This window comes from Plecotus auritus, assembly GCF_963455305.1.
Source record: "Plecotus auritus genome assembly, chromosome: 6".
Taxonomy (NCBI): domain Eukaryota; kingdom Metazoa; phylum Chordata; class Mammalia; order Chiroptera; family Vespertilionidae; genus Plecotus; species Plecotus auritus.
In genome coordinates this window covers 100,440,475-100,556,763 of record NC_137773.1, presented here as the reverse complement: position 1 = coordinate 100,556,763, position 116,289 = coordinate 100,440,475, and the positions used below count along the sequence as shown (strand labels likewise).

The 116,289-nt window shown below is 42.6% G+C and overlaps 2 protein-coding genes across 5 annotated transcripts; both read right to left on the bottom strand.

Moving 5' to 3' along the window:
* Nucleotides 1–1,273: 1,273 nt before the first annotated feature.
* Nucleotides 1,274–73,172, bottom strand: PIWIL2 (piwi like RNA-mediated gene silencing 2; the record flags this gene model as incomplete). Its single annotated transcript, XM_080674443.1, has 22 exons — nt 72,981–73,172; nt 71,769–71,860; nt 71,493–71,627; nt 70,801–71,004; nt 68,750–68,860; nt 65,651–65,768; nt 64,976–65,100; nt 63,831–63,911; nt 63,418–63,531; nt 42,107–42,295; nt 41,347–41,431; nt 40,584–40,673; nt 39,057–39,197; nt 37,679–37,792; nt 36,524–36,712; nt 33,741–33,842; nt 32,752–32,868; nt 31,884–31,972; nt 30,899–31,004; nt 3,355–3,608; nt 2,473–2,580; nt 1,274–1,430 (listed from the first exon to the last, which is right to left on the bottom strand). The coding sequence occupies exons 1-22, from the start codon at nt 73,167–73,169 to the stop codon at nt 1,274–1,276; spliced, it is 2,910 nt and encodes a 969-aa protein (XP_080530569.1). The 5' UTR covers nt 73,170–73,172.
* Nucleotides 73,173–102,119: 28,947 nt separating this feature from the next.
* Nucleotides 102,120–107,253, bottom strand: POLR3D (RNA polymerase III subunit D). Of its 4 annotated transcripts, none has more exons than XM_080676075.1 (9): nt 107,109–107,253; nt 106,724–106,893; nt 105,718–105,761; nt 104,996–105,147; nt 104,719–104,843; nt 104,333–104,501; nt 103,702–103,967; nt 103,076–103,228; nt 102,120–102,909 (listed from the first exon to the last, which is right to left on the bottom strand). In XM_080676075.1, exons 2-9 carry the CDS (start codon nt 106,886–106,888, stop codon nt 102,787–102,789), a joined length of 1,197 nt encoding a protein of 398 aa, XP_080532201.1. In that variant the 5' UTR covers nt 106,889–106,893; nt 107,109–107,253; the 3' UTR covers nt 102,120–102,786. The 4 variants fall into 4 exon arrangements, with proteins under 4 accessions (XP_080532201.1, XP_080532199.1, XP_080532200.1 ...); XM_080676073.1 differs by having other exon boundaries at nt 107,089–107,247; XM_080676074.1 differs by having other exon boundaries at nt 107,119–107,247.
* Nucleotides 107,254–116,289: the final 9,036 nt, after the last annotated feature.

Here is a 116,289-nt window from a genome sequence, read left to right as displayed (position 1 = left end):
TGAAGCCAGAGTGCATGAGGACCACCATCCCAGGGATCCTCAACCTCTGCTGGGCTCTGGGACAAACTGACAATTTGCTAAAATTTCTCTTCTTACACACTGTCATATAAAATGGGACTTTATGCTTCACCCCCTCCTGACATCACAGCAAAAAAATAAATAAATACAAATTTGAAAAGGTTAACTAAAACTGGCTTTTAAAGCCCAATTAAAGCAAGATAAGACTGAAGAGACTGGGAAATTTTAAAACGGGGAAAATAAACACAAAAAAAACAGAGCTTCCCCAAAACACTGGACCCCTCAGGCATGGTGACAACTTTCTAAACTGAAATGTCTGGACTTTGGCAGAAGTGTCATGTTTTCCAAAGCAACTCCTGGAAATCTTAACCTGGATTCAGAAAGATTCCTAACAAAATGAGCCAACAGCCAGAAAAAGGTTACTAAGCAAGGGAAATGAGTGATTCAATTTATAAACATATATCCACAGAAAAGAAGGCCACAACCTGGGAGAAAGGTTCAAGAAAAACTCACACCCCATCATAAATCTTCCTTGATGTTGAATTTCACCTGTTTGGATTCTTAATTTAAAAAATGAAATTTTCTAAAACTGAAATATACAGAAAAAATTTATCTGGCCTCGCTCAGGAGCACTAAACACCCCTTTCAACGCCAGCTTGTTATAGTGTCATAAACTCAAATCCCAGAGATTAGGTCAGCAAGCGCCTGACTATATCACCAGCTAGTTTACTACATGTCTTTCATACTTGCTAGCAGTAGCAATATCTTGAAATACTTGGCCTCACAGGCCTTTTTATTACCTTTCCCAGTTGCCCAAATAAAGTAACTCTCTACTTTAAGGACCTGCAGTGACTTCACTCATTATCACTTCTGGTGCTAGAAATGGGAACTGCTTAGTAAGCAGAGCTTCTAGGTGTAATTGCTACTTCTGCAGGTTTCTATAGTTCCTGATGGCTTTGCAGGCTTTTAAAGATTCCCCCATATTCACCCACTCCATCTACGCAGTAGCAGTATCACCCCAGTTTGCTTTACAAAGGCAACATGGCAATTTCCAGCTGATACTTAGAATGGAACTTCCTTCTTGGTAATACCAGGTTTAAAATAGAAAAAACAGGAGAGAAGGTATCTTATTCTACTGGGTTGGTGAAAGGGAAAACATCAACACAAAAATCCCTTCAGTCTATGGATCCTACATGAGTCATAGCTGAGTTCTGAAGTCTAATTCCTCTAATCAGCTTATATCCTGGTTGTCCAGTCACAGGAAGAACAGATTTTCACAGAGCTGGATGGCTGGTTCATGATGCAAGATTTGACCTGACAGGAAAGCTAGCTTGTGGGCATACTTGCAAGGAGCTGGAACTCTGATGGTACCAGGCCAATTCCAGTACATGTGGCACAGTTTGAAAGTCAACCTGCAGGCCAAGAAGAAAATATTATGCTTATTACTTTCCACCTTCATTCTGGGACGTGATTGTGTGATTGGGTATATACTTTTCAGCAAACTGAGGAACTAAGGAATACCTGATGTATCTTTTTTAAAAAAAATTTTTTTTACATGAGGCAACTTTTGGAAATCATTTTTTAACTGAATTTTTTAAATTGATTTTAGAGAAAGAGAAACATCTATTTGTTGTTCCATTTATTTATGTATTCACTGGTTGATTCTTGTTATGTTCCCTGATCAAACTTGCAACCTTGGTGTATTGGGACGATGTTCTAACCAAGTGAGTTACCCAGCCAGGGCTGGGAATCATTATTTTAAGTGGAATTGTTTCTATTTCCACCATTTGTAAGTCAAGAGGACATGGATGAATTCCCTCATGTTAAGTGCCCCTGTTTTTATATCAAAACAAGAAAAACAAGATTTTTTTTTTCCCCTCAACAGGCTGCAGAAGAGTAAGTACTCCAGGAAAATATTTATATAATCTGAGTTTAAGGGTTTGGGATATCAATTAGCTGCATCTCATTAATCATCAAAGAGCGGTTTTAAAAGTCATAAATGCCTCAGACTGCTTAGGGGTGAAGCCTGGGCATCAGTATTTTTTAAACTCTCCAAGTAAATTTAATGAACAATAGGATTACCAACCACTCCTCAAAAAGTTACCATTATCGCCGAAACCGGTTTGGCTCAGTGGATAGAGCGTCAGCCTGCGGACTGAAGGGTCCCGGGTTCGATTCCGGTCAAGGGCATGTACCTTGGTTGTGGGCACATCCCCAGTGGGAGGTGTGCAGGAGGCAGCTGATCGATGTTTCTCTCTCATCGATGTTTCTAACTCTCTATCCCTCCTCTCCCTTCCTTTCTGTAAAAAATCAATAAAATATATTAAAAAAAATGTTACCATTATCATGAAAGACATGAAGAAACTCAAGGGGTAAATATTATTGGGGTTGGGCAGTGACTTTACCTTAGCTAGCCAGTCATAGTGAGAAAGAGTAAGTTACTAGTCAGCTCACCTCTGCATATGATCGGGGCTCAGGTTTGCAGTGTTGAGAACACACACATAATGTGTAGGAATGCCACAACCCTGACGGACATGATGGGCAAGAAGGTAGAAGTCCACCCTAGTAAGGAAAAAAGACAGCAATGAGATGGTTGGATTTGACCAAAGAGACATGAAAAAGATCTTGGAGCATCATTTTAGCTCCCTCACCTAAGGCTGAGAGGTCAAATAACTGGCTCAAGGACACACAGGGACCAAACCATAGTTAGAACTTGGGTTTCCTGACTCAACAGGCTATTCAAGAATCGTGGTAGAAACTAACATTCTGTGTGCAGAACATTAAGCATGCATGATCTTTTTTAAAAAAATAAAAATCTTTTTGTTGAAAATATTACATACTGGTATGTCCCCCTTTTTCCCAAAGCATACATGATCTTAAGAAAAGAATGTATGTTCAATAGTTTTACACCTAAGAGGTAAAAACTTTTATTGTTGGTTTGGTTTTTTCTAATAGTTTTTTTGAAGCTTTATTTTTTTAAAAGATGGAAACGTATGTATTTAGCACTTTTTTTTCTAATTACAATTTACATTCAATATTATTTTGTATTAGTTTCAGATGTGTAGCATAGTAGTTAGACAGTCATATACTTTACAAAGTGTTCCCCCTGATATTTCCAGTATTCACCAGGCCCCATACATAGTTACTCTAATGTTATTGACTACATTTCCTATGCTGTACTTTACATCCCCATTAAATCTTTATTTTTTTAATAGTATAATCTCTGAGGATTCCATTTCACAACTCCCCAGGCAACCTACCCATTCAATACCCAGGAAATGGGTAACTTCTGCAATATATATATTCTTGCTGAAATGTCATGTTTTGTCCACTTACCACTCACAGCCTGTGATTGTATGATCTACCACAGTCCCGGGGGAGGGAGTTGCAAAGTGTTCGGTAGCAGCCAGGTACAGATTGGTGCTGATTTTCTTCTGAACTACAAATACCACCATCTTGGGCTGATAATTCTCAAAAGCCTCAAAACACTTCTGCAGCTGAGGAATCTCATAATTGGCAACTGTCTTTAGCTGGCCGTCAGACACTCCATCCCGGTACACCACAATCTTCTCTGGGAGACAGTGGTTCACCTGAAATGACACCTACTGAGATGAGAGTGGAGACCTGAGACTAATGACCAGGCAGAGAGAGGCTTGCTCAGTGCACAGCTGGAGACGCAGCAGTCATTTCTACACTTCCACTGGGTAGTAAACAGGTCTGGTACAGCAAAGGAATTACAAAATACAAACACAAAATAAGCACACATGCATATGGCTCATATTCAAAGAGTGTGAATAAAGTTAGAAGGAAGGAAGGAATATTTGGGGCCGAGTCAATCTCCTACTACACTAATTACTGTTTAGGCTAAGAACAAGGTGAGCTGTTAGAGAAATTCTAACATAGACCACACATCCCACAGATCACCATACTCACATTTTTATGTACCAGCAACATCCAAAGTTGCTAACAAGTGAAAGGGTCCTTTGCAAAATAACACCCTACAATCAGTTATAATGTGAAACATTTTTACTATAACTAAGTAATTAGCAAACAGTCATGGTAAATTGTCCATGGATCAAAATAAAATTAAATGCTGGCTTAAACCAGTTTGAAGAACTTTTTTTTCCATTTAGAGAATATAATTATGTTTAGTCATGTCTGACTTCAACAGTTCAAGAGAATAGGTTGTTCCATTTTAAACTAGGAGTTCTCTGAGAAGTACTTTAGTTTAATTCAGTTAGTAAGTGACAGTTTGATTCTGAGTGTGGTTCATTCTAGGATTTTGTTCACAATTCCCATCAAAAACCTAAATTATCACCCTGCAGGCGTGGCTCAGTGGTTGAGCATCGACCTATGAACCAGGAGGTCACGGTTCGATTCCCCATCAGGGCACAGGCCCAGGTTGTGGGCTCAGTCCCCAGTGTGGAGAGTGCAGGAGGCAGCCGATCAATGAGTCTCTCTCATCACTAATGTTTTTCTCTCTCCCTCTTCCTTTCTCTCTGAAGTCAATAAAAAATATACTTAAAAATAAACAAACAAAAAACCTAAACTACCACTGAATTAAATAGGTACATACTATACATTCTTTATAGATTATTCTATATGAAAATTTACGTTTAATTTCAATGACCTCCTTTAAACGTTAATAATCACCTAGAGTCTGGTTAGAGCCTAAATTCAGATTTTAAATATTTTATGAATGTTCTTTTTTCCTGACCCACCGCAAGTACTACATTTACAAATGTAATTCATCTTCACATTCCAAGATTGGAATTACTGCCCCAGTCTGTAGCACTTTGTGTGTGTGTGTGTGTGTGTGTGTGTGTGTGTGTGTGTGCGTGCGCGCGCTGCTTTTGGCCATTTATCATCACCTTTTGGGGGAAGAGTAGATTTAGTTTCCTCCTGCCTCCAATATGACAGTCTGGTGGGACTATTAATCAAGGTGCCTTCCCCTAATCAAATCCAGGCTTCTCAGCACTATTGACAAGTAGGCTTGGCTAATTCTTTGTTACTGGGGGCTGATAATATAAGATACTTAGCAGATTGATACTTAGCAGATGCCAGAAGCAATCTCCCCAGTTATAACCCAAAATGTCACTGCACTAATAACCAAAGGACACAGAGGATTCAAACCATGCCAACAGAACACTCCTCCCTTGCTCTGAGTCTTGAGTAGAGACTGAAAATCACTTGCTCCCTCCATGGCAATACCTCTTCAGGTCCCTGCTTCTGGAACTCAAGAAGCTACCCTGGCTCCTGTCTATTTCCCAACGTGATGCTCAACCTTTGCACCAGTCCTCTGAGACTCCCCATGATCTTACCAATTACGTGAAAGTTAGCACATTTCTGTGACTTCCCAAAAACCCCTGAGACACTGTGTTAATAGGTGGGTATCACAGGCACTTACTAGTAAATCTGGAAGAAGCCCTCATGTCACAGATGAGGAGACAGATAGGGAGTACACTGGATCTGGGGCCAGGTGACTTGGGACTGAGTCTGACTCTACTGCTGTTCAGCTATGAGTTTCCTTAGCTGAAAAATGGAGATAAATGACTACCTTCTTCTTGGGGTTGTTAAAAGAAATAAAGTAAAGTAATAAATATAATAATGAACAGCATAAACTGATGAACAAAAACAGATCCAGAGACAGAGAAGCATCAATCAGACCGTTAAACCTCAAAGGGAAGACAGGGGAGGGTGGGGAGGAGGGAGAGAGATCAACCAAAGGACTTGTATGCATGCATATAAGCATAACCAATGGACACAGACACTAGGGGGGTGAGGGCATGAGTGGGGGTAAGGGTTAGGGAAGCAATGGGGGGATAAGGACACATATGTAATATCTAAATCAATACAGAAAAAATTAAAATTAAAATTAAAAATTAAAAAAAAGAAATACAGATTCCAGGAAAAAAAATATATATATATACAGGATGGGGCAAAAGCAGGTTTACAGTCGTTCATTTGGAAAATAATACAATAATTAATAAATAATAACACAACAATAAACTGTTTCACATACTCACAACCTACTTTTGCCCCACCCTGCATATGTATGTATCTTAAAAGCTATACACAAAAGTTGAGAATTATCTACATCAAGGAAATACAGATATTATGAAGTACAGAAAAGGGACAAAACAAGATCAGTGGAGTGAAAAATAGAATCAAATTCATTTGACGTATTCACAGATATTACCTCTTTCTTTAAAATTTGCTAACCAACCACTGAATGTGATTCACTATACTTTGCCCTATGCAAGCTTACAGTAGAAGTGAAAGACATGATTCCTGCTATCAAGGAGCTTAAAAACCTAACAATAGTCAATAATGGTAAGTGTTCCAGGTCATCTGGTCTATTCTTCTCACTTCATAAATGATAATAAAACTATGTTCTAAGGAGGGGTCAGGATATACGACAAGTCACAATATTAACACATAGATGTTAAATGTACTGTATATTAAACCAGTATATAAAACAATAAATTAATGAGTTCCTGGAAAGCAGGACTATGCTTGTTTGGCTTGGTATCCCTAGCTCTGAATACAATGGCAAAAGTCAAGCAGAAAATAAGTATCTGCTGAAAATCTGAGATGCCCTTTTATGGGTGCCTCAATTTGTTCATAGAGCACACCTAATGCCCACTAGTTATGAGCCATTGTTCTAGTCTCATAAAATTAGAAAATTACTTTGAGACCATCAAATATTCATGGAACTCAAATTAGAACCGGGAGACAGACATATAAAGCAAATGCTCTCAATACATTATCATAAATGAGGATAAGCAAAATGTTGTGAGAACAGAGAAGTATAAGACAGTTGTTCTCTGGAGGGAGAAGTGAACATTATGCCTCAGAAAAAGGCATGATAAAAGAATTAGCAGATAATTCAGTCAGCAAAGAAGGGTAAAAGGATCCAGGTAGAGCATGAGCAAAGGCTGGGTCAGGGTTAAGTAAATGACTGAAGATTACTCTGGCAAGGATCTACAAAAACAGATTGAAGAGGATTAAGAATCAATATTAGATGATTTTCAGTTCAGGATATAAAAAAAACACAGAAAACCTCCATTCCTGTGATAACACCACAAAATAGTATAAAAATCACACATATATGTGGAAGTATCAAAGACCAGCAGATACAGAAAGCCTTGATAAACTGATGTCCAGAGAGGGGAGCCTTCACAGGTGAGTAGTGACGTTCTGAAGCTTTCAAGGAACAAATGCCAGGAGTGAGTGTGGGCAGCAGGAAGTGGAGGTCTAAGGTCTGAGAAGTTTACCAGCGCAACAATAGGCTAGACAGACAGGATTCTGGGGAGATAGCTAAGTAGGAAGCACTAGGAATCTGTCTTCCCACCTAGATAACAACTACACTGGCATAATCTAGAACTCTGGAGTCTGTTGAAGGCTTGCAATTTACAAGGGAAGACTTGGAGGTAAATTACAGTTAATATCAACAATTAGCATAGCAACAGCTCCCCATACCCTGCTCTCAGACCCTAACAAATATTGGGATTTGTGCTGATTGTCGATTGTTGCTTTTGAATGCAGACAGAGGCTGTTGGCCATTGTTACTGCACTTACCCGTCTAGGCGAAGTGATTATTAGGGGATTTAACAGGCAAATGCCATTCCTTCCTGCCCCCAGTCATTTTTGTCCTTTTCCTCTATTAGGAGTCAGACAATAAAGACTAAGATATTAAAAAACGACTGCATCGCCTGGCCGGTATGGTTCAGTGGTTGAGTGTCGACCTATGAACCAAGAGGTCACAGTTGGATTCTTGGTTAGGTCACATGCCTGGGTTGTGAGCTCCATCCCCTGTAAGGGGCATGCAGGAGGCAGCCAATGGATGTTTCTCTCTCATCGATATTTCTATCTCTCTCTCTTTCTTCCTTCCTCTCTTTGAAATCAACTTAAATATATATATATATCTTTAAAAACTACATCTATAGGGGAAAACTAGAAAGTTACCCCATGCCCAGGAAAGGCTCAGAAAAGACCTTAAATTTACACTGCTGGTTGAGCCACAGAACAGACACATCCTACAATCAAAAAACAATAACAGTCCTAATTAGTCTGGCTCAGTGGATAGAGCATCGGCCTGCAGACTGAAGGGTCCCAGGTTCGATTCCGGTCAAGGGCATGCATGTACCTTGGTTGCGGGCACGTCCCCGGTGGAGGGTGTGCAGGAGGCGGCTGATCGATGTTTCTCTCTCATTGATGTTTCTAACTCTCTATCCCTCTCCTTTCCTCTCTGTAAAAAAGTCAGTAATATATATATATATATATATATATACCAATAACAAAAAAACAAAAGAGCAAACCCCTGGGAAAAGGGGAGAATCTGATTTCCAGAGTAATTACATTAAATGTAATTTTCAATAAAAAATCAGAAGGCACACACAAAAATAACAGGAAAGTATGGCCCATGCAGAGGAAAAAATTAAATAAACAGAAACTGTTACTAAGAAAGATCTGATGGCAGATATATTAGCCAAAGACTTTAAAACAACCATCTTGAAAATGCTTAAGAACTAAAAGAAGGAGAACATAAAAAAAAACAATGTATGAAAAAATGGAACTATCAATAAGGAGAAACTAATCAAATAAGGAGAAAAGTAATCAAAAGGAAATTCTGGAGCTGAAAAGTACATTAACTGAAAAAAAACAAAATTTACTAGACAACCCTGGCCAGGTGGTTCAGTTGGTTGGAGTGTCCAGTCCAGGCATATACCTAGGTTGTGGGGTTGATTTCCGGTCAGACCACATATGGGAGGCCACCGATAGATGTTTCTCTCTCACTTTTATGTCTCTCTTCTTTCCTCTCTAAACATATCCTTGGGTGAGGATCAAAAAATATTTCACTACACAAATTCAAAGGCCAATTTGAGCAGGCAGAAGAAAGAATTAGTGAACTTGTAGATAGGACAATGGAAATTATTAAGCCTGAGGAACAGAAAGAAAAAAGATTGAAGAAAAGGGAGTCTAAGAGACCTGTGGAATATCAGCCAGCGAACATCTGCCTCATGGGAGACCCAGAAGGAGAAGAAAGAAAGAGGCAGAGAGAATATTTGAAGAAATAATGGCTGACAACTTCCCAAATTTGGTGAAAGACAGTATTCAAGAAGCTTAACAAACTCTTAGTAATGTGAATTTATTGAAACCCATCCCAAGATACACTATAATCTAATTTTCAAAAGCTACAAACAAAGGATCTTGAAAGCAGCAAGAGAGAAGCAAATCATCACATCAAGGGATCCTTGGTAAGATTATCAGCAGACTGCTCATCAGAAATTTTGGAGGCCAGAATGTAGTGTACTGATACATCCAAAGTGCTAAAGAAAAAAATTCAAAAATTTTATATGGCAAAACATTCTGTCAAAAGTGAGGAAGGAATTTAAGACATTTCCAGGTAAACAAAAGCTGAGGAAGTTTATCATCAATGGACATGCCCTAAAAGGATGAAATGAAAGAATGCTATATAGTAACAGGAAGCCACTCAGAGAAAAAGATCTCAATAAGGAGAAATGCATGAGCTATTATAAAATCAGTACTATTGCCCTGACTGGTATGGCTCAGTTGGTTGGAGCATCATCATTTACACAAAAAGGTGGCGGGTTTGATGCTTCTCTCTCACATGGATCCTCCCCCCCACACACACTTTTTCTAAAAGTCAATTAAAAATAAGCAAAATAAAATAAGTACATTGTAACAATGGTTTGCAATTGTACCTTTTGTTTTCTACATGATTTAAGAGACTGCACATTTAAAGAAAAAAACTATTAGTCTAAAAGCTAGCATGTTACTGTAATTTTGACTTATAATTATAAATCTTATTTTTTTATATAACTTAAGAGACAAATGCATTTAAAAGAATTTAGTTTATGTATTGGGACACATCTGTATATATAAAAGTCAAAGCGACCGGTCAACCAGACGACTGGACAACTGGCCAGTAGCTATGATGAGCACTGACCACCAGGGGGCAGATGCTCAATGCAGGAGCTGCCCCCTGGTGGTCAGTGCGCTCCCACAGCAGCAACGCCGATCAGCTGACTGCTGGGCTCACAGCTGGCAAGTGCAGCTGCAGGGGTGCGAGCCTCTCTCGCTGCTGCGGCAGCCACAGGTGCAGCAGGGCCGGGATGAGCGGGAGCAGCGCCATGGCCGGCTGCCTGCCATTTCACACACTACTATATCCCTCGGGGGAAACCGGCAATCTGACATCCCCTGAGGGGTCCCAGATTGCGAGAGGGTGCACACCAGGCTGAGGGACCCCACCAGTGCACAAATCCGTGCACCGGGCCCCTAGTAATATATAAAAATGTAATTTTGTGTCCTGGTCAGGTCGCTCAGTTGATTGGAGATTCAACCCGTACACCAAAAGGATGCAGAGTCGATTCTTATTTAGGCACATACCTAGGTTGCTAGTTCAATCCCTGGTCAGGGCACGTCCAACCATGTTGTTGCAAATGGCAAGATACCCTTCTTTTTTATGGCTAAATAATTCTATTCTGTGTGTGCATATCATATTTTCTTTATTTATCCATCAATGAGAACTTAGGTTGTTTCTATATCTTGGTTATTATAAATAATGCTGTAATGAATATGGAGGTACATATATCTTTTTGAGTTAGTGCTTTTTTTTCTTTGGATAAATATTGAGAAGTGGAATTGGATCATAGTAGTTCTATTTTTAATTTTTTGAGGAACCTCCATACTGTTTACCATAGTGGCTGCGTCATTTACATTCTTACCAACAGTGCACAAGGGTTCATTTGTTATTTCTCCTATTGTTATTTTAAAGGAAATTTAAAAACATTAAAAGTTTTGTTTTGCCCTGGGTAGCTCAGTTGGTTTGAATGTTGTCCCAATATGCCAAGTTGTGGGTTTGATCACCAGTCAGGGCACATACAAGAATCAGTTAATGAGTGCATAAAATAAATGGAACAAATCAGTTTATATCAAATCAATTAAAAATTTTTAATTTTAACTTCTCTATGGTAATTACTGGTAGATTTATACTATATAATCAAAAACTCAAATAACATTAAAGAATGCAAAGGGCTCCCTAGATTATAAAATTTAAGACCTGCTAGACTAGAGATATAAATCTAAATACAGATATTAAAGCCATAAATGAGCTTAAGCTGCCTATTGAGGCTTCAGGTGGTATAGCAGAAATTCTGAGAAACCCTGCAACTGAGGACAACTGGAAAAGCTGGACAAAACACATAAATATCTAGGTAAAGGTTTTAGATTGGACAGCCTGAGAGGAAGAATGGGAGTCTAGGGAAATAAACTAGGCTTTTAAATCTTTTCCCTCTGGCATCTGATTTTGCTAACTCCATAAAGTTACCTAAAAGGCTACGAGGTTCAGAAATGCTTTTTAAAAATTGATATAGTTTGCTAAACCATCAGTGTAAAATTCAAACATTTCTACATTAGAGAATTTTGCAAACATCACCACAATCTAATTTTAAAACATATTCACCCAAAAAGGCAATCTCTTACCCATTAGCAGTCATTTCCTATTGCCCCCAACCCCAACTTCTGAAACATATTAATGTATTTTCCGTTTCTTTGAATTAGATATTCTAGACAAAAAGAATCATGTCATTTTTGTGACGAAATAATTTCACTTAGAATAATGTTTCCAGCCGAAACCGGTTTGGCTCAGTGGATAGAGCGTCAGCCTGCGGACTGAAGGGTCCCGGGTTCAATTCCGGGCAAGGGCATGTACCTTGGTTGCGGGCACATCCCCAGTGGGAGGTGTGCAGGAGGCAGCTGATCAATGTTTCTCTCTCATCAATGTTTCTAGCTCTCTATCCCTCTCCCTTCCTCTCTGTAAAATATCAATAAAAAATATATTAAAAAAAAAAGAATGTTTCCATAGTTCATCCATGTTGTAGCATGTAGTCCTTCCTTGGTCTCATCAAATATTATTCTATTGCAGGATATATCACCTTTTGTTTATCCATTAATCGGTTCACCAACATTTGGATTGTTTCTATTTTGGCTATTCATAATACTGGTATAAACATTTGTATGAATTTTTTTGTGTGTGGACATATGTTTTCATTTCTTTTGGGTATATACCTGGGAGTAGAATGGCCGGGTCATGTGGTAATTCCATGTTTAACATGTGAGGAACTGCCATACTGTTTTCCCAAGTACTTTCAGCATTTTCCATTCCCATCAGCAATGTATGAGAGTTCCTATTTCTCATCATCCCTGATAACACTTTTACCTGTCTTTTTTTATGTTTTGAATTTATTATTATTTTAAATAATTCTTTATTGTTGAAAGTATTTACATATGTCCTCCTTTTCCCCCATTAACCTCCTTCAGCCCTCCCCCATACTCCACCCCAGGCCTTCACCACCCTATTGTCTGTGTCCATGGGTGATCATATACACATACAGCCTTTGGTTGATTACCTCTCACCCACCCACCCATCCTCCCGCACCTTCCCTCCGAGATTCTGCTCTCTGTCCCATGCTTCCATGTCTTTGGATCTACTCCATTCAACAGTTTATTACTTAGATTCCACATGAGTGAGATCATGTGACACTTGTCTTTCTCAGACTGATTTATTTCACTTAGCATGATACTTTCCAGGTTCCTCCATGCTGTCTCAAAGGTTAAGAGATATTTTTTTACTGGTGCATAGTATTCCAAGGTATAAATGTGCCACAGCTTTTGTCTTTTAATTATATTTTTACTAGAGGCCCGGTGCACGAAATTCATGCACGGGGGGGGGGGGGTGTCCCTCAGCCCAGCCTGCACCCTCTCCAACCTGGGACCCCTTGGGGGATGTTCGACTGCCTGTTTAGGCCCAATCCCACAGGGACTGCTGGCTCCCAACTGCTCACCTGCTTGCCTGCCTGATTGCCCCTAACTGCTTCTGCCTGCCAGCCTGATCACCCCCTAACCACTCCCCTGCCAGCCTGACTGACGCCTAACTGCTCCCCTGCTGGCCTGATTGCTCCCAATGGCCCTCCCCTGCCAGCCTGGTCGCCCCTAAGTGCCCTCCCCTGCAGGCCCGATCGCCCCCAACTGCCCTCCCCTGCAGGCCCGGTCCCCCCAAACTGCCCACCCTCCCCTGCAGGCCCAGTCACCCCCAACTGCCCTTCCCTGCCAGCCATCTTGTGGCAGCCATCTTTGACCATATGAGGGTGGCCATCTTGGGCAAGGGTGTGAGGGTCAATTTGCATATTACCTCTTTATTATATAGGAGGATTGATATCAGAGAGGAAGAGAGAGGGAGAGATAGAAATATTAATGATGAGAAACATTGACTGGCTGTATGCTGAACACCCTGCAATGGGAATTGAGCCCATAGCCCAGGCATATGTCCTGACCGGGAATTGAAATGTGACCTCTTGGTTCATAGGTCGATGCTCAACTACTGAGCAAGGCCAGTTGGGAGTGTACCATAGCTTTTTGAGCCAGTGACCTACTGATGGGCACTTGGGCTATTTCCAGATCTTAGCTATGTGCTATGAACATAGGGATGCATACATTCTTTCTGATTGGTGTTTAGGGTTTCTTAGGATATATTCCTGGAAGTGGGATCACTGAGTCAAATGGCAGTTCCATATTTAATTTTTTGAGGCAACTCCATACTGTTTTCCATAATGGCTGCACCAGTCTGAATTCCCACCAGCAGTGTACTAGGATTTACTTTTCTTCACATCCTCACCAAGACTTGTCATTTGTTGATGGTAGCCATTCTGACAGGTGTGAGGTGAAACCTCATTGTCATGTTAATTTGCATCTCTCTGATGATCAGTGACTTTGAGCATTTTCTCGTATGTCTCTTGGGCATCTAATTGTCCGCTTTGGAGAAGTGTCTATTTAGGTCCTTTGCCCATTATTTAATTGGCTTGTCTGTCTTCCTTCTGTTAAGTTGCATGAGTTCCTTGTATGTTTTGGATATTAACCCTTTATCAGATATATCATTGCCAAATACGTTCTCCCATGCAGTGGGCTCCCTTTTCATTTTGTTGGTTTCTTTTGCTGTGTAGAAGCTTTTTATTTTGATGTAGTCCCATTTGTTTATTTTCTCCTTAGTTTCCTTTGCCATAGGAGATATATCCATAAACATATTGCTATGAGAAATGCCTGAGATTTTGCTTTATATGGTTTCTTCTAGGATTTTTATGGTTTCCCGACTTACATTTAGGGTTTTTATCCATTTTGAGTTAATCCTTGTGTATGGTGTAAGTTGGTGGTCTAGTTTCTTTTCTTTTTTTTTTTTTTTTTTTTGCATGTATCTGTCCAGTTTTCCCAACACCATTTATTTAAGAGACTCTCTTGACTCCTTTGTCAAATATTAGTTGGGCGTAATGACTTGTGTTGATTTCTGGGTTCTCTGTTTTATTCCATTGATCTATATGCCTGTTCTTGTGCCAGTACCATGCTGTCTTGATTACAGTGGCTTTGTAGTATAATTTGAAATCCGGTATTGTGATTCCTCCAACTTTGTTTTTCTTTCTTAAGATTGCTGCAGCTATTCAGGGTCTTTATTGATTCCATATACATTTTTGGAGTATTTTTTCTAGATTTGTGAAATATGCTTTTGGTATTTTAATAGGGATTGCATTGAATCTGTAGACTGCTTTGGGTAGTATGACATTTTAATTATGTTGATTCTACCAATCCACTTGTTTATATCTTCTCAACATCCTATAGTTTTCCAAGTACAGATCTTTTGCTTCCTTAGTTAAGTTTATTCCTAAGTATCTTTATTTTTTGCTGCAACGGTAAATGGGTTTGGTTAGTTTCTCTTCTAAGAATTCATTATTGGAGTATTAAAAAAAACATCGATTTTGGGGTGTTGATTTTGTATCCTGCAACATTGCCAAATTTATTAATTAAATCTAGTTTTGTGGTGGAGACTTTACCGTTTTCTATGTACAATATCATGTCATCTACAAATAATGAGAGTTTTACCTCCTCCTTTCCAATTTGGATGCCTTTCATTTCTTTTTCTTGTCTGATTGCTGTGGCTAGGACTTCCAGTACTATGTTGAATAAGAGTGGTGAAAGCAGACATCCCTGTCTTGTTTCTGTACTCAGAGGAAATGGTTTTAGTTTTTGCCCAATGAGTATGATGTTGGCTGTAGGTTTCATATGGCCTGTATCATGTTGAGATATGCTCCCTCTATTCCCACTTTGCTGAGAGTTTTTATCAAAAATGGGTGTTGGATTTTGTTGAGTGCTTTTTCTGCATCTATTGATATGATCATGTGATTTTTGTTTTTCCATTTGTTTATGTGCTATATCACATTTATTGACTTGTACCAGCCTTGTATCCCTGGAATAAATTTCACTTGGTCATGGTATATGATCTTTTTAATATATTGCTGGATGCAATTTGCTAATATTTTGTTGAGGTTTTTAGCATCTATGTTCATCAGGGATATTGGCCTGTAATTCTCTTTCTTTGTAGTGTCTTTATCTGGTTTTGGAATTAGGATAATGCTGGCCTCATTAAAAGAGCCTGGAAGTATTTTGTCCTCTTGGATTTTTTGGAATAGTTTGAGGAGTATAGGTATTAGTTCTTCTTTGAATGTTTGATAAAACTCCCCTGTGAAGCCGTCTGAACCAGGACTTTTGTTTGTTGGGAGTTGTTTTTTTTAAATTACTGCTTCTATTTCATCAGTTGTTATTGGCCTATTCAGGTTTTCTGATTCTTTTTTTTAATTTTTTAAAATATACTTTATTGATTTTTTACAGAGAGGAAGGGAGAGGAATAGAGTTAGAAACATCAATGAGAGAGAAACATTGATCCAGCTGCCTCCTGCACACCCCCAACTGGGGATGTGCCCGCAACCAAGGTACATGCCCTTGACCAGAATCGAACCTGGGACCCTTCAGTCAGCAGGTCGATGCTCTATCCACTGAGCCGAACCGGTCTGGGCTGATTCTTCTTGATTTAGTTTTGGGAGATTGTATTTTTCTAGGAATTTGTCTATTTCATCCACATTGTCCAGCTTGTTGGCATACAGTTGTTCATAGTATTTTCTTAGAATCCTTTGTATTTCTGTGGTGTTGTTACTTCTCCACTTTTGTTTTTTATTTATTTGGGTCCTCTCTTTTTTTAATGTTTTTTAAAAATTGATTTTAGAGAGAAATGGAGAGGAATAGAGAGATAGAAACATTGACGAAAAACATTGATTGGCTGCCTCCTGCATGACCCCCTCTGGGGATCGGGTCCGCAAATCTGGGCATGTGCCCTGACCAGGAATTAAACCGGTGACCTCCTGTTCATGGGTTGATGCTCAACCACAGAGCCACAGCAGCCGGGCTCTTTGTTTCTTGATGAGTCTGGCCAACAGTTCATCAATCTTGTTTATTCTTTCAAAGAACCAGCTCTTGGTTTCATTGATTTTGTTTTTAAATCCATTTACATTTAGGGTTATTATTAATAGGCACTTATTTATTGCCATTTTAATTCTGTATGCCTAGGTTTCTCTATTTCTTCTCATTACAGTAGTCCCTTCAGCATCCTATATAATAAAGAGGTAGTATGCAAATTGACCCTCACGTCACAAGATGGCCACCACAAGATGGCCACCACAAGAGGGTCACCCCCACATCGTCACAAGATAGCTGGCAGGGGAGGGCAGTTGGGGGCAACCAGGCCTGTAGGGGAGGGCAGTTGGGGGTGATTGGGCCAGCAGGGGGGGGCAGTTGGGGGCGATTGGCCTGCAGGGGAGCAGTTAGGGGGTGATCAGGCTGGCAGGCAGAAGTGGTTAGGGGTGATAAGGCAGGCAGGCAGGTGAGTTGTTAGGAGCCAGGAGTCCTGGATTGTGAGAGGGATGTCCGACTGCCAGTTTAGGCCTGATCCCAACTGGCAGTCAGACATTCCCCCAAGGGGTCCCAGATTGGAGAGGGTGTAGGCTGGGCTGAGAGAAACCCACCCCCCCCCCGCAATGCATGAATTTCGTGCACCGGGCCTCTAGTTTCTTATAATGTTGGCTTGGTGGTGATGTACTCCTTTAGCCTTTTTTTTTTTTTTTGTCTGGGAAGCTCTTTATTTCACTGTCTATTTTGAATGATAGTCTTGCTGGATATAGTAATCTTGATTTCAGATCCTTGCTTTCCATTACCTTGAGTACTTCATGCTACTCCCTTCTGGCCTGTAGAGTTTCTGATGAGAAATCAGGTGTCAGCCTTATGGGAGCTCCTTTGTAAGTAACAGTTTGCTTTTCTCTTGCTGCCTTTAAGATTCCCTCTTTTGTTTTTAATTTTTGGAATTTTAATTATGATGTGTCTCAGCGTGGGCCTGTTTGGCTTCTTCTTGCTTGGGGTTCTCTGTGCCTCCTGAACTTGTATGACTTTTTCCTTTACCAGGTTAGGTAAGTTTTCTGCTATTATTTCTTCAAACACATTCTCTATCCCTTTCTCCCTTTCTGCATCTTCTGGCTCACTTGCTATTCAGGTATTATTACATTTCACATTGCCCCACAGCTCCCTTAAGCTGTCCTCCTATGGTTTTTTAAAAAAATTGATTTCAGAGAGGAACAGAGAGGGAGATAGAAACATCAATGAGAACCATTGGCTAGCTGCCTCCTGCATGCCCCCTACTGTGGATTGAGCCTGTGACCTAGGCATGTGCCCTGACTGGGAATGGAACCATGACCTCCTAGTTCATAGGTTGATGCTCAGCCACTGAAACACACCAGCCAGGCTGTCCTCCTGTTTGTTTGTTTTTGGTTCTCTGATTGAGTGATTTTTCAAACCCTGTCTTCTAATTCACTGATTTGATCCTTGGCTTCTCGTAATCTGCTGTGTATTCCTTCCATTGTGTTCTTTATTTATTCTATGTCATTCTTTGTTTTCATAGTTACTATATCTTTTCTCATGCTATTGAGCATCTTTACCATCATTCTGAACTCTATATCAGATATATTTCTTATCTCATTTAACTCTTATTCTGAAGAATTCTCTTATTCTTTGATTTGGGGGGTGGTTCTTTTGTCTCCTCATTTTGGCTGCCTGTTTGGGTTTACATCTATATATTAGGTAGACCTGCTATGCCTCTTAATCTCCATTACAGGGTAGTGTCAAAAGCTGTTTCTGACTAACTAGATCAGGCAAAGACTCAAAAAGCCTCTAGAGACTGCCTCTGCCTACAGACTGATAGTATTCCCTCTTGACTTGCCCTCAGGCAATCATCCACAGGTATGGCTAGAGTTTTTTTCAACATGGTGGGGCAACTGCTTCTGCTTGGAGGCGAGATGTTATTCTCAGTCTCTTAATGGGCCTCAGAAACTCCATACTGTGGGGCAAAGTGTTTTCCAATAGGGTGGGTCAATTGTCTTTCCCCCAGGGAAAACCACAAAGATAGCAGTTGTCTGCACGAAAAAGATGACCTCTGCGGCATGAAGGAATGACTCAGCACAGGAAACCAGGGTGTCTGGTTTCTGAGCTCTAATCCCAGAGGTCCCTATCCTGGCTTCTCCTCATGCAGCTCCATTCCACTCTGCCCTCCTTCTGCTGGAGCACAAGGTGAGTGGCTCCACAGGTAATTTTGTGTGTTGTCCCTTTAAGAGAGTGCCTAAATTTCCAGCCATCTCTCCCTGGGAGACAGCAACCCCACTGCTTTTCACAGCCAGATGTTATGTGGGTACCCTTCCCAGTTCTGGTACTCTCTGCTAGGGGACCCAGTTTGGGGATTAGAGTTCTCAGTGGCAACACCCCCAGCTGAGGTATCTCTAGGGAACTTCAGATGCTGTCTGTGGGAGCCTGGCCAGCCCTTTTGCACCTTTGCCCCTCCTACCAGTCTTTGCAGTCTCCACTTTCCATCCTCAGTTATCAGGGTTCTCTCTAGCAAGTTTTCTGTTTATTATTCAGGAAGTTTTTATATATTTTAGTTGTAATTCCAGTTTGGTCCTGGGATTGTGTCCGTGCAGCATCCACATATTCCACTGCCATTTTTAATCCTCCCTGTAGGTTTTGTTTTTTTGTTTTTGTTAATCCTCACCCAAGGATGTTTTTTCCATTGATATTTTAGAGAGAGTGGAAGGGGGATACAGAGAAAAATTGATGTGAGAGAGACACATCAATTGGCTGCCTCCTGCACGTGCCTCAACCCAGGTTGGGAATTAAGCCTGAAACTGAGGTACAAGCCCTTGAATCGAAGCAAACCCGCCACCCTTCAGTCCGCAGGCCGACACTCTAGTTACTAAGCCAAACCAGCAAGGGCTGTGTGTATGTTTTTAAATTAAGACACTTCATTTTTTAGATCAGTTTTAAATTTACAAAAAAATTAAGGCCACAGTACACAGTTTTCACCAACCTACAGACACAGTTTCCCCTATTGTTACATTACATTAGGGCTATCAGTTGTAAAGCCCATAGTTTGTATTAGGGTTCACTCTTTGTATTGTATATTCTATGGGCTTTGACAAATGCATAATGTCACATGCCCACCATTATAGTATCATCCACATATATAAAAAGCCAGGAACCGTAATAGCCATAACGACCGGTTGCTATGATGCCCATTGTGGCCAGCGAACTGCCCGATCAGAAGGTGGGACCAGCCGGCCAACCTCACAGCCCCTCCCCTCTGCCGGCCTGCCCCTGATCAGACTCTCCCACCCCAATTAAGCGCAGGGCGGCCAGCCAAATGCCCCCTCCCTTCCACCCCCAACCCCCATCAGCCCCAACCCTGATCAGCCAGCCCCACCACAGTAGGCCCGCAGCCCCTCCCCCTGACCATCCTGCCCCTGATCGCACCCCCCACCCCAATAGGAGGTGGGGCTGGGTGGCCAACCTCCTGTAGCCCCTCCCCCTGGATGCCCCACCCCTGATCACACACCCCACTCCAATAGGGGACGGTGCTGGCCAGCCAACCCCCTGCAGCCCCTCCCCCCTGGCCAGCCATGCCCCCGAGGGCCCCCACCACCCTGATCAGACCGCAGCCCCTTCCCCTGGCCAGCCCTGCCCCTGACTGCCACCCCACCAAAATAGATGGCGGAGTTGGCCAGCCAACTTCCCATAGCCCCTCCCCCTGGCTGGCCCCGCCCCTGATCGTCCCCTACCCCAATAGGAGGTGGGGCCAATTGGCCAATCTCCTGCAGCACCCCCCACGCAGCCCCTCCCCAAATTGGCCCCCCCACCCCGATCAGGAGCAGGGCCAACTGGCCAACCACCCATGCCCCTCCCCCAGGCTGCTGGCCCCTGATCAGCACTCCCCACCCTATTCAGGGGTGGGGCCGGCTGGCCCACTGCCCACAGCCCCTCCCCATGGCCGGCCCCGCCCCCAATCGGCCTCCAACCCCAAATGGGGGTGGGGCCTGCCACCCAATCGCCTGCAGCCCCTTCCCCAAGCCAGTCCAGCCCTGATCAGGCCCCGCCATCTCCTCCTCCCCACAGGCCCAGCCCCGATCCACCCCGATTGGGGCCAGGCTGGCCAGATCCCACCCGTGCACGAATTTGTGCACTGGGCCTCTAGTATACAATAGTTTTATAGCCTTAAAAATCCTCTGTGCTCCATCTATTTGTATTTACTTTCCTCATTTTCCTGAACCTCTGGCAAATACTTAACTTTTTTTTACTGTTTCCACAGTTTTGCCTTTTTCAGAATGTCATATAGTTGGAATCATATAGCATATCACTGTTTCAAATTGGCTTCTTTCACTAAGTGATATGCATTTACGTTTCCTACATGTCTTTTCTTAGTTTTGTTGTTGTTGTTGTTGTTGGTTTTATGCTGACTATTCCATTATCTGGATGTACTGCAGTTCACCATTTTAGTTGCTTCCAAGATTTGTCCATCTTTTAATCAGGATGTTTGTTTTCTTGAGTTTTAATAGTTCTTTGTATATTTGGATAACAGTTCTTTATCAGATATGTATTTTGCAAATATTTTCTCCTGGTCTGTAGCTTCTTTCATTCTTTTAGTGTCTTTCATAGGGCAAAAGTTTTAAATTTTAATTAAGTCCAAATTACCAATTTTCTTTCTTTCACCAATCATGGTTTTGCATCTAAAAGTCATCACCAAACCCAAGGCCACTTAGATTTCCTCCTATGTCATCATCTAGAAGTTTTATAATTTTTCATTTTAAATATGTTTGTAATACATTTCGAGTTAGTATTTTGTGAAAGGTAGTTAAGTGTATAGATTCTCTTTTCTCTCTCTCTTTAGGTATGGGGCTGGACCACTTGTTGAAAAGGCTACCTTTTTCCCATTACAGTGACTATGCTTTTTTATTAGTCACTGGACTCTTATTTGTACAGGTGTATTTCTGAGTGCTCTATTCTGTTACACTGACATATCTATTCTTTTGTCAATACCATACCATAGATTATTGTAGCTTTACAGAAACCCTTTAAATTGAGTAATGTTAGACGCGACTTTGTTCTTCTTCAGTACTATGTCTTTTACTTTTGCATTTGATTTAAACGTTAAGTTTGTAGAAATCAACAAAATAACTTGCTGAAATTTTGATTGGGATTACATTGACTCTATAGATCCAGCTGGGGAAGAACTGACATTTCAAAGATATTGAGTCTTCCTATCAATGAACATGGGTTATCTCTTCATTTATTTAGATATTTTTGAATGAAAAAAAAAGTTTTATAGTTTCTCTCATGTAGGTTTTGTACAAACTTAGATTTATACTTAAATATTTCAAATTTTGGTGCTCATGTAAATGGTATTGATTTTAATTTCAAACTGAAATTGTTTATTGCTAGTACACAGAAAAGGAATTGACTTTTGTATGTTAACTTTTGGCAACCTTGTAATCCTTAATTATTTAGTTCCAGTAGAATTTTTGTTGATTCCTTGATATTTTCTACATAATCATTCTATCTGCAAACAAAAAGTTTTCTTTCTTCCTTCCCAATCTGGTATACTTTTATTTCCTTTTTAAAAAATTTGTTGCTTTTACAGAGAGAGGGAGACAAAGAAAGGGGGGGGGGGAGAGGCAGAGAGAAACACATTGATCACATTGATCTATTGTTCCATTTATTTACGCATTCATTGGTTGACTCTCGTATGTGCCCTGACCGGGAATCAAACCTGCAACCTTGGTGTATCAGGATGATGCTCTAACCCAGTGGTTGGCAAACCATGGCTCCCGAGCCACATGCGGCTCTTTGGCCCCTTGAGCTTGGCTCTTCCACAAAATACCACGTGTGGGCGTGCACGTACAGTGCAATTGAAACTTCATGGCCCATGCGCAGAAGTCGGTTTGCGGCTCTCAAAAGAAATTTCAATCGTTGTACTATTGATATTTGTGCTCTGTTGACTAATGAGTTTGCTGACCACTGCTTTAACCAACTGAACTACTTGGCCAGGGATTCTCTTTTTTTCTCTTTTAGCATGTTTATCTTATTTTAAACTTTATTTTTATTATTTACACTATTACAGATGTCCCCATTTTCTCTCCCTTTGCCCACTTTCAACCAGCCCTCACCCCTCACTTCCCTCTGGTCAACACTACGCTGTTGTCTGTGTCTATGGGTTATGCATGTATGTTCTTTGCCTAAACCTTTCACCTTCTTTCATGCATTTCCCCCTTTCCCCTCCCCTCTGATAGCTGTCAGTCTGTTCCTTGCCTCTGATTCTATTTTGTTCGTCATTTTATTTTGTTCATTACATCCTTTTCTTGTCTTTTTGTATTAGCTAGGACTTCTGGTATGATACTGAGTGTACAAGCAGTGAGAGGGAAAATACTTGTCTTGTTCCCAATTCTTAATGGAGAAGCATGTAGTTTCTCACAATTAAGTATAATATTAGCTGTAGGGTTTTTGTAGATGTTATGTATTAAGTTTATAAGGTTCACCCTCTATTACTAGTTTGCTAGAGTTTTTGTAAATCATGAATGGGAATTGAATTTTGTCAAATGCTTTTTTGCATCTATAGATGTGATATTTTTCTCCTTTAGCTTATTGATATGATAAACTACCTTGATTTTCAAATCAAATGTTGAATTACCCTTGCATAACTGGAATTTAAGCCACTTCATTGTTGTATTGTTCTTTTCCAAGAGTTGCTGTAACAATGAACTAAAACTGAGTGGTTTAGAATCATAGAAATTTATTATCTTACAGTTCTGGAGGGTAGAAGCAGGATATCAAGGAGTCAGCAGGGCCATGATTCCTCCAAGGCTCTGGGAAAAGAATACTCCCTAGCCTCCTCTAGCTTCTGGTAGTTTCTAATAATTCGTGCTGTTTCTGGGCTTGTACATACACCACTCCAATCTCTGCCTGTACCATCACAGCACCTTCTCTCCAGTGTGTCTGTGTCTCTGCTTCTTTACATGGCCTTCACCCTATGATTCTGTGACCAAATTTCCCACTTCTTAAAAGAATATTAATCATTGGATTAGGACCCACCACAATCCACCTACTTCATTTTAACTTGACTGATCTGCAAAGGCCCTATTTCCAAAGAAGGTTACATTAACAGGTTCTGGGCACACAAGAATTTGGAGAGCCAGTATTCACTTCAGTACAGCCATGGTGTATAATTTTTCATACATATTGTTTCATTTGATTTGCCATTTTGTTGAGGATTTTTACATCTTTGTTTCTGAAAAATATTGGTCTCTAGTGAAATGCATTTATCTGCTTTTGGTGATAAGTGGTATTTTTTTCTTTTCTTTTTTGTTAATCCTCACCTGAGGATATTTATTCCATTGATTTTTAGAGAGTAGACAGGAGGGAGGGAGGGAGACGGGGTGGGGGGGTGGAGAGAGAGAGAAATATGGATGTGAGAGAGACACATCTATTGGTTACCTCCCACACGCTCCCTGACTTCTCCTTGACCAGGCAAGGGATTGAACCTGGAACCCAGGTACATGCCCTTGACCGGAATTGAACCCCTGACCCTTGCAGAGGGTGAGGAAGTGGGCAGTGATGCTCTAACCACTGAAGCCAGAGCAAGTGATATTTTATTTTGATTTTCATTTCCATAACAATTGATATTAAGCTCTTTTTCTGTGCTTCTTGTCTATTGTATATGCTCTTTGGAGAAATGTCTATTCAAATGTTTGCCCAATTTATTTTTCTATTTTTATTGACTTCAGAGAGGAAGGGAGGGAGGGAGAGAGAGAGAGAGAGATAGAAACTTCAATGATGAGAGAGAATCATTGATTGACTGCCTCCTACATGCTCCCCACTGGGAATTGAGCCTGCAACCCGGGCATGTGCCCTGACCACAGAATCAAACTGTGACCTCCTGGTTCATAGGTCAATGCTCAACCACTGAGCCACGCTGGCCAGTCTGTTTGCCCAATTTAAAAATGGGTTGTCTCTTTACTGTTCACTTCTTTATATATTCTGGAAACTAGACCATTACCAGATATAGCAGATAAATTTGTCCCATTCCATGGATTATCTGTGATTTTCTTGACAGTGTCCTTTTTGGGGGGTTGAGGGCTCAATTAGAAGAACTTGGGCCCCCTTGATAGTGTCCTTTGAGGCACAAAAGATTTTAATTTTTATGAAGTCCCATTTGGGAGAGGGAGAGGGAGAGAGAGGAGGAGAAGTGAAAGGAGAGAGGGAGAGGGAGGGGGAGGGAGAAATATTGATGTGAGAGAGTCACATCAATTGGTTATCTCTTGCACTAGAACAGTGATCAAACCTGCAACTCAGGTACATGCCCTTGACCAGGAATTGAACCTGTGACCTTTTGATGAGTGGGCTGATGCTCTAACCGCTTAGCAACACTGGGCGGGGCACCAATAGTTTTTCTTTACTTCTGATTTTTAGTTCTTTAAGTTTATAGCCCAAAGTGAGGAATGTACTCAGGATCACCACTAATTTTGAGGCCCTGTTTCTAGTTTTTGATCCCTAAAGACTTCCAAGTTTCCTGCAAATCTTTTAAACATTTTTTAAAAATAAATCTTTATTCAGATTATTACAATTATTTCTCCTTTTTCCCCCCATAGCTCCCCTCCACCCATTTCCCACCCCACCTTCTACCCTCACCTCCCCCCACTGTCCTTATCCATAGGTGTATGATTTTTGTCCAGTCTCTTCATGAACCCCCCATACCCCTTTCCCCCTGAGAATTATCAGTCCACTCCTTTTCTATGCCCCTGATTCTATTATATTCACCAGATTATTCTGTTCCTCAGGTTTTTAATTCACTTGATTTTTAGGTTCACTTGTTGATAGATATGTATTTGTTGTTCATAATTTTTATCTTTACTTTTTTCTTCTTCCTCTTCTTTAAGAATACCTTTCAGCATTTCATATAATACTGGTTTGGTGGTGATGAACTCCTTTAGCTTTTTCTTGTCTGTGAAACTCTTTATCTGCCCCTCAATTCTGAATGATAGCTTTGCTGGGTAGAGTAATCTTGGTTGTAGGTTCTTGCTATTCATCACATTGAAAATTTCTTGCCACTCCCGTCTGGCCTGCATAGTTTCTGTTGAGAAGTCAGCTGACAGTCGTATGGGTGCTCCCTTGTAGGTAACTAACTGTTTTTCTCTTGCTGCTTTTAATATTCTCTCTGTCTTTTGCTCTTGGCATTTTAATTATGATGTGTCTTGGTGTGGTCCTCTTTGGATTCCTTTTGTTTGGGGTTCTGTGCGCTTCCTGGACTTGTAAGTCTATTTCTTTCACCAGGTGGGGGAAGTTTTCGGTCATTATTTCTTCAAATAGGTTTTCAGTATCTTGCTCTCTCTCTTCTTCTGGCACCCCCATAATTCTGATGTTGGTACGCTTGAAGTTGTCCCAGAGTCTTCTTACATTATCTTCAACTTTTTGGATTTTTTTTTTTTTTTTTGCTTTTTGCTTTTTCGGTTGAGAGTTTTTTGCTTCTTTGTATTTCAATTCTTTGACTTGATTTTTGTGTTCCTCTTGTCTGTTTTTGGGTCTCTGTGTAATATTTTTTATTTCGGTCAGTGTATGTTTAATTTCTAGTTGGTCCTTTTTCATATCTTCAAGGGTCTCGTTAAATTTATCGGCCTTTTCTAGGGTATTCTTAAAAAGCCTTATAACCGTGGTTTTGAATTCTATATCCAGTCGTTTGTTTTCTTCCATTTCTTTCGTTTGTGATCTGATTCTTTGACGCCGCATTTTCACTGCTTCCCTGAGTTGGTAAGGTAGATTTGTGTGCTAGGTTTCCTATATGGCCCAGTGGGTCGGCCTCCCCAGTTAACCTGAGGTGGACACTCTTGGTGCACCCCTTTGTGGACTGTGTGTACAGCCTTGTTGTAATTAAGTCTTGATTGTTGTTGGTATCACTGGGAAGAATTGACCTCCAGGCCGGTTGGCTGTAAGGATCAGCTGTGTCTATGCTGGGAGAAGTTCAGTGCTGGAGACAGCCTTATAGGATTAGACTTGCAAATTGCAATAGCCTCTGTGCTCAGCTTGGATGGGGTGAAGTCTCAGTCTTGGCTTCCCGTCAGCCTTGCCCTCCCACGTGCCTTCAGACCTCTGCCTTCCCGGCTCCTGAGTCTCCGCCCGAGAGTCCAGACTCCCCACACAAGAGCGTGGGTCCCCAGGGCCTCGCCTGGAACTGGGGTTCACTGCAGTCAGAACTGGGGCTCAGTGCAGTCAGGAGCCTCTGACTCCCTTCCACTAGGAAAAGCCTGTGGCAACCTCCGCAGCCTTTGTGCGCACTGGCACGCGCGCGCTTGCAGTCCTCCGCCTTCCCCGGCTCCCGAGTCTCCGCCTGAGAGTCCAGACTCCCCCCGTAAGAGCATGGGTCCCCAGGGGCTCGCCCGGAAGTGGGGTTCAGTGCAGTCAGAACTGGGGTTCAGTGCGGTCGGGGGCTTCCTTCCCCCTTCCACCAGAGAAAGTCAGCCAGGCTCTCAGCCGCCCTTCCTCTCTGCGCGCACAAAGACCCTTTGCCGTACCTCCAATTCTCTGTGAGCTTTTCTCTTTCCTTCTAGTTGTAGAATTTTCACTCAGCCGGCTTTCCTGTTGTTCTGGATGGTGTCCGTTCTGTCTTTTAGTTGTAGTTTTGAAATTGTTGTGCGAGGCAGCAGTTTAGGTGTTTACCTATGCCGCCATCTTGTTTTCTCCCTCTTTTAAACATTTTAGCTGTCTCTTCCAGAATTAGCATATGTCCCTAAAGTTTCTGTTCTTTTGTACCTCAGCTTTCTTATTCTTTTTTTGCTTTATTAGTGTTCAATTAAACTTTATATTATCTATTACATAATATATTACATATGTATATACACACATTTATGTATACACGTGCACATATATATCTATACATACACACATACACGTGTGTATATATGTTTAATATATTTCTTTTTAAATACTGCATGCCAAACATAGTACTTATAATACTGTTAACAGAAATAATGTAGGGCTTAGAATGATGTTTTTTTATACAGGGAGATTTAAGGTGTCTGGAGTATGAAAAACTTTGGAACACTAGCACCCGGGGTTAGCATATCTGATTTTATGGACTGAAAAAATTCAAGAATGAGCTGTAGTTGCTCTAAGAACTTATATACCTCTCAGTTACTCTTATTCCTAAGATGTAGCCCTTTGGTACCCCAAAGAAAGATGATAGAGGTTTTCTAGGGCCATCTACCCTAAGTGGGTTCTAAACTCTGATCACTGTCCACCTAGAAAACACCAAGATTATGAAAAGCACTCCTCAGAAAAAAACTTCTTGAATGGAAAAGGACTTCCAAAAATCAGTTACTCCTTTAAGCAAGAAGAACACTGCAAAAATGGTCAATATGCACTTTTTTACTGATACTAATGGGTCTTGCAACAATTTGAAGAGCACTTATTCAATAAAAATGGTGGAGTCTTGGAAGAACAATGATTTTGAGGTGTTTAAACTTGTTCTATGCACATCCCCCTTTCTTTGAAGTAGTTTTTACACCTTGCAACTTCACTACTATTAATGTGAAAACAATCTACCAGTCCCTAGAGGGGGCAGAACAAGTTCAAGGCATTTAAAGAAATATTTGTGTAGTCATTAGCTGAATAAGGTAAGTATGGGGAGATTTCAGTGGCTATGCACAGTTCAGACACAGATCACAGAATCAGGCCAATAAACTCATCAAACAAGCAAGACTAACAATTCTTGGGAGTGGAGATATAATTTACAGAGTTGCCACATTATACTAAAAATGTCCAGTTTCCCATAAAAATTTTTGAGGCACGCCAACAAAGTATGGTCCATACACGTGGAAAAAAAAAATAGTCAATAAAAATTGTCACCAATGTTGGTTTTACTAGACAAGTACTCTAAACCAACTATTTTATTTAATGTATTTATTTATTTTATTTTTGTTAATCTTTTCTTTATTCCCTCCATTAGTGTGTACTCACACTCAGCATAAGTGGGGTCAAGGATGGTCTCATTAGATAGGTATTTTCCCCTTCTCTATGGGATCTAGAGAAGGAGCTGGGGTGAGAAGGACGCAGACATAACAATAACTTTCCCAGTCCTTTGAAACTGTCTCTCACTAGCTAAACCAACCAGAAGCCAGGCAAGGGAGCCAATGATGTAATCAACATGCGCCAATCTTCCAGGCACAGAGCAGGGTGGGAAGAAGTTGGGAGGAGATCTAGAAGAGCAAATAGAAAAAATCCATAGTTTCTCTCCAAAACAAAAATCACTGACCACGTTCTAAAGGTTAAGATAAAAGAAAAGAACGTTTAAGAAATTCAAGAATAATGATCAGAGAAAAATATGAGGCAGGGTAGCAAAAAGCTAGGAAAATTCCTTGTCAAGTGGAATGGAGTAACTGAGATAGCCGAACAAACTGGAGGAACAATTTACAGCCAGATCCAGGTCACTAGCGCGGAAGCCCCGGGTGCCTACCAACAGGCAAAACTGGCTCCAGATCTTGCCCCCAGGTGGCCTTTCCTCCCCTGGCATAAAAAAAACAAACAACAACAAAAAAAACTAACAAAAAACCCACGATTCTTTTCGTTGTTTTCCCCCACATGAGTCTAACACTCTTTTCTACCTGATGCAGTGGTTCTTGGATCAGGACTGCAACGGCAGGTGTCAGAAGCTGGGCAAGTAGTCATTTGTTAGAGCTGCTGTAATGAAGTGCCACTAACTGGGTGGCTTAACCAACAGAAATGTACTATCACCCAGGCCTGGAGGTTAGAAGTCCAAACTCAAGGCGTTGGTAGGGTTGGTTCCTCCTGAAGCTTGTGAGTCTTTTCCAGACTCCTTCCTAGCTCCTGGTTGCTGCAGGTGTTCCTTGGCTTGTAGACTGTGATCTCCCTGTGCCTTCACATTGTCTTTATTCTATGTGTATTTGTCTCTGTGTCAAAATCTCTTTTCATAAGAACATAGTCATATGGATTAGGGTAGGGCCCTCTCTAATGACCTCATCTTAATTGGATCATATGTACTAGTAAAGACCCTATTTCCAAATAAGGTTACATTCACTGGTAGAACTTCAACAACTTTTGGGGTGGGGGCACAATCCAACCCACAACAATCTCTAAACAGGAATCTATATTTCAAAATATTTACGTTAGAGTTCCTAAGCGTCTGATGGTGTTTTCACCCTCTCTGGCAAAACTGAGGTTTGCTGGCTTCTCCAAATGTTAGGAATATTCAGAATGAAACTACTCAACAAATAGAATGCAGTGGAACTGATCCTTCATGACTTTCCAGGCTGAGGTATAAAAGGCAACATGACTTGCACCTGTTCTCTCAGTTTCTTGGAACACTCACGGCTTGAACCCAGATATTAGGCTGAGGAAGCCCAAATTAGCAGATGTGGAAAGACCACAGGAGGAGGCCCACCTGGAGAGGGACTGGAGCCCACTGTGCCCTGTCCAACTGCCTGACCATGAACGCAATAAATGCTCACTGCATGTCACTAAGTTTTACAGTAATTTGTTACACATGCATCAATAACCAAACAGTGCTCAAGTAATTTACAACCCAGAGGGAAAGTTACATAAAGATCCAAGTAATTAATATAAGGCAGGATGTGCTAATTACTACACAGAATATAAACTAAGGGCCTTGGGAGAGGAACATAAAGATATGTCTAGCTAAGGGCTGGAGCAGTGGGGGGCATAGGGAAAGGCTGAACAGAAGTAACTTTCAAGCATGGGCCTAAAAGACAGAACTTTGAAGGAAAGCAATCACAACAAGAAAAAGGAAGGTGTGTTAGAACCTGGTAACAAAACAACATATCACATGGACCTCCTTAGAGACAAAAATTCAACTTATTTTCTACATAACCTCCAATCAATCCTGAAACAGTATCAAACTATTTGAGGGACACCATAAGAAATGTTACTCTAAAAAGAAACAAGGTAGAATTCTAGAGACTGACTTTAATCACATGAAATTATTAAAATTTCTTGCTGGTCAATCTTCATGCAAAGGGCTAACTCTGACCCTAGCAAATGAAAGTTACTTTATCAGTGCTCCCTTTGATGTATTGGCCAAGGAAAAACCCAGTATTTTGCTTGTTCATTTTCCCAGACCCTATATCAGCTTAATGATAGCAATTCTCCATGGTTAGCATTCCTTTGAGTTCTAGGGGTGATTTAGAGGGAGGCATTTGTCTTGAACCAAAATGAAAAGAGCCAGCAGTGCCTAATGACAGCCATAAAGCTGAGTAAAGTCATATACTGCTTTATTGCTGATATTTACTCTCAGTTTCCCTGATAAGGGCATGAAGTCGATGTCTATAGGCATCAGGCTGACAACCTGGGAAATAATCATTACTTACCAAACCAATTCAGAGATTTAGCTCTTTAAGCTGCTGTGTATAAGCAGAAGCCTGAAGGCAGTCCTTGTTCAGCTACCTGTTCAGCATGACTAACTCTTCAGTCTGTTCAAGAGACTCACCTTCAATGTGGGATCCCTTCTACTAAGTCAGACTTCCTCTTAAAGTGCTCAGGTAGGTAGTCCTTCAAAATCCCAAAACTTTAGAATTGACATTCTCCTCACCTCATAAAACTTTTTTAAGGAGCCCACCAAACACAGCTTCAGGCTATCCACAATCTCTTGATGAGGCATCTGGAATACTACTCGTGAATACCACTTTGTGAGGGTGCTGGGGTGGAGGCAGTAAGAAAGAGAAAGAGAAGAGGATAAACACACTCACAGAGTAAGGCCCATGGGCTGAATGTTAGCACACACAGGCTTCTATGCACCAATCCAACACTAAGTAGTAAATGCATTTATGTTACATGTAAAAACACAAAGTGATGTGGGGGAAAATACAGGTATAATTGTGAATATTTGCTATAAAACTGCTTCCAGTTGAAAAAATGGGACAACATTGATATCCACCAACTGAGGACTAGTTAAATAAATAGTGCTGTGGCCTACAATAAACTCCATACAACAGTTAAAGAGAATTTGCTTTTATTGATGGGACACTGTCCAAGATACACAGTTTAAGTACAAAAAACAAGCTGAGTAAGAGTAGATATAGTACTATGCCATTTGTATATACATACATACAGCACCTATGTGTGTCAGTATATGCATAGAAGAGAATCTGAAAGTATATATAATCAAACCTTAGGTAATGGTTGAAATAAGATGAACCATGAAAAACTCACTTCCTAATTTCTACAGATATTTGCATGACCATGCCTTATTTTTACAATCAGAAAAAATAAACAAAAAACTCCCCTCGTTTCTGGAGTTAAAAGATAATCACCAACAAGACACAGTCCCCATTCTTAAGGAGACAGCACTGTAGCCAGGAAATAAACTTACACAGATGACAAGTTTGGTAAATAGACTGTGTAAACTAATTTCACAGGGAGATAGAGGAGGAAAGACTTGAGTGTACTTTTATGTATTAGGTAAAAGGCAATATACTATAATACAAAATACTAAAAAAAACATTTGCTGTATTTATAATAACATTAGGTATCAAAATGGCATAACCAAACAAAATGGCACAATGAAGAGTACTTACAGGTTGATGCTTGCCACGAAGCCAACCACGGAGCGCATGCCTTTGCCAGGGTCATGGTAAACATCCATCCCGACTACCATTAACTGTTTCTGTGTTAGAAAACAAAAAAACTAATCAAAAATCCCCAAGTGATCCATCAACCCATCTTTAATTATTATCTGAACCTGAAGGCAACATATGAAAATAAATTCTGGGAAAGGAAGAGAAAGATTGGAATCTGTCAGAGATCTAGACCAAGGATCAGCAAATGTTTTCTGTAAAGGGCTAAAGAGTGAATGAATGTCTTAGGCTTTGTGAGCCACATGGTCTCTGAAGGACTATTCAATTCTGCCATAACAGCATGAAAGAAGCCACAGATAATAGGTAAAGAAATATGGTATGTTCCAATAACAGTATATTTAAGGATGCTGACAACTGAACTTCACATAATTTTTTTTTAATCCTAACCCAAGGATAATTTTCCATTGATTTTTAGAGAGAGTGAAAGACAGAGAGAAATGTCGATGTGAGAGCAACACATTGATTGTTTGCCACCTGCACGAACCCCAACCAGGGCCCAGATAAGGGAGGAGCCTGCAACTGAGATACATGCCCTTGACCGGAATCAAACCCGGGACCTTTTGGTCTGCAGGCCAATGCTCTATCCACTGAGCCAAATCGGCTAGGGCAAGTTTCACATAATTTTCACGTGTCAGAAAATATTAGCTTTTTGTTTCACCATTAAAAACTGCAAAAACCATTCTTAGCTCATGGGCTATAAAAAACAGGCAATGAACCATTTAGACTACTAAGCACTGAAACTATGGCTAACTCTGAGAAAAATAGCTAGGCAGGTTGAACTGAATGAAGTCATATCGGCATCACTCACCAGAGGAATATCTACTCCCCAGAGCTCACCACCCAATTTACAGTTAATCTGCAGTAAAATTTTCTGGGCCACACTCCGAAGCTTGGTGGGCTGACCAATGGTTCGGACATTGATGACCTATAAAGAAGGGTCCAAAAAAAAATATGGGGAAAGAGAACACTATCAACACCTCTCAGAAAATTTAAATAATTCAAAGCATATACTACATTTGTTTAAAAAACCTTCCGTTAGCAGTTAAAACACTTTGTATTAATAGTTCCAATTCTAGAGTTTCTTGGCAGGCACACATGCGCGCGCGCGCGCGCGCGCGCACACACACACACACACACACACACACACACACACACACACACCTTTCAAAAAAATCCCATGGAGAGTAAATTTTTTTTTTCAATCTCCATAGGAAAACAGCTTTTCCCTCTTTTTAAAAAAATCCTCACTCAAGGATATGTTTTACTGATTTTAGAGAGGGGGGAATACGAGGAGGGGGAGGAGAGAGGGAAAGGGAGGGAGAGAGAGAGAGAGAGAAACATCAATGTAAGAGAGAAACACTGATTGGTTGCCTCCCATATGTGCCCCCACTGGGGATGGAACCCACAACCTAGGTATGTGCCCTGACTGGGAAATGAACTGACAACTTTTCAGTGCATGGAACAATGCTTCAACCCATTAAAGCACACTGGCCAGGGCAGCTTTCCCCTCTTTGAGTGAAGCCTATACTCTCAGAACCCAATCATGTGAAACCACCTGGAGACTCACCCTGAAACAAGCAAAAGTACTACTCATTTGGGAATATGAAGGCAACGTTTATGAAGAGCATCTGCTATTCTCCAGGTTACTCTAATGAGGGGCAGGCTTTGTAGGAGGACGTTCACATGCTACCTCCTTATAGTTACTTAAGTATTTTTGTACACATGTATGTATCCATTTTTTCCAAGCCTCAAGGGAAGCTTGTTTCCATCTCTGCCTCCTGCCCAGCTCCCACTCACCTGCGAAGGCACTGGAGCTTGCACACAACACAGCTTTTTAATGGCCCCATAGAGATCGTCACGTGTGCCCATGATGATGCACACAACCATCTGTATCTTCCCCTTGAGGAGATAAAGTATATGTAAGTTTGGCTTGGGAACTCTGACAGGGCTCCAGTCAGAGGCAGTTTGAGAGTCTGCAAAGCCAAGGCACCTTTAAGATAGAGAGGGGACTGAAACGAAGATGGTGGACATTCTACCACAGAAATGGGTCCTTGAACCCGAGTGTTGGGTCCAGGGGTTCTTTGCATAAACATGTAATATGTTACCAAAAATTATCAAAAGCTGATTACCTTTTATTTATTAGGAGACTTAAGATGCCTAGAAAAGGACCAGACTTGAATATATGCAAGGGTTACTTATTATTTGCTCTTTTCAATTCTCTGTAATATTTTTACCACTCTCTTTAGTAAACTAAGCACCTTATTACATTCATACCACAGAACTTTAACTGAGGACATATGGAATACAATACCACAAAAAACAATTCAGAGCCAAATGCAGATGGAAATGAAGCTACTGCCAAACCCGTAAGTAGCTCTCTCTGTCTCCTTCTCTCTGGTTAGGAGAGAGAATGATTTTGCCTGCAGCGCATCTCATATCAGCATCCTCTATCCCTCACTGCTTTAGAGATCCAGTATTAAAAACAGAGGATCTTGCCGAAACCGCTTTGGCTCAGTGGATAGAGCGTCGGCCTGCGAACTGAAAGGTCCCAGGTTTGATTCCGGTCAAAGGCATGTACCTTGGTTGTGGGCACATTCCCAGTAGGAGGTGTGCAGGAGGCAACTGATCGATGTTTCTCTCTCATTGATGTTTCTCTCTATCCCTCTCCCTTCCTCTCTGTAAAATATCAATAAAAATACATCTTTAAAAACAAAAACAAAAAAAACAGGATCTTTCGCCCAGATGGCGTGGCTCAGTGGTTGAGCATGGACCTATGAACCAGAAGGTCTTGGTTCGATTCCCAGTCAGGGCATATGCCCAGATTGTGGGCTTGATCCTCAGTATGGGGTGTGCAGGAGACAGCCATCATTGATGTTTCTATCTCTCTCCCCTCTCCCTTTCTCTCTCAAATCAATAAAAATATATTTTTAAAAACCCAGAGGATCTTTTAAAGTCTGAATAAAGAAAAGTAGCACTCCAGTGAAATAAAGTTGACAATCCTTTATAGCAGAAATGGCTATAAATGGTGAATCAATAGTATTCTATTCCAAATCAAGATTCGTGTTAGATTAAGACTTCTCGGAGGACATTCCAGCAATTACATCAAAGAACTTCCAAAGTCATGTAGAACAAAGGCTGCACATAGGGGACCTATGGGCTGAATCTAGCTAAAAGATGTGGTTTTTCAGTCCTTATAATGATTTGTAAGTTTTTAAATTATTAACATTTAAACATAGGGAGATATACACATATGCAAATCTAGATTTTTGGCTTCTATTGAAAACAAATTAAAAATCAATTTGACAATGCTGGGCTTTTTTTTATCTGCAGTTATGGGGTTTACTCTTTTTGGTTCATTACAGACCCCTCCTGGCCCACTCCACTCATCTGTGTTACTCATCTGGCTCCAGTAGACATCTGAGTTTGTGACCTCTAACAAAGAGCATAATAAAACAGAATGCCATAGAGATTACAGAGAGACAGATAAGACCAATGAGTTAAATCTGGTAAACATTGTGAATGAAACTCATATACATGCTGCATGAAAGCTGTTGGCAATACACACTCAGGAAGAGAACACGAGAAGTTGTGAAATGAGGGAGTTGATGTACTAAACTGGGTTGTTCTTTTGTTTGTTTTTATTTTGTTTTTAAAGCAGGGCAGACTTTATCAACGACCAGGCCTGGGGGGGGGGAGGGGAGGCCACAGCAGAGTACATAGGCATGGACAGTCAGGAGGAAATAAATATAATTCTAGTATTAATCCCACAAGAACCGATCTTCAAGGACTAATGACTTCTAAAATCTTTCCTCTGCTTTTGTTTCCTCCTTAATATTCTTCCTGTTTTATGTACATACAGGTAAGAACTGCAGGCCTCAACTACTGAGATGTGAGGACTATGACCTGTTCAGCTCCAGTGATCCTGATCCACTATCAGCATGGAGCTGATGGGCCATCTGCCAAGTTCATCACTAGAGCAATTTGAATCTAGAGCCAGACCAGACTGGAACAGCTTAGTATTGAATCGTGCAAGATGGCACCTGGCCCAAGAAGTTGCTTTCTGAGCACGACATGTTCTATATAGATAACGAACTAAAGTTAAGTCAGCTATTCCGAGTCAATTATGTGATGAACAGAACACTAGAGTGAGTGAGAGTGCCAACATAAAATGAGAAAAGCAAAATTAACTGAAGGACATGAAGGCTATTTTCTCTTCTTTCCTTCTTTTTTTTAATTGATTTTTTTTCTCTTTTTAGAGAGAAAGGAAGGGAGAGGGAGAGAAACATAGATGTGAAAGCAAAACATGGATCAGCTGCCTCCTGCATGCCCCCTACCGGGGATCAAACCCGCAATCGAACCAGCAACCTTTTGGTGCACAGGACAACATCCAATCAACTGAGCCACACCAGTCAGGGCAAGGCTATTTTCTTAGTTCAGTATTTCACATGCAGATAAATAAGACACAGGTTTCTGAACAGCATCAACAGCTAATTGATATCCAAGGTTATTTAAAATCAAGTATTCAAAGTGTTTTAGAACATGCATCCTATAAATCTACTCAAATTAAATTAATATATTACCTCAGCTCGCAACATGGATTGAATGGTTCTGACATAAGTCTCTATTCGATCATCCTTTAGTTCAACCCAGGCCGGAGGGCTCATGCGCATGCCAATGGGGCCAGCTACCTTCTCTAACATGTTAACCAGTTCTTGGGCCTGGTCCATTGCTCTCTTTGGGTAAAAGAGTGCCCAGAAGTGCATGGGAACCTAGGAACAACCACAAGCTACTTTTAGTACTTCCCATAACTTGAACACTCTAGACTCATATCTCGGAAATGTTATTAGAAAATAAATTGCTTTTTACTCTCTCAGCTTGAGTCCTGCCTTATCTACCTTCCTATTACTAACACAGATGTGTGTGATAAGTAAATTGGGGCATAGAATACTATACAGCAACGAGAATAGTAGCTCTACAACCAGACCTAATAATATGGGTAATACTAATATAAGGTTGAAGAAATAAAGCTGGAAATACAAGAATGTTTACTGTATGATTTCAAAGAGCTGAAACAAATCTATGTTGTGAGAAGCCAGGATAGTGGCTATTTTTGGAGTGTGTAAGGTGAGAGGTAGATAGTAACTAGGAGCATGGATGGGTGCTTCGGGACACTGGTAAAGTTGTGTTTCTTAACCCTTGGTGTGAATCATTCAGGTCTATTTAATTTGTGAAAATTCATCAGCTATACACTTGAAAGTGTAGTTTTTTCTTTGAATATATTATATTTCAATGAAAAGTTTTAGAAACAGATATGTATACTTTTTGTGTGGCTATATAGACCAAGTTAGCTGAAATATTTCAAAATAATTATATATCATTGTTCTTTGGTTTTCTTGGTAGGAAACTTTTAATTTTGCTTGTTTCACGAATAAAAACACCTTCTAGGAACCTCCAGGGAAAAGGGGGGGAGGGAGAAAGGAAGAGTAAGTGGTAGGCTGGCGCTATATGCAATTTATGTTCTTTTCCTAAGTCCATGATCAACAAAGGGCTTACCTCTAACAACTCATCTAACAAATAGCTTACTCTCTTTGAAGGACCCTGTTTAGTAGATAATTAAGGGTGGGAATTCAGTTGAAACTTTCTCTCAAAAAGAGGACACTAAACCATTCCTCCTTCCTAATTTCCACCATTTTAGGAATACTGGTCTTCTCTTTACCAACTTGAAAATCACTTACAGTCAAGATGGAAAGGTCTCTGGTTATTTCCTTAATCCAGTTTACTTCCTGAGATGTGATAAATGAAGTATTTCTTAAGTTAATTCTTTCCATTGGCAGAACACGTCCTTCAATCTAAACAGAAAAGAATGTATCTATGACATGAGCCATCTGCAAACACTATTTAGGAAAACACTAACATTATTCTCTCTGGGGTCTGGTCAGCTCCACAACACAGACTTGCCCGTTACAACTTCTGGAAATAGCAGAAAAATGAAGCTGCTAGCAGTGAGAGTCCATGTCAATAAAAACCCTGGACATATGCAGGTAAAATTTTTACAGGCACTGCTCTTTAGTTATTGAAGCTTCCAACATGGTCTCCTAATAAAGGGATTCGAAAACATTATCTTTTTAGAAGCAGGGAATGCATGTAAAACAACTATAATTTTAAAGTGAACAGGAGCATAATCTTTAAATATATTTTAAGGGAAAATTGAAAGTAGAAAATTAAAGGTAAAGCCCAGCCAGCATGGCTAAGTGGTTGAGTGACCTATGAACCAGAAGGTCACGGGTTCGATTCCCAGTCAGGGCACATGCCCAGATTGCAGGCTTGATCCCTAGTGTGGGCATGCATGAGGCAGCTGATCAATGATTCTCCCTCATCACTGATGTTTCTATCTCTCTCCCTTTCCCTTCCTCTCTGAAATTAATAAAAATATATTTAAAAAAAAGAAAATTAAAAGTAAAGTTTCTTAATAATGCTGAACATAAACTACTATTCTACTTTATACAAAGAGAAAGCTGAAAGGAAAAGGCATAAACATAATGAAAGAACAAATTAAAGTGAAGAATAACAAATCAGTTTCCTCTAAATATCCCTAAATAGGAAGATAACTAGGTTGATGATATATCAGTATGATGGACTATTTTACAACCTTTAAAAGCACTTTTTAACTACATGTAATATAATCCTGTTTTTGCAAAAAAATAAATTGCAAGATACACAACATAGAAAATTGAATGAGTCTACACTCAGTAGTGATTATCTCTGGGGAAGTGTAATTATGGAGAATTTTTACTTTGTATGACCTTTACTGTTTATTTTTCTTTTAAGAATGTATTTTATCTATGATCAAATATTTTTTAATTTTAACACAATGAATAACAATACTCCTATTAGCAAGAGTGTAAAGAATCAGACTCATCTTATGCTTATGAAAGTAATTTGAACTGGAAAACTGAAAATGAGATAAAATTTAAGTCAATATTCCTTTGCTACGTAACTGACTAGAAATTAACAGCAAGAACTCCAAAATAAAGATAAGCTAGGAAGTTATCACTTAGTCTCACAAAGTTCTGAAATCCTTGTTTTCCTACCCCATCACATCTTCTGGGTTACCTTATGTACATCATCCTGCAGATAGAGTCCCCAACGTGTTAGTTCATTACTGGCTGTCTCATTCTTTGAAATTCTCTGTATCAAGCATTTCAAAGCTTTATGGTGCTGTTTGGGGCTCAGGTTGATCTGCTGGGTCAAATCCTAAATAAAATTAAAATGGATATAATTAGTTGTACTACTTTCTTCAATATGAGGTTAAATAAATCCCAATGAATCATAAATGTTTCCATAAGAAACCTCCTTCACATTGAAATCTGTAGAAATTTTCAAATATCTTTAAGGACTTTAATAAATACTCTCAGGAATGTCAATGAAGTGTAAGATTAAATTTTTAAATCATAAAAGAATTTTAAATGTTATTGTTTCTTTCTCCCTCATGGCATCTAAGTCTTATCTCCTTTTCAAAGCTATGTTCTGAATTTAAGATTCCTAAAAGATTCTATGAAACAGGAGCAAAGGGGGCTTGATTTTACCTATTTAACATTTGGGAAAAAATGCCCTGTGCCAGGCACGCAGCTAAACATAACAAAATGAAAGACCAGCCCTTTAATGTCAACATTTTTTTTTTTTTTTGTCAAGAGGTTAGTTCAGGGTTGTTGCTTTCTAAATATTTATTGTTGAATGAATATCTAACAAGTGTGTATAATGATTCTGAATCATATAAGTGAGTTCTTTATTCTTCTGAGACTAATAAATTATACAGCTGTTGTTCCCTGGGAGGCAGTCAGGGTCAGTAAGTCTATGGAACTATACAGATAGCTTTGTGATTATAAAGTCATTAGGCAACTGGGAGTTGTAATGAAGGAACCTTGACCCACATATTAAAAGCACAATTATCAGAAGGTAAACAAAAAAGAAAACTCCTACGTGAATTTAAGCATCACTTCAGATGCTTTATGATGTTACTAAAAATAATATGTGGCATCCGAGAAAAACAAGGTCCCAGGATAAGATAGACATGGATTGGCAAAGGGAGGCAGCAGAGTATCTCAAGTGTGGAAAGCCCCAGGAGTCACAGACAGAGTGTGGAGGTGAAGCACTGAGTCTGGACTCATCTTTGCTCCTATTTCCTACAGAAACTGAGCCTAAAACTTCCAGGATACTCCCAGGCCCCACAAGATAAACTTCGGTCCTTTCACCTCATCCTCTGACTCGCTTTTTTCACATTAACTCCTCTATCCCTTCAAATAAACTGAAGGTTTATAGAAATGTTTAAAAAAATGTAGTGCTCCCAAAGAATCTCATTTATGATCAAATGACCAGTTTGCAGTCATCTATCTGCTTGGTAAGAGTGAATTATGTTTCCTTTTACCTTATGTTCCAGTCACTCTACTGTTATAACCTTCAAAAGGAAGCTCTGATTGGCTTTTCCAGTGTGTGAGAAGGGAGATGGATGGATCATGTTTTACAGAGAGGAAAACTGAAGCTTGGAAGAATGAACCTGCCCAGGTAAAGATGCAAGCCTCGCACAATTCTAGCTCAATCTTCTCTTGAAAAGGTCTCCCACTCACAGCAGGCATTTCTCACCTTCATGGCCCTGAAGTCCTTCTTCATTCTCTCAGGGATTCCAGTCATGAAGGAAAGCTCAGGCAGCAGCAGGATTTCACCTTTCAGCAGCTTTGAATAGAGAATGGAGAGGGAAAATAAAGCAGGAAATGAGGATCCTGTTCTCTGGCCTGTACAGGACATGCCACCCCAGTGCTGGCCCTGCAGGGCTATCACTGGCAAACTAAAGAATATAAAACCCCAAAGGGCAGTGAAACACTGTAAGTACTTTACCCTTTTACCTTCAGTCACAATACTCATAGCTGTTGTATTAGGTAAAAGGAAAAATACTGAGCGTCAAAAGGAGAGCAAGAACTAGAAAAAAAATTTTTCCAACCCTCTTGAGCCTCCAGACAAGCCAAGACAACACATTCTATCAAGCTGGTGCCTCCACCTTATCTTAGCCTGTCAATCTTCAGCACTCACACTTAAAACAGAAGAGTCAGGTGTCAAGGCACTTTGCTCTGGCCCCAGCCCTCTTAAAATGTCTAAAACTTCCCTAATGAATCCAGTGTTTTAATCTTCTTTTGCAACAAATTCTGCTGATTGCTTAATCTAAGTAGCTCATATGAATACTGAGCTTCTCTTGTAAATCTCAAAAGCAAATCCTATGGAGGTGGCACCTATGGCTAGAAGACAGACAAAACTCTGCAACAGCTTTCCCCAAGCACACTATAACCATTGCTCCTTGGCTCCTAGGGCTGTGAAGAAGGGCAAGAGCGGCCGATGGGCATCCCCCACTCACCATCCCTTGGTTATTCTGTCTCTCACTGGGCCTGTGGATCAACAGTGGCTGGTCCTCTTCCTTAATTGTAATCCCATAGTTTTTGCTACAGTAGGACAGAAGCAGGAAAAAATTTCAGAAGCAGTATCACTACTCTTACAGCAACATAATCTGAGTCTCTTAAAACCAGGACTGAGGTACAAATTTGCCTAATACCCTTGTCAAGGGCCCATTGGAAACTCATCATAGCGTATTTATATAACTGGAAAATGTAGGTTCAAATTATTGTTGCAATTAAACAGAGAAGAAACAGGCTAATGGTCACAGAAAGACTGTTTATTTTTTTAAATTTCTTTATTAATTAAGGTGTTACATATGTGTCCTTATTCCCCCATTACCCCTCTATCCCTCCTGGAAAGACTGTTTAAAACTGCATCAGGTTAAAGGGCTTAGGCAACTAGAAAGGCAAAATGATAGTCAAATGATTAATGATTTGCATTTAATCTCTCCAAACAGACTTCTAACCAAACCAGCAAAGGAAATACAATCCAAACCCATGAGATTAATTTATGAAGTAACTTCCAAAAGTACTAAAAGGAATGAAACTGTAAGGGTAGCATATTCAGGTCTAATCCCACAAAGGAGTTAATTCATTCTTATGTGCATTACCAAAGTAATTATTGTAAAAGTTTCCCATTTTATGCCACTATGGAACTCAATATCCTGCTACAGAATGACAGACTATGTCCCCGCCCAACCATGCCCAGTCTATTCTCTCTACCTGTAGTATTCCAAGAACGTAATCTCCTTCCCATCAGACATTGTGAAGCTATCTTTTGGAGTCTTATTCCAATCAACATCATCAATCCGATAGGTACGGTTATTGTATCGGGTTATGACAATATTGCCAACCAGAAGCTTAGTGCACTCATCCTGGAAGTTTTCTTTGTTCTGCTGATACATGGCATGCCTTTGGAAAGAGACAAAAGACGTTTGGATCACTTTTGTATATACACAGAGCACTATGAAAGGGATTGGTGATACAAATAAGTACTTTAGAGGTACTCTCACAGCTGTATAGCACCAAAAGGCTCCAGTTGTCTCTTTTAAGAGATAGGAACTCACCTCTTCTCTTTTTAACATTACAAAAACAAACAAATAAAAACAATCAACAAAAAATAGTGAAAGGATAAAAATCAACTGAAAAACAGCAACTACAAATGAATAAAATTCACTGTATTCTTAAAACCAGTGGTGACAGGGCTACAGCTCCACTATGGGAATTTGAGCCTGGGCGCGTGCGTGGACACTGGAAATCTGTTCCCTGCAATGCAATCAGGTGACCAAACCCCATGCCCACGCAGGTCGGCAGTGCCACCTGACTTTGATTCTTGGCAAGCACACACGGAAGTCTGTTTTCCGCAGCACAGGAGTGGACCTCCTGCTGACGCAGTGTGACTGTGCAACCCGGTTCGCCAAGCAGACAAGGGACACTGATTCTCCATGCGAGAGGCAGCACTGAGCACCAGTGACTTGACTCTGTTTCTCATCAGACGCGTTCTGATTCCCAGTGCATTCACACTAAGAGCTAGTGACTCCAATTCTTGGCGCATGCACACACAGGGACCCTGATTCTCGGCATAAGGCCACACCAAGCAACAAAGACTCTGATACTCGATTCTCGGTGTGGGCACAGGGGGACTCTGACTCCTAGTGCGAGCTAGGGGACTCTGATTTTCAACACACGCCAGCGGGGTCTCTTTTTCAGTACGGTGCAGGCAGGGTCCCTGATTCTAGGTGTGCGCACAAGCCAACATTGAGCGCCGGTGACTCTAATCCTGGGCCAGCGGGGCTCCCACCAACCCATGGCAGCCACACGTCTTGGTGTCGGAGCTCTTCAGTGACACTCAGGTGGTGCGAAGCTCCCAATGCACATGGCCCAGACCCCCGCAACTCAATGTTTGAACCTTCTGGTGATAGTTAGAAACAATCCCCAGAGGAAAAGAAATGAGGAATCACCAAGAAAGGAAATAAGTGAAACGGAAGCATGCAACATGACAGAAAAAGAATTCAGAGTAATGGTCGTACAGTTCATACACTGGATGAATGAGAAAACCAACAACATATGCAAAAATCAGGAAGAAATAAAAAATTATATAGCTACAATAAAAAAAAAAAAAAACTATGGAAGGTTTCAACAGAAGACTAGAAGAAGCAGAGGACCGAATTAGTGAGTTAGAAGATAAGGTAGAGAAACAAGCCCAATCTGAACAGCAAATGGAGAAAAAAATTAAAAAGCAGGAGGAGAGCCAAAGGGAGCTTTGGGACAACACAAAACGAAGTAACATATGTATAATAGGGCTGCCAGAAGGACAAGAAGAGCAGCAAGGATTAGAAAACCTATTTGAAGAAATAATGACAGAAAACTTCCCTGATATGGGGGGAAAAAAAGTTACACAAGTACATATAGTCCCAAGCAAGATGAATCTCAAAAGACCCACACCAAGACACGTCATAATTACAAAGGCAAATGTGAAAGACAAAGAGAGAATCTTAAAGGCTGCAAGAGAGAGACAGAGTGTTACCTACAAAGGATCCCCATCAGATTATCAAATGATTTCTCAACAGAAACACATCAAGCTAGAAGGGAATGGAACAAGATATACAAAGTGATGCAAAGCAAAGGACTGAATCCAAGAATAATCTATCCAGCAAGACTATCAATCAAAATTGAAGGGGAAATCAGAAGTTTTTCAGACAAAAAAAGGCAAAGGGAATTTATCACTACCAAGCCAGCAATGCAAGAAATGCTAAAAGGAATGCTGTAAAAAGAAGAAATAGAAAGGAAGGAAGGAACACAGGCCTAAAGTACAGAAATGGCTACAAACAAGTACCTATCAGTAATAACATTAAATGTAAATGGATTAAATGCTCCAATCAAAAGACATCGAGTGAGTGAATGGATAAGAAAACATAACCCATATATATGCTATCTACAGGAGACCCACCTCAGAACAAGGGACTCACACAGACTGAAAATGAGGGGATGGAAAAATATCTATCAGGCAAATAAAAATTTAAAAAAAGCTGGCATAGCAATACTTATATCTGACAAAACAGACCTCAAAGTGAAGACCATCACAAGAGACAAGAAAGGCCACTTCATAATTATAAAGGGATCAATACAACAAGAGGATATAACTCTGGTAAACATAAAAAAACTTCTGGAAGATATTGGGGGAGAGATTGACAACAACACAATCATAGTAGGAGACTTTAATACCCCATTAACATTACTGGATAACCTAGACAAAAAATTAGCAAAGAAACATCAATCGAGGATCCAAGATGGCGGCGTAGGTAAACACCTAAACTGCTGCCTCGCACAACAATTTCAAAACTACAACTAAAAGACAAAACGTCTATCACCCAGAACGACGGGAAAGCTGGCTGAGTGGAAGTTCTACAACTAGAAGGAAAGAGAAAAGAGCACTGAGACGTGCACAAGTGCTAAAAAGCTGAGGTATCGAGGTGCGCGATCTGGGCTGGCGGCAGGCATTGCTTTTTCAACCCGAAGGGAGACAAGCCCAAGATTACTCTGAAATCCAGTTTCTGGGGAGTCGCAGGGGACCCAAACTCCTATGGGGAGAAGCTCGACTGTCTGCCATGGGGTCAGAAAGTGAGGGTGGCTTGCTTGCAGAGCTGCGTACAGGAATAATTGTTTACTGCGCTGGGGCGCAGGACGCGGGGACGCAGTCGGAGATGCAGAGCCGGCTAACTGGCAGCCCTTGCTGTTTGCCACGCCCTAGCCTAGTGACACCCTGAGACCCCGCCCCACACAACCTACAAACCCACCCAAGCTCCAAGCAGCGGCTTTAGCATATGAATGGCCTGCCCTATCGCAGCTTAACCTAGCAAACTTGCAGCCAGGGTCAGACAGCTCCAAAACCTCCAAACCCCAAGCAAAGAGGAGAAAACTGTAGTTCTCACTATAGCTCCTGCTAGGTGGCATCAGACAGTAGCTGACCTTCATGCCATTGGAGATCCAGAAGCCAGTGTACCTAGTGGTCAGTGTGAGACACCAGATTTCAACTCCTCACATCCATAAGTGACACATTCAAGAGGCAGACTCAGTGAGCACCAAAGCCCCACTGAAACAAGTCCTGCACCATAAGCGTGTCTCCAGCGCAGCAGTTCTTCCATTATAGACACAGCGGGTCCTCACAGCCAATTGGCCTGGAGGTCAATTCCTCCCAGTGTACCAACAGCAATCAAGGCTTAACTACACCAAGACTTTGCACTCAGCCTACAAAGGGGTGTACCAAGAGCGTCCACCTCAGGTGATTGGGGAGGCTGAGCTACTGGCCCGTATAGGTCACCTACCACACAAAGCCACTCCATCAACACAGGAAAGCAGCCAAAATGCGGAGACAAAGAAACATGTCACGAATGAAAGAAATGGAGGAAAGCAAACTACTGAACGACATAGAGTTCAGAACCACATTTATAAGGTTACTCAAGAATCTTCTAAAAAACGTTGAGGAATTTAGTGAGACCTTTAAGGATCTTAATGAGAATGCCAAAAAAAAAAATGGAAAAGGACCAGTCAGAAATTAAGCATACACTGTCTGAAATAAAGAATATACAGAGCCCTAACCGGTTTGGCTCAGTGGATAGAGCGTCGGCCTGCGGACTGAAGGGTCCCGGGTTCGATTCCGGTCAAGGGCATGTACCTGGGTTGCGGGCACATCCCCAGTAGGGGGCGTGCAGGAGGCAGCTGATCGATGTCTCTCTCTCATCGATGTTTCTAACTCTCTATCCCTCTCTCTTCCTCTCTGTAAAAAATCAATAAAATATATTTAAAAAAAAAAAAAAGAATATACAGAAACTCAACTGTAGATCAACGTACCCCAAGAATCAAACCAAAGATCTGAAATATGATGAAACAAAAAACACACAACCAGAAAAACAAAAAGAATAAAGAATCCAAAAATATGAAGATAGTGTAAGGAGCCTCTGGGACAACTTTAAGCATACCAACATCCGAATTTTTGGGGTGCCAGAAGAAGAGAGAGAGCAAGATACTGAAAACCTATTAGAAGAAATAATGGCAGAAAACTTTCCCTACCTGGTAAAAGAAACAGACTTACAAGTCCAGGAAGCACACAGAACCCCATACAAGAGGAATCCAAAGAGGACCACACCAAGACACATCATAATTAAAATACCAAGGGCAAAAAACAAAGAGAGAATCTTGAAAGCAGCAAGAGAAAAACAGTTAGTTACCTACAAGGGAGTACCCCATACGACTGTCAGCTGATTTCTCGAAACAAACTATGCAGGCCAGATGGGAGTGGCAAGAAATATTCAAAGTGATGAACAGCAAGAACCTACAACCAAGATTACTCTACCCAGCAAAGCTATCATTCAGAGTTGAAGGTCAGATAAAGAGCTTCACAGACAAAAAGCTAAAGGAGATCATCATCACCAAACCAGGATTACATGAAATGCTGAAGGGTATTCTTAAAGAAGAGGAAGAAGAAGAAAAAGGTAAAGATAAAAATTATGAACAACAAAATGACATCAAATACATACCTACCAACAAGTGAATCTAAAAATCAAGTGAATAAAAAATCTGAAGAACAGAATGGACTGGTGAATATAATAGAATCAGGGACATAGAAAGGGAGTGGACTGACAATTCTCAGGGGGAAGGAGGTGTGAGGGGTGCGGGAAGAGATTGGACAAAAATCTTACACATATGGATGAAGACAGTGGCGGGGGTTAAGGGCATGGGGTGGGGTGGGGAATCAGGTGGAGGGGAGCTATGGGGGGGAGAGAGGAACACCTATAATAAACTGAACAATAAAGATTTATTAAAAAAATAAAAATAAAAAAAAGAAACATCAATCCTAAACAACTCACTAGATCAGATGGACTTAATCAACATCTTTAAAACATTCCACCCCAAAACTACAGAATATACATTCTTCTCAAGCACACATGGGACATTTTCAAAGATAGACCACATATTGGGACACAGGCAAAGTCTCTCCAAATTCAAGAGGACTGAAATCATATCAAGCATCTTCTCAGATCACAATGGCATAAAATTAGAAATCAACTACAATAAAAACAATCACAAAAATTCAAACACTTGGAGGCTGAATAGCACACTATTAAACAATGAGTGGGTTACCAAAGAGATCAAAGGAGAAATAAAACACATCCTGGAAACAAAAGACAATGAAAACACAACAATCCAAAATCTTTGGGACACAGTGAAAGCAGTCCTGAGAGGGAAGTTCATAGCATTACAGGCCTACCTCAAAAAAACAAGAAAAACTGGTAATAAACCATCTAACTCTGCAACTTGAAGAATTAGAAAGAGAGCAACAAGAAAAGCCCAGTGTGATCAGAAGGAAGGAAATAATAAAGATCAGAGTGGAAATAAATGAGATAGAGACCAAAAAAAAAAAAAAAATACAAAAGATCAATGAAACCAAGAGCTGGTTCTTTGAAAGGATAAACAAGATTGATGAACCTCTAGCCAGGCTCACCAAGAAGCAAAGAGGACCCAAATAAAATCAGAAACGAAAGAGTTAAAATAACAACAGACCCCACAGAAATACAAATAGTAAAAAATACTATGAGCAATTCTACTCCAACAAACTGGGTCAGCCTAGAAGAAATGGACATATTCCTAAAAAAAAATGACCTTCCAAAACTCAACCAGGAGGAATAAAAAAATCTGAATAGGCTGATACCTATGGAGGAAATTGAAGCAGTAATCCAGGGGTACTCAAACTTTTTAAACAGGGGGCCAGTTCACTGTCCCTCAGACCGTTGGAGGGCCAGACTATAGTTTAAAAAAAAAACTATGAACAAATTCCTATGCACACTGCGGGCCCAGGACGAGTCGGCTGCTAAGCAGGACAGGCAGCGGCACCCGGCGGGCCGGATAAATGTCCTCAGCGGGCCGCATGTGGCCCGCAGGCCGTAGTTTGAGGACCCCTGCAGTAATCAAAAAAACTTCCAACAAACAAAAGCCCTGGACCAGACAGCTTCACAGGGGAGTTTTATCAAACATTCAAAGAAGAAATAAAATCTATCTTTCTCAGATTATTCAAAAAAATTCAAGAGGAAGGAGCACTTCCAAGCTCTTTCTACGAAGCCAGCATTACCCTAATGCCAAAACCAGATAAAGACAATACACAGAAAGAGAATTACAGGCCAATATCCCTCATGAACATAGATGCCAAAATTCTCAACAAAATTCTAGTAAATCAAATCCAGCATTACATTAGAAAGATCATACAGCATGACCAAGTGGGATTTATTCTGGGGATGCAAGGATGGTACAACATCTGCAAATCAATAAATGTGATACACCTCATAAACAAACTAAGAAATAAAAACCACATAATCATATCCATTGATACAGAAAAAGCATTTGATAAAATCCAACACCCTTTCTTGATAAAAACTCTCAGCAAGGCGGGAATAGAAGGATCATACCTCAACATAATAAAAGCCATATATGAAAAACCCACAGCCAACATCATACTCAATGGGCAAAAACTAAAACCATTTCCCCTAAGAACAGGAATAATACAGGGATGCCCACTCTCACCACTCCTGTTCAACATAGTGCTGGAAGTACTAGCCATTGCGATCAGACAAGAAGAAGAAATAAAAGGCATCCAAATTGGAAAAGAAGAAGTCAAACTGTCCTTATTCATAGATGACATGATATTGTACATAGAAAACCACAAAGACTCCATAAAAAAAACTACTAAACTTAATAAATGAATTCGGATATGTAGCAGGATACAAAATTAACACCCAGAAGTCTATGGCTTTTCTATACACTAATAATGAACTCACAGAAAGAGAAATTAAAAAAGCAATCCCATTTACCATTGCAAACAAAAAATTTAAGATACCCAGGAATAAACTTAACCAAGGAGACAAAAGACCTGTACTCAGAAAATTTCAGGAGGCTAAAAAAAGAGATAGAGGGAAGACATGAACAAATGGAAGAATACACCATGTTCATGGATTGGTAGAATCAACATCATTTAAATGTTCATACTACCCAAAGCAATCTATAAATTCAATGCAATCCCCATTAAAATACCAACGACATACTTCAAAGACCTAGAACAAATTCTCCAAAAATTCATCTGGAATAAAAAAAAAACCCCTGAATAGCTGCAGCAATCTTGAGAAAGAAGAACAATGTTGGAGGGATCACAATAGCAGATATCAAGCTATACTACAAAGCCACTGTTCTTGAAACTGCCTGGTACTGGCACAAGAACAGACAAATAGACCAGTGGAACAGAACAGAGAACCCAGAAATCGACACAAGCCAGTATGCTCAATTAATATTTTTTAAAATATATTTTTATTAATTTTAGAGAGGAAGAGAGAGGGATAGAGAGATAGAAACATCAATGATGAGAGAATCACTGATCCGCTGCCTCCTGCACGCCCCCTACTGGGGATCAAGCCTACAACCCAGGCATGTGCCCTTGGCTGGAATCGAACCTGAGACCCTTCAGTCCGCAGGCCAACGCTCTATCCACTGAACCAAACGGGCTAGGGCACTCAATTAATATTTGACAAAGGAGGCAAGAGCATACAATGGTGATAAGACAGTCTCTTCAATAAATGGTGTTAGGAAAACTGGACAGATACTTGCAAAAGAATGAAACTAGACCACCAACATACACCATACACAAAAATAAACTCAAAATGGATAAAGGACTTAAACGTAAGATGGGAAACTATAAAAATCTTAGAAGAAGCCATAGGCAACAAAATAGCAGACATTTGTCGTAGCAGTATCTTTACCAATACAGCTCCTAGGCCAATGGAAACTAAATAGAAAATAAACAAATGGGACTATCGTAATATATAAAGAGGTAATATGCAAATTAGGCCAGGACACCGTAACGGGACAACTGGACAGGAGGAGGGGCTGGGCGGGGCCCCAAGCCTGAGAGAACATGCAGGCGTGGCCCCGAGCCTGAGAACAACACACAGGAGTGCCTGCTCTGAGCCTCCGTGGCGTGGCTGGGGCCAGGCCCCCAGCAGGCAGGCAGACACACACAACACACACACACACACACACACACACACACACACACACACACACACACACACACGGCCAGGCCCCCAGCAGGCAGGCAGACACACACCACACACACACACACACACACACACACACACACACACACGGCCAGGCCCCCAGCAGGCAGGCAGACACATACAACACACAACACACACACACACACACGCCTGCTCTGAGCTTCTGCGGCCAGACTGCGGCTTAGGCCCACGGGGTGCGGGCCTAAGCTGTCAGTAGGACATCCCCTGAAGGCTCCCAGACTGTGAGAGGGAGCAGGCTGGGCTGAGAGACCCCCCCGCCCAGTGCATGAATTTCCTGAATTGGGCCTCTAATATCAAAATAAAAAGCTTCAGCCCTAGCTGGTTTGGCTCAATGGATAGAGTGTCAGCCTGTGGACTGAAGGGTCCTGGGTTCGATTCCAGCCAAGGGCACATGCCTAGGTTGCAGGCTCGATCCCCAGTAGGGGGCATGTAGGAGGCAGCCAATCAATGCTTCTCTCTCATCATTGATGTTTTTATATCTCTCTCCCTCTCCCTTCCTCTTTGAAGTCAATAAAATATATTTTTAAAAAATAAAAATAAAAAAATAAAAAGCTTCTGCACAACAAAAGAAACCATCAACAAAATAACAAGAAAGCCCACTGCATGGGAGAACATATTTGCCAATGTTATCTCCAATAAGGGTTTAATATCCAACATTTACAAGGAACTCATACAACTTAACAAAAGGAAGATAAACAATCCAATCAAAAATGGGCATAGGACCTAAATAGACACTTTTCAAAAGAGGACATTCAGAAAGCCAAGAGAAATATGAAAACATGCTCGAAGTTACTAAGCATCCAAGAGATGCAAATCAAAATAACAATGAGGTACCATCTCACACCTGTCAGAATGGCTATCATCAACAAATGACAAGTGCCCTACTAAAAAAGAACCCTCCTTCACTGCTGGTGGGAATGCAGAATTGTGCAGACACTGTGGAAAACAGTATGGCATTTCCTCAAAAAATTAAAAATGGAATTGCCATTTGACCCAGTAATACCACTTCTAGGAATATATCCCAAGAAAACAGAAACACCAATCAGAAAGGATATATGCACCCCTATGTTCATAGCAGCGCAATTTACAATAGCTAAGATTTGGAAACAGCCTAAATGCCCATCAGCAGATGAATGGGTTAGAAAACTGTGGTACATCTACACAATGGAATACTACACTGCTGTAAAGGAGAAGGAATTCTTACCATTTGCAACAGCATGGATGGATCTGGAGAGCATTATGCTAAGTGAAATAAGCCAGTCAGTGAAAGATAAATACTACATGATCTCACTCATTTATGGATAATAAAGAACATTACAAACTGTTGAACAAAAATAGACAGAGGCAAAGAAGCATCAAACAGACTGTCAAACTACAGCGGGAAGTTAGGGGAGGGTTGGGGAAGTAAGAGATTAACTGAAGGACTTGTATGCATGCATATAAACACAACTAGCAAGTCACTGGGGGTGGGGGGACGAGGGCAAGTGCCAGGGGGTAGGGGAGGGCAGGGAGAGGTCAGTGGGGGGAAACAACCAAAAGGAGAAATATGTACTACTATTTGTAACACCTTAAACAATAAAATGAAATTAAAACAAAGAAACAAAAAAACGGTGGGGAATGTCCAGCCTGCAGACTGTATAAGGCCCAAGAAATCACCAAGGCATCAGGGGTGATTTAATTAAGTATTTGACCAAATTCAGCAGGCTAACTGTTAAGTTGATAATTTCGTATGGCCCGTGAATGATGTTATAAATAGCCAAATGCCCTTGGCAAAAAAAATGTTCCCCACCTGTCTGAAAATAAGATATTTTCGACATCAAAATTATCATTCTTATGTATCATTATTAGGGACAATAAACATTTATTAAACTATATTTGTCCTTCTAGCTGAAGGAAGAAACTACAGTACCTGGTGAAGATGCTAAAGATGCAGAGATGAAAAGACTCACCATAAACAAATGTACCCTTGCAGTAATCCCTCTAATGGTGCCATAAACAAGGCCATACAGGAAATTTGCAGAAAGCATGTCTGAATATGCCCAAGAAGTCAGGAGAGTTTACAGAGGCAGCTGATACCTGAGGGAGCGATGTGCTAGGCAGAACCACCAGGACAGAGGAGTAAGTGACACTCCAGGCAGAGGCAGTGGTACATAGAGGCAATAAGGAATCTGGGAAAGGGGAGAGTGAGTAGGTGAAAGAGGGACAGAAGATGCTAGGTGTAGGTTACAGACAGGCAGGGTCCAAATATGAATTCCCTTGTAAGTCGAGGAGTAGAGATGGGACTTTTTTCTGTGGGTCGCTGTCACCAGAGTATGTATATTCCTCAGGAACACTAGTCCCTTGAGAGGTCATGAGGTTCCACAATCAAATAAGTTGAGTCCATTCTGCATCTTTTAACCCCTTTTTCTGAGATTCACAACATATATTAACAGAACAGGCTGCTAAATGAGAGAAACATATTTAGTTTCATTTACCTCCAATGAAAAAATCTTTTATTTTCTAGTTCTTATTTTGAAATAATTATAAAATCAAAGGAAGTTGCAAAATTTGTACAGAACCTCACATATAGAATTGACATTGGTACAACATTGTTAACTAGGCTGATAGACCTTATTCAGTGTTTGCCGTTTTGTTTTGCATACACTGATTTCTGTGTATAGTCCTATGCAATTTTATCTCCTTTATACGTTTATGTAGCTACTACCACAACCAGTCACATAACTGTTTCATATCAACATAAAGCAACTATTTCATGTTACCCCATTACAGTCACATTCCTTCCCCTTCTCTGTCCCCTGGCATCCAAAACTGTTCTAACTGTTCTCTATCTCTATAGTTTTATCATTTTGAGAATGATATATAATGGAACATCATGCAACCTTTGAGATTGACATTGTTCACTATACATAATGACCATGAGACCCATCCAGGGTGTTGTATCAATAGCTTATTTGTTTTGATTGCTAAGCCGTATTCCATTGTATGGAGGTACCAGAGTTTGTTTAACTATCACTTGTTGAAGGATGCTTTGGTTATTTCCATTTTTTGCTATCCTATCTAATAAAGAGGGAATATGCTAATTGACCATCACTCCATCACAAAGATGGCTGCACCCACAGCTGAGACCAAGTTCCCATAAGGAGCCTTAATGAGCAATCAGCAGAGACCTGAGGCTATGCCCCCCCCCCCGCCCCCATGGGGCTTGACAGGTGACCTTCAGGGCTGTGCCCCCCGCCCTGGCATCAGGATAGGGGACCTCAGGCTGCGCCCCTCACCAGGTGAGGCTTGACAGGGGACTTCAGGCCACTCCCCTCACCCCGGCACCACGCCGAGGGAACTCAGACCGCACCCACGCTCCCTGGGTGGGGCTTGACAGGGACCTCAGGCTGCGCCCCCCCACCCAGCACCAGGACAGGGGAACTGAGGCTGCGCCCCCCTGCCTGGCTGGGCTTAACAGGGGACCTCAGGCTGTGCCCCCCACCCAGTGGGGCTTGACGGGGGACCTCAAGGTGAACCCCCAGTGCTGGGTAGGTGGAATTCAGGCCGCACCCCTGACCAGCGGGGTTTGACGGGGGATCTAAGGATGCACCCCACTCCTGGTGCTGGGCCGGGGGACCTGAGGCTGTGCCCCCCTGCCTGGTGGGGCTTGACGGGGGACCTCAGGCCATGCCCCGCACCCAGTGGGGCTTGACAGGGAATCTCAGGCCGTGTCCCCCACCTGGCAGGGCTTGACAAAGGACCTCAAGGCATGCCCCCCGCCCCATTCTGGGCTGGGGGACCTCAGGCCACACCCCCAGTCCTGGCGCCAAGCCAGGGGACCTGAGGCTACACCCCCTGCCCGGCAGGGCTTGACAAGGGTGGGACTGGCTGGGTCGGGATCTAGCCCAATGTGTGTGTGTGTGGGGTGGGGGGAGCGGGGCTGGCCGGTTCTGGGTCTCATGTGATTTTGAGGTGCATGTGGGTGGGCGGGGACTTGAATCTGGGTCCTGTGGTGCGCCCCAGATTCTGACAGGAGGAAGGTTTTCATATACATTTTACTAATTTTCTTTCATTTCTGACACTTCTATTATAGAGAAAAGGGCAAATAGCAATATTAAATTATTTCCTCTAATTAATCCCCTTTTAATGTGCACGAATTTCGTGCACCGGGTCACTAGTTGCAAATAAAACTGCTATAAACATTTGTGTACCAGGGTTTTTTTTTGTTTTTAATTTAATAAATCTTTATTGTTCAGATTATTAAAATTGTTGCTCCTCCCCCCCCCATAGCTCCCCTCCACCCGGTTCCCACCCCACCCTCTGCCCTTACCTCCCCCGCACTGTCCTCATCCATAGGTGTACGATTTTTGTCCAGTCTCTTCCTGCACCCCCTATACCCCTTTCCCCCTGAGAATTATCAGTCCACTCCCTTTCTATGCCCCTGATTCTATTATATTCACCAGTTTATTCTGTGCCTCAGATTTTTAATTCACTTGATTTTTAGGTTCACTTGTTGATAGATATGTATTTGTTGTTCATAATTTTTATCTTTACTTTTTTCTTCTTCCTCTTCTTAAAGAATACCTTTCAGCATTTCATATAATACTGGTTTGGTGGTGATGAACTCCTTTAGCTTTTTCTTATCTGTGAAGCACTTTATCTGACCTTCCATTCTGAATAACTTTGCTAGGTAGAGTAATCTTGGTTGTAGGTTCTTGCTATTCATCACTTTGAATATTTCTTGCCACTCCCACCTGGCCTGCATAGTTTGTTTCGAGAAATTAGCTGACAGTCGAATGGGGTACTCCCTTGTAGGTAACTGTTTTTCTCTTGCTGCTTTTAATATTCTCTCTTTGTCTTTTGCTCTTGGCATTTTAATTATGATGTGTCTTGGTGTGGTCCTCTTTGGATTCCTTTTGTTTGGGGTTCTGTGCGCTTCCTGGACTTGTAAGTCTATTTCTTTCACCAGGTGGGGGAAGTTTTCAGTCATTATTTCTTCAAATAGGTTTTCAGTATCTTGCTCTCTCTCTTCTTCTGGCACCCCCATAATTCTGATGTTGGTACGCTTGAGGTTGTCCCAGAGGCGTCTTACACTATCTTCAACTTTTTGGATTCTTTTTTCTTTTCTGATTGTTTTTGCTTCTTTGTATTTCAAGTCTTTGACTTGATTCTTGCATTCCTCCAGTCTGCTGTTGGGTCTCTATATAATATTTTTTATTTCAGTCAGTGTATGTTTAATTTCTAGTTGGTCCTTTTTCATATCTTCAAGGGTCTCGCTAAATTTATCGGCCTTTTCTAGGATATTCTTGAAAAACCTTATAACCGTGGCTTTGAATTCTATATCCAGTCGTTTGTTTTCCTCCATTTCTTTCGTTTGTGATCTGTTTCTTTGTCTCTGCATTTTTCGTTGCTTCCCTGAGTTGGTAGGGTAGCTTTGTGTGCTAGGTTTCCTATATGGCCCAGTGGGTTGGCCTCCCCAGTTAACCTGAGGTGGACACTCTTGGTGCACCCCTTTGTGGACTGTGTGTACAGCCTTGTTGTAGTTAAGTCTTGATTGTTGTTGGTATCACTGGGAGGAATTGACCTCCAGGCCAGTTGGCTGTGAGGATCAGCTGGGAGAAGTTCAGTGCTGGAGACAGCCTTATAGGATCAGACTTGCAAAACAGCAAAAGCCTCTGTGCTCACCTTGGATGGGGCGGAGTCTTAGGGCGGAGCAGACAGTCTTGGTTTCCCGTCAGCCCTGCCCTTGCGCGCGCCCCCAGACCTCTGCCTTCCACGGCTCCCGAGTTTCCGGCCGACAATCCAGACTCCCCACGTTAGAGCATGGGTCCCCAAGGGCTCGCCCAGAACTGGGGTTCAGTGCAGTCAGGAGCTTCCAACTCCCTTCCGCTAGGGAAAGCCTGTGGCAACCTCAGCATTCAGTCTTCTCTGCGAGCACTCACGCACGCGCATGCGCCTCCAGACCCCTGCCCGCCGTGGCTCCCCTGAGTCTCCGAGTCTCCGTGTGCCTTTCTCTCTACCTGACAGTCCAGACTCCCCCTGTATGAGCCTGGGTCCATGGGGTTTTGCCTGGAACTGGGGTTCAGTGCAGTCGGAATTGGGGTTTAGTGCAGTTGGGGGCTTCCTTCCCCCTCCCGCCAGAGAAAGTCAGCCAGGCACTCAGCCACCCTTCCTCTCTGTGCATGTGTCTCCGTACCTCAGCCCTTTGCCGCTCCTCTGATTCTCCGTGAGCTTTTCTCTTTCCTTCTAGTTGTAGAATTTCCACTCAGCCAGCCTTCCTGTGGTTCTGGATGATGTCCGTTCTGTCTTTTAGTTGTAGTTTTGAAACTGTTGTGTGAGGCAGCAGTTTAGGTGCTTACCTATGCCGCCATCTTCGTTTTTCTCTGTGTACCAGTTTTTGTGTCAATCTGAATTTTCATTTCTCTGGGAAAAATGCCAGAGTGTGTGACTCCATTAAGTACATACTTCATTTTATAAGAAACTGCCAGAAATATTCTCTGGAGTGGCAGAACCATTTTATACTCCTACTCACAGTATACAAGGAGCACTTTCCCTACCTTCTTACCAATGTTTGATATTTTCACTATATCTTATTTTAGTTACTCTAATAGGTGTGCACAACTCTCATTTCCCTAATGGCTAATGATGTTAAACATCTTTTCACGTACTTATTTACCTTCTAAATCATTCTTTGGTAAAAAATATCTTTAGCCCATTTTCTTTTTTTAATATATTTTATTGATTTTTTACAGAGAGGAAGGAAGAGGGATAGAGAGTTAGAAACATCTATGAGAGAGAAACATCGATCAGCTGCCTCTTGCACACCCCCTACTGGGGATGTGCCCGCAACCAAATTACGTGCCTTTGACCAGAATCGAACCCGGGACCTTTCAGTCCACAGGCTGACGCTCTATCCACTGAGCCAAACCGGTTTTGGCTTTAGCCCATTTTCTTAATAGGTTGTTATTTTCTTTCATCTTTGCTATGATTTTTCTGGTGTTACATGTTCATTATAAAATAACAATAATATAAAATAAAAACACAATGATAAAACACAGAAATTGAACATGGTTTGTAATCCATTATTCAGAGACCTACTTTCCTTCCCTCAGCTTTCCTTAAATTTGTGAATACTAGTAATTGGAAAAAGAAATGTATAATCATATCAGATACACTGTTTTGCTCCTTTTTAAAATATTCTTACCTGAGAAAATGTTTATTGATTTTTTCTTAGAAAGGGAGGGGGGTGGGGGAGGGAGAGAGAGAGAAACATCAATGTGAGAAACATCTATTGGTTGCTTCCAGTAAGCATTCCAACCAGGGATTAAACCCACAACCTCGGTATGTGCCACCACCTTTTTCTGGGGTGTATGGGATAACACTCCAGCCAACTGAACCACCAGGCCAGGGTTGTTTTGTAACTTATTTTTAACTAAGAAAGGAGTAGTTTTGTGATAATTGGACATTCATATACAACAAAATGAACCTATACTATTATCTCATATCTTCTATAAAAGTTAACTCAAATGGATCACAAACCTAAATGTAAGAGCTAAAACAATAAACCTCTCCATATTGTCTCACAGGAGTTTGAGACTTTGTCTTTAGTCTTTTTCTCTCTTGTGGATTGGATACACTCTATTGATTTATCTTTATGTCTATGATTATTTTTGCCATTTTCAAATCTGCTGGTGGGCTCAATATCCTGTGGATAGTCTTTCATATTAATACAAATACGTAAGGTTCTTAAAACAACTACTTTCAAACAAGTCATTTTTCATCCCAAAGAACTAAAATTTGCCAGCGTTGGTTTTGAGTTATGAAGACAATCTGGTACTGGAAAAACCTATGAATATACCAATCTAATAATGATAAGAAATTAAAAATGTAAGTATAATAATGACATTATAGTTATGTTTTTAAATGAAAGTCAATGCTCAACCACTGGGCCAGGCAGGCTGGGCAACAAATTAGAATTTCTTAAAACTCAGAAAAATAAAACACAATCCAGTCTTGCTACGGTATATTATTTGAAATGTTTTGTTTTCAATCACAAACTATTATATATGCAAAGAAATGGGAAAGTGTAATCAATAATCATGGGTGGGGGGGAGAAAGTCAATAGAAACTTATCCTGAAGGGCTCAGATACTGAACTGCACACACAAAGAATTCAAAGCAGCAATTATAAATAAGTTCAAATAATATAAGGGAAATATGATGACGATGAATTAACATATATGGAATCCTAATGAAGTTATAGAAACTAAAAAGCAAAACAAAACAAGTAGAAATTACAGACTTTGAAAGTACAATAACCAAAATGAAAAACTGGTATGATGAGCCCACCAGCAGATTTGAAAATGGCAAAAATAATCATAGACATAAAGATAAATCAATAGAGTGTATCCAATCCACAAGAGAGAAAAAGACTAAAGACAAAGTCTCAAACTCCTGTGAGACAATATGGAGAGGTTTATTGTTTTAGCTCTTACATTTAGGTTTGTGATCCATTTGAGTTAACTTTTATAGAAGATATAATAGTATAGGTTCATTTTGTTGTATATGAATGTCCAATTATCACAAAACTACTCCTTTCTTAGTGATTTACCTTGACACCTTTGTCATAAATGTGTGAGTTCTTTCTTTCTCATATAATTTTAAGCTATAAATTTCCCTCTGACCACTGCATTAGCTACAGTCCCTGATTTTTTGGTATACTAGTTTTCGTTTCCTTTCAATTCAAGTTATTTTCTGATTTCCCTTGTGCTTTTTCTTTAGGTTATTTAGAGTGTGCTGTTTAATTTCTAAATATTTGGAGATTTCCTGTTTTTCTTTCTGGTTTCTAGTCTTATTCTAATGTGGTTGGAGAACACATTTTGTATTACTGCATTTCTGACCTCCAGGAAAATAATTGCTCTTTTGTGGTTTCCAGTGGTTCATAAGAACATAAAGGGCACAGGGGAAGACAGGTGGCAGAACCCCAAATTTGTAACAGTTGCAAGGGTACAAGGGAGGACTAAGACACAGAGCTCTACACTTGAAAGTGTGGCCACCCACTCTATGCCCAAGTGCTTGGGCTCTGTAGGAGGACTAAGGACCAGGATGTCAAACACCCCAGGGTTCGTGTGTGTGACATAATGGGACAATGCCTGACATAAGACTTCTTACTATCTTGGAGATGGGTGCTCAAAGCTTAATCTAATTTTATTTCGACAATCTAAGAAATATAATTTGGGGAGGGGGGAGAGAAGATGACATTGACAAAATAACTAGCATTGGAATGTAGAATGAGGAGAATTTGAAGTTGCATTAGTAGTAAGTATATATATAATTATGTACTTAGAAAATGGAAAGAAATACACTATTTATATCTAAGTTAAACAATTGTGCAGAAAACAAAAATAATCATAGTATGTAATACATAGCTCACATATATATGTGTGTGTGTGTGTGTGTGTGTATATTTATATATATACACACACATATATATACATACAGATTTTGCACAGTTACAATAAAATATGACTACAAGTTTTACAAAACTAAAAGTTTAAAAAGAAGTAAAACCAGCCAGCCAGTGTGGTTCAGTGGTTGAGCGTCAACCTATGAAACAGGAGGTCATAGTTGATTCCCAGTCAGGGCACATGACTGGGTTGTGGGGTCGATCCCCAGTAGGGAGTGTGCAGGAGGCAGCAGATCAATGAAATTTCTCTCTCATCGCTGTTTCTATCCCTCTCCCTTTCTCTCTCTCTCAAAATCTATAGAAACATATTAATAAAATGGTGAGAAAATATTTTAAAAAATAATTCTGAAAACAGAATTCCTTGACAAGTATTAAAACCTAATAAAGCTACAATAATCAAAATAGTATCACATTAGTTTTAACCACTGGATCAAAATGAAGTTTTTAGAAATAATCCCAAGTATTTTAGAATATGATAAAGTTAGTGATTTAAATCTAAAGAAAAAAATTTTTCAATAAATTGTCTAATAGTACCAAGACAATTATGCTTGTCCTAATATCATACCAGGAAAAATTCCAGGTTAACATTGGAAAACATAAAATAAGCAGACCTTTCTAAGAAGAAAAATGAAGGCAGAAAAGATAACGAAAGATGTAGTGATTTTAAAGACATCTATTTTTTAATTTATTTTTTGTTAATCCTCACTAGAGGATATTTTTCCCATTGATTTTTAGAGAGAATGGAAGGGAAGAGGTAGGAGGAGAGAGAGAGAGGGAAAGAGAAAGAGCGAGAGAGCAAGAGAGAGAGAGAGAGAGAGAGAGAGAGAGAGAGAGAGAGAGAGAGAGAGAATAGAGAGAAACAGTGATGTGAGAGAGATACATCGATTGGTTGCCTCCTGCATGTGACCGGACCAGGGCCAGGGATCGCACTAACCCAGGTATGCGCCCTTGACTGGGAATCAAACCCATGACCCTCCAGTGCCCAGGCTTATGCTCTAACCATTTAGCCATGCCAGCCAGGGCAAGATATCAATTTTTTTTTTTTTTTTTTTAGTATTCTTTTTTGTTGTTGTTATTAATCCTCAATGAAGGGTATTTTTTCCATTGATTTTAGAGAGAGAAGGGAGGGGGGAAGGAAGAGAGGAGAGAGAGAGAGAAACATCGATATGAGAGACCCACATCAATTGGTTGCCTCCCTCAGGAGCCCCAGCTGGGACAGAGAACCTGCAACCCACATACGTGCCCTTGACCGAAATCGAACCTGGGACCCTTTGGGGCGTGGGTCAACACTCTAACCACTGTGCATGCTGGCTAGAGCTTATTAGTATTCTTGAACACTTACTACATGCTAGGAATAAACTAGAGCTGGGTGTACTATGTGAGAGAAAGAGACAGAGACCGCAGTGATCAAGAAGAGATAGAATAAATCATTACAAATTCACCCAAAAAAGTTTTAGCCATCCTCAACCTCTCTTTTATACCCCACATCAGTCAGGAAATGGACTGAGCACTACTTTCAAAATATATCTAAAAGCCAACCACTTCTCAGCACCTCCACTGGGTTCCAAAAGCCTCCTGGTTGGTCTCCCCACTTCTTCCCCATCCTACTAGTTTATTGTCCTTACACTCAACCACACCATGTCACTGCTTGGCTACAAGGCCTGTATTTCACTCCAGGTAAAAGCTAAAATCTTTACATTAGCCTTACAGAGCTCTCTGTCGTCACTCCTCCATCTGCTCCCTCCTTCCACTACTGTGACCGTGCTCTAGTCTAACCCCCTTGGCTTCCCTCCCTCTTCTGGAATGAGCCAGGCATATTTCTGTTTTAAGGCCTTTACCCCAGCTGTCCCTCTGCCAAAATTCCCTTCACCCATATATTCACCCAGCTAACTCTCTTACCTCCTGTAAGAGTTGGCTCAAATGAGCTTGACTACTCGACTTAAAATTACAGCGCTCCACTCCCTCGCCACCCAGCCTCTAGTACACCTCATCTCTCCCACCCTGTGTCCTACCTGTTCTTTTTTCAGTAGCTCTCATCACTTCTGGTATACTATACAATTTACTTATCATGCTTATTATTTATCTAAGCTGACTACAATATAACCTCCATGGGGAAAGGATCTTTCTTTGTTTTGTTAACTGATAAGTCCCAAGACTCTGGTACACAACTGAAGCTGAGTAAAGGAATGAATAAATTTATCAGATAAAGCAGAGATTTACAAACCTAATAACACACAGTAATTGTACACAGCTGGTAGGAAAATAAACTGAATAAATAAACTTTTAGAGGGTAATTTGTCAATACATATCTAAATATCTTGTTATATTAAATACTAGAGGCCCAGTGCACAAAATTTGTGCATGGGGGGGGGGTCCACTCAGCCTGGCCTGCACCCTCTCACAAACCGGGACCCCTCGGGGGATGTCCAACTGTCTGCCTGCCTGAATGCCCCTAACCACTCGCCTGCCTGCCTCATTGCCCCAACTGCCTCTGCCTGCCTGCCTGATCACCCCTAACTACTCACCTGCCTGCCAGATCGCCCCTAACTACTCGCCTGGCTGCCTGATCGCCCTAACCACTCGGCCTGCCTGCCTGATCGCCCCTAACCGCCTCTGCCCCTGCTGCTGTGGCTTCATCCGGAAAGTCATTCGGCTATCCAGTCTAATTAGCATATTACGCTCTTATTATTATAGAGGCCTGGTGCACGCAATTCGTGCACGGGGGTGTGTCCCTCAGCCGAGCCTGCACCTTCTCCAATCTTCAACATCCCTCTCACAATCCAGGACTGCTGGCTCCCAACCGCTCGCCTGCCTGCCTGCCTGCCTGATTGCCCCTAACCGCTTCTGCCTGCCAGCCTGATCACCCCCTAACTACTCCCCTGCCAGCCTGATCGACACCTAACTGCTCCCTTGCTGGCCCAATTGCCCCTAACTTCCCTCCCCTGCAGGCCTGATCACCCACAACTGCCCTCCCCTGCCGGCCATCTTGTGGTGGCCATCTTGTGTCTACATGGGGGCGGCCATCTTGTGTGTTGGAGTGATTATCAATTTGCATATTACCTCTTTATTATATAGGGTTAATTTAAAGTCTTTAAAAAGTTCAGCCTTTTCATGAACTAATTCCATTTCTAAGTACACAGGTTTAAAAAATGAATCACAGATGCACTTCATTAGCCATTATAAATTATACACATCTATACTTACTACTGTACAAATTTGCTATAGTAACACACTTAAACAAAAACTTAGGGTGTGTGTATTAAACCAAATCTTCTTAACCAGAGACTTAAACACAATTCCCCCTCTATCTTAGCAGGACTTATGGAATGGCGCACTTCCATTCAACATTCTTCATTTGTTCTACAATTTAAAACCCAATCAGAACAATGGCTATTATGTATTACTACCAGCTATTACTGAGCTTTTCAGAAAACTGTTAGTTTGTTAAAGGTGGCTCCCATCATCACTCACATGACGTCCAGCACAGAGTCATTGCGAATGACCTTATGGGAGACATCAGCTAGCAGGAAGAGACCACCATCTGTCCTCCGGATGCTAGCTGCATAGCCCGGCCAGATCTGCAATCTGAAGAGATAGATGGGCTTTACCTCAGGGTTTAAAAGAAGCACAGACACTTCCATGCCCCTATCTGAGATAATACTTGGATACTATCCTTCCCCAGTAATAACAAGAAAGCACCAGAAAACAATTCAATTAAATCAACAACATTGTGAAGTTACTAAAATACTAAATTATAGAAGAGATTTAATTGGTAAATGGTATTCACTATCATAAAATACTGAGATTTTTGTCTTTAATATGGTGATTTCAATGAAAAATTTCTTTCCAGAACATTTACAAGTGAGGAAGAGGAAACCACCAACCTGTGTTGCTGCAGTACCATAGCACTCGTCGGGTCATAGAAGTTTCTCCCCACAAGCTTCATATCTAAAAGTTTCATTACCCTGAAATAAAGAGCAAGAATGGGTTTTCTAGTAGAATAATCCAAACAACTAAGCTCCATTACTTTTAGCTACATTTCCTTTGGAAGCCTAAAGGGTCCGAAATATTGGTGTCCCTTGTTCAATATAGCTTTTATCATGAGAACACTCTTGACAAAAGAATGAGAAAAATTACCATGACATTTATCTTGGGGTATATGTAACTGACTATAGCTTTTCCTAGTGACTAGGTAACCAAAAATTGACTTTCCAGGCTCAATTTATATTACTTTCACCATTAACTAAAATGCATGCAAGAGAGTCAGTTTCTAAATTTGTGAATATCAGTCTGGCAAAGAAAATTATGTTTGTTCCTGGCAGTTCAGCTTACTAGATAGAAATTAGATTCTGTGTTTCATTAAAAAGAGGTGGTTTGGAAATAACATTATGAAAATTAGGGAGTGTTAAAAAAAAGTTTAAAAATTATGAGCTGTCTTTATCCAAAAATTCAAGGGACTTGGAAAATAATTATTCCAGCAAAAATCTTTACCCACTACCTCTCCAAGTAGCCCCATCACTAATACCATTAAATATGCACTTTAAACACCCGTTTTTAAAGTTCCTGAGCCCAGCCGAAACCGGTTTGGCTCAGTGGATAGAGCGTCAGCCTGCGGACTGAAAGGTCCCAGGTTCGATTCCGGTCAAGGGCATGTACCTTGGTTGCGGGCATGTCCCCAGTAGGGGGTGTGCAGGAGGCAGCTGATCGATGTTTCTCTCTCATCGATGTTTCTAACTCTCTATCCCTCTCCCTTCCTCTCTATAAAAAATCAATAAAATATATTTTTTAAAAAAAATAAAAAATAAAAAATAAAGTTCCTGAGACCATCCCCCATCCAACTAACTCAAACCTACTTTCACATACCCAAATCTGATAAGTCACTGGAGATATCTTCTAAGTAACTTAGCCTCAGTAACATTCAACTCATCTATATACACTTGTAGTGTAGTACCATCTAAGCTTCTTGAAGAGCATTGTTACAAATACAAGACTGAGGTTAAGGAAAATAAAACGTCAGCTGTTTTCTCACCGACGGAAAACAACATTGTAGAAGGGAATGCACAAGTCAGAACAGGGCTCCAGGATCTTGGTCAACTGAATCTTAATGCTGATCTCTGCACCATCGGTTTTCCTGTGACTTTTTAACTCAAGAACCTAATGAATAAATATATGCAAGTAAACAGTAATGACAAAACTACCAAGCCCTAATCCAGCCGTGGGCAAACTACGGCCCGCCGGCTGTTCTATCCGGCCCGCGGAGCCGAAAGAGTGGAGAGTTCTCTTGCTCTCCCCTCCACTCCTTTACTTTGAATTTATATTAGTTCACACAAACACTCCATCCATGCTTTTGTTCCGGCCCTCCGGTCCAGTTTAAGAACCCATTGTGGCCCTCAAGTCAAAAAGTTTGCCCACCCCTGCGGCCTAACCTAATCCAACTGTGTCCCAGAAAACACTAAAATATCTAAAATATGTTTTCTTAATATATGAAATCTTAAACCATTCTTTGTCACTGAAGTCAAAAGCTTCCTCCAACCACTACTCTTATATAAGAGACTTCGTGAAGACAATAAACGTTTCTCAGTTTGTCATTTCTTTGTTACAGAGAAGTTTAACTTCACTCTAAGAATAGGAAAGTACAACTCAAATATTCAGGAAGTTTATGATTTGCCATCATTCAAAGCACCAGAACACTCTCAGGTCTCACTTGTTGAAGCTTAACAGGTAGGTAGAGAATGGATCCATCAAAGGCAGTGACGTTTCCAGTGACAGCTTGATGGTCCTTCAACATGCCAAACTTCATGCTTTTGCACTCCACGGTGGGGCTAGAAAATAATAAAGAGGATTTTATTTCAATTTGATTCAAACAGCTGTGTAACTACTGCTCCATCTAGTGGTCATATTAAAAATTCAAATACTATACCTGACTAAAAAAGAACTTTGACCCAAGGATACTTGCTCATAAAAAATAAAAACCCATAATTCCACCCGCCAGAGACAAATGCCTTAGCATATTATACATTCTTAGTATACATTCTTCCAGAGTTTAGACTAGAGAGTCAAAAAACTTATTGTGTAAAGGGCCAGGTAGTAAATATTTTAGGCTTTACTGGCCATATGGTCTCTGCTACAACTACTCAACTCTGCTGATATAGCACAAAAGCTATGTAAACCAGTAAATATGGCTACATTCCAGCAAAACTTTTTTTTAATTTCTTTATTGATTAAGGTGTTACATATGTGTATTCATTCCATTATCCCCCCTATCCCCCCCACTCATGCCCTCACCCCCCTGTTGTCTGTGTCCATTGGTTAGGCTTATATGCATGCATGCATACAAGTCCTTTGGTTGATCTCTCCCTCCAGCAAAACTTTATTATGGAATTTTACTCTAACCTTTTTTCACTCATGGAAATTTCAACTTTTTAGTGATTCATTACCACGAATCTTAGTTATGAAAAACTCTAGTAGCTCCTTTGTACCATGATTGTCCCATTACTTCACAGTAATACAAAACCTTGTTCTACAACTGCAAAGTTTAAACAAATCCAAGGCTTGAAAGGGTCAAGCATATTCAAGTACATGAATAAAGATTAAAAGTGGTAATCCAATATAGTTGTCCCCAAAATCAAATACTCACATGCTAACATTTTATTTCAAAATGCTTCTTTAAAAAATTCATATACATGCATTTATATGAATACAATATTCAAAGATGTCATTCTAGACTCCCTGTAGTACAAGGAAGATACAGTACGACCAGTCCACTGTAACACATCTGCTCAGTATTCTCTCAGTGGCCTGGCATCCTCTTCACATTGTAACCTCAAAGGTCCAGATCTACAATCGCTATATGTATAAAATCCATGTCTTCTCCTGGTCAATGCAGAGACCTGTAAAGACTCTTATACTCTTTTGTTTCATTAACATTTGTCAATCCATTTCCAGATAAAAGATTCTTCCCTCTTATTAATGCTCAACTCCTTCCCTTACTTCCAGAACAGGACCATTCCCATTCCCTTCCACCCTCCAATGTTCAATTTCACCCTCTTTTCTAGATACTTCTCTTCACCTGTCATATGTGCTCAGCTCTGCTTTATCTCATAGAAATCTGTAAAGCAATCCTGCTACCCTCTTTAATTATCAATTTCTCATTCCTCTTACAGACTTTTAAAATAATGGCCAATTCACTGGCTCTTCTTATGCTCTCCTTTGTTCTTTTAGTTTAGTTTTTTCTTCATAACTTTAACAAAGGACTAGAAGATTACCAAGGGTGCTCTTAGAAGCAAATTTAATAACTTTTTTTCTGTAGCCAAAGTCAACCACCTGTTCCATTCAAATGGGCCCTTCCTGCCCTAACCGGTTTGGCTCAGTGGATAGAGCGTCGGCCTGCGGACTGAAAGGTCCCAGGTTCGATTCTGGTCAAGGGCATGTACCTTGGTTGCGGGCACATCCCCAGTAGGGGGTGTGTAGAAGGCAGCTGATCGATGTTTCTCTCTCATCGATGTTTCTAACTCTCTATCCCTCTCCCTTCCTCTCTGTAAAAAATCAATAAAATATATTAAAAAAAAAAAAGCTCATGATTCTTGGGCTCACCCTCAAATGGGCCCTTCCTTTGGTTTTTACAACCTGTCTTCAGGGTATTTTTCCCTAACTTCCTTTCTTCTCTTCCATTCCACTTCTTCCTCTTGTACCAATTAGTAATTGTCCTTCAAAAATCAGTCTTCCACCTTCCTATTTTCTCCACAGATATTCCAAAACACTCATTTTCACAATTCCAGCTAATATGAATTTTTTTTTAAATATATTTTATTGGTATTTTACAGAGAGGAAAGGAGAGGGATAGAAAGCTAGAAACATTGATGAGAGAGAAACATCGATCAGCTGCCTCCTGCACACCTCCCACTGGGGATGTGCCCGCAACCAAGGTACATGCCCTTGACCGGAATCGAACCCGGGACCCTTCAGTCCGCAGGCCGACGCTCCATCCACTGAGCCAAACCGGTTTCGGCAATATGAATTTTTAATTTTAAAAAAGTACATTCAGTCTAAAGTTATTGATATAACATTAAAGTTATTTTCTCTGATTTTCTCTCTGATTTTCTCACCCTCAAATTTAACTCTAGACCGTCACTGAAGGACTGTCAAAAAAAAATGTTTTAATATATCTCTTTATTGATTTCAGAGAGGAAGAGAGAGGGGGAGAGAGATAGAAACATCAATGATGAGAGAGAATAATTTATCGGCTGCCTCCTGCATGCCCCCTACTGGGGATGGAGCCCACAACCCAGGCATGTGCCCTTGGCCGGAATCAAACCTGGGACTCTTCAGTCCGCAGGCTGACGCTCTATCCACTGAGCCAAACCGGCTAGGGCAAGAGTTGTCAAATATTGATATGAGGCTCATGTAGGGAGAATCCAGGTTTTATGGGATGTGCATATTATATCACTGGGGGAGAGGGAATCTTTAAGAAGAGGAATACAAAATTACCCATACCAAATAAGTTAAAAGGTTTGGAAGGGGATTTATTTAAGTACAAGGTCCTAATCTTAAGCTTTATTAACTTCACAGGAAATCACCTCTAATCTCATGCATAAAACTGCACCTATTAAGTTAAAGTCTGAATTGGTAATATAGATAAAAAAGTTAACCTTAAACTTACTGCAAGGATCCAAGTACATGCATTATTGTGGGGGCGAGGGGAAAAGTTCATCAGAAATTATAAAAAAAAAATTCAGCTATTCCAGGGGAATGATTTTATTACTGCGAAGAAGTGAACAATATGGAGAAAAAAAACTGTGAATACCTGAAAGTCACATGATATTGATAAACTGCTTCATTATGACACTGTATTTTGATAAGATTCAATCCCAAAGGTTGAGGTATTCCTTTTGATCCCTGCTTCACAAAAAGCTCTCTGGAAAATAAAAAAAAATAAAAAAGCACCCACACATACCAAAACAAAACAAACAAACAAAAAAAACCACACACACACACACACAAATAAGATAGGGTAATGTAGTATTTTACACTTTGCTTACAGATACACAAAGCAAGAATTGAGACATACAAAAGCAAGCTTTGAAGGCTAGTTGATAAATGAGTAGCAATCTCTAATTAAAGAAGCAAGGTCATCCTATTTATCCTAGTAATATTACTAAGATAAACTAGGCCAGCTAACCTAAGAATACAAGAATGCATTCTATAGAGAAAAATGAATTACTGAATATTTTTCCTAAATGATTTCCTTATCTTCACCATGACAAAGAATTGGGAAAGAAATGCAAAGTCACTCTCTATATCATTAATCCCATTTCACTTCATCAGAACTGTCATTCTCCCCATGAGCAAAAAAACAAAACGAACAACCTTGCAATACTGATAATCCATGGAGGACTTCAGACACAACAGAAACAATGTTTATACTACTACTAAAGGCCGGTGCATGAAATTCGTGCACTTGGGGGAGGGGGTCCCCTCAGCCCGGCCTGCGCCCTCTTCGCAGTCCAGGAGCCCTCGGGGGATGTCCGACTGATGACATCAGTCAGACAGCCTTAGTGCTGCCACGGAGGCAGGAGAGGCTCCTGCCACCACCACCGTACTCGCCAGCCGTGAGCCCGGCTTCTGGTTGAGTGGCTTTCCCCTATGGGAGTGCACTGACCACCAGGGGGCAGCTCCGGCATTGAACATCTGCCCCCTGGTGGTCAGTGTGCATCATAGCAACTGGTTGTTTCACCGTTTGGTCGATTTGCATATTAGCCTTTTATTATATAGGACTGGAGGCCCAGTGCACGGATTTGTGCATCGGTGGGGTTCCGTGGTGTGGCCTGCGGGAATTGAGCCGAAATCAGCAGTCCAACAACCCCCAAAGGATATAGCAGTGAATGAAGCAGTAGGCAGCCAGGAAGGAGCCCGGGCCAGGCTGGGCGCCGCGCCCGCTCATCCTGGCCCCACTGCACCTGCTGCCACCGCCGCTCAGTAGGCTCACTACTGCTCTGCTGTGGTCTCCACGTACCTATCCTAGGGCAATACCAGCATGCCTATTACCAAGAAGCAGCTGCAAGCCGTGATCCCATCTGAGCCCTGGTGGTCAGTGCATGTCATAGTGACTGGTTGAATGGTCACTTAGGCTTTTATATATATAGACTAAAGGCCCAGTGCACAAAATTTGTGCACTTGGGGGGGGGGTGTCCCTCAAGCCCAGTCTGTACTCTCTCGCAGTCCAGGAGCCCTCAGGGGACGTTGACTGACGGCTTAGGCCCGCTCCCTGCCTAAGCCATCAGTCGGACATCCTTAGCGCTGCCCTGGAGGCAGGAGAGGCTCCCACCACCGCCACTGCACTCGCCAGCCATGAGCCGGGCTTCTGGCTGAGCGGCGCTCCCCATGGGAGCACACTGACCACCAGAAGGCAGCTCGTGTTTAGCATCTGCCCCCTGGTGGTCAGTGTGCATCACAGCAACCAGTCGTTCCACTGTTCGGTCTATTTGCGTATTAGCCTTTTATTATATAGGACTAGAGGCCCAGTGCACGAATTTGTGCACAGGTGGGATCCAGCCTGCCCGCCCCAATGGGGGCCAACAGGGGCCGGGCTGGTGGGGGTGGGAGGATGCAGGAGGTGGGCTGGCCCCACCATTGGAGGGGGAGGGCTGATTGGGGGCCGATCAGGGGTGGGGCTGGCCAGGGGCAGGGGCTGCCAAAGGTTGGGAGGGGGCTGATCGGGGCCCCAACTGGGCCAGTTGGCTGCTGTGGTGCATATCATAGCAACTGATCATTCCGGTCACTTGGCTTTTACATATATAGATGAGAAGGCTCCCTTCCACATCACTACCAAGCAGAGAGGCTGAGCTCCTGACTTACTTTTCCCTGTGCTCTGCAGTCCCCAGTGAAAGACGATCCAGAGAGTGTAATGAGGATGGAGGCAGAGGTGGTGGTAATGGCTGCTGGGCAGGACCCCGAGAAGGCATGCTGATAGCACTGGGAGCCTTGTATATGCCTCTGCCTATACCACAAGCTGCTCTTCCTAATGGTAACATAGGCACATCCAAATTCCTTCCAAGCATTCTGAAATGTTAAAAAGAAGCAAATCAGGATTTTCTTAATCATACTTCTATCTCTGCCCCATGTAAATGATTCCCTCAAGTTTATGTTCTCTTCCTAGAGGAGTCAGCAAGAGGGATATAAGCCTTGGGATTCTCTCCAAGTCCAATATGCCAATATGACTCACCCACCAACTGCTACTAATATTGACTCTCAGCCAACTTTCACGACAGAACTGAGGTGGGAGTTTGACTCCCTTAAAGAACCACTGCAATCAGGTTAACTTATTAACCGGGCAAATGAAGCTGTGAAGTGTCCAGTGAATAACTACTTTTTTACCCTTTTCCAATCATTAACTGAATCAGTATCTGCTCACTGCTCTTGAAAATTATCCATTGTTTAATTTAAAACCATGCATTGTGAGCTAATCCAACCTTTTTAGAGTTGCCCTTTGGACTTGCAGAGACATTTCAGCTAAATTTGACAGCTCCCTGAAGAGGGAATTTACCCACCTATTCCAACCAATGGAGGCCTCTGCCATCTTGCTATCACCAGCAGCCAACACTGATGGATCCAGAAAAGTGTGATGGGGTTCTTCTTTTTCCTTACGCACCATACTGATAGTCAAGCCTCGACCTAAAATGCCTCTACCTGAATGGAAGGATCAAACCCCAGCTATAACTGTGAGTTGAACATGTTGTAAAGTAACTTTTCTGAAGATAAACTGTATGAATTTAAGAATAAAGAAAGTATACATACCACCATGTTTTCTCAAGTTAGTGTTTTACATACCTAAAGAAGGCATTTCCCGCTTCAGAGAGGTCTGGGACACAGTTTCAAGGCCCAGTCCTTGGAACATGGAGACCAAACCCACAGATTCCTGAGGAAAGTCAAAGAATAAAGCCATTCCAAGATATGGTTTAAAACCCCGGAATCACTGATGGTTTTCTTAAAGTCTTGGTAAATAATAAAAATCATCTTCTTTTTTAATTGATTTATTTGAGAGAGAGAAAGAAAGGGAGGGAGAGAAACATCAATTTGTTATTCTACTTATTCATGAATTTACTGTTTGATTCTTGTATGTGCTCTGACTGGGGATCAAACCCACAACCTTGACGTATTGGGATGCTGCCCAACTGACCTACCCTGCCGGGGCCAGTATATGGTGTGTGTGTTTTCAAAAACCTCCAACAAAACTTACTACTGTTTTTCTGTAGTAGTCTTAAAAGTTTACTGCTGTCACACTAGTTCGAGCTGCCACACATAGACTCAAGCAATTCATTCGAGTGAGAATACAGATTACTGTCATCAATTTTTCTTTTTACAGAGTATTATATTTGACACTGTCAACTTTACTTGAAATTGTTTTACTGTGTTATTAGGTTTCCCCTATATTTGCTAACTCTTTATTTTTTTAGATTAATCAGACAAATAACATCTTGAAATTTCTGTATAAAATTAGGAAATACAAGCAGTAGCAATAGCTGAAGATCCTCTTTTTTAAAGATTTGGGCAAAGAAAAGTAAATAAAAAAATAAAAATAAAAAGATTTGGGCAAAGAGTCTTCTAAAGAAAGAGCCATTCTTAACAATTATTACCTTAGAGGCAGGAGTGGCTGCCAATACTGCAGAGCCAAATCCAGAATAAAAATCTAAACACTCAGGAAAGAGCAAAAGGATGTATCTTTAAACCTATCATTTATATATTTATATGTATATTTATATAAGCTAGAGGACTAAGGCATTTATCCAAATCCATCTACATTCATTATGAGGCACTTTTTCTAGACTCCCAATTAGAATTTTAAATATACACCCAGAAGATGCCACTACTTGTTAAAGGAAAAACAAAAACAAAAACAAAACCCAACCCACCAAACAAAAAAAAAACCCAACCCTTATTTTCATATATAAGACTTCACAGTTCTCTAAGTACTCTGAAATCCATTATTTTCTCTGATATGCTACATGCTGCTACTAAACATCCAGACATGGTCTTACCCTTTGTGCCGTCCCATTCTGTGGGTTTGGTTCCTTGGGCTTTCCAAACATGTGGCCTCTGCCTATAGGTCTTGCCCTGCCCAGAGCTGAGTCCAAAGGTTTAGGAACTTGTGGCCAAGAGCCTGGCATCTGTACACACTGAGATGGGTGCCCAGAAGGGCTCCTGAAGGGTGGTCGGACAGGATCCATTGAAAGGCTGCAGAGGATTCGGGTGTAGATCCTGTTCTGATTAATCACCTGTCAGCATTTTATAAACATTAAAGATTCCCAATTGCTTTCCTTTTCCTTCAAGACAGACTCACAAAGCATTAAACACACACACACACACACACACGTACTTTGGGTGATACAACCAGCCTCCTATATCATGTTCACTTCAAAAGCTTCTATGTATCCCAGAATATTCTAAACACTCCCCATTAGCAATCCCTTAGACTTAGAGGCTAAGCCCTCCTTGAATTTTCCTATATTCTCTACCTAAACAGCCTCTTTGAGAACGCAGTCCTATGTTAACTGTTTTAGAAAGAAGTATATTTTATGGATGAGCATGAGAAAATATACAGTTAACAGAGACATATCGTAATACTGTCAATAAATATTCCCATAATTTTTTTCCCAGTTCATTACCACATGAAACTATTCCATCTCCTCCTCGATCTCCTCAGTAGCCTCTTTGCATCTTATCCAATTCCTTTCTCTAAAACTTTTCAAACTCCACCAAAACTGAGATCTCCAAGGTATTGCTTTGAGCCAATAAATAATACCTGCTAAATTTCAGGTGACATTTAACACCTTTTTCTCCCCCAGGTAATCAGGGATGAGGCTCTTCCCGCTTCCCAAATCTCAGGTCCTCTTCAAAAATCACTTCATAACCTATAGCTTTCAGGAATCCTTCCTTAAGGGACTTCCTTCATTGTCCTGACCCACGCCTGATCCCTGAAGAATCTTTCTTAACTAAAAATGTAAGTAAGCCTCTTCTTAACTTTTGCAAGCCTGTTTTACGTATTAGCTAGAGAAGTCAGTCATGCACATAAAGAAAAGACTGACAGGCAATTCTTCAGTCAATACTATAAATGAAGGCAGTCCAGGATCTCCCGAAACATTTTTAACTAACCTATCCTCTCTTACATTGAAATGGCAGGGTACGCCTCCCTTCCTCAAAGACTGTCCCCTTTAATTCCTTAAACTCCTTTACTGAAGAATCCAGAACAATCAGTTGCCTACATGGGACACACTGAGGCGCTTTAACACCTACCAAGTCAGGATTTCTGGAATCTTCCTCTTTCCCCACCCTCCCCCACCTCCACCAGCCCCTTTATAGATGTGGGCACCTCCTCCAGGCCTCCCTTCCTGTCCATGTTCTCTGGTTAGTTAGCAGGTAATTGCCTGGCTATCAGGTCCCACAGGGAAGGGTCCCAGGACCGGCTGGCGGCGCGGCCTACCTTCCCCACTCCCAGTGGGAGCTTGGGTCGGGCGAAGAGGATTGGGGCCTAACCGGGAGGAGCAGTCCGCCCTCCCGCTCCCGCCCCCCACCCCCACACACACACACGCCGCCCCCACCCTGAAGGCAAATCCTACCCTCCTTCCACCTCAGAGAAAAGCACCATTCCCCATACCTGGACTTCCTGCCCACCATTTTGATCCACAGAACACTCGTGCCCATGAGTCCCTCCCTCCTCGAACCACCACCTTCCTACCTTTTCGAGGCCCTGCGTCCTCCTACACACCCAGCCTCCAATAACCACTTCCCTCCTCCGGCCGCCCCCTCCCCCAGCCCGCGGCCCCTCGAGCTTGGGGGGTGGGGAGCGGGGAGATCCGCAATGGGCGTGGAGGGATACCACGGCCACCACAAGCTTGAGTGGAAGCCCCCGGGCCTGCACCGTAGCGACCTCGGCCTCCCCAGCCGTCCACACCCGCGTCGTATCCACTCACCAGGGCCCTCGCCCTCCCCGGGCTCCACAGGCCTCAGGAAAAGCCTGCACTCAACGCACCTGCCACACCCAAGAACCCACGTGGTCAAGCCCGAATTTCCCGTCCTCTCGCGGAGCCTCAGCGACTGAGCCCATTGGCCAAACAACATGCCGCTCACAAGATCCAGTGACCTCATTGGCTTGCCTGCAAAAAGAGCCGTACCCTGTCTGGCAGCCCCGCTCCACGCGGAGGTTCCTGTACCAAAGGGGTACTAGAAACGGGGGTCCCGAAGTTAGGAGTGAACCTAAGCATTAAAATGTGTCACGTTTTTAAGATCCTGACTCCCTTTCTGTAGGCAACTCCTGTAAACAGATTTAGCTTACACGCTCAGGCTGAAATTGACTTTCTCATCCTTTCCAGTTAGACTCTGTTAGAGGATATAGGTGGTGAATTGGAAAGAGTAAACGAGTTTACATTTAAACACCTAATTATGTGATCTCTGCGCCTTGTTTATAAAATAAGAATAAAAGCATCCATTTATAGAGTTGTATGGGAAGGTATATACATTCATGAGAGAAGGTATGTCAAATACTTAGCACAAGGAGTAGATTGCCTGCAATAAATGTTGCCTGTCGTTATTTTTTGATGCCTAAATCTGTGAGCCAAGAAGAGCTTTCTTCAAACTATATAAAAGTATTGGTATTTAATTCTGCTATAACTGAATGTTTTCACCCAAAGAAATACATTTCTCTCTCCCAACCATTTTGCCAAATAATTGCATCCCTCTCCAACCCCAGTGTTTCTGAGGTGATTGGAGTCAAGATTTGAGAGACCTTGGCTTAGCCTGTAGAGACATGCAAATGCTCTGCATGGTATAAGGCAGAAGGTTTTTCCAAGCCTCAGATATCTCATATCTTGTTTTACTCCACATATTCAAGGACTCTGCTCTCCTTCCCAATAAAGTTTGAAAATTAGTGGAACGGGAGGATTTTCAAAGCAGGAATCTATTGGCAGAATACCTCTTTGCTCTTTGTAGATATTATTTGTTAACATATAACATTGTTAAGTTCTTCTACTGCACAACCTTATGTTATAATAACATATAGGCAGTATTATTTTGTTGTCCATGCAAATATTTAGCAGCAAATGCACTCAAAAACAGTTATACAGCCCAGCAGGTGTGGCTCAGTGGTTGAGCATCAACCTCTGAACCAGGAGGTCACGGTTTGATTCCGGGTCAGGGCACATGCCCAGGTTGTGGCCTTGATCCCCAGTAGGAGGCAGCCGATCTATGATTCTCCTTCATTATGGATGTTTTTATCTCTCTCCCTCTCCTTTCCTTTCTGAAACCAATAAAAATATATTTTTAAAAAGTTAAATAAGGTCATAAAGATGGGGCCCTATTCTGATAGGATTGATGTCTTGAAAGGAAGAGGAAGAGACATCAGAAATCTCTCTTTCTCTCCATGTGAGCAGAGGAACAGCCATGTGAGGACACAGCAAGAAGGTGGCTGTCTACAAGCCAGGATGAGAGCTCTCACCAGAAACCGAATTTGCTGGCCTTTAATCATGGACTTCTAGCCTCCAGAACTATAAAAAAATTAAATGTCTGTTGCTTAGGCTGCCCCATCTATGGTATTTTGTTATGGTAGCTTTAGCTGACAAATCCTATCTAATAAAGAGGGAATATGCTAATTGACCTTCACGCTGTTGCAAAGATGGCGGCGCCCACAGCCAATAAGGAGGTAATATGCTAATTGACTGCCCCACCCTCAAAGATGGCAGCGCCCACAGCCACAAGATGGCAGTGCCCAATCCCCTCTGCGCGCCTGCCTCCAGAGTCCCCCAGTCCCCTTAGCCCCCCAAGCCGCCCAGGGCTGGCCTGAGGTGCAGGCAAGCCTCGGATGGCGGCTGCCCAGCCGCCCAGGGCCGCCCGAGGCTCAGGTAACTAGGGCCGGCCAAGGCTTGCACTGCTGGTAGTGGCAGCAGCAGAGGTGTGATGGGGCATCGCCTTCCCCTGATTGCTGGGTCACCTCCCACCCCTGAGGGCTCCTGGACTGTGAGAGGGGGCAGGCTGCGCTGAGGGAATCCCCACTCCAGTGCATGAATTTTTATGCACCAGGCCTCTAGTATAATGGTAATCGTCAGCAAGGATGTTATAGTGTAAGTGCCTGAGATTAATCTATTGATTGCCAAGGCACACATTTCAAAGACATCCATCTTGAATAAACATATTGTCAGCCAAACAAGTAGATCAAGAACTAGGCTGCCCCACCCATGAAGTTCCCCTTTTAGAAAGCCCTAGGTAACCTAGATAACTGATCTCTTGAAAGCCCCTACTTTTTTCTTTCTGGACCCTAATTTCTGCTCTTATGTTTTTCTTTTTACTCTTCACCCAAGGATATGTTTATTGATGAGAGAGAGAGAGAGAGAGAGAGAGAGAGAGAGAGAGAGAGAGAGAGAGAGAACATCAATGTGAGAAAGAAACAGCAATACACTGCCTCCCCTACTGCCTCCCCTACATGCCCTGACCGGATACCAAACCTGAAACCTGGGTATGTGCCATGACCAAGAATCAAACCCGCAAACCCTTTGGTATAGGAGGACAACGGTCCAACCAACTGAGCCATCTGGCCAGGGCCTGCTCTTATGCTTTAAATTTGTCAATAAAGAGTGAATCCATGAAACCTTAGGCACCCCACCCTCCACCCTAATAAAGCCAGAACCCCAGGTCTGCGCTCTCTTCCCTTGCCCCCATTATATTGCTGTGTACCCTCCAGGATTTGTAAGTCATAAACTTTGCTTTTTCCAGTTTCCCTGATGGTTGTTGCTGAGGTGCATCTTGCTAGCACAAGAACCCCGGCTACAACGTTGGCTCTGATCAGGAAATGTCTGTGGGGACTCATCACAAGACAGGCTGAGACTAACACAAAACAGATGTGGCAAAATCTGGAACCCTAATACTTCCCTGCTGGGACTGTAAAATGGTGCAGGCACTTTGGAAAACATTTGGCAGTTTCTCAAAAAGTTAAACAAAAAATTATTGTAGGAATAAAAAGTTCCATTTCTGGCCCTGAGTGGTGTGGCTCAGTTGGTTAGAGCATCATCCTGTACACCAGAAAGTCATAGGTTTGATTTCCAGTCAGGACACATACCTAGATTGATATTTGGTCCCTTCTGAGGTGAGTGTAGGAAACAACTGATTGATGTGTCTCTCCCAATTGATGTTTCTTCTCTCTCTCTTTCTTGCTCTCTCTCCCTTTCTCTCTCTCTAAAAAAAAATTCCACTTCTTGGTAATTACCTAAGAGAAATGAAAACATATATCCAGGCAAAACTTGCATGCAAATGTTCATAGCAGCCTTATAAATTTGAGCCAAAACTCGAAAATAACTTTAATGTCCATCAACTGGGAATGGATAATAAAATGTGGCATATCCACACAAGAAGCAGATTCAGCAAAAAAGGGAACAAACTACTATGCTATGCCATGGATGAACCTCAAAACATTATGTTAAGTGAATGAAGCCACACTCAAGAGACCATATAGTATATGATTCTATTTACATGAAAAGTCTACAAGACACAAATGTATAGAGACAGAATGCAGAGTAGTGGTGGCATGGCCTGGGAGTGGGAATGAGGATGACCTGTCAATGGGCCTGAGGGATCTTATTAAGGGAAATGAAAATGCTTTAAAACAGATTTATGGTGGTGTCTGTGCTGGAAGTTAATTCCAACAGGTCATAAATTCAAGAAGTTCATCAAAAGGTTGGTGGACCTTGAGCCTTCAGCAAGGGCTGGAAAATACATATTATTGCCTGTTGGAAATGGGTAAGGGCATTTCCCCAAACCTGAAAAGGATGCATAAATGATTGCTTGCTGCCAGACAGCTGAGGGCATTTCAATCTACATGTTATTTCCTCCTGCTGGCCAAACACCTGAACAGCCATAGGCAGTTCCTCCAATCTGACAATGGATTCTGTATACTAAACCTTGGCCTTTGATGTGTATATCTACCTTGCTTTAGGACAATTTGTGTTAATAAAAAGTAAGGGGTCCAGAGACACAGGAGGACTTGGTTTCTTTAGCCAAGTCTTCTCTGGCCCCCCAAAATGCCTTCCAAAGTTATGTTTCATATCTGGACTCTTTAATAATTTACAGCAGCCCCATTTCCAGATTCCTGAGCCCCTTGCAGATGCCGAGAAACACACACTGGCAGTGTCTGTACCACTCATTAAATTTACCCAAATTATTTAATTGTACACTTGAATAGGATAAATTTTATGATGTGTATAATATATCTTAATGAATCTATTTCTTAAAACTCACATTAAGAAACAAACAAGCTACAATGAACAGGATCAGACCCACAAAGACTTCAAAAAAAATCATTGGACACAGAATATAAATACATTTTTAATATATTTTAAGAAATAAAGGTGGCTCCCTGGCTGGTTTTCTCAGTGGTTAGAGTATTGGCCCTCAAACCAAAGGGTCTTGGGTTCAATTCCTAGTCAAGGGTACATACTTGGGTTGCAGGTTCAATCCCCAGTCCTAGTCGAGGTGTGTGTGGCAGACAACCAATTGATGTATCTCTTTGGCATCGATGTTTCTTTTTCTCTCTCCCCCTTCTCCCTCTCTTCCACTCTCTCTAAAAATCAATGGGAAGGAGAGGAAACCAAGATGGTGGCATAGGTAAACACCTAAACTGCTGCCTCGCACAACAATTTCAAAACTACAACTAAAAGACAGAACGGACACCATCCAGAACCACAGGAAAGCTGGCTGAGTGAAAATTCTACAACTAGAAGGAAAGAGAAAAGCTCACAGAGAATTGGAGGTACGGCAAAGGGTCTTTGTGCGCGCAGAGAGGAAGGGCGGCTGAAAGCCTGGCTGACTTTCTCTGGTGGAAGGGGGAAGGAAGCCCCCGACCGCACTGAACCCCAGTTCTGACTGCACTGAACCCCAGTTCCGGGCGAGCCCCTGGGGACCCACGCTCTTGTGGGGTGAGTCTGGACTCTCGGGCAGAGACTCGGGAGCTGGAGAAGGCGGAGGACTGAAAGCACGCGCGCGCCAGTGCGCACAAAGGCTGCGGAGGTTGCCACAGGCTTTCCCTAGTGGAAGGGAGTCAGAGGCTCCTGAATGCACTGAGCCCCAGTTCTGACTGCAGTGAACCCCAGTTCCAGGCGAGCCCCTGGGGACCCACGCTCTTGTGGGGGGAGTCTGGACTCTCGGGCAGAGACTCAGGAGCCGGGAAGGCAGAGGTCTGAAGGCACGCACGTGCGAGCAAGGGCAAGGCTGACGGGAAGCCAAGACTGAGACTCCACCCCATCCAAGCTGAGCACAGAGTCTATTGCAATTTGGCAAGTCTAATCCTATAAGGCTGTCTCCAGCACCGAACTTCTCCCAGCATAGACACAGCTGATCCTTACAGCCAACTGGCCTGGAGGTCAATTCTTCCCAGTGATACCAACAATAATCAAGACTTAATTACAACAAGGCTGTACACACAGTCGACAAAGGGGTGCACCAAGAGTGTCCACCTCAGGTTAACTGGGGAGGCAGACCCACTGGGCCATATTGGAAACCTAGCACACAAATCTACCTTACCAACTCAGGGAAGCAATGAAAATGCGGCGTCAAAAAATCAGATCACAAACGAAAGAAATGGAGGAAAACAAATGACTGGATATAGAATTCAAAACCACGGTTATAAGGCTTTTTAAGAATATCCTAGAAAAGGCCGATAAATATAACGAGACCCTCGAAGATATGAAAAAGGACCAACTAGAAATTAAACATACACTGACTGAAATAAAAAATATTATACAGAGACCCAAAAACAGACAAGAGGAACACAAAAATCAAGTCAAAGAATTGAAATACAAAGAAGCAAAAAACACTCAACCGAAAAAGCAAAAAGCAAAAAAAAAAAAAAATCCAAAAAGTTGAAGATAATGTAAGAAGACTCTGGGACAACTTCAAGCGTACCAACATCAGAATTATGGGGGTGCCAGAAGAAGAGAGAGAGCAAGATACTGAAAACCTATTTGAAGAAATAATGACCGAAAACTTCCCCCACCTGGTGAAAGAAATAGACTTACAAGTCCAGGAAGCCCACAGAACCCCAAACAAAAGGAATCCAAAGAGGACCACACCAAGATACATCATAATTAAAATGCAAAGAGCAAAAGACAAAGAGAGAATATTAAAAGCAGCAAGAGAAAAACAGTTAATTACCTACAAGGGAGCACCCATACGACTGTCAGCTGACTTTTCAACAGAAACTATGCAGGCCAGACGGGAGTGGCAAGAAATTTTCAATGTGATGAATAGCAAGAACCTACAACCAAGATTACTCTACCCAGCAAAGCTATCATTCAGAATTGAGGGGCAGATAAAGAGTTTCACAGACAAGAAAAAGCTAAAGGAGTTCATCACCACCAAACCAGTATTATATGAAATGCTGAAAGGTATTCTTAAAGAAGAGGAAGAAGAAAAAAGTAAAGATAAAAATTATGAACAACAAATACATATCTATCAACAAGTGAACCTAAAAATCAAGTGAATTAAAAACCTGAGGGACAGAATAATCTGGTGAATATAATAGAATCAGGGGCATGGAAAGGGAGTGGACTGATAATTCTCAGGGGGAAAGGGGTATGGGGGGTTCATGAAGAGACTGGACAAAAATCATACACCTATGGATGAGGACAGTGGGGGGGAGGTAAGGGCAGAAGGTGGGGTGGGAAATGGGTGGAGGGGAGCTATGGGGGGAAAAAGGAGAAATAATTGTAATAATCTGAATAAAGATTTATTTAAAAAATAAAAAATAAAAAATAAAAAAAAATAAAAATCAATGGGAAAAAATATCCTAGGGTGAGGATTAACAAAGAGAGAGAGAGAGAGAGAGAGAGAGAGAGAGAGAGAGAGAGAGAAATAAAGGTGGCAATTAAAACCATGAGTAAAGACCAAAGGCTATCAGAATTGACTAGGCAGAGTTAAAAAGATAGAAGTTCTAAAAATGAATAATATAAAATTGAAATTAAATATTCAGAGCAAAAATTTCACAAGAGAAAAGACGTGGCTGAAGGGAGACATGAATTAGAAGATAAACATGAAGCAATTACCCAGAATGTAGCACAGAGACAAAAAGATAGAAAATAGACAAAGTGATTGAGAGACATGGAGAGCAGAGTTATGACACAAGGTCCAACAGAGTTTGACAAGGAGATAATGTAGAGAAAAGAGGAAAGACAATAAAGAGTTAATGGCTGAGACTTTTTCAGAATTGATGATACAATACTTTCGAATTATGAAGTCAAGTGAAAACAGCAAAACGAAGAAAAATTACCCCAGAGAAAAGTCTGAGATGAAAAGGAATCATAGGTAAAGTAATTGATTGAATAAATAATAATAGGATCTAATAGGTGGGTGGCTTAGCCTAGATTCCTCAGAAAGCAGAGCCTGACACAAAGGTTTAGTACAAGGATTGTATTAGGGAGTGTGATCCTAGGGAACAGAAGTGAGGCTACAGGGAGGGAGACAGAGCTCATTCAAGAATGTATTAATCTGACCACTGCTACAAAGGACTGGTTGCTCTATCCCTCATGATCACTTGAGAGAGCATATGAAGTACATATCAAGACTACTCAGTGGGATGCATGTATCCATTGACTCTCTCCCCTCCCTTGGTTAAAGGCTCACCTTAAGGAGCCTTTTCTAGGTGCACTATGGTTTCCCATGCTGTTCCATGCCTAGGAATCAACACAGAAGCCTCAGGGCAGAGGCAGAAGATGCAGAAGGCAAACCTGAGGCTAGGCATTATCAAATTGTATCTGTGTAGACTTGGTTGAGTACCCACAGAAAGCTGTTTACCACAGTGCTGACTATATAAAGAGACAAATAAGGCTGAGAGGATTTGTAACGGGGCATAAGAGGTGTTCAATATAGTGAAGTTTTTTGTTTTTTTTTTAAAGAGAAAGCCAAGAAGTTAAGAAAAATAGCATATAAGTCAAGAGGGAGGTAATCAAAATAAAAGCATTATAAGGTCCTGGAAGAGAGTAATAATAATGGACTGTACACTCTAAGTATGTATATTAATTTTTTAATATTAAAATGTTTTAATTGAGGTATAAATGACATATAACGTATTAGTTTTAGGTGTACAACATGACTTGAAATTTGGACCATCACAATAAATCTAGTTAATATCCATCACCTTACATAGTTACAAAAAATATTTTTCTTGTGGTGAGAATTTTAAAATGTACCCTTAGCAACTTTCAAATATGTAATACAGAATAATTAACTATAGTCATCATGTTATAATTACATCTCCATGACTTACTTATTTTATTTGTACCTTTTGGCCCCCTTCACCCATTTCTCTCCCCGCTACACACACACTCCCTGTCTCTGGCATCCACCAATCTGTTCTCTGCATCTGTGAGTTTGTTTGTTTGTTAAGATTCCACATATAAGTGAAATAGTACAGTATTTGTCTTCCTCTGCCTGACTTATTTCACTTAGCATAATGTCCTGAAAGTTCACCCATGTTGTTGCAAATGGCAAGATTTCATTCTTTTTATGGCTGAATAATGTCCCATTGTGTGTGTGGAGGGGGGGGGTGTCCAAAAAATGTATACACACACTTTGAATAATTATAAAGGCAGTGTTTATTAAAATACATTTCATCTTCAAAATTGAGCCATCAGCTGTTAAAAAGTGTGTATATATATTTTTTGGGGGAACACCATATATATATGGTGGATCGGGGTGGGCTTGTTGGGAGGAGGAGACGGTGGGAGGTTGGCCTGCTGGCCAGCCCCAATAGGGGCCCTACAGGGCCGGGCTGGCTGGGGGGAGGGGCCGAGGGCAATTGGCCAGCGGTCCCCATCCCCGATTGGGGTGGGAGAGGCCAATTAGGGGCTGGGCAAGCTGGGGGGAGGGGCCGCCGGAGGTTGGCCAGCTGACCCCAACCCCTGATTGGGCCAGTTCACTGGGGGCAGTGGGCGTCATAGCAACCGGTCATTACCACATTCCGGTCGCTGGCTTTTTATATATATAGATATATATGGTGAGAGAGAGGGAAAAGCAGCATAAAATAACTGGTAGAAATAAATCCAACTGTGTTAGTAATTATAATAAATATAAGTGGATGAACTTTTCAGGTAAAAGGCAGAAATTATCAGACTAGATTTTTTAAAATGCAATCATATTGGTTTAATAGATAGAGATAGACATGAAACATAATAATAGAAAAAGGTTGAAAGTCAAATGGTTAAAAAAAATGGACCATACAAGTATTAACTCCAAACAAACAAAGAAAAAAAAGCCCTGGCCAAGTGACTCAGTTGGTTGGAGCATAGTCTAGCACACCAAAAGTTGCAGGTTTGATTCCCGGTCATGGCACATACCTAGATTGCGGGTTCAGTCTCCACTTGAGGCAAGTAGGGGAAGAAACTGAGCAATGTTTCTCTTTCTCATTGATGTTTCTCTCTCCCTATCTCTCTCTCTCTCTCTCATCAATTAAAAAACATATCCAGCAAAAAGTATTATTAGAGAAAAAGAGGGTCATTTAATGATAGAAGATTCAAGGAATTTTAACAATTCTAAATTTATATGCATCTAATAACATAGCATCCTATCTAATAAAGAGGGAATATGCTAATTGACCCTAACACCGTCGCAAAGATGGCAGTGCCCACAGCCAATAAGGAGGGAATATGCTAATTGACTGCCCCACCCTCAAAGATGGTGGCGCCCATAGCCACAAGATGGCAGCGCCCAGTCCCCTCAGTTCCACTGGGGCCTTGCTGCACACCTGCCTTTGGAGTCCCCCAGTTCCCTCAGCCCCCCACCCAGGGCCCGCCTGAGGTGCAGGCAAGCCTCAGATGACAGCTGCCCAGCAGCCCAGGGCCGCCCGAGGCTCAAGTAACCAGGGCTGGCCAAGGCTTGCACTGTCGGCAGTGGCAGTAACAGAGATGTGATGGGGTGTTGCCTTCCCCTGATCGCCAGGTTGCCTCCCGCCCCTGAGGCTCCCAGACTGTGAAAGGGGGCAGGCTGGGCTGAGGAACACCCCCTCCAGTGCATGAATTTTCATGCACCGGGCCTCTAGTCAAAATATATAAAACAGCCCTGGCTGGTTTGGCTCAGTGGATAGAGCGTTGGCCTGCAGACTGAAGGGTCCCAGGTTCAATTTCAGTCAAGGGCACATGCTTGGGTTGCAGGCTCAATCCCCAGTAAGGAGCATGCAGGAGGCAGCTGATCAATGATTTTCATCATTGATGTTTCTTTCTCTCGCTTTCCCTTCCTGTCTGAAATTAATCCTATCTAATAAAGAGGGAATATGCTAATTGACCCTCACACCATCACAAAGATGGTGGCACCCACAGCCAATATGGAGGGAATATGTTAATTGACTGCCCTGCCCTCAAAGATGGCAGTGCCCACAGCCACAAGATGGTGGTGCCCAGTCCCCTCAGCCCTGCCAGGGCAGCAGGCATGTGGCAAGGCCGGGCCCTGCCTCAGAGTCTCCCAGTCCCCTCAGCCCCCCAGCCACCCAGGGCCACCCGAGGCTCAGGTAACCAGGCCCGGCCTAGGCTTGTGCTGCCAGCAGTGGCAGCAGTAGAGGTGTGATGTGGCGTCGCCTTCCCCTGATCACCGGGTTGCCTCCTGCCCCTGAGGGGTCCTGGACTGTGAGAGGGGGCAGGCCGGGCTGAGGGACCCCCCTCCAGTGCATCAATTTTCATGCACCGGGCCTCTAGTATATATATAACTGACAAATGCAAAGAGAAATAGAAAAATTCACCAACATACTGGGAGATGAAAACATACCTCTCTCAGTAATTGATTGATCTGTTACCAAACAAAAAAAAATATCATTAAGCAAAAAGCAAACCAAAAAAAATATCATTAAGGTCAGGGAAGATTTGAGTAACACAGATAACATGCTTTATTGGTTTTATTGGTTTTATTGATGTGCTTGTCTTTTTAATGAACAATTACACGGGGCTTATTAAATAGTAGGCACTATTCTAAGGCCTTTTGTCAAGAACTGGAAAGGGTTCTGTCCTGAATGCCTTCTAAAGTCTTTGTGGTGTCATTGATCACATCAGCTAAATTCACATCAGGGACAAATTTCATAGCATTTTTCTAATAGGATGACTCTTATCATGAAGATAACTCCCCCCAGAGTGCACGCAAATAACAGGTCTGTTACCTTCCATTAATTAAGGGCTGCCTCATTTTGAAGAGATCTCTGCAGCAATATGAGGGCCACATGATCTACCGCTGGTGTTTCCTTATAGTCTCTTATTACTTACCCCAAAGTCACTATGATTTTGGGAAGCAGGCAAGTTCATGCCTAGCTTCCATGCACCAAATGTACTCATGATGCCTCAGGGGATGGGAAGGCATGTTTAAAATTGCTGGGCTCCCAAAATATGACCTCACATCAGTCGGGGACACAGGTGGACAGTGTCTCCAATATGGCCTCCAGTAGGATTATAACACTTAGGGTTCCTAGTGCAGTTCAAATAATTGTTTACAGTCCTGTTTTTTAAGAGGGACTGCTAAGGGAGACTGGTGCAGCCATTACAGAAAGCAATATGGAGTTTCCTCAAAAAATTAAATATGGAATTGCCATTTGACCCAGTGATCCCACTTCTAGGAATATATCCTAAGAAACCCGAAGCACCAATCAGAAAGAATGTATACACCCTTATGTTCATAGCAGCACAATTTACAATAGCTAATATCTGGAAACAGCCCAAGTGCCCATCAGTAGATGAGTGGATAAAAAAGCTGTGGTACATTTATACCATGGAATACTATGCAGCAGTAAAAAAGAAGGGTCTCTTACCCTTTGAGAGACCTGGAGAGTATCATGCTAAGTGAAATAAGTCAGAGAAAGACAAGTATCACATGATCTCACTCATATGTGGAATCTAAGTAACAAAATAAACTGATGAACAGAGTGGATCCAGAGACATAGAAGCATGGAGCAGAGTGCGGGATCTCAGAGGGGAGGCTGGGGAGGGTGGGTGGATGGGAAGTAATCAACTAAGGACCTTGTATGCATATATGCATGGCCCATGGCCACAAACAATAGGGTGGTGAGGCCCTGGGGTGGGGAGCTAGAAGGAGTCAATGGGGGGAAAAAGGGGACATATGTAATACTTCCAACAATAAATATTTATTAAAAAAAAAAAAAAGAGGGACTACGAAGGGCAATCAGTACACTCTGCTCTATCTGCCAAGTGGCCTTCACCTGCCCTGTGGAATGACTGAGCAATAATGAGGCCAATGATAGTGAGATCTAGAGGTGTGACGGGTGTTTCATGTGGAAGTGGCAGGAGCTAGAACCAGCCCCTGCTGCTTCCAGTAGATACCCAGTTGAGATGAAAGAGAATGGTGATCAAATCAATATCAGAGCCACCTTGCAAAGGATGGCGACTCAGTAGTCAGTTCAATTGAAAGGGCTTACAATAATTGGAGAGAGCCAGAAGCTTCAGGGGCAGTTCTAACAGACCAAGATCATTTTTATAAAATACTAGAGGCCCGGTGCACAAAATTCATGCATGGAGCGGGGATTCCCTCAACTCAGCCTGCACCCTCTCCAATTGGGGACCCTTTGCAGGATGTCCAACTGCCATTTTAGGTTTGATCCCAGGGATCGGGCCTAAACCAGCAGTCAGACATCCCTCTCACAATGTGGGACCACTGGCTCCTAACTGCTCACCTGCCTGTCTACCTGATTGCCCCTAACTGCCTCTGCCTGCCAGCTTGATCACCCCCAACTGCCCTCCTCTGCTGGCCAATTTGGTTCTGATTGGTCGGTTCCTATGCCAGCGTCAGAAGCTCCACCTCCTAGACAGCCATTGGCTCCCCACAGCACCCAGATTTGGTTTTCATTGGTTGGTTCCTATGCCAGTCAGCATCAAAAGCTCTGCCTCCTAGGCAGCCATTGGCTCCCCACAGCACCCACCTTTGGTTCTCATTGGTCAGTTCCTATGCCAGTCAGCGTCAGAAGCTCTGCCTCCTAGGCAGCCATTGGCTCCCCACAGCACCCACCTTTGGTTCTCATTGGTCAGTTCCTATGCCAGTCAGTGTCAGAAGCTCCACCTCCTAGGCAGCCATTGGTTCCCCACAGCACTCACCTTTGGTTCTTTTTTTTTTTTAATTTTGTTGATTTTTTACAGAGAGGAAGGGAGAGTGATAGAGAGTTAGAAACATTGAGAGAGAAACATTGATCAGCTGCCTCCTGCACACCCCCTACTGGGGATGTGTCCACAACCAAGGTACATGCCCCTGACCGGAATCGAACCTGAGACCTTTCAGTCCACAGGCCAACACTCTATCCATTGAGCCAAACCGGTTAGGGCACACCTTTGGTTCTAATTGGTTGGTTCCTATGCCAGTCAGCATCTCCAGGCCTATCTCTGGGCCTGATAAAAGAGGCGGGGCTTAACAGCAGCCCCTGTGGCTGGGAGAGAAAGAAAAGCCTGGCTGCTGGCAAAGATCAGAAAGAAAGAGGGAGAGAAAGAGAGAGGTAAGTACACTGATCAACAGCTTCCACTGAGGCTGCAGATAAGACCCTGACTCACTTTCTGGGTCTCAGCCACCTGGGCAGTCAGTGTTGGGTCACCAGGCTGCAGCTGGGCAACCCAGTGCTGATTTCCGGATGGTCTGCGTTTGGTCGCAGGCTCAACCCCTTCCCAAGCCTAAAGCCTCAGAGGAGGCTTTAGGCTTGGGAAGGGTGCCCGCCACTTTGATGGCCGGCTGGGAGTGACCTGGGTGCCCACCCAGGTATGTATGCAAATTAACCGCCATCTTTGTTGGGTTAATTTGCATACTTACTCTGATTGGCTGTGGGCATAGCAGAGGTAAGGTCAATTTATATGTTTCTCTATTATTAGGTAAGATGTTTTTGTTTATTTCAGAGAGAGGAAGGGAGAGGGAAAGAGACAGAAACATTAATGAGAGAGAAATATCGATTGGCTGCCTCCTGCATGACCCCTACTGGGGATTGAGCCCACAATCCGGGCAGGTGCCCTGACTGGGAATGAAACTGGCAACCTTTTGGTGCATGGGATGATGCCCAACCAACTGAGCCACACTAGCCAGGGCTTAAAGTGATTTTTGAGGAGGCAATTCCAGTGCTCAACTGTAGGGAGCAGTTATAGGGTTAAGCCTCAGACTGACCTGTTGGCAAAGCCACAAACAAGTCCCAGCTTAGAGGGCACAGCCCTCTTAGCATAATTAAGCTTGACCTTATGACACTCCTTCCTGGGTAGCTAATGGGCTGTGGGAGGTGCAGCAAGTGCTGCCAAAACAAGTAAAACTCACAAGAACATTGTAACTATGGTGACCACTACCTTGTTTGCCTCTGACTATAAAATAAAGGCTCAGCTTGCTGTCTGGATCTTTTCTGTGATCTCAGCCAGGCACAGAAGATCCACCTAGACCCAGCTTATTCTCTGTGTCTGTCTTTTCTTCATCCTTCGCCGGCCCCCCTCAGGCTTGCCGAACCCTTGGCTGTGCTGGCGCGGCACACTCAACAAACCAGATACCTGTGGATGGTGGACAGTATGGAAGGTCCATCAAATATCTAGAGTGGCTTGAAAGCCCTTTGTGGTCAAAGGTGTGTCATCATCACACTGCAAATATTCAGAAAGCCAGAAATATAACAAATATTAGTTTAAAGGGCCACAACAGTCTGGCCAGACTCAACAGATTGGACTGAGATAACAACACTACAAATTGGAGAAATGTCAACAGTGGTGAGCCATCACCAGTAGGCCTAGGAAGGAGTCAAAGGTTCCATGGACTCAACTGCTTCGCCCTGTGCAATGGGCCTCCCTCACTGAGAGACTTTTATTAGTAGTCACAGGCCTGTCATGCAGTCAGAGCTGGTGTATCTAAAACAGAGAGACTTTTACTTAGTGCCCAATCTATGGTGATGGTGTGTTGTGTGTCTGGTTCAATGGTAGGTCTAGGCAGCAAAGGTCTGAGCAGTGCAGGCTCAATTCGCAGCTCGTATTCCAGTTGGCCTCATCAGAGAATGGACCCTCACCATGGGCACCTACATCAGCAGCCATGATTTATTTCCATGGTTCGTGGCCCCAAAAAGGGAAGTCTATACTTTAACCTGCCAGTCCGTAGTTTTTCAAATGGCCAACCAAACAGCTAGGCATTGTCAGCAGCCCAAGAGTCAGTAAAAATATAACAAGGTTCACAAGGCCTACTGACTGGAGCCGTGAGGGTGGCTTTGAGTTCTGCCTCCTGAGCGGAGTAACCACATCTGTTTTCCATTCCTCACAGCTGGCATTGACACTGAATAGCCACAGCAGCCCAGTGGACACCATGGGTTTCAGCTTCACCCAATCATCCATGAACTTGGCCTGGGCATTTGGGGGAGCTTCTGTGGCCTGAGAGTCCCATTGAGCAAGTGGCTTTACTCTAGGTTGTGGAGTGGAAGGTAACTTTTTCCCTAAAGGGATAGCTGCCTTCCCCCCACACCATCCCGCGCCCCCACCCCTCCCGCCGCCATGTGAAGTGGAAAATGCCAGTCAGCCCAGGCCAGGTTCAGACTTACAAATAGCATTTCCATCTGACAAGTAAGGCATGTTGGGCCCTCTCCATATTGTTAGTTGTTGAGTCCGAGTTAACCTACCACCCAAATAGCAGTCACAAGGCCTATTTCTATGAGTGTGTGTTTTAACAGTTTCAGGTATTCGGTTTCAACAAGAATCCAATAGCAAGCTATCAGCTGCTTTTTAAAAGAGGTACAACGCTTAGCCATGTCAGGGAGGCAAGAACCCTCTCAAGGACACCTTCAGGGGGAGGCTGCCTCCTTTGCCAAGTGCTCCTGTGGGGAAAATGACAAATCAGAAAGATTTTTAGCTCAAAGGGATCACAGGGTATGGGGTCCCAGAGACAGCAGCACTGTTTTACAAGCTCCAGGCCCTGATGGTATAATCCTTAGGACGTTTCTGAGTATTCACAGTACATTCATGGAAAACACCAGGGCCAACTACACACTCAGCAGCAAGAGCCTCAGGACAGCACATAAAATTGGCCCTAAGCCTGCCTGCTAGGTTGGTGAGATCCTTTCTTCTCCCTGGAGAAGTGAGGGACATTCTTCCCTAGAGAGGAAGCCAGCAGATGAAAAATCCTGTTGTCACTTGCTCAGAAATGTGGTTATCAATCGATTCTTATCACACACTAACAACCAAACACAATAGTCATTCCTTTATTCTTTCAACAGGTATTTATTTGGTGCCTATTATGTATGAGGAACTATTTTAAGTTCTGGGGACAAGATAATGAACAAAACGGTCTACTCTCACATAGCTTATGTTCTAGTGCAGTGGTCAGCAAACTCATTAGTCAACAGAGCCAAATATCAACAGTACAACGACTGAAATTTCTTTTTTTAAAAAATATATTTTATTGATTTTTTACAGAGAGGAAGGGAGAGGGATAGAGAGTCAGAAACATCGATGAGAGAGAAACATCAATCAGCTGCCTTTTGCACACCCCCTACTGGGGATGTGCCCGCAACCAAGGTACATGCCCCTGACCGAAATCGAAACTGGGACCTTTCAGTCCGCAGGCCGACGCTCTATCCACTGAGCCAAACCGGTTAGGACTGAAATTTCTTTTGAGAGCCAAATTTCTTAAACTGAAACTTCTTCTAATGCCACTTCTTCAAAATAGACTCGTCCAGGCCATGGTATTTTGTGGAAGAGCCACACTCAAGGGGCCAAAGAGCCGCATGTGGCTCGCGAGCCGCAGTTTGCCAACCACGGTTTTAGTGGGATTTCGGACAAAAAGGGAAATAGTAAGTCAGTGATAAATACTATGGAGATAAAGAAAGCAGGAATGGGACATAAGGAGTATAGAGTGGCAGGGAGTCTCAGAGACCTTAAGGGAGTGAGGAAACAAGACTGAAAGGTATCTTGGGAACATGGATTCTAGGAGGGGAAATAATGTGAAAACCGTAAAGCTGGACCTCCCTGCTCTTACAGAAGTGGCCAGATGTGTGTGGCTGGGGTGGACTGACCTGGAGAGCAGGACACGAGGTTACAGCCATCAGGGAGGATCCCAGGAGGTCTTGTAGATTGAATAGACTTGGCTTCTACTCTGCATGAGATGAGCATGACAGGATGTGGCACATTTCGCCAGGATCTCTTCAGCTACCCTGTGGAGAACAGACTGGTGGGAGGTGGGGTGGGAGGGGGTGCAGAAGCAGGCCCATTGTTTAAGAGGCAAAATCCCATAAGAAAGGGTGCAAGTTTGGTCAAGAGTAATAATGCTGGAAGCAGTGAGAAGTGATAACATTCTGATAGATTTTTCTAATTATTATTTTGGAAGATATAACCAAAACACCATTATTCCAGCTAAGAAATCACCCTGCAATAATTATTCAATGGACTCAAATATCTAGCCAATATAGGGGGAGAAATCAACCAAAGGACTTGTATGCATGCATATAAGCCTAACCAGTGGACAAAGACAACAGGGGGGTGAGAGCATGAGTGGGGGAGGGGGTTGGGAAGGTAATAAGGGGATGAAGACAAATATTTAATACCTCAATCAATAAAGAAATTAAAATTTAAAAAAATCTAGCCAATATACAAATATGCTTGATTGCCTCATGGTTTTTTTACATTTTGTTAGAAATGTCAAAGATAAACAAAGCTGGACATTAAAGTAGTGAAAAGAGATTTTATTCAGTGACAATAGGGGAAAGAAATAAGCTCTATTCTGATTTGCAAAGAGATACATTTTAAATATATTTTTATTGATTTCAGAGAGGAAGGGAGAGGGAGAGAGAGAGAGACATCAAAGATGAGAATCATCAATTGGCTCCTGTACTCCCCACATGTAGTGATCAAGCCCACAACCTGGGCATAGGTCCCAACCGGGAATCAAACTGTGACCTCCTGACTCTATAGGTTGACACTCAACTGTTGAGCCACACTGGCCAGGAGCTGATGACTTGGCATTTTAAAGAAAGAATGGGGGCAGGGTGGGGAGAGGGAGAGAAAACGGGACTTAAGTAGGAGATTACAAAGGGTTGGTCACTGTAACTGTGACTAGGCCAGGAGTGTTTGCTGGATGGAAATTGTAGAAGTCCTGTCTTCTCAGACACTGGGAGGCAAAAGTCCTCTCTTTCATGATGATAACCTTTCAAAGGAATGGTTTTCAGTTCCTTGAGCCAGACACCCTGGAGTTACAGATTATGAATGTACATTACAAAAGGACAGAAGGAGGATTCACAATTTTAAGCCGTTTTAAGTAAATGCTCTAGGGGAGTTCAGGGCCCTTAGTCAGATGTTAAAACAAAATGCAAAATTTTTTGACAGTTCTGACCTTTTCCAAATAGAAACTCAAAAGGGACTTGGCCTTAAGCTGCCGGAAGCCATGGTAGTCTGGTCTAAGTGCAGGGCTTTGAATGGAGTCTCCAAGCTCAGTTTCCTGCAGTTCTCAAAATCGGTATCTAAATAACATCCTTACATTGCAACCGAGTGACATTCTCTCTCCAATCTTTTATAATCTATGTGTTCCTCCTTCACTCTTCCCTTTTTTGCCTGTCACAATTTGTTCCTTGAAGAAATTGACTCATTTGTCCTGTCGATACAGTCATGTTTTGCTGACTGGACTCTCATGGGTTATTTTGGGCTCTGTATTTCCCAAAATTGGTAGTTAGGATTGAATTGCTTACTGGACATACAGTAAGAGACAGGAGATTAGGCAATTGGATGTCAGGCTTGGAGACAGGCTGGAGGTAACAAACAGGGAGTCATAGACAGAGTTGAAAGCCATGATCTGGATGAGATCGCTGAGGGGATGAGAGTAACAGGCAAGAGCAACACTCTAAGGCCTGAACCCTGGGCACTCCTGTGTTTAGAGGTGGGGACACGGGAAGATACCAGGAAAGGAGATGAGGAGCACATCCAGCAAGACAATAAGGAACAATTAGGATAGTAACCTCAAAGCTAAGACAAGACGGTATTTGAGAAAGGAGGGAGTGATTAACTGTCAGATGTGATCATAGGTTCGGTAAATTAGGTTTGCAAATTTATGTTTGAGTTTGGTGAAGGCCTCACCGGTGAGCTTGAGAAGAGCTGTTGGGTGGAGTAGTGAAAGGCTGATAGGAATGAGTTCATGAGAGAATGGAGATGAAGTGAGGACAAGTAAAGGCAATTCAAGAAGTTGTGCTGCAAGAAGCAGAGAACAGTGATCACTGGAGGCCATGGCAAACTTGAAGGGAAATTTGCTATTTTTAAGATGGATCCATAGGAGCATATTTGTATCCTGTGAGCCAATCTAATAGAGGGGGAACTGGTGTGTGTGTGTGTGTGCATGTGCACACACACATGCGCACAAACACACATACACTTGGGTCAAGGGTTCTGAGCAATATTCTTTGAGTAGGTAAAAGGGATTGGAATCTAGTGCCTAGTGAGGGGCCTGGTCTCGGAGGAGTACAGTTCATCCACAGTGACAGGAGACTGTGCACCTGGACACAGATGCAAATAGACTGCTACATGCGGTAGTGGGAATGTGATGCTCTCTCATTGCTTCTATTCTTTTTTTTTTTAATTAATTAATTAATTTTTAAAAATTGTTTGAAGTATTACAAATAGTAGTACATATGTCTTTTTTTTTTCCCCATTGACCTCCCCCCGACCTCCTCTTCCCCCCAGTACATGCCTTACCTGCCTCCCCCCGCTGCCCCCAGTGTCTTTTATCCATTGGTTATGCTTATATGCATGAGTACAAGTCCTTTGGTTGATTTCTTACAGCCCCCTCCACCCCCAACCTCCTCTGCCTTCCCGCTGTAGTTTGACAGTCTGTTCTGCTTCTATTCTCTTAATGCACCAAGAAGCAGGGTCATCAGCTGAGCCTAAGAGGGGAGAGATGCTGCAGGTTCGAGGACTTAGGAAAAGGTGTTAGGAAGTGTTCTATGGGCAGTGAACAAGGAAAATGTAGTAGAATATTGGTCTTAAGGTGAGAGCACTCCACTTGGTTATGTGTGTTTCTCCTGCCAAGTCTAAGCCCTCAGGGCAGATGCTGAGCCGGCAGAGATTTAGACTTACCCAAAAGTGGGGTTTTTCAGATGAGTAAGACAGGCGAGGCCAGGGCCCTGGGAGTGTGTGCCAGGAAGTGGTTACAGCAGCACATGGTACCTACGCTGCAGTTGAGTGTGTGCTTACGTAAGTAATGTACATTGGAAGCACTTCTCTGTCACAATTGGGACCAGTGGTTGTTCAGTTATTTTGTGTGTGTGTGTGTGTGTGTGTGTGTGTGTGTGTGTTTAAAAGACTTTATTTTAGAGAAGTTTTAGGTTTACAGAAAAATTGATCAGAAAGTACAGGTTCCCATATGCCCATTCCCATAGTTTGCCCTATTAACATCTTGTATGTGTGGTATATTTGTTACAGCTGATGAACCAATATTGATACATTAACTAAAGTCCATACTATTTTTCAGGTTCTTTTTTTTTTTTTTTTTTTAAGGAGGTGGCCATGTAGTCCAAATATTATTGAACAGTATTACAGATGTCTCCCATTTTCTTGTTTTGACCCCCTCCACCAAACCCCTGCCCCACACCAGGTCTTCCCCATGCTATTGTCTGAGTCCATGGGTTATGCATACATGCATAAATGTTCTTTGGTTAATGTCTTCCTATCCACCCCCCCCACCCCACCCGCAACTGAGGTCTGTTCCATGCATCCATACCTCCTGCCCTATGTTGTTATTCCTGACCTAAATAGATGTAACAGCGCTGCTGGTTGGTCCCGTGTCCACTCTTTCTCCTTCCGTGATAATGAACCTTGACTTTTAGGAGGTTACCTGCTCATTCAAGACCACATTTCTAAGCCTCCTTCAAGGCCAGGGTTGACTGTCCCTATTCAGTAATCATGAATGTTATGGGATAGCTCCCAGGAACCTTCCTGAAAGGAAATGAGACACCCCCTGTCATTTGGGGGATATGAAACTTACATTCATCTGGCCGCCCGGGGTGGTGCAATGACTGGAGCTCTGGTCTCTCATCACAACATGAGGATGTGGGCCACAGCCCAGACACCACGGGAAGATAAGCTGAAAGGAACAGGAGACCCTTGGGGCTTTGCGGAGCAGAGCTCCCTACTGCCTCATACTATGAATCTTTAGGCTTTTACAAGAGAAAAATAAAATTCTGTTAAAATCACTTATTTTGGGGCTCTATTTCTCATAGCAGAACCTAATCTTAACTGATATTTTACAGGACATTTTTAAATTTAAAAAAACACACCTATTTAAAATATTTTCTCTTATCACTTATAAAAGGTCATATGTCCACTAGTCATTTGGTATAGGGACAATTTGAGTATGGATGCACTGATTAGCACTCCACAAAAACTACACCAACCGATAATGCACTGCTAAGATCACCAGTTTTGGTTTCTCCAAAGTAGAAGAGAAGCAATATGAATTCAGAATTACCCTGCATGTTTACAATTTCTCCGCATCTTTACATTCATCTTGCCTAAACTTAGTTCCACAGTATTTTTCAGTGACTCACCTTTATTACGTCTTTCCAAAGCACTTACCATAGAAATAAGAACTTTCTTTTGGCATTTATATCTTATCAGTTTACATATTCAATTAAACAAGGTATTTACCCTATTTTCTTTTTTTTTTTTTAAATATATTTTATTGATATTTCACAGAGAGGAAGGGAGAGGGATAGAGAGCCAGAAACATCGATGAGAGAGAAACATCGATCAGCTGCCTCCTGCACACCTCCCACTGAGGATGTGCCCGCAACCAAGGTACATGCCCTTGACTGGAATCGAACCCGGGACCTTTCAGTCCGCAGGCCAACGCTCTATCCACTGAGCCAAACCGGTTTCGGCTACCCTATTTTCATAAAAAAGTTGTTTAGCCCCATATTTTACTAGTTTACAGAATGCTTAATTAAATTATGCAATCACAATAATAAACGTAATTGGCAGAAACAGCTTGGGAAAAACACAACTGAGTTGGGAAAGCATGTACCGCAACTGTGGGAACAGGGTGTTCGCACATCAGCCCCTCTGTTTGATGGAGGGAAAAGAGAGAACATTAGTTACCTCTTCAGAGGGTCAGTAAGGTCAGTAAGGTCAGCATCTTTGTACATTTGTATAGTTAAACAGAATCGTGATTATACTTTTAACTTTATAAATATAAGATCAATTCTTACACACTGTTGATGGGCATGTGAACAGATAGGTGCAAGCAGTCTGGAGGTGAAAATGTTATAGATTTGATTCAGCAAAGCCATTTAAAAATTTTATTTATTTAAAAATCTTTATTGTTGAAAGTATTACATATGTCCCATTTCCTCCTCCCCCATTGACCCCTTCTAGCCCACCCCCATCCTCCACCCTAGGCCTTTACCATTCTATTGCCTATGTCCATGGGTTATGCATACAAGTTCTTTGGTTGATCATCTCCCACCCATCCTCCCCTGCCTTCCCTCTGAGGTTCCACAGTCTATTCTATGCTTCTATATCTCTAGATCTATTTTGTTCATTAGATTCCACATATTAGTGAGATTCTCTCACTGGCTTTATTCCGCTTAGCATGATACTCTCCAGGTCCTTCCATGCTATATCAAAGGGTAAGAGACCCTTCTTTTTTACGGCTGCATAGTATTCCATGGTGTAAATGTACCACAGCTTTTTTATCCACTCATCTACTGATGGGCACTTGGGCTGTTTCCAGATATTAGCTATTATAAATTGTGCTGCTATGAACATAGGGGTGCATACATTCTTTCTGATTGGTGCTTCGGGTTTCTTAGGATATATTCCTAGAAGTGGGATCACTGGGTCAAATGGCAGTTCCATATTTAATTTTTTGAGGAAACTCCATACTGTTTTCCATAATGGCTGCACCAGTCTCGACAAAGCCATTTTTTAATAAAGAATGCTAAGGAAATAATTGAGGTTATTGGAAACAATTATATGATTTTATCATGTCATTTTTAAAAATAGTAAACTGGAAAAACAAAAATGTCCCCAAATCAGTGATTTTTGGGAGAATTTTGATAGTCCACAGATAGATTCTAATATAGCTCTTACTCTTATGTTGTATAGTGCAAGAGACATTTCCAAAAGAATTCCTGATTATCCTGCTCTGGAAGAATGTTTGAGGTTGAGTGACTCAACTGGACCATGTGTGTAGGTCTGTGAGGATTAAAGGTCGTTGTCTCTTACAGCTAGCTCAGAAGTACCTGAAATACAATATGCTCATTAACAAGGGAGAACTATTTATATTTTTTAATGAGATAAAGAACATGATAAAACTGCATAATATATTATACATAATATACAGTTATGGAGTCTGAAAGGATGTGCACTAAAATGTTAAAACTTGTGTTATAATATAAAACGTAATCGAACATTTAAAAAATTCTATCTAGATATACTTTAACTCTACTGCAATAGGTAGTCTTTTTTTTTTAACATCATGGCAACTCTTATGGAATGTCTACCTGTCATTCTTGCTTCTTCCCTACTAACAAAACCCTGTGTCAGGCAACAGGATGCCCATCAATGGAGAAAACTGGTCTACCCATCCCTCTTTGCCAGTACCCTAAGAGTGGGTATGTGGCCCAGCTCTGTCAATAAGACACAAGGACAAGTCTCTTTGGCTTCTGAAGAATATTCTTTCTTTATAAGAGCACAATGAGAAAGTTCCTTTACTGCTGTCTACTTCGATTCCTGCTTTGGCTTTGGGCACTGTCATTCGAAGAAATAATGCTAAGCTGTGGCAGCCACTTTGCAACACTTAGAATGGCAGAATAAATCAATCCAAGAAAATCTGGATGAGGTTTTGGCTACTACCCAGCTCTGGAACCACCCATCTCCAGACCTCTTGTTACATGGGAGAATTAAAACATTCTTATTGCTTATATCACTGTCAGTCTAGTTTCCTGTTACTCGTGACAACCATATCTTGATAGAAGCAGTTTTCTATCTGGCACCAAATAAATGCTTTAAGTCCACTCTAACTTAAAAGGAACCCTATTAAACACCTACTCATACCTCATTAAAAATTAAAAAAAAAAATCCTCATGTGATGATATGTTTTTATTGATATTAGAGGGGGAGAGAGAAACATCAGTGTGAGACAGAAATATCAACTGGTTGCCTTCCATACATGCCCTGACCAGGGATGGAACCTGCAACCCAGGTATATGCCCTGACAGGGAATTGAATGGGACAACGCTGTAACAAACTGAGCTACCCGGCCAGGGCTGTTATCTCATTTAAAAAAATGTTTTTAGATAAAGAGGAAGAAAGAGGCAGAGAAAAACATCAATGTGAGAAAGAGACATTGATTGGTTGCCTCCTGCACACCCTCTACTAGGGATTGAGCCCACCACCTGGACTGTGCCTGGACTGGGAAGTGAACCGGCTACCTTTTGGTGCATGGGATGATGCTCAACCGAGTCACACTGACCAGGGCTGTTATCTCATCTATAATAATAAAAGTGTTATATGCTAATTAGACCGGAGGACAACCTCCTGGACGAAGCCGGGGTTGGGGTTGCGAGGGAAGCCCGGGTCCCAGGTACCAGATGGAAGCCGGCTTCCAGGGGAAAGGAAGGCCTACTTTTGCATGAATTTCATGCATCAGGCCTCTAGTTTCTATAGAAAAGAAAGAAAACTAAGCTTAGGGAAGTAATTTTCCCCAAAGTGACAGGTAGAGTTGGATTCAAGCCCAATCCTGACTCTAAAGCCCACATCTGTCACTTAACCATGTGGTTAAAAGATGATCAAGCCCATAGCTCTCTCTTTTGGTGTCAAAAAAAATGCACATACAGATGAAGGAAGTAATACATCTGCACCCATATAAGAATGTTGCTTTGGGTTTTTTACTACCATTATTTGCACTGACTTGTTGGGGAGAACTGTATATTTCAGAGGCTCAGCCAAAAAAGCAGACTTGCCTTGTCCTTATTCCATACTTTTACCTCCAATCTGTGTATCAGGGAATAAAGACAAGTCGTGAGGACTTTGACTCAGGGTCATTAACATTCAACCCCAAGGTACCTGAAATGGTGAACATGAAAGTGGTACATGCTCCTCCTCAAGCTTTCTGTGCGTGTTAATCCTCACCCAAAGATATTTTTCCCATTGATTTTTAGAGTGGGAGAGACAGAAACATCAATGTGAGAGAGATATATCAGTTGGTTACCTCTTGCCCTGACCAGCTCTTGGGATTGAGCCTGTAACTGAGGTACATGCCCTTGACCAGAATCGAAGCCAGAACCCTTCAGTCTGTAGGCCAATGCTCTAACCACTGAGTGAAACTGGCTAGGGTTCCTTAAGCTTTCTTGGAAGAGTTGAAGAACTAAAGACTGAAAAGTCCCAAACATCTAACGAGGCAGGGTCTTTGAGTTGGCCTAGGAAAGCAGAAGAGTATTTTTTGAGCCAAAGAAACAGAAGAGAGAGAGAGAGGATTACAATGGAGACCCACTGACAATGCATTAGCTATATAAAACAGGAAAGCATTGAAGCCCAGAGAACAAAAAGCAGTTGGCTCCTCATAGCTCAACCTTAGACCAAACTGGACTTCCACAAACATGTCTCCAAGGAACCTTCTGGTCTAGGCTACAGTGAGAAGAGACCAGAAGACCATACAATAAAGTTCCTGTGAGCTCTTAGCTACAGAAGGGGCCATGTGGTGATTAAATATTCAATTCCCCCACAGCTGCTGGCTAGGCAACTTGAGGGGCTCAGTGTAGAAAAAGCCCCAGCCATGACAGAAGGAAGATACTAAAGGAAGGCATATCCATCCCAAACCTCTGAGGTTACTTGAAAGTCAGGAGGATGTATTCTTACTGAGCGCTCTTATTGTGTCCATCCCTGCTCCAGAGGCAGTTTGCTAAGTTCACAGGAAAGAGAGCTGTGACACTGGCATCTAATAACCAGAGTCACTGTTGTAGGAGGCTTGCCCTAACCTCTAAGATGCCCCACCCTCACTGAACCATGGAAAAACCCAGCCCTGTGGACAAAGGCCAGAGGCCGAGAAGCTGTTCCTCCAGGGCCTACACATTGGGAGGATCAAGAGTGTGATAACCAGCCAGGGATGTGGCTCAGTGGTAGAGCGCCCACCTATGAACCAAGAGGTCATGGTTTGATTCCTGATCAGGGCACATGTCCAGGTTACGAGCTTGAGCCCCAGTGTGGGGCATGTATGAGGCAGCTGATCAATGATTATTTTATCACTGATATTTCTATCTCTCTCCCTCTCCTTTCCTCTCTGAAATAAAAACAAAAATTGTGTGATAACCTGGTGAAAAGAACAAGACCCATGAACTAAAAAAGGCAGCATGGCCAGTGGGAATAGGGAACCAAGCCAAGTGGGTGAACCTGATGATGCTAGGAGAGAGGTATGCCTCTCAAATTCAAAACTTTTAAAATGAAATGTGATCTGTCAAGTGTCAAGGAGGCCATTATTTAATAAATCTCAACTTCTATCTTTTTATCTCACCTTAGGATATATTTTTCCCTGATTCTAGAGAGTAAGGGAGAGGAAGAAACATTGATGTGAGAAACATTGATGAGTTGCCTCCCGCACACACACTCGACCAGGGATCCAATCCGCAACCTGGTTATGTGCCTTGACTGGGAATCAAACCTGTGAACCTTCAGTGCATGGGACAATGCTCTAACCAACTGAGCTACAGTGGTCAGGGCTAACTTCTATCTTATCAAGGGTTGTTCTTCAGCAGTAGTTGACCTAGTGTAGTGTTAATTCCTGATGAAAATTATTAATTGCTCTTTTGAGAAACCCTTCAATGGAAGCTAGAAGAGTACTGCTACTTATTTCAGGGGTGAGGGCAGGGGGAACAAGTGTTGGGACCACTGTGTCACCTGAAGGCATTCATAGGTGCTGGACAGTCTGACTTACTCACTTTGATAGAACCTATAGCTAGGACCTCATAGCAATGAACAGGAAGCACTTGGCTAAGAATGCTCAGGAGAAAAAGGGCATAGAAGGGCCTGAACCTGTACCTTCAGAGCATTAGGCAGGGGTGGAGGGGTGGAGGGGGGAGGTGAGGAGGGTGGTTGGGACATGGAATAAGAATGCAGGGACGGAGCAGCTCCGTTCACTTTCTCCGAGAGATTCTCAGAATCTCTATTTTGTTTGAATATAGACTCAGGCAAAGGGAAGGGAAACTAACATTTATTGAGTGCCTACTGTACATGTGGGGCCTTGTGCAAGGAGTTTTCATCTACAACATTCCATTTAATCCTCACACCAACCTTGTGAGGTAGGTATTGTCCTCATTTTTATCAAATGAGGAATATGAGGCTCAGAAAGGTTAGGTGGTTTGTCCAAGGTCACACTACTAGTTACTGATAGAGCTGGGCCTGAGTACTGAGACTGAGACTAAAACATTCCCTGCTCTCTCCGACTGCCCCTTAGGAGGAAGGAGGGAGCAAGAGCAGCAGTAGCAGTTCTTACTTCCCAAAGTGAGAACCCAGATGGTCACCATGAGGAGGAGACTGTACTTTTCCACAGACCCTCACCTCTGTACCTGGGAAAGATGCAGTCAGTTGAAGAGATAAAGCATAAATATAAAAATAAATAGAAGGGACAAGTCTCCCAGCAGCAAGGACATGCAGCATCCATGCTGTGGGAAGGTCGCTGTGCCATTCACAGCTGCTCTGGAGGGAGGCACATGGGCCCTGTGGGGAAAACTGGGACAATGGCTGCCAGAGGCTGGAGTGGGTGGGCTAAACAGGCCTATTCTGGGTCGCACAGATTTTAGAACAAAATGTCTGGAGCAGGCAGCAGCCATGGGCAGTCACCATCATCCTCCATCTGCTCATTTTACCGGTGTTTGTGATCCAAGAGGGATTCAAAATCGGGGGAACATACAAGTTTGTGCTTTACGTGTCCTAGGACTGTCATGTCCCCAGTCCTACTGTCTCCAAGGCCCACGGACACCAGCTCCTGCCAATCGACAGAGAAGGCAATGAGAACCAAAACCACATAGCCCATCAATCAGTCCTGATTTTAATGCGATAATCCCAAGAACCCTTCTCCCTCATTTAGCACTGATTCCCCAACATCCTCAATCTCTTAAAGGGCCTCTGCCCTTGAACCTATGGGCTCTCACCTGCAGGAAAGAGCAGGCGGTTCCCATTGTTACATCCAGAGTCACCTTGCCCAGGAGGAGCTGTACCTTTCCTGACTTGCGGATCAGCAGCTTGCCAACCTGACCCTCTGTCAGGTCAGCCAGGGTACAAGCATTCTCTGCCAGCCTGGCTTCCTGTGAAGAGAATCAGGGTATGGAGATGGGGGAAGGAGCAGTTTCCTCCATCCTTCATGAGGGAACCCTTTCCCAAAGAAAGGCATCAGCAGCAAAGGTTAGCATAAGATCCCCCAAAAGGGCCTTTTCCTAGCGCTGCTTGCACTGGTTAAAAAAACACCACAAAACAAAACAAAACAAATCACCCACAGCAAACAAATAAACAAATATTAATAACTGCTGAAACTGGGTAATGGCACATGAGGGTTTATGTTCTTTCATGTACACGTTCAAGTATTTCATTGTAACAAGTAAACATACATATAACTGAGGTTGAAGTACAAAGCCCCAAGCTTCTTATGGGGAGAAAGAACAAATACACGATATTCTTGCAATTCAGCTTGGGTGGCACAACCCTGCTTTACCCTACAGGTCGCTGCTTCCCTTCCTGATCGATCCCCCCACATTTCCACACAATTCATTCCTGAGCATACCCGGTCTTTCTCCTGCTTCACGACCACCATCTGTCCATCCTCACTCTGCACCTCTGTCTTGATAGGCTTGATGTCCTGAGTTGGCGGCTGACCAGGGAGCGTGTCTGGCAGCTGGAGGAACAGCAGCTCTTCCTCCTGTGTAAGGCTCAGCTCCCTGAGCAGCTCTGCCACAGATATGTCCTTTGGGAGGCCTGGGGTCTTTCTGGCTGCTCTGGGAGGAGCCTTCATCTTGGCCTCCTCCTCCTCATCTCGTGGCTCCTCTTTTACTGTCCAAAGTAACACAAATGGAAAAGCTATCAAGTGGCCACCCTCTGTGTCATCTCATTGTACCCATCCCTTCACCCACAACTGCTCCAGTCGCTCAGCCAGGAAGCTGCAGAGAAACACTAGTTGTGAAGAGGGATCCAGGAATTGTGTGACTTATCTAATAAGGGGTATCTGTGGCTAGGCGCACCTGTCCATATCAGCATGAACCTTCTGAGAGTGAGACTTTAGTGTCTTTGTTCAGGCCATGTATTTTACAGCTGGAATGGGAGAGGACCTGCTTATTAGCAGCAATCCGGGAGGCCCATGGTGGGGACTGGGGGGCAGCCACAGAAAAGGAGATGAGATGTTAACTGACACAGACTACCTTTCACAACAGGCACATCCACCTCCATGTCCTCTTCCTTGGGGCCAGCCAGCCAAGGTTTAACATCTGGTTCTTCATTCTCTTCCTTAAACAACCACCCGGAGTGAGCCAGAGGCAGCTGTACAGGCATGTTTCGAGTGTCATTCCTCAGCCCAGGGTCATCGATGAACTGCCAAAGAGTCAGCGGTTGACATGGCCTGGCCAGCAGATACACATGCTGGGATTGCAGCCCACTTTACCCTTTCTAAATTCCTCTGCTCGCCAGGCTTCCAGACATCAGAGAGCAATTCTCCCTCCAACCCTGACTCCACAGGCCCTTTCCACTGCCATAAGAAGGACCATCCCCCCTCCTCCCCCCCTCCCGCCCCCAGCCTGCTGGTACCTACATCATCCTTCTCCAGCATGCGCAGGATCTGTTTTGTTTCTTCATCTGTCTCCCTCTTCTCTTTTTTGATGTTGATGATATGAGAGGGCCCCATGTCAGACACATCCACTGTCTTATCCCAGTTCCCTGTGGGAAATCACCCAGTTCACCAGGGGTAAGGAAGAGGCCAACAGCAAGGAAAACCAAAGTGGGAATAGGAGAATCCCATTGACCTTGCCCTTATCTCAGGCAGTCTGAACTGAAATCCATTGACCCCTTCCTCCTGGAAGCTTTCGTACCCTTTTTCTTCATCATTTCAGCAGGGCCCTGCTCAAAGATGGAATGGGACTGGATCACTTCTGGTCGACCCCGGCCCCGCCCATGACCCTCTCGCTGTCGGTCTCTATCCCTTTCACGCTTCTCCTTCTTAATGGTCACTTCTTCCTTGGGTCTGGAAAAGAGAATGGATTAAGGCAAACTACTCACTTACCCTTCCTGGGAGAACTGGCTTAATTCTCCCACATATCTCCACTCCACCTGAGCCAATAACTACATCATGAGACACAGAACCCAATCCTAAATCTAACACTTTTCACTTTCTTGATGTGCAGAGTCCTTTCAATTTGTTTTACTTTATCTTCTTGTTTGAGGGTATGTATTGAAACTACAACTCAAAATTTGACTTACAGAGACTGCCCCAAAATGTAAAAATTTTTTGTATTCATTGAAAACAGGAAGGCTATAATATAAAAGAAACTTAAGGGAAAACTTAATACCTCTTTGTCTAAACTAGTGGCTCTCAACTCTGGCTGTAAAAGATAATCACTCTGTTTCATTGCAAACCTCCCAGGCATCCAAATTTGTTTTAAAGCTTGCGCATTAGAATCAGCTGGGAGCCAGGTTGAAAACAACTAAATACACAAATTTAAATTTCTGTGCCACATACCTAGTTATTTCCCAAAAGGCTCAAATTCAGAGCAAGTAAATAAGGGGTGAGTATTCAGAAGGCCTAGCTACTTACTCTTCCTTGATCTTCCGACTGATGATATTTGGGGTGAAGGTTTTCTGAAAGTGAAATACAGGGGTCACTGATTTGGTAATTTCTGATCCCAAAGCACTGAAGAAAAGAAAAAATCCCAAAGGGAACCTTCTGTGGACCAAAACCACTATGGCTCTCTTTTGTACACTCCACACTGTTGTCAGATTTACAGAGAGAGACACGTGCTTGAGAAGGATGCTTCAACAGGAGAACTGTCAAGTCATGGTGGCAGCAGAGCTACTCACTAAGGGGCACCAAGACCCACTTAGATGCTAGCAGCTTCAGTTCTCCCCTCTGAAAGGAGAACCTCGGGACTTCTAAACGCAAAGGAACTGATCTAACCTCACCTCCTGTCTTCAAACTGCTACAGAGAGCGGGCAGTATCAGGAGAAAGAGCTCAAGTAGGAAAGAAAGAGATGTGCCACGACTCACAAACAGAAGACAGGTTAGACTGCCACCAGAATTTACCTGGGCAAACTTAAATCTTTAAAAAAAAAGTATGGCTGCTTTATGCTTGTCATCACCCCACTCCCTACTTAAGGGCTACTCTTCACGTCTGCGGTCATAAACACAATGGGAGAGGACACAGCGCCTCTAACGCCACGCCTGGAATCCATTACACTCTAGACCAGAAGTGCGCACACTGGGATCCACGGCAAATTCAGACGCTGTCCAACTGCAGGCAACGTTTAAGCCTGCGTAACTCTCAAGGGTTTCTTAAAGGTGTCCAAACACAAAAAAGTAAATAAACGCTGCTTAGATTGCTTTTAAACGAGTTAGAATTCTCTCCCCTTCAGCCATCTCTGAAAACCATGTCAAAAGCTTGTATCCAGCATCTAGACTTTAAGGTAGGACAAGCTCCCCAACATTTGCGAGCAGAAGTCTGGGTACGAGGGTCATAAGGCCCAACACCAAGGCTGGCACACGGCAGGCCTTACATGAACATCAGTTGTACCCCAGGCGCCTGGAATTCAAGGTAATCGGGTACCTTCTTGACTCCCCCGAGGGTGAGATCCCTGGAGCGGATGGAGGGAAGGCGGCCAGGGGTGAGGTGTGGCGCCGGCCGCTGTCCAATAAGCCCCCGGGCACCAGAGAGGAGGGCTCGGGGCGCGCCTGGAGCGCTGGGCTCGCCCGCGGCCTTTCCTCCCGACATGTTGCCTGGGAGAGAAGAGGTGAGAGACAACTATGTCAACCGTGGGGATAGACACGCGGGACCCTGGGCTGAACCCCACCCATCTGGCCGCTCGCCCCCCAGTCAGTGCGTCCCTCCCTCGAATCTCAGCTCCTCCCCTCCCACGTGGCGACTCCTCGGACCACCGCGGCCAGAGCCATTGGCGCGCCCTCCCCGCAGACCTCGCGAGGCAGGGACGCACACCAGCGCACCCCGACTCCACACCGTGCGGGTCGCGACTTCAGCTCCGGTGCGGCCCGTAGCCGACCCTAGGTCTCGGCGTGAGGCGGAAGTCTGCGTGGCGGGGTCCGGGCGCCGCCATCTTGCCGCAAGGCGGAAGTGAGGTCAGTGGGCGGGGCCTGCCACACTATTTATCCGGCGGCGCCCCGCTCGCCTCCGCCTTCTCTTCCCGGTTCTTCCCGGAGTCGGGAAAAGCTGGGTTGAGAGGGCGAAAAAGGAAGAGGGGACTGTTCCTGGTTACGCCTCAGGGTCTTGGCCTAGGGCGGAGGGGCTGGAGGCGCCCAGCTCAGCGGGTGGAAGCCTTGGCGGCCGCCGTCACGCAATGTGGGGATTCTCCGCGGAGGACCGAGGGGCACTGGGGTCGCGGCTCCGAATGGAAAGAGGGGCGCCGGGCAGAGACTGGGACCCGGACTCATAGTCGGGAGCCCTGGCCGGCTGCGGGCTCGGTGGTGACCTTGGAATGGTCACTGCTCCTCGGGCAGCGGCGTCGCCCTCGCTCGGGAGTCCTTTCCCTGGATTCCCGGTGGGGTCCTGGGTGAGGCTGCGGTGCACGCTGGAGCCGCTGCGCAGACCCTCCGAGTGCCTGCATGGGGTCTCTGGGTCCAAGCCTGGAGCCTGAAAAACGAAGTTTGCGCTACTGGAAGGGAGGAATTTAAAGAACTCTTATTGAGACTCGGCATTTGTAATTTAACATAAAAAATATCCTTTACTGTTATTTCCCCCACCCCCACCATGTAAAAACCATGAAACATTAGGGAAAGTGAGGAAAGGAAAAACATTTCACATGGAATACTATTAAAACCTTTGCAATATATGCCAGACTCCTTCACATAGCTGTCATATTGCACAATTTTGAATCCTCCCTTTTCAAACATTTCTTTGTTGTTCTATCAAAAGACGGTAATTCTCAGGTGGCTATGTCATGATTTGCCTATTTTCCTGTTTGGACGCTTAGGTCGTTTCTTTTCCCTGTTGTAAACACGCTATAGTGAACATCTGGTGCATTTAACGTTTTTTCTTCTTTTGGATTATATCCCTAGGGCGAAATTTCTAGACTGACGATAACTGGCCAAATGATGTACTTTTTTTCTTCAGTAATTTTTTTTTAACTTTAGAGATAATTGTAGACACACGTGCAGTTGTAATAAATAATGCAGGTATCTCAAGCACCCCTTTCTATTCCTGGTCAGGGCACACCCAAGTTGTGGGTTCCATCCCCACAGGGGTATATAGGAGGCAACCAATCCATGTTTCTTTCTTCTCTCTCTCTCTCTCTCTCTCTCTCTCTCTCTCTCTCTCTCATCAATAAAAATATCCTTGGATGAGGATTTAAAAAGAAAGTAACACTGATACAATCAAAGTACAAGACACTTCCATCACCATAAGGATCCCTCCTGTTGCCCTTTTATAGCCACACCTTCCTCACTCCCACCCACCCCTGGCAACCACTAAACTGTTCTCTATTTTTATACTTGTATTATTTCAAAAGTGGAAATCATTAAAAAATGGAATCATACATTATGTGACTTTTTTTTTTTTTTTTTTTACTGAGCATAATTCCCTGGAGATTATCCAAATTGTGTTTATCATTAATTTGTTCCTTTTATTGATGAGTATCCATGGTTGGTTTAACTGCACTTTGAAGGACATGTGGGCTATTATGAGTAAAGCTGCTATGAACATAACATGTACAGGTTTTTGTGTACACATAAGTTTTCATTTCTCTGGGATTAATGCTCAAGAGTGCAATTGTTGGGTCAAATGGTAGTTGTATGCTTAGTTTTCTAAGAAACTGCCAAACTGTTTTCTCAGGGGCTGTATCATTTTGAACATGCACATTTTATATTTCTTCACCCATATTGCTAAATTGCTTTTTTTAAAAAAAGGGTTGTGCTATTATGCATCACCATTAAAAATGTATATGTATATAGTATATAAGAATATGTATGATATTTTCCCACACCCTTTTGAGTAGTGCTCTTAAAATTTTTGACAATTTAATAATATATTAACATGTTGTGGTTTCTAACCAGACTTTTTTCAACTTCTTCTCTTCTTACTGGTTTTATGATTACCAAACCTAACCAAAGAAAAGCCCTTCCTGTCCCCTGCAGAGCTTAGCTGCAGTGGCCTTAGCTTCTGACCAGGGCACTAGGTGAAACTGCTTTGATTTCATTTTCTGGGCTTTGAGGTCCACCAACCTTTCAGCAGCTCCCCGATTTTGTTTTCTTACAAAGATGCGTATTCATTGTAGAGAATTTGGGAATTTTTAAAAAGCACCCAGAAGAAAATTAAAATCACTTATTATTATCCCATCAATTTGTTCTATTACTTGAAGTTGTTTTTCTATGGGTATAGATTTTTAAAAATGGAGGTATTTTGCATATAGTTCTGCAATCTCTTTTCTTTTTTAAAAAAAATATATTTTATTGATTTTTTACAGAGAAGAAGAGAGAGGGATAGAAAGTCAGAAACATCGATGAGAGAGAAACATCGATCAGCTGCCTCCTGCACACCCCCCACTGGGGACGTGCCCACAACCAAGGTACATGCCCTTGACCGGAATCGAACCTGGGACCTTTCAGTCCGCAGGCTGACGCTCTTATCCTCTGAGCCAAACCAGTCAGGGCTGCAATCTCTTTTCTTTTAACAATATACTACAAACATTTTCTGAGTTATTAAATATGCTTCTAAATTAGGATTTTTAGTGGCTAAATAGTACTCTACATTGTTGTCTTGTACCATAATCTAACCAATTTCTTTCCTGCAATGCTTTTTGGGTTTTCCTAGCATTTTTCACCTAAAAAGGACAAGAGGAGAGAAAACTTAAATTAAGTCTTCCACCTTTAACATTTTGGTTATAATAATTATTATAATTTCCCTTTAAGAAGATTCTTCAGCCCTGGCCAGGTAGCTCAGTTGGTCAGTGTGGTCCCCATATGTCAAGATTTCGGGTTCAATCCCCGGTCAAGGCACATACAAGAATTAACCAATGAATGTATAAATAACTGGAGCAACAAAGCAATGTTTCTCTCTCCCTCTCTCCCTTCTTCTCTCTCTTTAAATAAATTTTAAAAAGAAGATTCTTCAACCTTTCCTCTTATTAGAATAACTAGAGGCCCGGTGCACAAATTCATGTATGGATGGGATCCCTCGGGGTGGCCTGCAGAGATCAGGCCCCAGCTTGTGCCCCCAGCCTCACAACCCCACAGCCCCACGTGGCATCCTGCTTTAGCCTGGTGCTACTCCCTCACCTGCTCCACTATCCCGTCTGCGGGGGGTATCTATTGGGGCTGGGCCCCCCACCTGGCTCCCTCAGCACCTGGGAGCCAGGTAGCAGTTCTGCCCCCCACCGCCTCCGCCGCTGGTCGCTGTCTGCGAGGAAATCAGCAGGGCGATCGGGCCCTGGCTTGCTCCTGCCTTGGCCTGGCACTGCCCGCTCACCTGCTCCACCATCCTGCTGCAGTCCCACTCTCATCGGGGCCCATCAGGGCGGGTAGCACCTCCACTGCCACCCACTGCCAGCGCCATGTCACCAATGCCTGCCATGTTCCATGCCACCCCCTGGTGGTCAGCACACGTCATAGCAAGCAGTCGAACTCCCCGTCTCCTAGTCGAATTCCTGGTCGAATGACCACCTGAGGGGACAATTTGCATATTAGGCTTTTACTATATAGGCTATACTTTCAGCACCATTCTTTTATTTTTTTTACTTGTTCTAACACCTTCCTCTTCATTTTTTCCCAAAGAGCATTCATTCTTTTATCTAGCCTCAAAAGAAACTTGTAAGTCATTACTACTTGAACCCTGTGTAATCACATCTGTGATTCTAGCAGATCTTAATTTGTTTTTAATAACATTTATTGCATCTTATTTTTATATTTATTTTGTGCACTCGGGGGAGAGGGGTGCCTTAACCCCGCCTGTGCCCTCTCGCAGTCCGGGAGCTCTCGGGGGATGTCCAACTGACGGCTTAGGCCCTCCACAGGGAGTGGGCCTAAGCTGTCAGTTGGACATCCTTAGCACTGCCACAGAGGCAGGAGAGGCTCCCGCCACCACCGCTGTGCTTGCCAGCCCTGAGCCCGGCTTCTGGCTGAGCAGCGCTCCCCATGTGGAAGCGCACTGACCACCAGGGGGCAGCTCCTGCATTGAACATCTGCCCCTTGGTGGTCAGTGCGTGTCATAGCAACCAGTTGTTCCGCCATTTGGTTGATTTGCATATTAGCCTTTTATTATGTAGGTTGTCTTTACTATGAAAGACAACCTAATTCTTTTCTGATGACTTAATGAAACTAATAATCAAACTCTTAAGAACAAATATAGTTTTCTGGGTCTAAGTGGCAAACGCTGGGGCCAGGGATCAAGCCCAAAACATAGGTATGTGTCCTGACCAGGAACCAAACCCAAGACCCTTCAGTGTATGGAATGACGTTCCAACCAACTGAGCCACACCAGCCAGGCTTGTTCCTGTGAATTCTTGATGGGCGTTGCAAATACTAGATGAATAAGGAATTGTTTTGAATATGTATCAGTAGAGTAAGAGCAATGTGTGGTATGAGGATGCTGTCCAAGTTCAAGCTATAACATGTTCTTTATGAGTAATTTGTCCTAATTTGTTGCCATCATTTTGCAAGCCATTTATTTTCAGGTTCTTCCTCATCTTCTTGAGCTCTACATACATATTGAAGAGCTCCAGGACTCAGTCCTCAGAACTCTTCCCTTTTTTCTCTATACTTAACTCCCTTGGCAATGGTCCAGTTTCTCAGCTTCAAACCTTGTGTTTATCTCAGTCTGGACCTCTCAGAACTCCAGATGTGTATCTCTGCCTATCCCACACCTCCACATGATGTCTGTCTTCATCCAAACTTTTGAGTTTCCTCCTTGAACTACTCAAGGGTTCCCCATCTCAGTACATGGCAACTCATTCCTCTAGTGGTTCAAGTAAAAAGTCTTGCAGTTATTCTTGACTCTCTCTTTTTCTCTTGTAATACATCTGATGTGTCAGCTCGTCCATATATATATATCCAGAATCTTACCACTTCTCCCCACCTTCACGGACATCCCATCTTAGTGTAAGCTACCTCTTTTTTTTTTTTTTTCTGTGATTATTGTAACAGCCTTCTAACTGGCTTCCCTGCTTCCACCTGTGTCAACCTCAGTGTAGTCCCAACATATTTCACACCAGGTCAAGTCTCCGCTCTAAACTTCCCAGTGGGTTCCCCTTTCAGAGTAAACACCAGAGACTTTGGATTGGCCTACGCAGCTCTGCCTCATCTGTCTGTCTACCCACCTTCTCTCTGTCCTCAGCTCCTACCATGCTTCCCTCCCTCACGCTGCTCCAGCCACACTGGTCCTCTTTCTGTTTCTGGAACAATCTGACATCTCCTGCTTCAGGGCCTCTGTACCTGCTGCCTGGAGTGCTCTTCCCCCACATAATTCTCCATGGAGCCCTCCCTCCCTCCAGTCCGGGTTTTTGTTTTAATCCCAAAGTTACCTTCTCAAGGAGGCCTTCTCTCATGATTCTACTTAAAATTGTACCCTCCCACTCCCCCAAGACATTCCCTATCCCTATTCACTGACTTATTTTTCTCTGTAGCACTTATCATCATCTAACAGAGTTTGTTTATATCTTTCTTGCTCTTCCCAGAAAGTAAGCCCCGAAAGAGCATGGATTTTTTTTCTCCTCCCACCACAGTGTCCTCTTTGTCTGAAACAGTACCTGATACATAGGAAACACCCAATACATTTTTGTTGAATGAATGAATGAATTCCAGCTTGTCGTCAGACCGAGTCACAATGTGGACGTACATTAGAAAAAGAAGGGTGGCTTGTTTCCAGGTGGATTGCATCAGCAATGTAATGTTGGCACAATTGATGTAAAAGCCATCTTTGTGTTGTATTTTCATGTGTCTTCTCTATAGGTTCTTCTACATGCAACTCTGTGGAGATAATAAGAGTGGCAAATACTGAGTGAGGGGCTGGGGGAGACTTTCCAACATGGCAGCAGTTTGTGTATTCAGTATGTGTGTCTTCTCCCTGGCATCCTGCCACGCAGGGCCCAGTGGTATTCCACAGGTCCTCTGTCATGCTATTCCACTTCGGGTATAACGTAGTGACTATCCCAGTACCATGGTTCGATCATGCTAATCCTTCTCCTTTTCATTTCACCTGCGGTTCTTTTTTTTTTTTTTTTTAATATATTTTATTGATTTTTTACAGAGAGGAAGGGAGAGGGATAGTGAGTTAGAAACATTGATGAGAGAGAAACATCGATCAGCTGCCTTCTGCACACTCCCCACTGGGGATGTGCCTGCAACCAAGGTACATGCCCTTGACCAGAATCGAACCTGGGACCCTTCAGTCCCCAGGCCGACACTCTATCCACTGAGCCAAACTGGTTAGGGCTGCGGTTCTTTTTCATTGTTCTTCATCTTCTTCCCTTGAAGTTTCTTTTGCCCTTTCAACATTTCACTGGTGACTCCTCTATAGTTTATGCGAGACCTTAAGTATAATTCAGCATCTTTCCTTGTCTTAAAACTGTTCAATATTTCCATTTTCAGAAAGCTTAAAGAAAAAAGTGTTATATTCTTTAGTTGTGTGAATGCTCAGAAATGTATCTAGCTTTTAGAATTACTTGAATGCTCTGTAGAAAGTTCAAAATAAGTGACTGCTGAGGGTTGTAGCAGGTCTAAAGAGAATTTCAAAAAGATAAAGTAAATAAGCACTGAGAAACTCACACAGTTCTTATAAACAGTCATTGCCCACTCCTGTCACTGTCAACACACGCAAATGAGCAAAGGTGGTTTTTCTGGGCAATCTGGATGTGTATGCATTCCTTGGCCCAGGAGATCGCCACACTTAGGTCAACCCTGAGGGAACACACGTACACATTTTGAGTCTATAAAGTGCATAAGCAATAGTAAGACTGTGGGTTTTGTTTTGTGTGTTTTTTTTCAAGTACAGCCTCATCTCTATTACGTCAGACTCTATATTTGCTCTGTGCCCTTCTACCACGAAGAACTGGCCTTTGTGCTCACACCTGAATTTAAATCTAATTTTACTTCTTATGGACTGAGTCTCATTTCCTACCATCAGCCTTTTTAAAGTATGGTTGATGGTTCCACCTCTCAGGGTTATGAGAATTGCATGCCTTGCACTGTGTCTTGGTGCTTAATAAATGCTTTTGTTATTATCATCACCATAGCTTAGCTAAATTACTTAATATGGAAACTTCCAAGCACGCACAAAAATGGAGAGAATAGCTTATTGAATCTCAGAGTACCAGCTTCAACAGTTATCCACTCCTGCCGATCTTGTGTCATCTATCTCCCCCCACCCCACTCTCTCCTGGATTATTTTTAAACAAATCACAGAGTACCATGCTATTCAGCCAAAATATTATAATATCCTATATAATAATCCTATATAATAAAGAGGTAATATGCAAATTGACTGTCACACCCTCACACAAGATGGCCGCCCCCCCCTGTGGTCACAAGATGGCCACCACAAGATGGCCAGCAGGGGAGGGCAGTTGGGGGCGACCAGGACTGCAGGGGAGGGCAGTTAGGGGAGACCAGGCTGGCAGGGGAGGGCAGTTGGGGCGATTGGGCCAGCAGGGGAGTGGTTAGGGGGTGATTAGGCTGGCAGACAGAAGCGGTTAGGGGCAATCAGGAAGGCAGGCACGCAAGTGGTTGGGAGCCAGCAGTCCCTGATTGTGAGAGGGATGTCCTTTGGGATCGGGCCTGAACCGGCAGTCAGACATTCCCCGAGGGGTCCCAGATTGGAGAGGGTGCAGGCTGGGCTGAGGGACATCCCCCCACAGTGCACGAATTTCATGCACCGGGCCTCTAGTGTAATATAAATTGTCATATCATAATATGATATAATCTGGAAGACATTCTTTAAAAACAATAACCATAAAATATCATCAGAGCTATAATTACTAAATATTGTCAAATATCTAGTTAGTATTCCAATTTCCCAATTGTCCCATAGGGTGTTTTTTGGTAATAGTTTGTTTAAATCAGTATTCAAATATGGTCCATATTATTTAATATTTTACTGGAAATAGAATTAAGGCACAGGACAAGATTTTCCTATAAATATGTTCAGTGCAGTGTTATTTAGAATGTAGAAAAAGCAAGAGAACTTAATCACAAAAAAGAATGTATGACCTAACAATAGAATGTAGTCAGCAACTGAAAACAATACTGTAGAAAGACTGCAATGAACAGAAAAGGTCCTGGAAACTGAGAAAAGCAGGTTATAAGTCAGTATTTCTACTTTGTATTTTTGTTAATAATGTATATATCTCATTTGCCTGTATCTGAATTGTAAGGGCACGAGCGACTTTAATTTTCTCTTAACTGTTAGAATTAAACCTCATCTTTCTCCAGCAATCACGTATGACTTGTGTAATAAAAGGTTATTAAAGATAAAACTGCCGCAGCAGTGCCTCTTGGCAGTGGTTTGGTTTCATGTGGAGGGAGTTATGTTTGGCACGCTATGCTTTCTCCCTACCATGTGTTTCCTCATGTGATCTGCTGAGCAGCCCTCTGAGGCAAGAAGAGGCAGAAACCTTGGGAGGGCTGTGCCTTCACCTGATGCCAGCATGCAGCTCTACAAAAGCGCCTTCAGAGGGCTGTTGTTCACTGCTCGGGACACATGATCTCATGAGCTCTCCACATGCCATCCTGCTAAGGTAGGAGGCAGAGACGTGCAGGGACTGGCCTTCCTTTCACAGAGGGGGAAACTGAGGCGCGGAGGACTTGACCTTTTCCTCATATCCCTCAGGTTGGTCGTAGGGACTGACTTTGGCCCAGCTGTCTGGTGCTGGCCATCACCCTGAGACTCTGTTTTGCATCGTTTCGGGGTTTCACCATCTCAGTGTAGGTTTGGCCAAGGGAGTGCTGAATCCCGCCTCATTGTGACATAGCACACCACATTGCATTCTGTGGTTCGGGATCTGACCAAACTTGCTTGGGTTCTCCACACCCATTTCGGGTGGGACTGGCTTTTGCTTGTCTCTGCTTTCAGTGAACTATTCACTTTCTGTCCACTGTCACCTCCTCTAACCTTTGCTGCAGATGTCCGCAGCCCTTGCGTCCTGCTCAGTGAGTGTCCCTTATGCCGGGCTCAGG

Coding starts and splice junctions, on each gene's coding strand:
- POLR3D (XM_080676075.1), bottom strand. CDS start 106,888: ATGTCGGGAGGAAAGGCCGCGGGCGAGCCCAGCGCTCCAGGCGCGCCC. Junction 103,968..104,332: donor GGATGTGCCTGTTGTGAAAG/GTAGTCTGTGTC, acceptor TACTTTGGACAG/TAAAAGAGGAGCCACGAGAT. Junction 102,910..103,075: donor CCGCCTGCTCTTTCCTGCAG/GTGAGAGCCCAT, acceptor GTCGATTGGCAG/GAGCTGGTGTCCGTGGGCCT.